Genomic DNA, 144,179 nt, shown 5'->3' on the forward strand with positions numbered 1-144,179 from the left:
CAACAGTTCTTATACAGTATTACAAAGTTCTATTGCAGCTCAAAGAACATGTTCCAACAGTTCCAACTCTCATCTCATGTCTTAAACATGGTACTTGTTATATTCAGTCTATATCTATCCACACAATTGAGCAAATAAAAATTCAATCCACTATCCACATGCATTCCAGTGTTCTGGAAAACCTGGATTTGTTCATCACTCATACTTTTTCTTTGCAAAAGTCTTCATGATTTCTCTAGAATGATGTTGCTAGTAAAGCATGTTTCTTCAGATAAGTAATGAATGACACATTTACCATTCTTACCAAACTGAGCCTCAAAAGTCTCCTCCTTGCTCACGACACTTTGGTTGCCTAGGAATGATGTTAGGTTTTACATGGCGATGACATCACCCCACCCCCGATCCTCGGGGTTGCCATGGCTTTAGAAAAGCAGGTTTAAGTGGACGGAACCAGGGTCAGTTTTAATGTCTGAGAACCTGGAGATTTTTTCAATGAAAATGCTCAAAATTTTGTTCAGAATCCGATTTCAACACCGGCCCCTTGTAGGTGGAAAAGCCTCAGGGGTGAAATGGGATCAGGCCCCATAGAACCCCACTGTGCATGTGTGTGATTGCATGTGGTGTATGCATGTAAACCTACATGTGTATGTATATGTGTATGAGCATGATTTAGTGTGTGTGTGTTTGGATTAAAGTCTATGTGCGTGCGTGTGTGTGTGTGTGCTCCCGCCAGCCTCTAATGGGGATCATGTGTGGAGTCAGCGGCGCAGACACACAAAAACATGCTAACCCCCACCCCATATGCACGGTCCGCATTAACACAAATGTGCAAGCACACACACACACATACAGACACACACACACACACACACACAGAGCGTGCCTCAGTCAGCGAGTTAAGAACAACTCCTAGGGGAGGTAAAGCACCAGTTTCTGAGTGTGTGTTCGTGTGTGTGTGTGTGTGTGTGTGTGTGTGTGTGTGTGTGTGTGTGTGTGTGTGTGTGTGTGTGTGTGTATGTGTATGTATGTGGCGAAGCACACACTCTGTTTCAGAAGGATAGGGGGGTTGGTGGTGAGGTGGGGCGAAGGGGGAGGGGAGGGAACGAGAGGAAAAGGGGGTGAAGAGAAAGGAGAAAGACATGGGCAGTGAGCACAGTAAGCACAGGCAAAAGGATGGAAAGGGTGTGTGTGTGTGTGTGCATGGTGTGTAGACGAGCAGAAAAAGAGAAGGAAAGCAAGGAGAGAGAGAGAGAGAGAGAGAGAATGCAGAAGATCAACAGTGAGGATGAAGTGAATGTCTGAGAATAAGAGAAAAAGAGAAAGGGCTGAGGGGTCCTGTGCAGGGGGGAAGAGGAGGCCCTATAGTTTTGGCCGAGGGGTGAGACAGTCAACAACACACATATCCAAACCTTCAGACAAACCTCTTCACGCAGGACAATAGAAGAGAGGTACAGCAATGCGGCTAATAAACATGTTTTAACCAGCAGTACAGTGTCAGCATGGTGAGCTGCCTGCTTGGAGAAGTGTATTGTATTCAGTGTTAGTATTAACACCGGTTTAACATTACACTTCTGTAACACTAATTTAAAAAAATGCTGCATCACAAGAGCTTGTTTGTTATTCCACGCATTTGTCTTGCTTGTCATAACTTGGTGCCTACATAACCCACAATGCAACTCTGCGAGAGAGAAATTTGGCTGTATTGTTATAGTAGCGGCTAATGTTGCCTGTTGACACTAGAATCAAGATGAGATGAGCAGTAGACGGAGTTCAAGCAAAATTGTTAGCATTAGCACACATTACTCATTTGGAGTTAAGTCCAATAAAGTCCAATTATTCCTCACTTAGTGTCTTTACTGACTTACAGCGACACTAAGGTTGTCTTTGTTTGAACACTTCCAACACCTTGATGGGCATAAATCTCTCCTGGTTGAAGAGGACAACAAATAAGCAACTGCTTCAGAAATAACTGGTTTCAAACAGAAAGGTAGAAGCCGCTCTAAATAAAAAGTCAATTTACATGTGCCCATAGAATTATCCAATCGCCAATCTTAAATTTTGATTGTGTTTACCTCCAGTCTAATGGATCATACATCACAGAAAGCTAATAAATTCAGTTTAACTTGGTTCACTTTCAGATTCTGGCTCCATTTTGAATACATTTGTCAACTAGGTGTGATGTTTTCTCTCAGTTCCCCACAGTGATGCATTTTTGTTTTGCTGCAGCTCTGTTTTGTGCCTTTGACTGGCTTTCTTCTCAACTGCAACAGCAGCTGAGGCACATGGGTATCATAGTATTCAAAGCTGAGATCATTAGAACTGATGGTAATAACATAAACCTACTGCATTGTGTTGTTAAATTATTTAGGAGCCTTCTGCTTGTTTTCAACACAAGATATGAAAAGAAAAGTTTTAACATGGAAAGTTACAATGAGGAAAGACACTTTGATGCGCAGCAGCTCTACCTATTTGTAACTTTGTTTCTGCTTATTCAATCAATAAATATTGTTAAGCTTTGACAACACAAGGCATCACCTTACTTTTACAGTGGCAGTTCTTAATATATTAAGAGCTGTTACAGAAAAAGTGAGCAGAATACAACATTTTCAATCTCACAAGGTGACAGAAAAACATCTGAAATTACTCTACTAGATGAAAGAAAATAACATCTGTAGACTGTGTGTGCAGCCAGTTATACCACCGCACACTCATGTTTTTGTCTCTGATGAGAAAATAAAAAAAAGGTCCTTTAACTGTTCAAACGTTTTCGAGAGGACGCACAATCTGGATCCAATTTGACATCCAAGTCAGCATATGTTTCTGTCGCGAGCTTTCAGGTCAAATGTAAATAAAAGACTGTGAGCACTTTATGTTGTGAATTCTTCACACAAAGCTAAAGATTACTGAATCCATACCAAATGTATGTCTGGTGTGTTAAATGAAATTTTGGCCCCACGTGAAGTTGAAAACATATATTTTTGTACTTGGTGTTTTATTGGTTGACTTATACTCAATTAAGGCACAGTCAGAGGAAAGCCAAACTTTAATCTGAATGCTCATGAGTGATGCAAAGATAGTAGCAATGTTTGCAAGGCTTTTTAACTTTCTTCTTAACACAGATGCTTGAGAAATTCCAGTCCTTTGTTGACATATGTTAATATTCTCTGCATTATCTGATTACAGACTTTTTATTTTGACAAGTCCATGTTCCAATCCTTTCAGTTTTCAGTAGTTTTTGCTCTTGCATCACTTGGACATTGAAATGAAGCTGACAGCACAGAAACTAGTTGTTTTAAAATTCTGACAGCAACAAAATGATTTGGGCAGAGGTTATGGCAAAATCAGAATGGTTGAAAGTACCAGAGGAAAACCCACTGGTCAGGAAAGGAAAAGACACGAACAAGAAACACCGAACATGGGAAAAACAATCTTTGCCACTGAATTTTTGCTAAGCTCTATAACTGTTGTTTATTCAGAGCAGCAGGGTAAGCTGCATGTTAACTACTTACTCCCTTTTATGAGTTATGGGTATGTGATCAAGGTTACGTCCTGGTGGTGTCAAGGCGCAGTCACTGCTGCTGGAGATTAAAGGCTATGATTCTGCACTGGGAGCCACATAATTATTTTTATTATGTATGAAAAAAATTGAATTTATGGACTTGAAAGCATTCAGGCTAGATAAATAGACAGCAATATTGAAATTGTGTTGTCTTATTCAACAATCATTTTGTTGTGCCTTAACTATGTACATATCAGTGCATACACTCTAGAAAATGCTCCAGTGTTACTGATTGAATGATCAAGGCCAGAATGAGAGTCTCAACATTATATTGAAACATATTAATACATAATATGAGCCCATCTTGCATGTTAAGGTTTTTATTGGTTTTTGCTGTTATTTGTTAATATTTTCTGCTATCTGACCAGTTAAAACAAAAATGAAAATTAATCTTAATAAGAAGCAATTATTAGCTTTCATTGACAAGTCGTCTTCTTTAGTTCCTTTTTTGTTAACAAGAAGAGCAGTTCAGAATCTGTATTTGAAGTCTAACATGTACATGACTAATTTAAAATATTAGGAAGCACGTTGAAATTGCTTTTGTTTGGAGAGTCAGATGAAAAGATCAATATCACTCTCATATCTGTGTATTAAATACAAATCTGGGAGACAGTTATCCTATCTTAGCAAAAAGGAAGAGCGAGTAAACCACCTGGAGCTCTAAACCTCATTGATTAGCATGTTGTACATCGTTTGTTTAATCCATGCAGAAACAAAACGATAAAAGCAGCTATTTGTTGATTTAAGTGGATTTATTTGATTAAACTGTTCAACATCAACGACGATCACTGACTTCCCTGCATTTTGAGGCTGAAAAAATATTTACAGCACGTAGCTAACCCCTACAATCTTCAGTTGTCTGTTAAAAGAAATGAGATGTGTATGAACTGTAGAGGTTTACAGGTGCTAATTGATTCCTCCTGCTTGTAGTGTTTCGCTCCAGAAGATTGAATGCAAGAATGCAAATATGTGTATTTGATGAAACTGAAGTTGAGCCATTTAGTTAAACACAAAATATATGATATGTTTTGGGGGTGTTTATGACATTATTTAGTGTGCATTGCTCAATTCTTGAAAAAATAAACAAACAGAGGTAAATGGGCTGTAACTTTTAAAGCATTTCCTTTAGTCCCAAAAAGGCCCCTAGAGCTGAATAAGGTTTAGGGCTGTTAACTCATATGTTAATATCTAAGCTGCTTACAACTGTATGTGTTTGGGTGTGAATCTTTTCCTGTGTGTTTATATGTGTCAGTCTCTAAAGGCATGTTGCTGTCAACTCTGGAACTTGTGTGACTGGCTGCAAGTCCACAGTCCTGGCCTGTCAGAAATAGGCCGGGTTAGGTTAGAAAATGTTTCATAAGCTTAGACTGACCTCTTTCCTCTCTGTTTCTCCCTCTCTGCCACCCCCTCCCCCCTTTTCGCTCTCTCTTTCTCTTGGTGTCGCTGTCTCCCTCTTAACCAAACGTTAAAACAGTCAATACACAAATAGTATCATATACTTTTACAACTACGGTGATACTGACACCTGAAAAGGCTCCTTTTCATAATGTCCTCCCTTCACTGCACCATATTCTAACTTCTTCCACAACTCCCTCTGTCTTCATTTTTAATCTCTGACAAAAGTCTCTGTTCTCATTAATATTTCCTGCATTCTGTTTTGTGATAGCTTTGTGCTCCAAGAGTAATATCCTCCTCATTAAACTGACTGAGGGAGGTGACTGAAATGCTTGAATGTATGTGACACTGGATATCTCTTTGTAAAGTGAATATGCACATCTGTGTATGCAGGTGTGTGTGTATTTAAACAAAAGTGTGCGTGTGTGTGTGTGTTAGGGTCTCTGTCCGTGTGTGCAGTTGCTGGTGTGCATTTGCATTTGCATGTGTGCGCGTGTGTGTCAGCACATAATTGCATGCATGTGTCTGTGTTTGTCTCCGTCTTCCATTTGACTGCCATCTGAATCTGTGGCACGTACAGCAGAGCTACGAAACAGCAGATAGACAGACAGGAGGGAGGCAGGAGGGGGGGAAAAAAAAAGCAAAAGTGTATGTGTGTGTGGTGCTGGTGCTGGTGGTGGGAGGGAACAGGAGGGTGAGAAGGAGTGAAGAAGTAGAGAAGAGAACAAGTGAGGACGAGGAGGGGGAGAGATGAGGATAGAGAGTGGAGGAAGAGAGGCAGAGACAGTGAGCATGAGAGAGTTAGACAAATAGAGATACTGAAAGTGAGAGAGAGTAAGAGAGAGACAGGCTGGGAGAAGGAGGAAAGGGGGTGGGGTGGGGCATTTTGGGGGGGGGGGGGGCATCAGCATACAGAGGCAGTCTGTGGTCTTCCAACCAGCAGCAGCAGCAGCAGTAAAAATAGGGGAAAGAAAAAACAATGATGGCTTGAAAGATTAAATTCCTGTTGGAATAGGAAGTGCAGAGAGAAGGAAGGGCAGGGATGGAGGGAAGCAATGGGAGAACTGGGTGCTGTCTGGGTTATAGTGTTCATTGTTTAAAGGTGAAATCCACCATTAAATGTTCAAACACTGTTAACAAGGACAGCTGGTGATAGAGGGTGGTTGCCTGGTTGCCTGTTGACAACTGGGCAGAAATGTCACATAAAATGCACACGTAGATAGTAAACACGTAGCTTCACCCACGATGCCATTTGTCCATGCAGATGAGTCAAAGGTTTCAGATAGTTATTCCATCAATCCAATAGCTGAACAGAATTTTAAAACCAGTTTCTGTAGTTTCTCAGTTTTCATATAGGGACTATTTTATTGACAGAAAGTATCTCAGCTGAGGTCTGACAGTTTTTGCTGTAAATGTTTTCAAATTTGACTTTGTAATAATATGAGCACTACACATTGAATTGTATTTATTTCCTTTGTAATGGGGTGTTACAGAGGTACTTATGTGTGTTCAGATATAACAGTAAATTTTTACCTTTTAATATTTATGATGTTAGATGCTAGTTGCAGCGAGATAGTAACCTACCTGTGACTGCTTAGATTGACCAAGAACTGATACTTTTTCCTTAATTTTTTCTTTAGTCCAGGGTTAGTTTTCATCTATTTGTATTTACTCATGTCTTCAATTTAAGAAATGTATTTGCAGTAGGAAATAACACCCGGTCAGCAAATTAAATCCAAACAGTCTGCAACAGATCAGAAAAGCCTAGAGAGAATGGCAGAATTTTTTTTTTTTAATATTGTGTAATATCAAAATAGCTACTTTTATCATATGATTCATGTTTTGCACCAATATACAATATGTATACTGGTAGAGGTATAGAGTAGAAGATACAGGGATACTGTTATTCTAGTAGTGATACTACCATAGTATAACATCATTACAGGCACAACAGATGTTGTGTTTTTACTGTAGCCCTGCTACACGGGGAATATACATTTAATTTCAGCTGGTTTGATGGATAATGATTCCTCCAAATGTCAAAACTGTTATTTCAGCTTCTCATTTTCTGTAACAATGGTTTGATATTTGGATTCACATAGCAATGACTATATGACTGTGTAAATCTTTTTTGCTGTATTAACCAAAACTCTCAAAGGGAAACCCTGTTTTTACCAGAATAAAGAACATGGAGGGGCAGAAGGAAGGAAGTGATTGCTAAGTGCTGGAACTGGTCCCACATCTATCTAAGAAGCCAATGAGCTCTGATAGGGAAATTCCAACAAACCAACTGATTGCCACTGTAAAGGATGCCATTCAATTAGAAATGAACATGTGAATGGAATGCCTCTGAGAGGGATCTGGAGTGATGAAAAATACAGGTTTGGCATGATTGAGCTCAAACCTGTTTGGAGATTGCACGTGTATCTGTGTGTGTGTGTGTGTGTGTGTGTGTGTGTGTGTGTGTGTGTGTGTGTGTGTGTGTGTGTATTCGCCCTGATAGGATAGGGGCTTCGTTAGGGTAATTACAGCTTTGCTATGTAAATAAGCTCGTCATAGAGGAGAGAGACACACCCACCTCTTTTTCAGTCCCAATTAACCTAACTCCCCTGGAATTTACATACCTAACAATCTCCAGCACACACACGCACAGACATATGTACACACATTTATAATCCTTTGCAATACTGTTTAATGCACATTTGAATGTACTTTATTTAAATGTAAATAAAATTACTGATAGATTTTTACATGCACCAAACTTCTTTCCACACAGTACTAGTTGCACATGCCAGGCAGTGCAATGTTTGTGTGTGTGAGTAAACTAGAGAGCATTTGTGTGTATTCAGTCCTGGTTAAGGTAGTAGCCAGGTGATATCTGTATGCATAAGGCATCACCCCAGGCGAACTAGCTGCTGGAGCTGTGGTGAGCAGCATCTATCATCTCAGGCCACTGATGAATGTCTGCCCTGAGTGGCTCTGTGGCGTGGTGAGGGGAGCACAGAGAACACAAAATGACTCATGGTGGAAGAGAAAGTAGAAGAAGAGGGGACGTGGAGTAGGAGGTGTGTTGTGTAGAGGGGGGGTACACAAGCAGAGAGGAAAAGGGGAGAAAGGAGAAGTTAGAGGATGAGAAAAAAATAGTAAGAATGATATAAAAAGATATTTGAAGATGGAGAGAGTGTGAACATGACAGTAATCAATGAGACTGCATAAGAATGAAAGAGATGCACTGGAGAGAAAAGCATGTATGAGAAAAGCAAAGGTGCTGAAGAAATGGAGGAGAAAGGCGTGGGGTCAGAAGAAGAAGAAGGAACAGAGGGAGCAGTATAAATGTGGAGAAGCGTGACCATAAGCAGGAGACTAGAAGAGGAAGAACTGAATGTTGGGGGAAGAGGAATGTGATGGATAAAAAGACAGAGACAGATACAGATGTAGGATGTGGATGCATGAGGAACTACAGATGAAGACAGTGGCAAGAAAGTCGGAAAATGGGTCACAGAGAGGATGGTGATATGGAAGAGAAGGAAGAAGAGAGTGATAAAGTAAGATGCAGAGAGATACCAGAGGGAGACCCAGGAGATAGATGGAGAGGTGAATATAAGGGGTGAATCCCACTTGCCTTATTTTATCATTCTTCAATCCTCAGTTTTCCCAATTCGCCATGATGAAGGAGGTCCCAAAGCTCTTACTTCTGCTCTGAGGACAGAGGACCAAGGAGCCTTGGAGGCTGCTGGAGAAGAAAACAGTCAACTGAACACTATGCCATATATCTACTAAACAGATGGTGAAGAAACAGCTGCAGTGTAAGTCTTCATTGTTACTTTGTTCAGACAAACCTACATTAAAAATGTCAAAGAGCAATAATATGCATGCAAGACCTTGCTCCTGAGCATGGCCACACTTAGGGTTAGGTCCACAAACCGTTTAGTCATAGCCTGCTACCAATCTCTGTTCAGTTTTATGTTTAATGAACCATGTAGTCTAAACAGGTGAATATCGTAACAAAATCTGCTGAAGGCTCCAGCTGTGCTGACATCATCCGACGCAGACTTCGCCTGAGATGACGGATTGGCTCCTCTGCCTTTGCATCTTTTCCATGGATACATGGGCAGGACTAGGAGGCAATTGAGGGATGCATGGACGCAATTAGTGGAATTGGCATTCATCTAGGGAGATAATAGAAGTTTGAAAAAACAAATAAGACTCATGTATTTGAGCAAAACTAATTTCCAGAGGCTTCAGAAAGTATTAAGACCTCTCTGTATTTCAATGCTTCATCCATCCCTCAATATGGCTAGTCTCCCGTCCCTGCTGCTGAGAAGCAGCTCCTTATCAGAATGCTGCCACCACCATGCTTTAGCATAAAGATGGTAATAACCCAATGTTCCTCAGAACCCAATGTTCCTCAGATATGGTGCCTGGAGTTCTCCCTAAACAGTTCAATTTTTGTCTGATTAGAACAGAGAATCTTTTCTCTCGTGCTCTCAGAGTCTTTGAAATGCCGTTTGGCAAACTCCAAGTTACCTGTCATATGACTTCTGAAGGCCTGTTACTGTGAACGTGGGGTTCTTGATAACTTCCCTGGACAAAGCTCTTCTTGTCTGGTTTATCAGTTTAGTCAGATAGGCAATTCTGGGAAGAGTCCTGGTGGTTCCAAATGTCATCCATTTCACAATTCCTGAAGCCACTGTACAAGCAAATGTGTTTGCATTGGTAACATTAGCAGCCTAGCATCCGACTGTACTTTTGTATTGAATTAATTTACATTAATTTGTGAGAACGTTCTACAGGAATGGCAAATATAGTTGTTATTCAGTTAATGCTAGCTTTGGAATGAAGGCTACTTTTTGTACAGTTTGTCGCAACCAGGCACCCGTAGTTCGTGCCTTAGTGAGGAGACAAGACCGAATGGGAGGGGCAAAGAGTTTCAAGTAGTGCTTATGGCATGAGTTTGAGCCTTACTAGACCCTCTAGTGGCTGAAAAGAAATTAGATAATAAATTTAAAAAAACAAACATGTTTTACTTTGTCATTACAAATTATTGGATGTATATTGATGTGTGTATCTGTTCATTTGCATTTTATAAAACAGAGGGCACAAAGAAAAAAGGACATAGTGAGTCTGCTTGTGTTTATTCTGTGCAAAAGAGGAAGAGCCAGTCTTCCGGTGGATCACTGGGTTCTTGGATCAATACTGGTGCTAAGATGAGACAGTGATAGAGTTTGTGGTCTACAGCTCAAAATGTATCTGCACCATCATTTTCTCTCTTTCTCCTCTTTTTTTGCTGAGAAAATGAGTCAACTAAATTTGAAAGTGCATCTTTATCTCACTGTTTTTGTTCTTTGTTTACACTATTCTGGGTTTTTCACGTTTATACTGTGTTTTATCCATTTTATGCTTGTCCCATTGTCAACAGACAGAAAACAGAAAAATGAGAATAAACAAGTAGTGAGTTTTCTAAAACAGAATATAGGTGACAATAGAAAACAGGAGGAGACAGCAGAGGTTTAACCTGGTGAGACTGCCCAGTAACAATAGTAATATAACCACACCCATTGCTGGTGATTATGCTCTGTATGTGTGTGTATTTCTGCAAGTAATTTCACATGTAATAAATAGTTTTAACTGAAACAATAAAATTTTCAAAAAGTAAATGAAATACCAAATTGTTTTTTACTCTATTTCTACATGCATGTGAGTTTGGGTATGATAAATAATATAATAATAATAATTATTATGTAAAATGAAAATATAATATACAGTAAATCATCTGTAAATTCACATACCAAGTCTATAGCTATTGCATCTTTTAGTACCTATGTCTTGTGACATTACCTACATTAGCCCACTAAGGTAAATTTGTGCTGTTTTTATAATGCCTCTCACTCATGTTCTTTCTCTATTTTCTTGCTCTATCATTCCTCTGTTATTTTATTCAATGTCGGCTCATCATGAGGTGTTTGTATACTCATGTAAAAAAAAAAAAAAGCCTTACCAGATACATACAGAAATGCATTTTCTCTATCTCCCCCTCTCTTTCTCTCACACACAAAAATACAGTACGTGCGCTCGTCTCCCCGCAGACATACACCGGCGTGCGCTCAAACACACACAGACAGTCAGCTGTGCCCTTCCCACAGCTAGTAGCACAAAAACAGTACACACTGCCTGTCCCAGCCTTACACACATATACACACACATGTGCACACATAAACTCTGCAACTTCCCTCTACACACTCTTAAAGGGACATGACACCTATACATCGCTACCAAGTGCGATCATACCTGAACATTAAATAAGTACATGTGCAAATACCTGTCTTGGTTAGTAGGTTGTGTGAATATGAACATAGGACTGGCAGACTAACTGAAGAATAACCTAAAGCAATGGGTAATTTGTAATTTGTATAAATTCTTTGGCTAATGTACAAAATAAATCATATTTTTGTTTTTGAACGCCCATAGATTTTATTATAAGAATTCATAAACTAATGGCAACAGTTTGGCATGATGTTTTATAACTTTAACATATTTTATTAAGCCCTTGTTCTTCTGTTTTATCAGATGATTGGTTTGTATGTTTACATTTTGGATGAAATGAGTACTAGTGTACAAAATGACATGTTGTATACACAAGATCATAAAGACACTGCTTTTGAAAAGTGCTTTACCCGAATTACATGTTTACATTTAAATTAGTTAAACTGTAGTAAAAAAAAGCCTATAGTTCAGACAATGAATTCTGATTTATATCTACAAATTGAAATATATGGAGGCACAGAAAACACTGCAAAAAGCATATGATTGCAACTCAGTAAGGATGAACAAACTAAATGAAATCTCTGCTTAAACAGCTGTCATTACAAATTAAACAGTAGAACAAAGTGAAACCATAAAAAAACTAAATAAAACTTTTCCTCAATTGCCTGGGGATTGCCTCCACCTCTTGTAGGGCCGTTGGTTTGAGAAACATCAGTAACCAACAGTATTGCTTTAAAAAACACAATAACACTACTTATGGTGTCCTATTTACAGTTATATAATCAGGTAACTTTATAACCTCAATGAGCCCTGTGTGCTGATGGTCTGAAGGTCAGGGATGAAAATTACTGAGGCACTGTTTTGTTCATGGAGCAAGGGTTTGGATTCATGGCGGTCTCAGGTCGCACTACAGGGTTGAATGTAATGGCACTTGGGGGTACATAAACCAGCCCAGGTGGGTATTTGGGCCAATTAGCAGCTCCTCTGGTGTGATACTAGGACAAAAAAACATATTGAAACATACTGCCACAATACAGTGACACAGGTTATTGTTTAATAAATGTTTCAAAACAACAATAGCAATTAGTATTAACAGTTTAGTAGAGTACATGAACGCAAATGTGATGTAGGACCTGAACTTAAAAGGCCTCTAGAAAACAACTTGAACTTGAGTGAAGTCTACAAAAACTGAGACACTGTCGCTTTAAGAAGCCCCCACCGTCTCACAACAGGGGGGGCGTGAGCTGAATCCAGGAACAGCGATTGAAAAAAAAAAAAAAAAAAAAAAAGCTCCACCAGTGGACTGTTTCAAGTTCCCCCGGCTGAAACCTTGCCTGATTTGTGGGCAATGTTGGGGATGTAGAAAAAAAAGGAAACCGGAGCAAAGAGAGCGCAAGAGAGAGATAGGGAGACAACACTAACTGGGTAGCTATGGAGATAGTAGGTTTTCCTGCTAGCTTTCTTTGACAGGTGTCGAGTGGGATAAAATAAAGTATCAGAACAGCCTCCAAGATGTACGGCAAAGGTAAAGGAGCTGTGGTCCCATCCGATAGCCAAGCAAGAGAAAAGTAAGTAAATTATTGCACTGTCACAACAGACATTCAGCCAAGAAGAGTGTGCTAGGTAGCTAAACTTGCTAACTGATGTGAGGCAGCTCCAGCGAGCGGCAGGCGTGTTCAACAAGCTCTTTTTCTTAACATACAAGCCACAAAAGTGATGCTGTGATAGTTTATTCGCTGTGTTTGCCACTTTGCGTGCATTGCTGCCTCTGGCATCCTCCAACTATACAGGCATGGCTGCTAAGTTAGCCCAAGCAGCTAGCTTCACCACCAGTTTCACTCTTTCTGGTTTCTTTCCAACACGGAGCAGACAGTTTTAGTTTTAGCTACTGAAGTTGCACCACTTCTGCAAGCGAGTGAGTCTTTGCACGTGTTTCCAGTAATAACGCATGAATGTGCATCGGGGGAGCTAAATTGTGCGTGTGTGCGGAGCATTGATGGGGATCCCACTTAAGATCCATGTCTCCCCTCGCCCCAGCGTGAGGAACAATGCATTTGGAGTGACGCTGTGCATTGTAGCTAGCTGGCTTTTTTTGTGTGTGTGTGTTGCCCCGCAGAAGCAGCAGGTAAAAATAGTATACAGCTGTTTGAGGCTTTGTTAAAAAAATATCACAGGAGCGTGGTCTACAGTTGTTCTACATTCATACTCGGTCTACGGGCGCGCTGGCGGTGTTGTATCCGTGTGTGTGTGCTCGGTCGGCGGACAGCCACGGCTGCGATCTTCGTGCAAGAGGAGCTGCTCCTCATAACTTTTGTGGCCCGTACAGATTTTCTTCAAGCGTACCCCGAGTTGTGCGAAGGATGGGGAAAACTGCTTGTTAACCACAGCTTGTTGTATCAGACCCTCGCACTGGGTTTTTTTGTGCGAAATGTCAGAAAACTTAGGTGGCGTTAGCTTGTGGAGCTGTAGCCTTCCAGTCCCTTTGTCTGCATGCCTCTGTCTCGATGCCTGTTGTTCGCTCAGCAGAGACATGCCGCACGGTTACAACCACTTTAACAAGCCACAGAGCTTTCAAATTAAATATTAATTTCACAAACCTCCATGCATTACACCTGAAATAAAAGCCAGTATCTGCAGAGAACTTCCTTTGCTGATAGCCACACTTAACAGAGCCAACTAAGTCCATGTTTTCATCAAACTTTGTTAGATTTAATTGATACAGTGCATTGTGTTGTGTTGATGGTTTGTAATAGTTACTGTTACACTGCAGCTGAAAAGCCCAGAGGTAAATAAGAGATAAGAGCATCCACACAAGTGAAAGCTCGTGGCTGTATTCCTCACAGCAGAGAGGCTGAACACCAGTAAAATGCCCAGTCTCCGACTCACTGGGCCAGTCAGCAGGTTGGGGAACTGATGTGGGACAGAATTGTCAGAATGCTGTATGTTTGCATGAAGATCAGCAGACATCTCATTACACCTCACCCACACCTACCTTTACTCTGTTGTGAGCCTATAATCTCTATTCTTATTCTTCATGCGTCTCTCTTCTAATGTCTGTCTTCATATGCCTCGTAACTCACTTCCCATCCTTTGCTGCTCCTCAAAGTCCTCGTCCCTCACTTCAGTCTTGAATTATTGAGACAGACTGAAGCAGCTGCTCTCAGCTTTGCGTCAGAGTCAAGAGAGACAGAAGAGAAATAAAAAGACAGAAGAGAGGGAGATATGGTGGGCATACTCATCCATGTTTAAATAGGGGGTTTTGTCGGGAGCCTCGGGCAGGATGTCAGGTGTGCCGGTGGTGTACATCAGGGAGATTTCTCACTCTATGGGAGTAAGTGTATGCACGCACCGATGTCCCGTCTCAGGACATAAAGAGGGGGTGGCAGAGAGGGAGGTCAGGGCATTTTACATGGTGTGATGCAGGGAGAAAATTTTATTTCAGCATGAAGAATGGAGAAAATGTAGAAATTGTGACTCGAGCTATATGATGTAAAACATTGCTGTCACCAGGCCAGATAACCTTAAAAAAAACAGGGACCGAAGGTTGTAGAAGCTAGCTTTCATATTATTTAGCTTACTTCATTAATATACTTTCACCTTCTGGCTGTCTGAGGCAACCACAGCTACGGTGTTTTCCTGTCATAGTGTCTTATGACCTAACTGCTCCTCTGGTCCTCTGTACCACCTAGAGTTGCTTCCTCTATAAAAGCGGGGCATGCTCTCTTATATGTCCCAGTCAAAATGATCTTTTCCTCATTTCTCTGTACTCCACTCTTCAATAGCTTCTCCCTTCTCTCCTCTTCTTCAAACTTCTCTTCCTTTTCAATGAGCTAGCTTCTGAGCTTTAATAATGCAGTAAGCCACTTGCACGCACACGCAGACCCTTTTGCAACCCACACAAAAACACACACACACACACAACACACATAAAATTTTCATTGAAGGCCTCTTGAGGGGATCTGCAGTGTGATCCTCCTATTCCCAGACAAAGTTCTTGACTATTCCCCACTAGTTAAGCTGCCATAGAAGGCTGTACATTTATTAAGCAAGCCAGTAAACCTGCAGTGTACAGGGAGTTACAGACGGTATCAATATTTGAAGCACTTACTGTATTGTAAAGCTTCCTCTGAGCCTTTGCCAAGTATTTTAAACTGTTTAAATCACTACAGACAGAAGAATCCTAGTGTAGTTGGGACTTCCAAGTGTGATTATTAGCCCACAAAGTGCAAAGGTAAAATGCTTCATCATGTATGCATATGCCCTGTGCAGGCGTGTGGCCTAATACTAGACTGACCTGAAAGTGGCAGTGACTTACAGTCTACACCAGCGGTCACAGGGAGCTTTGTGACCTACAAATTGCCAGGAGCCTCAGAAAATGGTCAGATTCCCCTGGCTAAAGTGTACAAGTGTTTGTGTTGTAGCAGAACTGCAGTTTTTACCCTCTTAAAAGCATCAGCCATATATAACACAACCAGTCTGCCCTGCTGTCTGTGTTTAATTAAGCAGGTTAATGCAGCCAGGATGTATTCTTGCTGCTGGATGTTATTGTTGTACAGGATGATAGGTTTATTTACAGTTGAATGTCAATAAACAGTGTTAATCACATCTGGATGTCAGAATGTCTGCCTGCCTCATGTATGTTTTTCTATCTGGGTGACTATCTGGAAGAGTACCCACCCTCAGCTATTTATTGCTTTCAGAACAGGATGGTCTGCTGCACATTGAAACTACTGTCGCATTTGATTGACACATTTATAGTATAAGACCTCTGTTGCACATTAATCTGTGGATGTCATTATCCACAGAGACTTGACTGTAACCACTGCTATGGTTACAGATAAACTATAGAATTGCAAAGAAAAGTTTGTTTCAGCTCTCTGTTGATGCTCAGTCACCTCTTTAACTTTAACAAGTGGAGGAGTTACATAGGTGACAGTTAAATGTTGAAATGTCTTTAAAAGTTTGCCTGTAATGTGTAATCATAAAATTCTTAAGCTGCAAACATAAATGTGCATTTTAAACATGTGCATAATAATGCCATATATCGTGGAGTTTTGTACCTGTAGCTAATTTGCAACATTTGACTCAAAATGGGCATTCATAAAAATGCATACAGCACAATTAAAATTCACAATTATACAAAAGACAACAATTAAATATTACAACATACAATAGAAGAACCATAAAAGTAGAGAAACCCCTCAACAAACATATCTATTCATGCCTAATTACCCTTCAGAAACTTGGATTTGAAATTCTGTTCTGATTAGGGCTGCAACTAATATTATCTGCCATTTCTTTTCTCAGTTGATCATTTGATCAATAAATCAACAGAATATAGAGAAAAAAACTAATAATCTATTAGAGTACATGGTGACATTATCAGAGAACTTGTTTTATCCAAACCAAGGAAAGCAGCAAAGTCATACGTGAGAACTTACAAATTACCTTTAATCTATAATTCCAAATCCAAATGATTGCAGACTAATTTTTCAAATGATTAATCAACCAATTATTGAGATCTAGTTTGATTTCTGTCTCATAAGCAGTTGCCAATACATGTTGTCAAGCAAGCAGCCTTTATGAAAGGGAGGTGCGTAATTCTGCGCCCTGAGGTTTGACCCTGTAGAAATATGATGATGCAGAAATGCATAAATTAATTCTTCACTGGTAAATTGAGTGCAGTTAATATTTACTCTGTTTAATTTCATTAAAACATGGTGTTAGAGCTTATCATCTTCCCATCCACAACTATATTTTATATTAAGAGGCTTTAATGCCCTTAATGTGTTTAAACAGACATTACCTTCCCCCTGCCATTTAACAGTACAAGAGAAAACAAGATTAGAAAGGCAAAAAGCCTGTCAGTGTTTAAAAACAAACCACACAACATCCTGATTATCTCAAAACCGTGTTTCATTGATCAGTTCATTGACTAATGATGGCGACTATGACACCCAGCTACTGTCCTCCTCATTAGGACCTTATTGGCCTGTCAGAGGACTGTCTGCTCTGGGCACACAGAGCGCTGTCATATCCATGCCGCCGGTCAATTGATGGTCCATTAACAGCCTATTAAACAACATTAAGTGAAGGAGTTAGGAGTACAGTGTTGGGCCATTGGGGGTTTCCCACTCCACAATATGATTCTGTTCAAAGACCCTGGTAGATTACTGTTTTCAAGTATGACTGGTCTGTTTTATTACAAAATTAAATGTCTCAGAGCTTTTAAAATATTGTTGGAATTAGTGTGAATGCTTGTTGATTGTACCTATGTCTGTGAGTATGTAGGTTATTCAATCAGAATGCACCTTTTTTTTATACAGGTTGATGGATGTTTTTTAGGTTCTGTTTTAATTGGAGGACTTTGGGTGCTTAAGCTTATTAAGATGCGCAAAGGCAGTTGTGGAACAGCTGCACAGACTACAGAGATGCCGCTGAGATGATACTGCCCTCGATCTCAGGCAACCTAGGAACTTTTTAGAGCTACTCAGAAGCTTTACCTTCATCTCAGCCGAAAGAACCCAGAGCCAATTTTAGTTCCTGTGTCGTGGCTTCTGTCCCCCAGAAAGTCTCTTGAGGCCTGAGGTAGTAACAGTTAACCAGGGACTATCACTGTACAAGTAACAGAACCGAATGTATCTAACTGGTCAAACACAAGCCTTGAGACTGCACTGACTTGTGTACAGCGATTATTCAGTCTGCAAGCAAGTTGCTGCAAGTATCAACAAGGGTACTGAGAGGAATTTCTTTAGCATCACTGGTTTTAAAGAACATTTATAGAGCTAGTATTTTTATCAATTGGGGATAAACAGAATAAAGAAAGTCAGCATACAAGAAAACAAGATGTGTCCTTTTTATTTGTTTGTTTCAGTAATTTATGGTGTGATGAACCAAAATAAGCACTCACTTCATTCTTATTTGTCCTGTTCTGCTCTTTTCAGTCATAATTTGTAGGTCTGTGTTTGAGTGTCACTTACGGCATGATTGCAGGATGTTGGACCCCCTCAACAATAAAATGTTAAATTTATAGAATCTAAAAGAATGATGTACTTGAGAAATAACGAAACTGAATTTTAACATTTCTATCTTCTCCTTTGTAGGTTAGCATTATACGTGTATGAGTACCTGCTACATGTGGGAGCACAGAAGTCTGCACAGACCTTCCTGTCTGAGGTAAGATGGCATTTGTAGTTCTAACTTACCTAGCCTATCATTCTTCATGCTTTTTTGTGAAAATTCTTATTTAAAACTATGAATAAGAGATGGTTTAAAAATGTCTAGTAATGATGTCAAACATGTCACCTGAAACATGGGCCCTAACACTAACTTACAAATGTGAAATTGCTTTTTTCATTCATAAAAGCTGCATTTACTCTAACCCTGCCTTAGAACTTTACAGCAACTTTTAGCCCACTACAGACATACATTGTCGGTGCAAACATGCTAAACATGATTACTGAGTGCAAGGTGTTCCATCAATTTTTCATTGGTAAATCCTCTAAAGTTACACGGGATCATGCTCAGTATCCACCATGGTGAGGCGTGGTGTAAAAGCTGCAGATATAGTTGTTTGTGTACATTGGAAACTTATGGAAGAACATTGTTGTTTGTATACATTTCCAAGCCTCCCAACAAGCTAACAATGAATGGTGGCGTTATTCCCTGGTTTCATGAGTGTGCTGTTCATGTAAAAAGGGAAACAGGACAGAGACATGATAGGGAAGAGAGCCAGGGAGATGGAAATCGACAGTCAGAAAGATGCCTATCTTCACGTCCAAGGCTATTGACAGTTTGAGACAGACTGATTATATGTTCTTAACCTCTGGACCTGCAGACATAATCCTCTCTCTAGTGGCCACAAGTGACTTCTCTTCTCTCCTCCCCTGCTCTCCTTTGCTTTCCTCCAGATTCGATGGGAGAAGAATATTACGTTAGGGGAGCCTCCTGGATTTCTCCATTCATGGTGGTGGTAGGTCCTGCTGCTTTGCCCATTTTTTACTCCTGGTTTGTTCAGATAAGCCTGTTTGTTTTATTTACTTGTTTACTTACATGTCTCAGTTTGCTGTGAGTTCTCCCTCCCTTTGAGATACTTTCATTGATAGGGCTCTTGTGTCTATCCTAACCCTACATAAAACGCACAAACAGTATCCATTTGAATTTTCATAGGAGTCGTAATTGAAATTTGAATAAAACATAAAACATCTGAAGTATTCAGATCCTGAAAAATACCAAATTTTAATATAAGTCATGGTGATTGTTCTCATTCATGACTCAAAAAATGACTTCTATAGGTGGGAGGTCTGAAGAGTCTCAGCCTTGGTGTTGACCAGACTCACCGAGGGCATGACCCCTCCCTCCCTGTCTTACCCTGTCCCCTCCTCCAGTTCACCATCGTTCACCCCCGGTCCTGAAACAATAGATCCAGATGGTTACGGAATGGGCTCCTCCTCCCCAATACTCCCCTCCTCCTCCTCACCCTCTCGTCACCCTTTGTGTGCCCCCCACCTCCCACTTTTCTCCTTTGTCCATGTGGGAGAGGGACTCTTAGCAGATTAACCCATTGCATTCCAGCTTCCTTTGTGTCACTTCTCCCTCCACTGCCCCCCTATCATTTCTGCCTCTGGCTAAGATTTGACCTTTAGGGTCAATACCTTAAGCACAAATCAGCAGTTTCACTTGTTTTTGGACGTCGCTGTCACACATGGTCTCCATTCATGCTGTTTACATGTACACAACATGGCTGGTTATTGGGAGAAATCAGAAAAACGGGCATTTACATGTAAATGTTTTTCTGTAAAACCAACTTTTAAATGGAAATAGTCTCCACTACCAACTACCATATTTATAAAGCCAAACTAACTTATTTTGAGCGTATTGATGATACATGATAACATGTTCTTGAGGACCCAGCGAATATACTCACCATTGAGGAATTACTTGTGGTTCCTATGTAACAATACAAAACCCTCTACCTTTAGTTATAAGGTTCAATTGGATAGAGTCCAGTTCATCAGTATAACTGTAGTTTTGATACTGGAAATTTCAAGCTTTGTAAGTTGAAGAGGAAGTAAATGTTAAAGCGATGTTAGAAGTTAATCATAGCTTAAATGTAAAGGTTACTAAAATGTCCTACTCTTTCACAATATATTGGCTGCTATGCAATATTTATCTAATTTTGCGTCAGCTATTTAATAATTTTCTAGTTGGTGATATTTTCTACTTTTCCTTTTGCCAGGAAATCATTTGAAACACCCAAAACGAACTGTCTCTCTTAATGCTTTCTAAGTTCCCTACCCTACCCATGGCACTATAAGCCCATTTGTTCAATAATTACTTGTTAGCAAAATTAATATATTGTTAATACAGATTTGATTACAGTAAGAAAGTCTGCAATATCACTAGCATTATCCTTTAAATAAAAATAAATTCAGCTGAATGCTGATGCACCTTATATTTTAAGTAAATATTCAACATTTTACATGGACACGAATAAATTGCATTTATCTACAGTATGTCTGTGTTGCTGTAGGATATTGCACTGAATTTTTCCCTGTACTTATTACAAAGGAACAAATATTTGAAAGCCTGTGGATTTAAAATTACAGATTATATTTACAGATGTGTAAATATATTCTTAAATGGTCTTAAAAAAAAGTTTTCACCTCAGGGGGTGGCTCTGCTGAGTCAGAAAATAAATGTCAGGCCTATAGAGCACCATCAGCAATATGAGACCAAGGACATGTTTTAATACAGAGAAAATGAAAGAACAGAATTATAATTTGGAAGCATACAAACTTGGGTAAAGAATAAGTCTGATTGCTTATTCAATTAGGAATTTAAACATAGATGTACTTCACTTACACAAATAAGAGATATATTGTAATTATTACCAATATAAAATGGTTTGTCTTGTGTGTGTGTGTGTGTGTGTGTGTGTGTGTGTGTGTAACTTTATACTTATGCTTGATCTTTTAACTATGGGCAAACTAATCAGGATTTTAGAAAAAAATACAGCTTCTCCATTTCTTCCTATTTCTTTTCTTCTTGTTTGGGCTTGTAATAAAATTGATTTCTCCTAGGTTAAGGTGTAAGTCAACTAACAGACTGACAATCCTTATCATGTCTGCTCCTCTGAGGCTAAACCATGCACTCTGACCTTCTCATGGAGCAGGGTTAAATGATAGTATAAGTTAACTTTCAAGATCAAAATATCCCATAAATTCCACTTAATGTGCTAAACAGCTGAAGACTAGAGCTCACTGTCCTAAGCCTCCCATAGATGACTGTCTTATGAAGCACAGAAAAGTATGAAAAATTTCAGATGTTCAGGATTCAGCATGAGTGTGAAGTGGCTACCTGATTAGTCATCTTTTTAGTTGTACTGCTGTTTCACTTGGTTTATAGCACTTCCACTAAATCACTACATTGACTGATTTAATAAAACTTGTTATATAGGTAGCACACAGCGTTGTTGTTAGGTGTTTGTGATTTAACGTTGTCCAAACAGACTCAAGCAGAAGCTTGCATGAAACAGTTTAGGAATAGTTGTGCTCTTGATGTCTGTACTTGTATTAGATTAAATGATGAGTAAACTTTCGCAGTACAAGATGGTATTTTACAGGTTGAGTTGAGGCTTATATTTGTCCTTTTGTTTAAGTCAGTGTCACAGTTAAAGTTTGGGGTGGAGAAATGGATGCAGTCAATGAAACGCCCATGCAAGTATGTTAATGAAAGTGTGTCTCTGTGTATTTTGAGTGAGTGAGAGGTTGATTTGAGAGGGCGACACTGGCATTGTGTCCCTCTCAGAATGATCCTCAAGTGTGTAAGAGGCAGTTTAAGAGCACTAGGGAGATAGTGAGAGTGTGTGAATGAGATATGAATAGCTATTACACATTTGCTTGTATTGCTCTGTTTGGTAACCTTTGACCTGTTCTCTTCCCACTCCTCCTCTGTTTTCAGTGTATTCTGGGATTTGTACTGTGCAGCTCCAGACCGAAGGGAGACATGTGAGCACTCCAGTGAGGCCAAGGCCTTCCATGACTATGTAAGTGACAGATGGGTTCTTCATGCCACCATGTCTTCCTTTTTACAGAAACGCAATCAATGTCTTTACATACTCAAGAATTTTTGTATGTCTACTTGTGCACGTGTTTTTATGAAGTCAAGTGTGTAGGAGAATCTTTAAATATTTCAGTAATAACTATTAACAGCAGCTGAATTTTAAAATCTTTTTTTTTTTTTATGACCTGATCATTTTTTGGTCTGTAAATTGTAAGAAAGCAGTGAGAAAATATTTCCTAAAGCTGAAGGTGACATGACTCAAAACTCCAAAAGCTGGAGATAATCGGTTTAACATAACAACACAAGGAAAAGTAGCAGATTTTACCACTTTAGTAACTGGAATTGAGGAGTATTTGGCACATTTGCTTGAAAATGGCTTTAAACTGATGGTTTTATCTATAGCAGGGCAGCATGTTGCATCAAAACTTTCACAAGAAAAAGTTGCATTATGTCACCAACTTTACAGAGGTAAAACGGCTGAAAACAGATCTAACAGCAAGAGAGATGGAAGTAAGGTGAAACTAACAACGTTTATACATCCAGCTAAAACATCACAAATGCAGTGTTAATGCCATGAAAACTTACAGACTTACTAAAAACTAATAAGTGGGGCCTTATGCAGTGCATCATTCATTATATGTGATAGGCTGACTTGTAATGATCATATAGGTTTCTGTTCCAGTTGGCTGCTATCCTTGCTGAATTAATCCGAAGTGGAGCCAGCTATACAGTTTTCTCAATACTGTAACCTTTATCTTTTTTTTTTTGTTTGTTTTAACAAAAATTTACTGTACCTGAAAGTTTTATGTACACAAACCTGTACTTTTGACTTATCAAGTAGCGAAGTACTTTCTAACACAGTTGTTCATCTTTAGCGTTCATGATTCAACTAGGGGGAAATTCCATCTAAGTCTAGAACGTTTAAATTATTTTGTGGAGAAAATGAATGGGACTTTTACGTCCAGAACAACGGGCACCCAAAATGACTCCAGCCACGTTGTAATTCCTAATGTCTAGGAAGTCATGAAAGAAAATCATTATATCAGTTTTAAGCAGGAGGCTCTAAGGCTAAAGGGTGATGTATGCTGTATTGAATTTAAGGCACATTCAATGCAATTTGTAATTTTGGAATATATAAAAATAATTGATTCGAGAGAAGGTTTTTCTGCTTTTTTTTAAGTTGTGCATCTCTTTTTAAATTTTTTATTTTTCTTTCTTCTGTTTTTAAATCATTTTTATGCATGTGTGCATCCTTGAGTTCCTTGGTTGTTGAAAGAGAAATTTTGAATTTTCTTGTCTTACTGTGCATGAAGGGAGGTGAGGGCCAGCTATGGAGCAGTGTTTCTAGACTCCATAATTGTTCAGGGTCTCACGTAAGGACAATTCAAAATCATTACTGTCTTGTCGTCACAGGTCCATGTCTTTTGCAGATGGAAATGAACAACTCCACTATGCTGCTCAATAATAATGTAAAGAGATGTTTTTCTAGACTGAGAGGAGAATCTGTAACTATATCCTGTTGTGTGTTAAATGTCATATTGTGATTGACACTGTGTGTCTGTCTTCAGCCTGTACTCTCTGCCCAAGACGGTGCATCTGTGTGCGTGTGTGCAAGTGTGTGTGTGCACGCTGTATAGTGTGGGGAGATAATGGAATAGAGTTCTAATCCGGTAATCCCAGCACTGGGCCGAGGCTAAGCCAGGGATTTGTGTGGGTGTGTGTGTGTGTGCATGAATGTGTGTTTGTATTTTTTGATGTCGGGCATCTTTGGCAACCAGCCCAAAGAAGGAGGGTCACACCATCAGTGCCAGCGTGCCAGTTAACCCTGGTGTGCGTGTAAATGTAGATGGGCGTGCTACATGGTTGCTTGCTGTCTGCTCCTCTAAAAGTGATAAAGCGAAGGAGACAAGACCAGTTTAATTTTGGCTCCAGCCCCCTGAGGCTAGTCTCTGAGCACAGGTTCTTTCTACTGGTTTCAAAAGAATAAGTCGGTTATAGGCATCAGAAGAAAAAAAAATTCACCTTACCTCAAAAGAGTTTGTTAGTCTTTTGTGGATTGCTAGATTGCAAGTCAGTATTTAAGAAGAATTATCACAGTGCTCTCTGGGTGTAAAGACACAACAAAGGTTTATGGTTACAGTTGAGGCTTTTTTCCATCTGACACTGACATTAGTCAAAAAAGGTAATGCAGAGGTTGTTAGACAGTTACCTTAAGAGTAATTTGGTCCTGAAGTTTTGAGTTTATCATTGCTTGTATCTACAGTAGCTGCTTTAAAAATCTGATTCACTGAAGAGTCAGGTTTATAGTTCAGACAGGGGCAAATTCTTTCATATACAGATCCAATCAATAGTAATATGTGTTTTTAATTGATCTGTTAGTACAGTCTTTTATTCAAGGTTTAAATGGCTTTATGTATCTTAAATGATACATACATTATGACTTATATTTGAGGTTGTAAGTGCCTCACTTTATTGTAATGCATCTATGAAACTGACATTGACATATGTCTTTTTGTTAGACATTTAGATGAAGTGAAGTTGTAAAGCAAGAGACAAAAGATGAGGTGTAATTTATGAATTGTACACTTTCATTAACAGACATAATTGGGACCCAGAGTTAATTTTGTACTCTCATTTCACGTTATATAGCCTACATGTCTTTTAGTTCGTTCCATTAATTTCAACTGGCATGCATGTTATCTCCTGCATTAACGGACGATGAAACACATTTTACATTATTCAGACATCATGTCGTACAACAATTAGCTGGTTGATTAGCAGCATTAATTTTTAATCTGTGTTAAATCCAGGTAGGCCCATAAAGGTTTAAGAAATTTGGATTTCTAAATTAGTTGGTCCTATTTTCAGTATGCATTTCATGTAAGTTCAGTTCAGAAGTTTTAATACAGTACTTCTCAACCAGGAAAGCAGACCTCTAAGGAAGAACAAGTCACATCTAGTTCACAAAATGTTTACCTGAACAGGAAAAAAGAAGAAAAAAAAAACATTGGCGCTACACAGTTAAAGCATTTTAAAAATTTCCTTAAAGCTTTGCTTTTTTCTTGTGAATTACTTGAGTTTTCTGGGTTTCCCCGAGGAAATCAGGTAGTGGAGTAGGTCAGTGCTGCCAACTAGAACCTGAAGCAGTTTAGTTATATAATTATGGCCTAAACAGTGAACTTGGTCCTTAAATGAATGGCCCTGTCTGTATAAATTGGCACCTCTACACCACTGTTAGTGAAGTCAGTTGAGGTGGCATGTCTCCACTAATACAGTTTTACCATTGAAAGAATAGAAATTTGAAAAATATATTGAAGTAAAACAGTTCTAGTTGACTGGTTCACTCACACAATAAAATAACTGTGAAAATGTAATAAATATTTTTTTTAATGTTTATTTGATGTATTACTTTAAGCATTCATTTTTTTCTCTTCAATGACCAGGGGTATTTAGGATACTAGCTTTTGTTTTGTATTTTTCAGCAGTCCATAAATGTGAGAGACAAACATGAAGTAATCATCGCCTCAGTGCAAATTCTAATTCAACCACATGCATACAGTGCACATGGTGAATCATAAACTGTAGCACCTGATCAGTGCAATCGTTTTCTCCACTGCACCAAATATCTAATCTGAAGGTTGATTTAGCCTCTTGATTTGTTGCAATGTCATTACAAAGAGGGATCTTACATTTGGTAATGTTCCGTCTTCATCACCTGTTGTTACCAGTTCTTGGAGCAAACTGGTTTATGAATTAAATTCATCTACAGTCGACTTGACAAGAAGAGAAAGAAAAAAAAAAGCTGAAAAACTACAAAATGCAGGCAACACCCTGGAATTTATGAAAACATAAGATCGTTTAAGAAAGTATTGTGAGTGTAGGTGTAATGTTAACATTACTATCAGTGAGATATCTTTTTGCTATCAAAGGGAATATGTAAGGTCCAGGATTAAGGCTGGCAGGCAGCCATTTGTAGCTTCCTGTAGATGTTCACTAAAGAGATGTAACTGTAATATTGTAATCCAACAGTGTAGCTACTCCACAGCTTCTGAAACGCTCGCTCATCTTTAGAGCAGTTACATTGATGGTATGTAAACAAATAAACAGCCTTTTCCACTAACCTTGCCATAGAGAACAACATCTGTAACCATGGTAACTGTACACAACAAAAAACAGCAGCAGCTGTAAAAACGCAGGAAAAAAGAGTAAAATGTTACTGACAAAAACTAGACCAAAATGATTGAAATTTGACTAGAATCAGGTGCCAAAGTTACCACTGATGTGTAGTGGTAAATCTGCAGTTATGTTAAGGCTTTGCTTCTCAATTCCTTCATCACACTCTTTCACTATTTTTTACACTGTTGCTCTTCACTGTTTCTTTACACATCTGCCTACGTTTGTCACTTCTCTCACACTCCTTTCCCACTCTTCTTTCCCTCTCTCCATTTCATTTCGTGCAACTCCTGCCTGTTCGCATCATGTTTTCTTGCAGCTTATGGTTTCTCTGCGACACCCCCACATCTACATCATTCCTCCCTCCTGCTCGTTGCCACCGTTCTTTCTCCCCCACCCTGCACCCCCTTTACATTCTCTTACTTTCACTTCACCCAACACACAAGTCCGCCCCCTCTCATTTCTCTCGTCTCTGCCTTATCACTTTCTCCCTCTCTTCAGCTTTCCTCCTCCTTTTCCTCCCTCTTTCTTTCTGTCTCTTCTCTGACCCTGTCCTCCCTTCCTCAGCCCCACTACTACCTCTGTTCCCAAGAGAAGATTGATTGGCTAATCTAACTGTTTACCCACAATGCCTAGTAGCACTGAGGAGGAGAGGGCAGTGTAGACAACTTGAAGACACAACCAAGAGACAGATGAGGTATTTGAAAATGAAGCTGAGTGGGCAAATGTCAAAACAGAGAGGGAGAGGGAACAAAGGGAGAAAAATGTTATGTTGTTTTTTTAATTTTAAATTAACTGTAAGAGCTCTATGAGTGTTTCACCTAAAGACAATTTTATGCAAAACTGGCCATCTGTGGAAAATAAAACAACTATTGTTTTAGTAAAATAATGGTTCTTACATCTATTAAAATGCAATAGTTCTAAAATTATACCTGTTTGTTACTTTTATTAGATTGAGACAAATGTTATCAATATAAACACCAGAAACATAATTTCTTAGTGTACATTTTGGGATTTTCAGTACATTGTCATACCTCTTAGGTGTTTTAGTTTTTTTTTTTTGTTTTGTTTTTTTTCCCCTTTTGCCTCAAATGTTCACAAACCATATGAACTCATCTGTGTTATGTACCTCAGTTATAGGCTGCCTGTGGCTGCAGGTTTCTATACTCGCCATATGTCCGTTTTTTTTTTTGTTTTTTTTTTTTATTCATCTTCAAAAATCTCTAAAAGCAGCTCACAGATATATTGCCATTTTCACTAGCATCATCCAGCATGTTGAACAACTTGTAACGTGTACTTTAAGACCAAACAATTCTTAATTACATCTGAATACAAAACAGCTCTATTTTGCCAAACGTAGCTGCATGCAGTGTGCCCTAATCCCTGTTATGCCCTTTCTCTGCCACCAGAAGTATCAAAGAAAGAAGTGAAAGAGGTCCATTAAACTTGACGATGAGCTTGTGTGATAAAGTCTTAAAAACAGTTTTTTACTGCCTGATGTCTAACATACTATGCAAATTTTCTGCTACTTCATAATTTTAATCCATTCCACAAGTTGAGTAAAATACTGTATTTTTAATCTATATTATTCCAAAACTAGTGCTCTAAGGCTGAAATTTCACAGTGGTCTGGTGATTGGAGACCGTGTTCCTGAATTCAATGAACCAGGTCCAAGCCCCTGTAACAGGGTGTTATTCTGAAACTGGCCCTGAGTCAAGACACCAGATTGATGTATGTCATGAAAAATGAGGTAGTTTCTTATGTGTGGCAATAAATTATATTTTCTTTTGTACTACAGAGAATAAACAAAGCACATTCTTCTTGAGTCAAAGCTATATTCATACTTGTCTTTTGGCCTCTCTGCCTTCTCTCTGGAGTGTTGGCTAAGTGGATGTTGTGTCTGCAGCATGTATTAGTGCTGTCAACCAGTGTGTGCATGCATGTGCACGAGTCTGCCTGTCTGGTTCAGTACTGCTACCTTGGCAGCAGCTTTTGGTGAAGCATGTCTGTGCTTGGTGCACATGTCGTGCCAGTTTGGAGGACCAGCTGGGCTTTCAGAGAGTGTGCATGTGTGTGTTTGTGTTTGTGCATTTGTTTGTCAGACGTGACAGTGAGAGTAGCAGCCGTATCCTGTTGCTCCAGAGCGAAACATACTGTTTTGACTGGGCTGATAAATTAGCTAGATCACCACAGTCAGCTATTTTCCCTCCCGTCTCTACACTCTCACTCTCTTCCATCCTCATGCCTTTACCTCTCCACTCCTTCCCCTTTCCCCCCCTCCCTCTCGCTCTGCACTAAGGACAGCAGGTCAAGGAGACAGTGATGAGGTGCATATCAGTGTGAACCAGAATGTAGATTAGTACCCTCTCCAGGCAGACACACACATAAATACAGACACACACACAGATACATTTGCTGTCTCTCCGTGCCTCTCCCCTCTTTCATCCAGTGTTTATGTCTCTGTCTTTATCCCTGTGAAAGGTATCAGGCGGAGGTCAATAATGTGTTGAGCACTATTGATCTGTGTGGTAGGTCCTATGGGTGAGAGAAGGAGAGGGAAGTGGAGAGGGAGGAATCAATGCTATTCCTGTATAGCCCATCTACATACTGTACTGTACCAGCCAATCAGATCATTAGTCTTTTGTTCTTTAATAGATTATTCATCAACATTGTAGGTTTGTACTACAGAAAGAGTAAAGACATGGTGTCCTCACAAGGAGCCACAAATGGGGATTAAGATACTGTTGAGTTTAAAATATTTTGCCACAAAAATGCCAGTGGTGGAAAGAGTTTATTACATGGTACTTTGAATTGTTTCAATTGATGCTGTATGAATGCTTACTGTAGAAATCAAAGATTGTAGCGTTTGGTTGCATGTCTGCAGTGTTTCAGACTGAAGCAAGATCTAAACCGGCTTCTCACAGACTAAACCTGATAACTCCTGTCAGAGTTAAGTAGTGAAATTACTTTAACATAAGAGCTTGCAGCCAACTGACACCTGTATTTGTACAAAAACCTGTCTGTAAATTGTATGTTATTTTTGGTGACTGCTAATTATTTTTGTTTTTTACATGCAAATATATTTTCTTTGTTTTCCATTTATATTGGTATCTGTAAAATCATAGAAAACATATCAGAAGTTCCCAAACAGTTGACATCAGTTGGCACTTGTTTGATACAACCAACAATCCTAAACCCAAATCCAGTTTTGTTTACTACAGGTACCATATAAGATAAAGAAAATCTGTGAAGTTTCACATTAGAAACTGGAATCAGTATTTTTTCCGTAAAAAGACAATGCAAGCGATTAATGTTCAGCAGTTTTGAAAAGTTTGAGCTGTAGGAAGTTTTTTTTCATTTACAGATTAGTTATTTTAGTGCTGGTTCAGTTTTGTAAGTGCACAGTAGAGAGAAACAGCAAAGCTTGAGGAGATTAAGTGAAATGACATGCAGTAAAGCAGGGGTGGGCAACCCATATTGCTGAAAGATATCATGTCAGATGAGGTATGTTCAGCTTCTGATTGGCTAAACACAGCTGATCCAGGTAACCAGCAGTGGGTGGGGCAGGGATAGCTGGAAAACAAGCAGGACAAACTACGAAAGACACCAGTTAAATACTTAACTTTTAATGCTGGTGATGGATTTTTCTTTACTTAATTATTAATCTAATGGGAATTAAAATCATAATTCAATTTATTGTGAGCTGTTGCACATAGTTGGTGTATTTTTACTTGATATAGTGAGCCACTGTCTACATCCTTAAATATCTGATACTGACATGTTCTATTACACTTTTAAAAATGCCATAGTTAGCATTTTTCCATTTAGAATTACTGCAGCCACAGTGATGAATCACATTTTAAGCCTGTTGATCCTGATACTGTATTATTGATAACCAGGTAACATTAAAACTTACTGAATATTATTTTTGTGCAGATATATCCCCTGTATGCTTTGACACCGTGTTTGTTCAATGCTGCAGAGGAAGGCCATTAAAATATGGTTTACAGTTTAAACCGTGTAAAATATTCTCAGACATTTGAAAATGTGTCTCGTGGGTTTTGTTGAACTTTCAGCCAGCTTCAATGAAAGAAACTTATTATTCTCCATCCTCCTGCATGTCAGGCATTAAACGTGTTTCGAGTTGTGCTGCCATCCAGCATTTCTTTGCACACCCCTTCATTTATAGACTTTTCCCTACATTTTTCTGGAAAATGAATAATTCAATTCAACTGCAAACATTCTTGTTCATTTTATCAACTAATTAGTGCTGCACTAATGTCTGCTTTGGATTGTACTTCTTCTTTAACTTGTTTTTCTGCATAAAGGTACACTTGCTTCCTCCCCATACTTGTGTGTTCTGTCTGCATTAGCAGTCATTATTTACCTGCAACAAAGTCAACAAGACAAATTCCTGTTGATTTATTTTCTTTGGGAATTGAGTTATTCTGATTCACAGAGACATTCTTGTCACAAGGTTTTCCAACCATCTCGCGCTTCTGAGTGCGGAGATTAAATGGAAAGGTAGATATAGGCAGTACTGTGGGTGCCACTACAAAAACTAAAAAAGCACAGTTGAATCCTTTTGTATTTCCCCAGGCCAGTTGGTTTTAATAAAGACCGAATGCATACTAAATCTGTCTTACACTTTGCTTTTGGTACCTTTACTCTTTGCAAATTGAGGAATTCATGAGTAGATTTTTTGTCATTAATAGTCTAAAAACAATAATATGACCAAGTGATTGATTATGGATGGAAATGTCTCTGCTTGTAACATTTTGTTCTTTATTTTTCCTTTGCTATCGTCTTTTTTCTTTTTTCCTCTTCTGCCTCACTCTTCTAACTCGCTCACTCCTCTCTCTCTCACTCTTGTGCCCTGTCTCCTGCATCTTCTTAGTCTCTCCCTCTCTCGCTCTGTGCTCCTGGAGCGGGGGATGCCAGGGGGACAGAGTGCAGATAGGACCTGTCTCCATAGCAACAGCTTCTGCAAGCTGCTGACACCCTAGTGGGGGGCTGAGGGGAGGAGAGGTTTTGATGGGGAGGAATAGTACAGGGGTTTGGGGCACAAGGAAGGTGTGTATTTATGTATGTGTTAATGTATATATACATTTCAGGAAAATAAGTGAAGAGTGTCTTGGACATGGGGAAAAGATGGAAAGAAAGTGTGGGGAAGAAGAGAGGGAAAGAGATGGATAAGAGGGAGGGAAAGAGGATAGAAAAGGAGAGAAAAAGGCAGCCGACCCTGCTTCTTCCCCAGGGACTCAGTGGCCTGCTCATGTTCACTAGCAGAATTAGCATAAAGATGGGGGGAGGTGTGTGTCTGTGTGTGTGTGTCATTGTGAATATGTGTGATGTTTCAGTTTTTATGTGTGCTAGTTTCAGATAATCATGAGAAGAAGGGCGGCGAGTGAATTTGTGTACATGCGTGTAATTGGTAGTATGCATTGTTGTCCATGCATACAGTATGTGTCACGTGGATGTAGTGTTCGTTAGGTGTGCGTGCTGGTGTAACAGTGGTTGTGTGTGTGAGTGTATGTACGTGTTTGAGAGAGTGACTCCCTCCCCTGGGTCTTAAACCCCCTCCCTGTTCTGGTCCTGTAGCCTGCAGTTCTCCCCTGCCTGCTTCTCTGTACTGAAGGCCTACACTTTATGAACCTGTGATGCAACTCTTTGTGTGTCCATGCGTGTGTATGTATGTTTGTGTGTCCATGTGCTTGTGTGCATGTGTGTGTTTGTTCCAACATGCTTATGTAAGCACTAAACATGTGTCTCTATGTGTGTTGACAAGAATACAGTTATATTTAACTCTCGGGCTAGATCCGTCTCCCCCCTCTTCTATCCTAGATTCTAGTTTTATTCTTCCATATTCTTTGACTGGCATTCAGGAGGCTGGAAAAAGTAGTGCCGTTTTTATTGTTGCATGTGGAAACGTGGTTAGCAGTAGTTAAGCAGTTATTCTCATCAGGTTTAAGTGTTAAACTTCTCGTGGCTTTTAAACATCATTTTCGCTCAAGACTTGAAGCAGCATCAAACAATCCTTAATTTTACACTTTGGATATGCTCTTTCTAAAAGTATTAATCTGTGATCTAACATGGTACAATAATTGGCTATGGTCCGACAAAATTGAAGAAATAAGCATTGCCTCTAAACATACACCCTTCTTACAACTAGTAGATTTAAGAGATAGTAATCAGTTGATTAGAAGATATCATTCACTCTTTGGCTTTTCTAAAACAGCATCTAACTGGTATAAAAAAGTACAAACTCAACTTATTTGTTGACTTGTTTCTATAGTGTAAATAAATATGTGTAAATACTCAGACTTAATAAATGAGTAACTAGGCACATTTAACCATCATTCAATTATGTTATATGAATTTTGTTTATATCCGACACTTACCTTGTGTTTTTGTTTATTTATGCTTTGCCGCACTATGTAGCCATTCAAGCTGAAAAAATAAAAATTCATGAAGTCATGATTATTTACACGTCCGTTGTACTGGGATGTATCCAGCTATGCCTAATATGCTGGCAACTCCAGTGTATATGGCATCTTTGAAATGAATTTATAAAGATTCACTTGAACATTACTATAATGCCACAGTAAATGCTAATTGTCAGTGTTACATTGATTTGCATATGGGAAGCACATTGGGAATATGGGTGTCCAGGAGGTTAAACTTTTCTTGTCGTATAACATTAAAGTATCAAACAGAGCCCCACATCATGGTCTTTATGAAGTAAACAAAAAGGTGAGTATTCTGATCTAATTAACGAACTGTGACCTAAAAGGAAAAGCTAGTTTTAGGGCAGTAAAACACTGTTCCTCAAGATAGAGTTGTCTATGTGACAGTACATAACAAGACGGATGCAGTCTCTATGTTTATGGCTGTGGGAAAAAGAAAAGGAGGAATAACGTTTTTCATGGTGATTGTTCTTGAACCCTTCCTCTTTGCTTCTGTCCTTGTCCACAGAGACAGAATAGGTGATTATTCCTTTTCTAGTCTCATCTTTCTATCAGAGATTAGAAAATTGTTTCAAAACATTTTTGTGAATTTAGATTGTTGTAACTAGTAATGGCAGATGGAAACGCTACCTCTTGTAGGAATTTGGTGTCCAGCACATAATGTACACAAATGTTACTGTATAATAGTGACAGACACAGAAAAAACACCACATTGAGTTGCTGTGTTTGTGTGTTTCAGAGTGCAGCAGCAGCACCCAGCCCTGTGATGGGCAACATGCCCCCAAACGACGCCATGCCAGGTGGTCCCATGCCCCCAGGCTTTTTCCAGGTATGACCTGCTAGCTGTGTCGTTGTCCTCATCTTCCAGCTCTCCATCACAGCCAGATTCAATCCTCTTTTGTGTCTTATATATACACACCTCTGTCACTTATCCATCTGTGGCTCCCAAAAACTGATGATCTACATTTTAGGAAACATTTGCATAGTTTTTGAGTCTCCATCATCAAGAGATGGTGTTTGTTATCTCAGAATACACAAGAGTATAAAAAACAGGTGTGATGTACTTGGCAAAAACACCTTTCTTTGTGGTATTTTCTAGGGTCAGCAATGACCTTCCACAGTAATACTTTTATATAGAACAGTGAGACTGAAAACTGGTGCAAAACCCCCACCTTTAATGATCAGTGTAAAAGAAGCTAATGGCTAACACATATAACATATATTCACATCTTATAAAGCTTAACTTACCTGTCAATCATGTTGCATCCTTTGGATTTTGTATGACAAACTCAGGCAAAGCATTTCACACTAACTACAAGAGCAAACCTGATAGCAGTAAGCCAATATTATTAAGATATATCAGTATTGGTATTCATTTTAGCACGCTTACGAAATGCTGCTGCAATGAATGCTTCATTTTTACATGTATTTGACTTAAGATTTTTTCAATTCATATATAAGAGTTCTATGTCTTTTCCTTCATGTTTAATGTTATCACTGTTATTAAAAAAAACTAATATCTGTTTATGATATGGTTCTGTGAAAATCATGTATCTCCAGAACTTTTCATGACAAATGACCTCATTTACAACTTTGTGATAATGCACGTTTCAACTAATCTTAAGGGTTTTATTGATTTTTATTAAACTTAACAAGGCTGAAAATTGTTCTAAACCTGCGGTATATCTGAAAATAGTCAAATCTCTAAGCTTGAAGATGCATGGTTGCCACAGCATAATGTCATACTTATAAACTAATTATAAACCTAATAAACATTTACACGTTTTTATCAGAAAATTTGTCATAAAAAAATATTGGCTGATATATTGTTACAAGACTTAATATTCTCAAGTGTAAAAGTTGTCCTCAAGAGTACAGTATGAGTCGCACTCTGAATATAATCCTCCGGTCTAAAATCAATTATGAAGTTTGATCAAATGACACCACAATTACAGCTAGCATTGTTTTCACTTGTCCCCACATTTTTCAAAAAGTTTATTCTACTCTTGATATTTACACCCACTCACACCGTTCATTCATTTGTGGCTTTGCTCTCGCTGGGCTGCTGTTTAACCGATTTGTGATTCAACCATCCCGTATTCATCCTCTCTCCACTCCTCCATCTTCATCTCCGTCTCTGTCTCTGACCTGTCCTGGCTCTGTGAAGGAAAAGGTTTTAGTGTGGGGGATGTCTGTCTGAAGAGTGAAGAGAATGAAACACACACAGATACATATACAAACACATACAGGCATAAGTGCAGGCATTCACAAACAAAAAGACAAACACATTCTCCACCAGGCGGTGGTGTGATGGACAGCACTGGCATTTGGCAGAAGGCTCGATAAGGTGGTGAGAAGAGTAGGAGAAAAAAGTGAGTGACATGATAGAGAGAAGTAAGGCTGGAGAGAGATGGAGAAGGTGAGAAGAAAATGTGAAATATCAGTGTCACTAGGATTGTGGCCCAGTGTTTATATCTGTGGTTATCTACCACTTCATTGTTCGCTGAGAGCGAGGCAATGTGCCGGGAGGATGGTAATGGTGATGGTGAGGTGGTGGTGAGGGGCGGGCACTAGTGAGAGTACGACTGTGAATAAGCAAGGGGGGGGGGGGGGGAGAAATGGTGAGGAGAGATGCATGGAAGATCTATTTATAACATTGGTGGAGGAGTGAGATTGGGCGAGGGTTTGTGTGTATGTGCATGTGTATTTATGTGTGTTATGTTCAAGGGACCTTTTTGTAATGGAACGTTTTGGTCGTTTGCTGCAGATATCGTTCATGCTCATAGATAAGGCTGGCTATCCTTTGAAATCTTTTGCTGTTATGATACCGGGTTTCAGTCCTGACACCTGTACTGTGCCTTTTCTGGTACCAGTACTCAGATTTAACAAAAGAAGCCCACATGCTGCTCTAGGAGAACTTTGTCTGAAATTGCTTAGATTAAGATAAATTAGGTCTGCAACTGCAAGGTTTATTTTTTATTATAATTTATTATTATTTTATTTCATCATTGATTGTTTCATCTATAATATGTCCCCACAGACTAGAAAATCCACATGATGTTTTCCCAGAGACCAAAGTGATGTTTTTAAATGTGCTGTCTGAACAACTCATTTACTATCATATCAAATCCTCACAACTGAGCACAGAAAATGTTTGGCATTTCTTTAAAAAAATCTCTCCATAGTAATTTCAGAAACTGGTGAACAAGTCATAGGTGCTATAAGTAACGAATTAGACAACAATAGTGAATTGTGACATTAACCAGCAAATTGATCAGCAAGGATGATAAAAGATAGTTACAGTCCAACAGAAATATGAACCCTTTTCTGACTAGATACTCAGTTGCTGGTTTTAGTACAGGAATGTTTTCATGCTTAGTGTTACAGAAAGACATGATTTCTAAAAAATATATTGAGATTTGATACCCAGCTCTGCTCTACATGTTAAGTGTTACTGTTTATGACAGAAGCCATTTCAGAATATAAAATATATATATGTAAGAAGCGAATGTGTGAACCTTGAGACATTTTTTTTTCTGCTGGTTAGCATTTCATTTGTAATCAAACAAAGCAGTCGTTATTTGAAGCATGTTAACATAAATGGGCAAATTCTAATATAGTTTAAACCTACAGATTCAGAAACATGCTTGTGTTGTGTTTGTGTGTGTCCAGGTTACTACTACAGATGTGTCACATTTGTGAATTAGCCAGCTTTTGTTTTGTTCTGAGAATTGGAAGAAAAAAAAGGCAGCGCAATGAAGGCACTGACAGTGATAGAGCGGAAGAGAGTGTGTTGCATAATGAGTTATTTATTAGGGGTCATTAACCTCTTGTCTTGTGGTGAAATGTCAGCAATAACACAGCAGTGTGCAGAGACGCTGCAGGGTTGCTCTCATTGCGGATAGGAGTTTACTCTGATACTGAAACAGTCTTGAAATAAGCAGTAAAAACGTCAAACTTTTCCCTGTATTTTTCAGTATCATCTTCTGATTTGAAGTTACCTCTCGTGGATGTCCTACTGTTAATGCCGGTCCTATTGCTGTGTACCTTTGGCAACACTGCCCCCATGTGGTTTAGAGGAAAGCTACATGTAATTCTCTAATCCAGGGGTCCCAAGGATTATCATCTCTTACAGTGTAGCCACATGTAAAGGCCATCCTGAAAAATAATTCTGCCTAACGCAGAATTCAGTTAACTTATTTGGACTCATAGTCAAATTAAAACTGTGTTCCTGCTGGGCTATGTATTTTTAATCTTTTTTTGTGAATGAATGCATTATTTAACTGCACATTTTACAGAATTTTCCCAAAATGTCCAGTTTTGTCCCCTTCCTGCTCTCTTCTTCCTCCTTAACCTAAAGACTTTACACTGACTCCCCCATAGTCCTTTCTTTATAATTTTGATCCGGTAATTCCTCCAGGTGTAATCCCCTTTTTTGGCCCCTCCCCTCTCTGATATCGCTCTTCTTTCTTAAAGGGACCACCTGGCTCTCAGCAGTCCCCCCACGCACAGCCCCCCCCACACAACCCCAGCAACCCCATGATGGGACCCCATGGCCAGGTAAGACGCAAACACTTTCTCTCAAACACCCCTATCGCTTTCATTCCCTCTAAATCCCCCCCTTCCACGCACACACAAACTCGTATTCTTTCCCTTCACTACTCGCACACTGTCGTCTTCTTCTCCCACCCTCAAGCCCCGTTAGCTCTAGTTTAGTTCTGGCTAACTCCCCGTAGATGTCAGCCCCTCCAGTTGCCAGCTCCGTTATGAAAGGGCCTGCTTCTCTTCAAGGCCCAGAAATCGTCTGTCCCTGTGTGGGATGAATAATTCACTCCTTGCCCCTCCCCTGGAGCAGCTTGTGGGGGGTTGCACACTTCTCTGCTCCTCCACTTTTAATACACACACAAGCACAAATATGCACTTTCCTTTGCTTTCTTGTTCTAGCACTTTATAAATAAAACATGGGGGAGGCACTATGGATGCATCACATATGTACAAAAGCACATATACATACACATATATAAACCAACTTTACACAAATATAGGATATTCAAAGATCTGGATATCTCTAGTTGCCAAGTAGATAAAAGCCTATCCAATGTATCTAACCTTAAATAAACTTTCATTCTCAGTCAGCGCTTGTTTTAACACTTATCCAGAACAGTAGCTACAGATGCCACTGTGGAGGTAAAGCTAGCCGTTGCCCATTAACTGCGGCAGCCCGGCTCTTCATTCTTGTGGTTTCTGGTTTCTGTCTTGTGTGCGAGAGTGTGTGGACATGCTTCCTCTAAGGTTTTGAACGGTGTTGTTGGCCTGAGGTGTCTCTAACTACGCCAGGCAGACCACAGGCCGAATCAGCTTACACCACAGTGAGAGCAGGCAGGTTGTGCAGGGAGCTGTGTGAGCGCTGTCTTTACACATTGACCTGCACACAAATTCATGCTTTTGTGTATAAGCAGGCAATGTTAAAAATCATAAAACATAGATTCCCATGTATATTTTTGTGCTTTCAGGCTGATGTGATGAATTTGCAATCTTCCACTGTCATCCTTCATTCTCCAACAACACTCTGTTCATCTGTGTGTCCTGAGTCCTACCCCTGTTTGAGTGCTCTTGGATTTATCAATAATGAAAATGTAATTTTCTCTCTGTCCTTCCTTTCACCACATTCCCTCATCTCCCCCTTTTGTCCTTCTTTCCTACATTTCTTTTTCCAGCCTTTCATGTCACCGCGGTATCCAGGTGGGCCACGCCCATCACTCCGAATGCCAAATCAGGTACTAAACTAAATTTTGGTACTTTTTACTCCCTTTTATGTTGATTTTGACAGCATCCTGGCACCCTATGTTGCCAAGAGTGTGCCATTATTTCAGTTAGTTTCCATGTCTGGTCTTCTCTCAGCCTCCTGGGGGAATCCCTGGATCTCAGCCTCTCCTGCCAAACAGTCTGGATCCAACCAGACCGCAAGGTATGGTTTATAGTTACAGCCCTGAGTTATAGTGCCTTATTGTAAAATATGTTTATTTTCTTTATCAGATTATGTGCCTGCAATATTTTATGACTATATTAGGGTTGTAACTAGAAATTATTTTCATTATTGATGAATCTGTCAAGTAACAATTTACCTTCACAGTTACTTTTTAGTCTCTATCAAGAAAAGCAGGTTCTCTTTTGGAGGTCTTGAAAAGACATAAAAATAGTGAGGAAAAAGTAGATTATCAATATAAATATCTATGGTTTCTGCTTCATTCTTTGGCCAAATCACCTTGTAATAGTTCATTTGCATTCTGTATGGTATTATCATAATATTATCACTTAACTCAGTGAACCCTGCAGAAACCCTCAATTAAAAACCCACTGCAAGCTTGCAGAGCTAATGATGAGATGAAGAAAAGCTGCATATTCTGATTTCAGAAAGGCAGTGTCCTACAAATAATTGTTCAAAACATATAGTTAATCAGTTATTAATTTGATGATAAATCAGTCAATAAAAAATTATTTCAGGACTAAACTCTACTCATCTTTTTTGTTGTTCTTTTCTAAGTATATGTAGTATTTTGTATTGTATGTATTATGTTTTTTTTTTTTTTGTCATTGGCTATTTGCTGTTCTTTGTGTAAACATGTGAGTATGTCTGGCTCGGGAAGGAGTCCTAGCTTCAGAGTCCAGAGAGTTACAGCTAATGGGATTCGGATGGAGTATTGTCTGTGGCATGTCTAAATTCCTGATTTTAAGAGACAAGCCATATGTGAGTTTATTTGAGCATGTGTGTTGTGTGTCTCAGTCTGTGTGTTATTCTGGGTGTGCTCTTGCAGGACATCCTAACATGGGTGGACCGATGAGGATGAACCCTCCTCGAGGAATGGCCATGGGCCCACAGGTACAACACACTCAAAACCTACTGTACACCCAAATCTATGATTGAACAGAAATTAGATCCTAGTAAAAACTTCAGCAGCAGTAGATTCTGTGGTTTATCTAATAGATACATTATATTAATTGCAGAATCACAAAAAAAAAATAATGTTGAGAACTTATAACATCTTGCTGAATTTTCTCAGTGTTTTGAAGTGAGTTTAATGTCTTGTCTTGTAGAATTATGGAGGCATGAGGCCTCCTCCCAACTCCATGGGTGGTCCCATGCCTGGAATGAACATGTAAGTTAAAATATCTTGTACATCCAGTGAAATATAATCTCCAAGCTTGTGTGGTTTATTCTCTGCATCTACTGCATCCTTTGATTAAAAATGTTCCTTTGGTTTTTTTAAAATTATATTTGTATTTTCTAATCTCTGTCATCTTTATTCCTGTTTTCTCTTTCCCTCTTCATTAATCTGTGTTGCTCTCAGGGGCCCTGGAGGAAGAGGGCCTTGGCCAGGGCCTAATGCTAACTCTGTGAGTCAGAAACCTTTGACCCTTACACATCATTACATATAGGTGTTTGGCAGAGAAAGAGCAATCAGCCTACAGTGTCATGCAATCCTATAATAGTCTTGGCTGAAATAAAATAATAGAGGTTTTGATTTGTATTTATTTCATCCATTTTGTTGCTGTTCACATATTGGAAAAAGAGTTCATACATCAGTTCTGATAATGGCTCTAGTGACATTGTCTTTTCCAGTCTAGTTTCCTTGAAATACTTTTGAAGGAATTTTTACTAAAGTAAATGTTGAGTATGTCGTGAAAGACTTGCAATTGAGTTGAAATCAAATTTTCCTGGCAGTCCATTTAAACTGTAAACTGTTGTACTGGACTTTTACAATCTAATAGATTGTAAAATGCTCCTCTTACTTTTTCATAGATTCACATTTTGTATCCTCTGACCATCAAATCTGATTACTGATGTCCTCTTTTCCCCTGCAGATAGCCTACTCATCCTCATCTCCAGGAAACTATGTGGTGAGTTCAAATCTATCAAGGCCGGTAGTTAAATTTTATTGTACTGGTGATGACTTATTTATTTTCTAATGTGTGTAATTTTAACCTCTATTATTGATTGCTCCACAGGGTCCTCCAGGAGGTGGAGGTCCACCTGGAACTCCCATCATGCCCAGCCCAGGTGGTGCGTCACCTAACTTTGACCCCAGCACTAACACTTGTCTTACAAAATGACATCTTTCTCATTTTTCCCTTACTAAACAAGCATGAATGTGTCCATTCATCAATCAAGCACTATCAGTCTGAGTGTTTCATTTTTCATGTCTATTTGTCATTGTCTCTCTAAAATCGTATAACTAAAGTTTCTGTTCACTTTTCTTAGATTCAACTAACTCCAGTGAAAACATCTATACAATGATGAATCCTATTGGACCAGGAGGCAACAGACCCAATGTAAGTCCCACATGCCTGGAGTCCATTTCATTATTTAAAAAAGCTCTTACACAAAATGTTATTTTAAAAATTTAACTTTCTGGGCTTGTAATAGTCTGACATGGCAGATTGATTAGGCTAAAATAATGGATGTTAGTGCGATAATTAAAATTACACAACTTTGCCCACAAAAATGAATCCAGTTCAGGTATGGCTTAAAACCACACCAATAGGCACTAGTACAGTCAAACCTGTAAAATGAATTTCTAAACATTTATATTTTGTTATACATCTTGATAGTTCCCTATGGGTCCTGGGCCTGATGGGCCAATGGGAGCTATGGGAGCCATGGAGCCACACCACATGAATGGATCACTAGGTGAGTTTAAACATAGTGTAGCTCAACAGGATTCTGACGAGAATTACTACGCTGCTGTGTTTTGGATCACATTTATCCTGAACAACAATTTAATGGTTTCTCTCCTTTTGTCACTCTCAGGGTCTGGGGATATGGATGGGTTGCCAAAGGTGAATACAGCGTTTTTTGTTTTTCTGAAATTATCTTGGTTTCTGAAGTGCTCTTGCAAATGAAACAGAATCTTTACTTTCTAATTCAATGATGCTATAAGAAATAGTCTCATCAGTATTCAATCAGTTTTTTTTAATTTTTTAATTTTTTTATTTTTTTTTACTTCCTTTCACTCCAGAGCTCTCCTAATAACATGGGGGGCATGAACAACCCTCCTGGAACGCCGAGAGATGATGGTGAAATGGGAGGGAACTTCTTGAACCCATTCCAAAGCGAAAGTGTAAGTAGAGTGAGTGAATATCATCTCACGACCCTTAACAATTATCCTTGACATCCTGACACATAAACCAGTGGAAGAATGCAAGCAGAGGGTGCACCTTATTTTTAAATTTGACAATTTAAATAAAGTGTGTCCTGTTTTTTTGTTGTTGTTTTTTTTGGATTTGGTTACTTTCACATATCATAGTGTTCAAGCTATTACTTTTTAATAGCCCAGTACTTGTGGTAGGTCTTCTGGCCTCTGTATACGCTGACAGTCTGATCATTTACTTTAGTAAAGAGATGCTTACAACAAGTGCAAGTTGACAAGTTGCTTGAAAATGTGCAGGTTTTTACAAGCTTGAAATTTGGCCCCCAATTTGTTGCTGAGTCTTACAAAACAACAAGGTAAATGCAGGGGAAAAACGCAGTCCCAGTCCAAAGACCCATGGCAACACAACACCAGCCTACTGGACCCAATTAGACAGAATATCATCTCAACCAGACCCAGCTCACTCTTCAGATCAGGTCTCTGCTTTAAGAAACCAGTCAGACTTGCGAGGACTGCTGGTTTTAAGTTTAGCTCTCTTTCTTGAACATGGTCTTTAAGCCATATTACTTGGGACACAGCACTATAAATTTGAAATACAACATTTTGCTACACACAGAAAAGCATGTTCATTGTATAAAATGTTAATAAAAACAGGGATGGAAAGAATATTTGATGTTCTGCTTGCATTGTGACCGCTTACTAATCACTTAGCAATTCATTCTTTACCCTCTGTATCAGTGATGTGATTATAGCTGATGGACATAAACGCTTAGTGTGCTAAACACTAATGTCAGGATATCAGTTTAGGGGGGTACTGTACCTTGTATTGTGTAATTATGTGACACTGCCTGACCTTTGGCCTGGAGAGCCACAGTGTACACAGGCTAGAATTATAGCCAAGCCCCAGTACCCTGGTTCAGCCAGTCAGAGCTGGGGCTGGGTAAGTTTTCAAAGTTTAAATGGTGATTGCAATTTCCTGAGTTTTTGTAGAAATATTAGTTTCAATATTTTCTTTGAGAAATGTTATCTGTTCTTAAATGGTAAATGTTAATAAAACTAGTAACCATATAATGTGAAACAGTCCAAGTTAGTAATTATCTGATTCAAAACTGAAGTAACTCCGGAACTGTTTTTAACAGATGAATTTCAGGAATTCACAAGGGAGGAATTTCAAAAGAAATAATCTTCCATACTTAGCCTTTACTATCTGAAATGTGGCTGAATTTTGGAGTGTAGATGCAGTACTGATTACTTTATTCAGGTGTATTAGGTCCTGTCTGGAACCTGTGCCTCATCTGGCTTTGCAGGTCTGGGTTTATGTGCCCTCTGGTGTTTAAATGTTGTCAGTGACATATCCACTCATCTGTGCCCTCCTCCCCCTTCCCTCTCTCTCTCTTTTCAGTATTCACCCAACATGACGATGAGTGTGTGATTTTATTTTTCCTTTTTTGTATTTTTGTTTATTTTTCCCCTTATTTTTGTACCCTTGCACCCGTTTTATTTTTTCTTCAATTCAATCCGTACTTCATCTTGGATTGGACCACCTCCCCTCACATCCACCCTCTGCCCCCCACCCAAATGGGATCTGCTATCTACCCCATTTTCTCCTTCTCACTCGGGAACTCTACGGCCACACAGCCCTCCGGGACAGCCCTTGAGCATGCTGGGACTCAAATTAAGACGGGCCCTCCTGGAGCATGCAAGATGGCCACCGGTCTAAATAGGAAGCAGTCACAGAGCAACAGGAAGAGTCTCCTCCCTGACTCCGGCTCCGGCCTCCCTGGCTTCCTGTCAGGGCCCAGACAATGAGCGAGGAAAGGAGGACAAACAAAGAGAGAGAGAGAGAGAGAGAGAGAGAGAGAGAGGGGACTGGAAAGCACAGCCCTTCCTCAAAGACACACTGCTGGGTCTCTTAGCAGCTGCCTGGAAGCTTCTCAACCACAACTTTGGACTTTTGTTTGTTTGTTTTTGCTTTTGTTTTTTTCCATGTGGCTGTTCCCGACAGATTAAGTATTGGGTCGGATAAAAGGATCCCTTTGCCCCCCCCACATTGTTCTCTCTGTGTGTACATTTTTAACAGGTGTTGTGATGATCAGTGAACTTTTTTTTTTCCTTTTTTTTTTTGTGTATGTATTGTATCATTTCTATTTTTATTATTGTATTGTTGTTATTAATGATATTGGTATGATCATTTCAAAATTAGGTTCTAATTTCTGTTGTTTCTAAGGGCACATGATTATAAGACAGCATACTGTATGTGCACACAAATCAGAAACTATGGCTGTGTGAGATGTAGCTCTATGTGAGTCCACTGCCCCCTGCAGGTAAGATTTGATCCATCTCGGTACTGATTTGCCCCCTCGTTTCTTTAAAAAAAAAAAAAAAAAAAAAAAAAAAAATCTTTCTCACAGATTAGCAACTTCCTTGCAAAAACATATATGTATTGTTTTTACATTTTTTGCTCAATAACCCACCCCAGAAGAAGCTGCTTCTGTTTTAGCAGCTTCCATGCAGGAAAATGCACAGCTCTATTTATTTATGTACTTCTAATTTGTCTTATGAAAACAATTTTTAAAAGTTTTATCCCTTTTTATTAACTGCAGATCTAGTAGCAGCTGTGTAATATGCAGATCCCCTTGATAACATCTTTTTTTTCCCCTCACTGTGTGACGTCATTATCCATCTATCCAAGCCCTAACGGTGCTGAAGTTATCACAAGTGTCGACCATACTGACCCCACTCATGCTGCTTCCACTAATGCCGCCCACTTCGGTCACTGCTCATTTCGACATGTACGTAGGCTGTGTTTATCGTCTCTCTGCTGACCTGTAGTGAACACTTGGATTGTTTTTTTTGTTTTGTTTTTTTTTGTTTTTTTTTTTTTTTTTATGCTGACAAGTCCTCAACACACTGTGATGTATGTTTGTATGTTTGCTTTCACGCTCCAGTCAATTTAGCTTGCAGAAATTTTGTCCTTGTACATGCAGTGCTCTGTCTTTTCAGTCGGTTCTGGTAAAAGAACTTCTGGCTCTCTGCTGATCTGATCCTTGGTGGTGTTTTGTTGATAAGAAGCAGGTTAGGAAACAGCATGGCGTTGCTCTGTTGACTTTAACCAGTGGCCCTCTCTCCCTTCACTCATCTTGAAGAAAAAGACGTCTGTCCTTTTCTCTTTTCCAACAGGCCAGCATCAGTACATTCGGTCACATGCCATCCCTCTGATTCTTTTTGTACAACTCTCCATCTTTTGATTTTAGTTTTTTTGTAAATACTGTAAAATGCATTTTGATATCATTGACATGTTTTGATATTTCAAATCATAACTTAACAGTTGATCAGAAATGTGCTGATTTGGGCAACTGTGTGTAGTTGTTCAGAGATGGTGTGTCTGAACTCAGAAATAATATGAATGATGAGAAACTGGAGCTGCTATATACTATTATGCTATTTCACCTCATCACAGACAAAACGTGGGGCTTTACTGTGCACCAGAGCTGTAGCGTCAAGGGGTCTGAGATAATGAGGGAGGACGATTTGGTAGTTGTGTGTGAATGCCTTTAGCTATCTCACTGTCACACACATTTCTTTAAAAACCCATCAAATTAAACATGGTTATTATACAAAAGCCTCCCTCCTCTGACTCTGTTCTTGGAAACTTTTAGTTTGTGGTGGGGAAAAGTCACAAACAGGCATATTTTTGCCATTTTTGACAGGAGATTTGCAAGAACAGAGCAAAAGAGGCCTGTTTTTCATAATATTTTCATTAAAAAAAACTTGTCTCTTCTGTGTCTGCCTTCAGCACACTGCATTTCAGCTTCTACCCTCTTGGCACAACTGAAACCGAAAGCAATGCAGGCGGGACACTGGCTCTCAATCCAACATGCCAGGAACCAGACTGCAGACTTTACTATGAAGGATTTTTTTAATCTATTTAAAATGGTGTGGGAGAAATGTTCATTAAAAGGAAAAGACAACAATGGTCAGATTTGTTGCTAAAAAGCAGAGCAGGAACATTTCCTCCCCTGTAGTTTGAAAAACTTGTACAAAATGCAGTCGAACTTCTATCTTTATGTCCTGTAAGTAAAGCCGTCACAACATTGATCATTTCTGTATTTCTATTGTGCTGATGTATAATACTGTAACATTCAGGGGTAGGGAGGGCCAAGAGAGGAATTTTTTTTGGGGTGGGAGAAAAGATTTTTCTGTTCAGTCCCTGTTTTTCCTCTTTGACAAAGCAGTATTGAATATGAGGCAGTCAGTCCTTGGGGAGTTGCTTTGTATCTCATGTTAGGGTAGTTTCAGATCCTAAATGTCTTGTGTAGTAAAATAAGAGGTTCCTCCTTCGTACGTTTCTTTATATTGTAAAGTTTCTTTAGACAAAAATGTTGCTTATTGGAAAAAAGGTGGGAAATTGCATTGATAATAAATGTATTTTTTTTATTTTGTTTTAATTTTCATCAAGTTGTCAGTCGTTTTTGCCTGTGTCCCCCTTGTTGTAGATACATATTAAAAACAAATAAAATAACTTCACACCTTTTGCCATGAACATGCACTTTTTTCTATGGATTCACAAGATTTGCTTTCACATGTTTGATTTTCCTCTTCTTTTTTTTGTGGCTTTGCTAATGGTCTATGAAATGAATGAAATTAGGAGCTTACTAACTGCTTTCCCTGAATTTCATTTTGTTTCCCAATAATGTCGACTTCCTCTGTCACATTAGACTGCTTAAAAGTATCGCTCTAAGATTTAGATACACAGTATTTAAAACAGCAGAAGAGCCATAAGTCTTTTTGATTGTAATCATTATTTATGGTTGAAACTAACATCTCTATTTTTTTATTAGTTGATCTGCAGGCTATTGTTAAATGCAGGAAACAGCATAAATTGTTTACAAATTGTTTGCATTGCATGTTTTGCAATAGTCCAGTACATTTACCAGCCCCATTAACCAGATCAGTGTGTGTTGATTCCCAATGCTGTTCAATCCAGGTTCGGTACAGGCCAACAAGTATCACAGCTCTAAATGGTTCATCTGCTCTCCTCCTCTGAACCATTTATCTTCCACGGAGTGACGCCGTGCTGACCTCCTGCTCCTCTCACCGCAACAGGTGTCAGGAGGACCAACCAGGGAGGTGACAGAGGAGGCAGGGGGAAGAGACGGGAGTAGTGCTGGTCTTGCTGATGTTCTGGAGGAAGAAGAGGATGGTGGAGAGGAGTTGGGTGGATGAGGCAGAAACACCATGCTCCTGCTTTTGGAGGGTGAAACCTGGGTTGGCACCTGTAGGTGAGAGCCTGATCGGTTGACTAAGGGAGGCAGGTGAAGCAGAGGTGGGATTACCATGACAGAGGGCATGGTGTTCCTGCGGAGCTGGGTGTGAGGAGATGGGGAGACAGGAAGTTTATCAATGATGCTCTTTTGGATTGTTTTGTCTGATGTCTCACAGCTCTTGGGGACCAATCTGCTTGAGGCTGCCTGAGATGAACACACCTCAGTGAGGGACAGGACTGACTGAGAAATCCTCGGAAAGAAATTATCATGGCAGTCGTGGTAGGACCACTGTTCGTGTCTGTTTTCCCTCTTTTGAACTAGTTCCTCTCTTCTCTCGTCCATCTTCGACTGATGAGCATGTGAGTCCTCGTTCTCATCTTCTCCTTCCTCATTTTCCTTCCTTCCTCCCTCTCTCCTTAATTCCTCTCTGTTCCCTTCCTCCTGTAGGCTCCTCTGCCTCATGCCCCTCTCATAAGCTGTGTTCAGACAGGTCAGGTTGTGAATGGCCAGCCATGGTTCAGATAACTGCCTCTGTCTGGGTAGTGGAGTGCCACACTGGCTCAGTGGGCTCAGCTCAGAGGAGTCATGTCTGCTGCTGCTACTGCTTCCTCTGTGGCCTAATGAAAATGAATAAAATGGAAAATCACAGATGTGGAAGTGGTTGGGGGAAAAAAAAAAACAGTATATCCTCTACTGTGTATTGCTGAGCTGTCTATCCTTCCTGCTGAACTGCCGCAGGTTTCTTCCACTTTGATTCCTGTTAAAGGGGCTTTAGAAAAAAAAAGTTTTCCCTCTTTGTCAAGTACAGTATCTTTACGTGCCTCTGAATGACACACCAATTATACCATTTCATAATAGCATATATCTGTATGTTCATTTCTTTTAACTGCAAAAAGTCTTATATAAAGACTATCATACAGTACAGGTACATACTGTTAGTAAATTCTAAAGAGTTAGGACACAGCTTATGGCCCTGCTCATAGCTTTTACGTATAACTTTTTTTAAATTAATAAATGAACCACATTTTTATTCAATTGTTAAAAAAATGAAATTGTGGACCCAAATGCATCCGACCATCCCTGGTGCTCCTGCAGCCACGTCTCTAATATGACTAAAAATAATGGCTGTAAAGTGATGGATATTCTGAAACTACTGAACTCATACAGTTTAACGTAAGACTGTCCATTACTTCACATCCTCACATACATCCACCAACACTCAATCTAACTTAATTTAGCATACAGCGTTTTCATTTCCACATATGAATCAAGTGCCACTTCCTGTGTAAGAAATGTGGCTTCTTTCTTTGTAATGCACCACTAGGAACGAGCACCTAGCTAATGTTTTCAACCAGCCGCCATTTGTTCTCAGCATTTCTAATGGACAGGAGAAGCACAGTGTTTGCATACTGTGACTTACAGAGAAAACTCTTTGGTACTGGAAGGTATAAATAAAACACAGATCTAAGGTTCGGAAACATATACATTTAAAAGTTTTTCAAGTTTTTAACATAAAAATGAGGGTTACTCGCAAATACTGCTTTATGTCAGTGATAAAGTATTGTACCTTTAAGAACTGAAGTTCATAAATTGCCTCAGAAATAGGAGTTCCCAAAACAATTTCACAATTGCTGTTCAGGAGCTTTTGTCTGTAATCACACAGCTTTTCTCAACAGATAGAGTTCCCTTCTGGTCATGGAACTTTGCTGTTCAAACCCTAACTTTTCTAAGCAACTGATCTACTTCTTGCCCACATCAGCTTAAAGGTTGAGACTGAACTTTCATTCTTGATTTCAGAAAATTGATTTAGAAAAAGTGTTTAAAAGGCAACTTAACACCAGGTTGAAGACTAGTGCTTCATTGCCCTATCTGGTTAAAAATTCTTTTTTCTACAGCAGTAAACATTTGTAACATCTGCTTTTACATTTGAAAAAGATTACCTAGGATTATGTGACAAACTGATCAGTTATGTATCTCAAGTATTTTTCATATTTCTGCAGGTTGATGAAACCTTTACTGTATCTGAAAAAAAAAAAAAATAACGATAAAACTGCATTTTCCTGTCTGCCATTCAAACTAATCATTACTACTCACTAGTTCCTCTGAAGTTAAAGATGTTTTCCCCCTCAGGTGAGTTTGGTGAGCCTGTCTTGAGGACGATGTCAGACGGAGACATGCAGGACACTGGGGAAGTGTCAGGTGATGGAGGAACATTTAGGTAACGTCTGGTCACCGGGCCTCCATTCACACCCATCTCTGTGGCAATTATGATGATGTCATGGCCCCTGGCATGAAGAGCATCCATCAAAACCTGAAGTGGACAGTGCTGGTGAGTTGTTGATTAGATCTGAGCGATTTTGGGGTTAACAGCACTAACAGAGTGCTTGACTTAGATTTTTTTTTTAGAAGGATATTCAGTATCCATACATTTTGACTGTTTTCATGTTCATTTTAAAAGAGTCATTTGGAGGGAGGAAACACATCTGAAATATCTTGGGTCACTCAAATTGTATACTGGAAATGCATACAATTTGACAATTGAAGGTACTTTTGCTTTAGTTCATTTTTTCTATTCCATACAACATTTCAGGGAGAAAATAGTTAGTTTCTTTTTAAATGAAGACAAACCTGTCTTTATGCATCATTGTAATCAATACAATAATTATAGCTATACTTCACCCTTGACTTCATCCTTTCAGAGAAGTCATTCTTTGATTCAATCCTTCTGCCTATTCTTTTATGAAGAGTTTGATTTTAACTTTCCTTTTCTATCTTTGTTTCCCACAGCTGACTGACCTTGATTGTTGGCTGGTGCTGTGCGTTGATGGCATACACCAATGCTGAGGCTCCAGAGAAGTCCTCCATGCTCGGGTCAGCTCCTGCAGACAGCAGGGTGGACGCCACCTGAGGTCCTGCCCGCTCCAGGCAGGCATACATCAGAGCAGTACGGCCAGCCCGGTCCTGTGCATTCGGATCTGCCTGATTGACAAGTCGAAACAAAAAATCTTAAGAAATTCTGTCAGAAAATAGCAACTCAGGAAGTTTGTATCCACGCTGGGTCAGGAAAAAAAAGTTTTAGTTTTGTATTCAGAGACAGTAAGTTTGCTTGCAAATCAAAACTGAACTTCCTCAGAATTACAATTATTATTACAGGTAAATAGGCTTATAATCACAGTTTCATCATATCTTAAAAGGATCTGATCTGGCATTGTTGCATTTGTGTTATGGCTCTTGGGTGAGAACCCACTTTGTGAGGCAGTTAGTTTCAGTGCACAGTCCTCCAGGTAATCAATAATAATTGCCTTAGAGTACACTGTGTTCTGCAGTGCCAAAATGTTCAGAATCAGAGGACAGATGCACAGCTGGATGCATCAGGAACCTGTTTACTATGCATTAAAAGTGCCCCTCTCTCTCTGCAGGTACACATTATGCATTACAAATCAATCAATTGTATACATAGCATACAGACTTGTATGCAAAATTTAGCATTTTTGTACATAGATTCTGAGTTGAGAAAAGGTGTTCACTGCAGTCTGACCTTGTTCTGGAGCAGGTATGTGAGGAGTTTCACAGTATCAGGCCCAGAAGGCTCCCCTCTCAGGGCCTTACAGGCAGCCAGGAGAGCCGTCTCTCCTCTGGAATTGCGACCATTGACCTGAGCTCCACCTTCGACCAACAGGCGAACCAGACGGAGCTTACCCGATGTTGCTGCATTGATTAGGGGGCTGCAGTCTGACAGAGGGTCCCCCATGGCCTGGAGGGTGAAAGGAAGGTCAGGCTATATTTTCCCTTACAAACATTGACATCTTTTATCTGTGTCAAAATCTGTCAATGTTCTTTCCCCTGTATTTAATAAGCTATGTATCTTTTGGTTTGGTCGTCCAAAATTCCACATACAAACTTTGATAAGCTTAAAAAATAAGAAACTAAGATACAAAATTAGAGCAGGATATGTTGTCTTCTTAGTCAGTGCAAATTCAGTTTAAATTAAATGAAAGATTAACATTTAAAGCCTTTTAATATTTTCACAAATGCTTAAAATATAAACATGTACATTACATATGGTATACACATAAACAAAACATACTAAACATTAAACTCACCTTTATGCTTCCTGGTGGTTGGTTTTCCTAGTCCTCCTCTACAAAGAAGAGTGATGTTGAGTATTAATTTTTATTCCATTATTTTTGCTATGTTTAAAAATATTATCTTGTTTTTTTGGATGAAGTATCTTTATGTTACTGGCCTGTGAGGATACTGACTTTCATCTGCTGTCCTTCTCTCTGTCTCTCTTGGTCCTGGTCTGTCCTCCCTTCACCTGCTGGGTTGTGGGGAGGTTCAGCCAACAGCAAGCATTCAAAGTTATAAACAGTTCTGAGCCCCAAATGTCACCTGTTGCAGACACTGCACTACAAAGACCCAGACGCCCTTTGATATGAGTCAGCTTTGAACAGTGCTCATCTGCCTTGTGACCACCGTTTTGCCTTCAAACACTGGCAGAGAGACAGATGAGACACACACACACATACTGAAATTCAGTTTCAGAGACACACATAAATTTGCCACAGCTGATTTGTATCTGAACATTTGAAATGCATTTGTATGCCTTTTGTATGTGTGTCTTTGTCTTTTGTTCTCTGCAGGAGCACTGAGCGACTGTTCTGTTAAATAAATAAATTTGACTTGAATTATTTCAAAATGGCTGAAGGGGAGGAAGAAAAAGAGAAACTGGCTTTGAGCCAGTGTCTGTATGAGATCGGAAAAACACTTCAGCAACCTTCACATTTCAGGCGTGCAATTAAGTCAAACAGCAATTAGTCTGAGCTAACAAAATTAGCAGCGAGCATATGCAGCAAGCAAGCAATCTAATTTTTCATACATCCTTAACATGCAAACATGTTGTAAATGGTCATGAAATGATGAAAATGGCTTCTGAAGCTATGCAAGTCCTTAGTAATTTAACTCTGAGCAGAGTATGTGTTTACTGATTTAGCTAACTTCATAAACATCAGATTAGATTATCACAGGTATTGGCTCTGAGTATGATGTTCCAGTCAAACTGAACTTTAAACAGTATTTAACACAGACAGTACTTCCCAAAGCCCATTTGAAATATAACACATTTTTGTACTTTCAAAGTAAAATACATTCATGACTTACTTGTTTGTGTCTGTGTTATTAAACACACTTACCATCTTGATCAAAATGTCACCATTTATTTTGACACTGGGCAAGAGCTGGGGCCTACCCAGGACAGATCACCAGTCTGTCACAGGGCTGAGTTACCCATGAAGCCCAGACTGCAGGTCTTTGGGCTGAGGAAGCCATAGAACCCAAAGACAACCAATGTTTTGAACCTTCTCACTGTGAGATGACTGTACTAACCACCGCTCCACTGTGCCACCCTCACTTCTTCCCCTGCATAAGTACATTTACCATAAATAATTGTATTTACAACTGACTTGATATAGAGTGCAGTTAATATATAACACCTAAATCAAATCAGTATTTGCCATGACCCTACCTTACCTTTAGAACAGCACAAAGGAGTAGTAGATAGTTTGGTTCAAGCATCAAGGAGAACTAATCAAAGCTTTTTCTGTGGCCGATTGATTGAAAGAGGCCATATCATCTGCTGCAGGTAGTTCTTTATGGCTCTGTATGACTCAGGCTGTATGTTTGGGTCCTTGGGCTGCACAGCATTAATTTGGAATCAGTGAGACACTTGTCTGATTGTACAGAGTAATTTAAACACAACACACGCATATCTGTGAATGACCTGTTCACCTCACGCCCACACCACAGAAAACTCCCTGCATATGAAAGAAAGAGAATCAGAATAGTGAAAGGGGAGACAGAAAAGTGGAAGCGGTTACGTAAGCCCTACGTAATGGTTTATTTATGTCTCCGGGCCAATAAAATCTGCTCTGGGTTCAGCCGTCATGACGTAATGCGATCTACTCCAGAATAGCGCGCGTCGGAGCAGTAGCAGCCACACGGACCCGTTGAGCTCTGTGGCTAATGTTTGTTTGTTGGTTTGTTTATGTCGGCGTTGTTTGGACCGGAGTAAGCCTGGCTGGGTGGGATTCGCTAGGAAATGTCGACGCTACGAGAGAACCAGTGTTACGGACTGTCCAGCGGTAAACTGAACCGCGGCAACGTCTCAGTGTTTCATGTCAAACTCACTGACAGCGCGGCAAGAGCCATTGGTGCATTTCAAAAGGTACGTAAGGTCATTTCTAGCTCGCCAGTGTGCGAGTATTTAGCTAAGGTTTACTCCAGCGATCACATTTGTTGTACCACTTCGTCAAGGGGACCCCGACTTTAAAAGGAAGCGACGGGGAAACGCTATGAGGCGGGTTTATGTGTTTCATTTGAGCCGAAGTTCACCAGTATATCCCCCGGTTGTTGTCTGACACAAGCCTCCTTTTAGCGATGAAATGTACATGTTGCATAATACAATGCGGAATTAATTCCCTGTCTGAGGATGCTTGTAAGAAGCTGGCCAGGTAAAATGTTATGAAAGCAACCCGGCGCCGGAGTCGAGGACAGAAGGAAGGAAAGGAGGATTGGCTGTGGGGGGCGAAGGGCTCACCTAGTTAAATAGATGCAGACGGTTTTTATCTGAGGGATAGCTGGAGGGGGACAGATGGAAAGTCCAGGCAGAGGGGCGCACTCAAAATCAAACATTTGACCCAGTTCATCAAAATGAATCAGACACTGCAGGAAGTCACAGTCATGTATACTTCCTCAATTCAGTAATTCCAAGTAAGACAGATGGGAAACTCCTCTGAGATGAAATGTAGAGACACCTCCTTTCTGGTAAAAGGTAAAAACCTCACTCCTCCTGTTATGTTTCTGGTTTTGATGAGATAGATGGGAAGGAGTGGAAAACACCTTACACTAAGCTGAGTCTAACACACACAATGACCACAATATATACACACACACACACACACACACACACACACACAATGCTGTGAACATATCTAAATTCTTTATGTAGTTAAAGTGTGGCTATTCTTAACCCACTTGGCCTGATCATACTTTAAAAAAAAAAAAAAACACCTCCGCATGTATCTGGGCTAAACTCTGAGCTGGCAGACACCTCAGGCTCTGAACTCATCAACAGGTGGACTCACAAATCCTCCCCATGAAAAGGTCAATTCGATTCTAGTCATCACATACTTTCCATCCATGCTGCAAATGTGTCACTTTGGCCTGTCACTTCTGCAGTTTCCTACAGCTTAATTCAAGCCAGCGATAATGACAGGCTGTTATTTCTCTGGTTTTCAATTTATTCTCATGTGACAAGCTGCAGTATTTGAACAGCAGATTGCAGTAACCATAGCTAATGTCCTCTTTGAAATCAATTTGAATTCAAAGGGTAAATTATGTCCAAGTATCTAGATACACCCGAGGTGAATCTATCCCAGGGGCCACTTATGGAGTCATTAGTAGTACAAGGAAAATGTCTAGAGTAGTCTCACACAGTTTTTTTTTTTTTTTTTTTTTTAAAGCTTGATGCCTACAATACCCACAATACAACTTGATCATCAGCAATTCAGGTTTTGGTTTTCAGACTTTCAGTCTTCATACTCAACCATTATCATTTGAGTCATCCCACACCATCTCAAACCATGAAATGCTTTAAACAACTTTTTTCCCCCACATGCAGTGGTGTTTTCCAAGACCTTGGTGTGTAAAATCAGTAGTGTACTTTAGGTAGTGATTCTGCTATACTGATGTTACACTGGCCCTTCGTCATAGTGAGTTTGCCAGTTTAGGCAAAACTTAAAAAAAGAAAAAAGAAAAAAAGCTGGCATGATGCTGCCTCTGTGTTCTTTTTACACAGATACTGGCATCCCAGTATTAAAGGTTAGTGTTCTTTAAAGTTCACACTTTTATTTGCTTTCATTCAGTCATCTCACAGAATAGAGCCACAGCAATCCCTGGCCTTACATAAAAATGATTTCAGCTACTTCTATGTTGAGAGGGCACTTTCAGCTGCTAGCTGCACAAGTGCTCTGTTTCAGCTGTTAACCTGAGATTTAGCATCAAAGTAGGTGTGAAGAGAGAAAAAGTTGAATTAGTGCATCACAATAACCAGCCACAATAAGCTGGCTGCACAAGATATGCCACCTACTAACATGAATCACCACATGCTGCATTGGAGTGTTCATGAAAACTAATCAGCAAGTAAGTAGAGGTGTTGAAAGAGACTACAGCCTTTGCCACGCCAAGTGTTAGTAGCACAAAAACAAAGCTGGCTACACCTGTTGAAAAAAAAGACCAAGCCTAAACCACATGAATTTCAGCATAACTATGTCTTATATCAATTGCACACAAAACCACATAATATGTTGGTATATGTTTCACATTCACCTGTTCTGATCTGTGTGTGTGTTTGGGCTTTTTAGTGACTGCAAGGTACTCTTAGATGCAGCGTTTATCTCTTTTTCTTTTTTTCCCTTAGTGTTGGTCATTGAATCCCACCATCTCATTTAATGGAAATCAAGGGGTAAGAACAATTGGTCTTCGTCTTGACATAGAGGAATTAATTTACTTTATTCTGTACATTTTAAAGATGTTAAATTTAATTCTCGGTATCTTTTTTTTTTTGCTCCTCCTTACTCCTTACAGAGAATCACCATCCCTTACTCAAAGAACAGAGATGAAGTGAGGATATTCACGTTTGGTGTGACGAACGTTGCTTGTGACAATCCACATGGAAGCTTTGACTGCGTCCAACAGCTTAGCACTGGGTAAAAGGCTATAAATATACAAATAGCCTACACTTTCTGAATATAAACAGTGTGCATCAGATTAAAGCTGTGACAGAGTTTAAGAATAAATATAAGATATACACTTACATAGAAGGGGTTGCAGATGGAAAGTTATAACATTTAAATTGGAAAACATCCATTTTGGGAAAATCACACATGGATATTGTGTTCAACAATTTTCAATTTCAAAACCAACCCTTGAGGACTGAAAGCATGGTTTGTGGACTCGATTTCATGATTACATGCTTACTTTGTATTCTATGTATAGAATTAACTGGGCGTCTGGATGTGTTTCAGTATTTTAAAATGTCTCCACACCCCTACTGCTGTGTGAAAGTCACCCTGTTGATAACCTAAGTCTCTTTTAAATGCCAGAGAAATCGCAGGGTGCCTAACTGTACATGTCGAGCAAACTGGGAATGTAGAGAAGTGAATTTGATAAATGTCAGCAGTTGTGAAAAGTTTAGAAATTATTCATCAAATCTGCTAATGAGTCCTGACAAAAATACAATAGCAGTCTTTGTAGCACTTTCCAAAGTGACGTGAAAAATAATATTAAACTCCAAATTGGTGTGGTGCATTTAATTCAACTTGTATGAGCTTACTAAGCACTACCTGAATGCTGTGATAATATAAATCATCAGTCAAGTAAATCAAATAACTACATAGAGAAAAACATTCTTTTATTTGAAATGGAAAAGCATCAGATGTGTCCTAAAAGCTCCATCAGATCACTGTCTGTACTTGCTGTCCTCCCTTCTCCTCCCAGTTCTTCTGAGGAACTGTCATGTCTCGGGGTGATTCAGAAGAAGATGACGGTCAACGCTACAGATGACTCGTATGATAAAGCTCGTCAGAGCATGGCCCAGGCTGAGGAGGAGACACGCAGCCGAGGGGCCATTGTCATCAAACATGGGGGGTGCTACCAGGGTAGGAAACACTGACAGAAAGCACCGGCATGTACACACAGTCTGCTTGGTTATACAATAGATAATTCCAGCTAAAGAATAAGACTTGCCTGAAGACAGATTTGTACTGTGCTGGTTACATCCAAAAAGAACACTAGCAGCCATATTGCATTGGTTGTCATAGCAATATGTGTGGTAACAATATAGTAACAGCAGTCGTCTTTTCTTCCGAATGGTTTTTGTCTGTTTTTGTTTCTGTGCAGCACACACACATGCACGTTCACATACATTACTGTATATACTGTTATTGTGTCTATATTACACTAATGCTAAAGGTTACCGAGTCTCCACATACTTGCAGGACATGCCAACCCAGTATTTTGTTCAGCATGGCCACCACATAAACATACACATGATGAAATCATTGATTGAGCTTTTTTTTTTTTTTTTTGTGGCACCACTCTCTTTCTACTTCTAAGCACCACACCACTTCCTTCTAAACAGATATGTGAACTTCCGTTGTCTTGTTTCAGTGAACACACACATATGCACTTATGACAATCCTATGCATGCAAGCGTAGTCATACAGACTAGTTTTGATGATTTTGCAGTTCAGAGGAAGCTTGTAACGAAAAATTCCTTACTCATTACATGCTTGTGCAAGCAGGGGTTTTTTCCTAGATTAGCCAGAAACTCACTGAGACGTGTATGCGTCTCTGTACCTCAAATGTGGGTTTCCAAAGAGGTAGAATAAGGTCATTTCACTTTTAACCACCGTTCTGCCACAGGACAAATAAAATAATCCCTTAAGTTCTCTCTTGTGTTTAATCTTGCCAGAGCCTGAAAAGGCACCAGGTACAAACATTTAAAACTGGGAGGTTCCCTATTTAACGTTTTAGGTTCTTTATAATGAGCCGTGTAGTGTTAAAAAAAAACAAACAAACAAAAAAAAAAAAAAACTAACTTATTTAGCTGTAAAATAAGGACTTTAGCACAAGGTCAGCTTTGATGGGCTAAACCTCAGTTAGCTCCCTGTGAACAAGATTTCTTTTGAAGATATTTTTGCTTTATTTGGCAATGGCTTCTTTTGATGTGTGATTTTCTTCTCCTTTGCAGGCAAGAAAGTAACAGTACGAGCACCAACCCCAGCACTGGCCAGCCTGACCAAGCCCAAACACTCATCCCAGTCCCTTGTCAGCAACATTAAGAAGGGGATGGGCATACCCAGTATAAAGAAGGGTGCCTGTACATCAAATAGGAGGAGTGTTAGTGATGTGCGGGAGAGGCCACTCCGGGAGAGAGTAACACACCTACTGGCTCTGAGGCCCTACAAGAGACCTGAGTTGATCTTGAGGCTGCAGAAAGATGGACTGTCGGCAGATAACAAAGACACCCTGGACTCTGTGTTGATGGAGGTAATTATTCTCCTCTTTTACCCAGATACATTCCTGTCCAATTAAATGCCTAATGGCCCCCACTGAAAATGAAGAAATTCTGATTTCTGAACATTGGAAAATAGTCTTTTCTGTTCAGTTTTTATTTTGTATGCATCTATTTGTATGCAGGTTGGCCAGCTCAACAGTAGAGATAACACATTCGTTCTGAAGGACGCTCTGTATAAAGAGCTGCAGAAGGACTGGCCAGGCTACACCCCGGGAGATCAGCAGCTTCTTAAACGCATCCTTGTCAGGTAATATAGATGAGGATTGACCTGCCACCATGTTCATACATTAAAATGCCTTATAAAGAGTGAAAGAGAAGAGTCTCAAAATGGTAGTCAAACACAGTATTTATTAGGAAAATGTTCATGTGCCATCCACCTTTATTAGAATGAGCTTTTCTGACCAGATCGTCTTGGGAATGTTGAGCCCACAGGGATTAAATTCAGGAACTAACCTGTGTACTAATGTTCTCTGGTATTATTTGTCTCCTTTTCTACTGCATCTCCTGAATATGAGGATTCTGTGAATTAATATGCAAATGACTGGTATTTATTTCAGTCTTGCGTTTGGTATTTTAATGGGAATTAGCTTGTAATTCACTATCTAACGTATTCAATGATACGATGCAGTCAGTTTTTACATGCATGTTAATAACTGGGTTACAGTGACATGATTTTTTTTTTTTTTTTTTTTGGTCTCATTGTGGTAGAACATTGACTTTGTGGGCTCTTTTCAGGTTAAACATTTAACAAATGTACTAGATGTTAACTGCAACTGTGTCACTAGCACAGGTCACTAATGTACCCACAGTGAGAGGTCTTTGTGTCTGCGGTTGTACTATACATTGCATACAAAAAAGATATAGATTCTGGAAAGTGCTGTTTGAGTTGAGGTTAATGTATAATCATCATCATCTTGTTGCAGGAGACTGTTTCAGCCACATCAGACTCTCCTCACTGTCCCTGAGGCCCAGGTCAGCCCACTGCGAGACACGCCCAACTCCTCCCCAGCACACCGTTCAAAACATTCCCTGGTGGAGGAATACCCCGACCCTCTGACCAGTAAGAAGCCCAGGATATCCCACTTGTCAAGCAAAACAGCCAGTGACAAGTCGAGATTGAGGCCATCCGAACAACTGGCTCTTAAAGATGTCACAGAGGGGACGGTGGATGACAGGCCAAAGAACTCGCTTGACCCCCGAAGGTTGTTTGACTCCTTGTCAGTGGTCTGTCAGCAGGAAGAAGAGATGGCCAAGAGGCTACATCTGACACCTGCTGCTCAGGAGGAGCGTGAAAATCCAGAAAACAACCCTCAGCCTGACTCTGATCACCGTCTGTCCTCTCTGGTAGTGCCTGATCTGAATAGACACACAATCAAAAGGAAGAAAAGCAAACACAAAGACCAGGTAATGACAACTAGCATGAAGGTATATGATAGGCCCAGAGTTGTTTAAAATACATTTGTCATGTTTCACTGGCCAATTATTCTTTTTGTCCAGAAGAAGGATAGGTGGAGAGACAAGAAGGGCAGGAAAAAAAATCAAAGTTTAGTGGAGCCAAATAAAGTTCTGCTGGATGGCTCAGGTAAATGCTGTTAGATGTTAATTTGTGACATCAAGTGTCAGTTTATCAGTATTTTAAAATGATTTGATGTTTCCTGCTTTCTTTCAGAGCCAAGTGAAATTTTATTTGACTCTAATGTGACTCAACCAGACAGTAATACAGCAGATTATTTATCGTAAGTATACCTTATTGGCAGTGTCTGCACTAAAAGTGTGGCATTAACTACTTATAAGTGGATACTGCCTTGATTCTTGTATTGATCAGCAAAGGTTATTGTGCATCTAGCTAGTTTTCTTTTCTTCCACCACTTCATTTTTCAAGAGAAAACAGGTGATCGGGTGTGTGATCTGTCTCTATGCTTTCTCCGCACAGAAAGTACACAGCGATTTACAGTCATGATCAGAGACTGCATTACAAACAAGACTTTAATAATGAATACAAGGAGTACAGAGATTTACACGCTCGTATCGACAGCGTCACACGGCAGTTCATGGAGCTGGATACGCAGCTTAAACAGCTTCACCATGAATCACATAAATACAAGGTAATAAGTTACATTATTTTGTTCAAGTGTGGCAACATACTCTGATACCTGTGTCATACTACTGCCCTACCCTCCTGAAAGTGGTGACAGACTTAGCCTCATTTTTAGAGCATAATGATTTAGTGGTGTTATTGTGCATAAGAGTCACATACTGTAATTTAGTTTGAATTATGAAAAAAAAAAATTTGAGTGTTTTTGCTTGTCTTGATTTGCTCTGCTTCTGTCTTGCAGACGGTTCATAATCAAATACTTCAAGAATATCGCAAAATTAAAAAGGTACAAACTTTCTTAAAACTTAGAAATTTATTTCCCAGGATTACTGCATGTGACATTTGCTCTATTTTTTTCTATTACATATATATATATTTTTTTTTTTCCTTAGTCCAACCCCAACTACAACCAGGACAAAATTCGCTGTGAATATCTCCACAACAAACTGGCCCACATCAAGAAGCTAATATCACAATATGACCAGCAACAACTCACTATGGCCCGTTCCTCTCCCAAGTGAACAGCTTGACTCTGACACTTAAAGTGAATTTAAGAGTACAAGAAACACCCTCGGGCAGGGGAGGTTCACAGTGCTGAGCTGAATGCCATTGACCTGACTTGGATAGTCATGGCTAAATGTAGTGTCGTTGTTGTTGGGAGACATTTATGAGGAGCGGCAGTGATACACTGGGGGGAAAAAAGACAACCTACTATGTGAGATCTTTCCTTACAGGATGAGAATTTCACTTTGAAAGAGGAGCTGCTACTATAGTGATGTGATACTGCCAAGGACGTATGGAGTAACAGTAGTTTTACAAAAGCTCTTAAAGCTGAAACTGAGCTCTCTAAAATAAAACTAGTCACATGTTGAGAGAAGGTGCTAAGCCTAAAAACACCTATAGATTACCTTCACCATTACACATTTTGGTTCTTTTGTTAATTAAATAGAAACATCCATTTTGGAATGTGCTTATATTATGTTAGCTATGTCGGTGTTGAGGTTTTCAGTTGGAGCTATGACATAAGCTGCATGCTGTACATACCCTGACAGCTCATACAGTATGAATAGCAGGTGAGCTTTTCTTCTGTGTCGAAGAAAAGATGGCAGCTGAGAAGCAGATGTGCCATCCTGAGAAGACATTTGTCCTTCAGTGTTCTTTGGGTTGGTGAAGTGAGATTGTGTTGTTGCTGGTTCTTCTCAGTTTGCTCCAGATCTACTTGGTATTGACTCTTCAAAGTAATTTGCCGGTGCCTGAAATGGTTTCTAATTCTGGACGGGATTCATAGTATTTCATTGGTGTTGTCCTTCATGTGATTTTCCAGCAGCACAGACTGTTATATCACTGTATTCGGGGAATTTACAGTGCAAGTGGGTGCACAAGTATGATAACTAAAACCACTTTTAATTTAGAGTATTGAAGTTTATGGCATTATTCTTGCTGTATGCTGCAACTGTTTTAAAAAAAAAAGAAAAGATTTTGTTTGCATGCTGTGTACTTTACACAATGCATGAAAAAAAAAAAGTTTTTTTCTTAGTTGGAAATAAATTCATTTGTTATTCATTTTGTATGTCCTCCATCCTAATTCACAGTGCCTTTTACAAAACCTGCTTAAAAACCTCACACAGTGTAATTATAAATACCGTGAAGTTAGAACACTTAAATGAGGAGTTATAAATGAACAGAAACAGACCTTAGATGCCTTTCTGGTCTGGTTTGTCAGGAGCTGAGTGTATTTACAGTACCAAGAACAGATGTACAGTAAGATACAGAAAGACAAATCCAACCAGCAAAGAACACAAAACTATTACATGTTAAGTATCTGATCACCAGTTTAGATTTACCTTTTGCTGCAGATGAGTATTATGTACATGTATTTTCCATTACTGGAACATGTCAGAATTCTTAAGCTGTGTCTTTTTCTAATTTTATTATAGTAAATATGAGTAAGATGTGTATGAATTAGTGTTGTATTTATGCTGTATATATGTGATGTTTGGTAGAGTAATAATATTTCAAATAATGCCAAAAAGAGCCAAAAGCTGTTGTCATTTGACTTGTAACCTGAACCTCTAGTTCTGCTATACCTATTCAAAAGAAACTACTGATAAAGTAAAAACTAAGTAATGAATGTTTTTCTGTCTAAATCTTGATCTTTAGCAGCAGCTCACTAAAGAACAGAGAAAACCGCCATTTATTTTTAATGGGCAATTTCATTTAATTTGGGAAAACTAACCCCTGCTTTTCTTATTTTAATTCATATTTTTGTTGTTATTTCTGTTGTGTGTTCATCTTATCCTGTACTGTCCTGCTAAATAAAGCTTTTCCAATTTTAATTTATATATATGGCAAAGGACATGAGTATGAAGGGCCATAGGAGAGAAACAACCACGGGCACAAAGTCCTTTCAATAAATATTTAAACGAAATATGTCTAGTATTTGCAAAATAAGATCTACAATGGCGAAATTATGATACCCACTCCGGATACAGTAGGGGGCAGCGTACATCTTCACGGTGGTTTGTAGGCTGCCATTAAAGTAGAAGAAGAACCTCAGCAGCTTTTAGCATTTGCTAGCTCTAGATGCAAACACTGACTCGGGCATTTTTATGTAACTTAACTGTCCCTAAACTTTGTGACACGTTTTACTCTCACAGACAAGTCCAAGACAGACGCATGGACAAGAAGATGCAGGCCGCTAAGTGAATCTTGTGGTGAGTAAATAAAAATATTGTCGGCTGTTCATGTCTAACAGCTAATCGAGCCAGAAGCTAACAGGATGTTTCTCTAGTTAATTAACGTTAGTCATTTTAATAATTAGCGCCTGAAAACAAAACTGCAGCTCTACATGTCAAACGAAAAGCAGTGTTGGTTTGCTAGTAGCCGGTTTGTTGAGCCAATGCCTCTTAAGCAGAGAAGCAACTTTCAAACTATCTTGTATTTTTTATTTGTAATAGAAAGATTCAAATTTTGCTGCTTCCACGATGAAGAAACGTTTTTACCTTTTTGTAGTTTTCTAAATGTTTCATTATTAAATTAATAGTTTCTTAAAATAATAATCGCAAGAGAAAAGTACTTGGACATTACTTACAGCTGTGATTGCTAAATAACGAATATATATAAAATATGAGAGTGATTTAAACTGAGAAGTCTAGCAGTTTCGATCTTGTGTAACAATATTATATAATTATATAACAATATATATCTATGTTTGCCCACCGCAGCATCATTTTTCGTAATGGCAGGGATATTCCCAAAAACACTAAAACTGGAGACAGCTCTGAGACATGTGAGACTTCATAGCATCATCTCATTTACAAGAAGACTTTCACCTGTGGCCCTTGGTAGTTCATTTCTACCAAACAGTTCATTGCAGTTTGGAGCCGGAGCTCGAAAACTCCATGCTGAGGGGAATGGACCCAAGTCGTCCCCTGCTGCAGCTCCAGACAGGCTACCTTTCTCCAGAGTAACTCAGGAAGATTTGGCCTTCTTTAAGAAGATCCTACCAGGTAGAACCATCACTGATCCAGACCTGCTGGAGTCAAGTAATGTGGACTGGCTCAAGTCAGTGAAAGGTGATGTTCAGAACTAACCTCAGCTTAGTCCACCTTGCATTTTGTTATTGCAATTGAATTTACATTTACACATTTTCTGCTGCAGGTTCCAGTGAGGTAATGTTGAGACCTCAAACAACAGAAGATGTTTCTCAAATTCTCAGGTAAAGATGAAGGGATAAAGGCTGGATACACACACAAGACTCATATAAGGTACTGAAGTTGTTCTGTTTCCTCTTCTGTAGTTACTGTAACAGCCGTAACCTAGCAGTGAACCCACAAGGAGGCAACACTGGACTGACTGGGGGTAGTGTCCCTGTCTATGATGAGATAATCCTCTCTACTGCCCTGATGAATAAGATCCTTGCCTTTGATAGTATCTCTGGTAATTTTTTGAATACAGATATTTTTACCAAATTAAATGTTTTATTTTATAAATAGAGTTATGCATTTACAGCATTCGGTTTCCTGTTTCTGTCTGTCAGGTATTCTGACTTGCCAGGCAGGTTGTGTTTTGGAAAACCTGTCCCTCTACTTGGAGAAGAGAGACCATATTATGCCATTGGATCTTGGAGCAAAAGGCAGCTGCCAAATTGGGGGTAACGTGGCAACAAATGCAGGTGGGCTCCGGCTGCTGCGATACGGCTCCTTACATGGGACTGTGCTGGGACTGGAAGTGGTAAATTGCAAGAATAAATGATAGATTTTTGATTATTTTGTAGTCATTCAAAAAAGATCAGTTTACCAAACCTTTATGCATTTGTTTCCATGTGCTGAATCAGTCCGACAGACTTGTGATGCCAGAATATAGGTTATAATTTGGAAGCGGTTCAGTTAAAGAGTGATTTATTTCTTTTCACTCTTAAGTTGAAGGTTTTTAATTTACAGTCCAGAAGAAATATATAGATATTAAAATGTCTAAATTAAAAATATAAATAATATTATTTTGTTGTTATTACTTTGCTCATCCTGTGACCTGTTATTTTGGGGGTTTAGAGTCAGACAGCAAGAAGTATAAACTCCAGAGTTTCTGGTGTGGTTCTGATGTTTAGGGATGGAATCACTGATTTAAGGCTTATGTTTATACACTGTACAGGTTTTGGCAGATGGGCGAGTGCTGGATTGCTTAACCACGCTGCGGAAAGATAACACTGGATACGACCTCAAACAGCTGTTTATAGGGTCAGAGGGAACACTGGGGGTCATTACAGCAGTGTCCATTCTTTGTCCACGGAGACCCACATCTGTTAATGTGGTTTTCCTAGGTATTATTTCCTATTTCAGATCTGTATGAGTTTGGTCTTACATTTTAGCAGTTACGTTCTACTAGTTGACCGTTTATTTGTTTCTGTTTTTCATTTTAGGCTGTGAGACTTTTGAGCAGCTGCTGAAGACATTTCAGCTCTGCAGAGGCATGCTGGGAGAAATTCTGTCAGCCTTTGAGTTTTTGGATAGTGAGTGTATGAGACTGCTGAATACACACCTCAGACTGCCCAATCCCATCTCTGGTAGGCACGCTGACATAATCAGTTTATCACACTTTATTAACCTGCGGTATTTAGCAATTAAAAGCCTTATAACACCATTTAATGTAGTTGTAATCACTGGTGTAACGGGTTGTGTTGGGAGGAATAAGATGTATTTGTTAATACTTCAGAACCTATGGTATGTACTTAATTAATCAATGTAATATATAAATATAATACAGTTAAACCTGTCTTATTACTCTTTAAAAAAAAAAAAAAGTAACACCTAGACATTTCCCTCTGTTCTGCAGATTGTCCTTTCTACGTTGTCATAGAAACATCCGGTTCAGACCCGTCACATGACGGGGAGAAACTCCACAACTTCCTAGAGGAGGCGATGGCATGTTCATTGGTTAACGATGGGACTGTGGCAACTGAAGAGACAAAAATAAAGGTACTGTCTAATCTTAATCTGATATTTAGATTTTCCTTGTTATTTAACAAATCTCTGACAAAGACCAAAAGCAAATTGGCTGTTGGTTATAGTGACTCAGACACTGATATGACACAGTGAGTTGCTTTATCAAACATGGAACACAGAAGCAGGCAATAAAAGACATGTAAAGCTATAACATGAAATGTTAACGAGTGTTAATGGAATATTAATGTTAATATCAGTATAGAGCAATAAAGACGGCATTGTGCTGCAATTTTATATATTGGCATAATTACAAACAGTAATGTAGGAGCCAGTGATGCCTTTTCATGTTACCTGTCTGCTTGTATGAAGGCTCTGTGGTCAATGCGTGAACGTGTCACTGAGGCGCTGACTCATGATGGCTTCACCTACAAGTATGACATCTCACTTCCAGTGGAGAGGATCTACCAGCTGGTGACAGACATGAGGGAGCGCCTGGGGGACCGGGCCAAGAGTGTGGTGGGCTACGGACACATAGGTAGGACCAGAAGGCGGACAGACATGAAGTCCGTATATCAGTAGGGAAATACTGTGATGTGATTTCTTGGTATCTCCTTGATTATTATACCAACAATATCTGTATTCTGAAATAATAAGTATTGCTTTATATAAAATACTAAGATTACATTTCATTTTAATCAAACTTTCATCTTTCACACCCCATATTTTTCCATCTCACCCCTAAGGTGATGGTAATCTTCATTTAAACATCACCTCTCCTGCCAAAGACCCTGCTCTCCTTGCTGCCATCGAGCCGTTTGTCTATGAGTGGACAGCCAGCTGTCAGGGCAGCATCAGTGCTGAGCATGGGCTGGGCCTGAAGAAAAGGAACTACATTTACTACAGTAAAAACCCCCAGACTGTGGCACTGATGGGTAACATCAAGGCTATGCTGGACCCCAAAGGCATTCTCAACCCATACAAGACATTACCAGATAACCTAAAATGACCCAGTGTCTCACTGCTGTGATTTAGGTGGGAATGTTTATAGACGATATGCACGAGCTGTTTTATCTACTTGATTCAAACATGTTTGGTTTTTTTTTTTTTGTTTTTTTTGGTTGTGCCTGCACTTTCCTGTGATATATTTCTCATACATTTATTGTAGAGCCAAAGATTTTGCACTAGAAATGTCCTTCACTAGGCAACCTGGAAATACCAAGTGACATCTGCAACTTATACATGCCACAACTTCAAGAGGCAGTTTCAGTTTTCATATGTGTGAAACATTACTTTCAGAATGACAAGCACTTCAACACACTGTTATCGTTGTACTGTTTCAGTGTCTCCATCTATATTCAAAAATTACAAGTGAAGGATGATTACACACCAGGCAAGAGTGCAGTAAATGTTTTATTAGATATATTTTAAAAAAAAAAAAAAAAAAGGAAAAGCAACTTTTGTTCTTTTTTTTTTGTTTGTTTTTTTCCAAAACAAACCCAGCATTTGTGAACAAATTAATTTGTAACCACACACTTAGGCAATTGTATGTTTTAAAATGAATCTTTGTTTGCAAATAAAGATGAGTGTGTTTTCCTTTATTCAGGACACCCGTACAATGTGGCAAGATTTCACGTCCGTAATCTGTAGCCAAAGATGAACATCGCACTCAAATCAAAACAAAATTTGGAAAAGAGATGGATCTGTGGTGCTTATGACCAATACCTACATCCAGAGCTCAAAGAAAATGAGAGGTTAGTCTCCTTGAATTAACAAAATGTATTTTTCTGAGTATCTGGCACTTAACAGCACAGGGGAGGAAAAAAAAGCACATTCTTGTATTAAATGTAGCTTTTTGGAGGGATAAAAACCATTTAGTGTGTGGGGCAGCATTTACGTAAAAGCAGAGCAGCTCTGTTCAACAAATATAGACCTGTTAGGAAGTCCTATTATACCTTTAGCAGTGATTCAGTTGATACTTTCTGTAGTCTTATAATATATTACATAGATATGGAATTTTAAAAGAGCATATACAAAAAAAGTAAAATGTAACAGTACTAAAAAAAGAATGTCCTTTTTTCTTCTGTGACTTTATATGCCAAATCTACACAAAACAAGATTTTTGTTAATTTTGGTGTATGGACCTCTTGTTTTCCTTGACCTCTCGGATAGATGTGTTTTTTTTTTTTTTTTTTTTTTTAAACATTGTAGTGTCCATGTGAATGAAAGGCCTCTGTCAGCTTCTACTCTAAAGCTTTTCAACTGGTACGCAATGTAAGAAATGGACAAAATACATAGCCCTCATTTTGTGCAAAAATTCAAACCAAGGAGGGAAATTTGTCTGTAATAGACTAATTTTGAAAGCCACCACCTCTGATTAGGTTAGTAGGACAGCTGAAGCTTCATTTGAAACTCAGATAAGCTTTGGAGTGAATTTTTGCATAAAACTGAGGCCTGTGTATTTTTTTTTTTTTTTCTTCTTCTTTGGGTGAAACCCTGCAGGGTTGCTGTGGAGAGTGGGAAAAGTCATGACTAACACCTATCCTGACATTGATAAAGGCATGTCAATATTGTTTTTAGACCAACTTGAAAAATCCCAAAGTATTCTTTTAAAACCTTGGCTTTACTTCAAACAAGTCCTCCTTGATTCCTCTCTGCTTGAACAGAACTTTTTCTCAGAATTAGCCACAGTGAGTATGCCAGGCAGGGAGGATGACTTCATTGCACACTCTTATTATAAGATACACACTAATTCCTATTATCAGGTACTTACTTGTATTTACTCCAGAAACCATGTGTAGCATCTGTAGTTTTTTTTTTTTTCTGTACAAAACTCTCTGAGCAGAAAGTTTTTCCTACAATGTCCATTATTTCTCCACAAATAATTTCCTACTAGCTCTGATAATGACAGTATGGGTATAGAAAGTTCAGTAGAGTAAATACCTATATATGTATGCAGTGTCACGCACCATCATCCATCAGTCTTACATATCCTCAGTAGTGCGGTAGCAGTGGAGATGGAAAACATAAATGTCATACTTTTTTTTTTTTTAAAAAAAGTTTAAAACAATTGATTGTTGGCTCTTTTCTTTTTGTAAGTGAACATATGTGTTTTGTAGTGTTTGTTTTTGTGGCGATAGTTGGCATGTTCTAATAAAGCTAAATAAGTAAATTATTTTTGATTGTCTCAGAGAAATGCCACAGCTGCATGCCCAAACACTGGCTGAGCATCAAAAATGCAGTTGTAAAGACTTTTAATGTGTAATGTTTACTGTAGGGCTGGATATCGTTTGAATTTTGATTCCAGTTCTGCTTATTGATTCCCCCTTTCCATTCCAAAATGATATGTAGAAGAGCATTAACTAAATATTTACGAATAGAAGCAACAAATAGAACCAAACAGTCATTTTATAGGTAATTAACAGAAGAAAATGTTCTGATTGTCCCTGGAAGCTAATGTTACATCATTAATCTGGATTTAAGTCATTTAATGAATATTATTCTCTCAACTGTTCAGTAGCAGCTGAACTATTTGTCTAATTATGTTTTGAGCTGTGTTTGTTTTGTAGCACTCACTTATGATGCACTCTGGCTCAGAGACTGAAAACATCAGTGTTACTTCCTTCAGACTGACAATGTGCTGCCATGTTTGGTCAGATTTCATGTGCAAGCAAACATATTTTACTGCGGCCCTTATTTCACTCTGTTGTAAGTTACAGAAGTGGCAAATGTTAAAACGTGTGGCCAGTTCTAACTTTAGCTATGCATGCTAGCTCTTATCTAAACAAGTGGACAGCGCTACATGTAGTCACGTAAACAGGGCTGGCACATAGATCTGTATGTCAATGCACATATTTAGCCTTTGTTTGCAATAATAAAGGGTTTGTTAAGGAACCAATAAGCAGAACCGATTTTCTTTTACCCAGTTTGAACAGGTTCTACTTTGAAACTAGATTTCCATACCCAATTCCTTATTTAGTGTGCGTAAGAAGAACAGTCTTAAATGGGCCTTAAAATATTGGGATGGGGTACTACAATATGCCATCCATGTTCTTCACAGTCCACAGTTCAGGTCGATGTGAACACATTGGCAACTGGTTTATGTTCCATAGCAAAGGCTGGCTTATTCAGACAGGTCAAGTCCAAGTGTCTGCATGGACTCCAAGTCAAAGAGAAGGATGATGGTGAAAGGTAACCACAAAGAAAGTAAGAGCAGGAGAAGGGTGAGGCTGGATGACACTTGAACAACTTTCCTCTGGTTCTATGTGCATCCCCCGTATTGCCTTTTCTCACTTCAACATGGGATTCTTCTCTAAGCTGATCCCTGATGTAAGGCAGCTGCCTCTGAAGCTCTTCGCCCTCTCACGACTCCTTGCCTTTCTCCAAAGAGCTGTGAATCTTGTCCAAGGTCTTCTTGATACGCAGTGCCGTTAGTCTGGCAGACGGGTTTTGGTACCAACACTCCTTCATCAGTTTTACCAAAGCAGAAAGTGTCTGGGGGAAAAAAAGGAAATGGATGAAGCAGATGGGAATTAAAAGGAGAGCCATTCAGAGATGCACCTAAAGAGAGAGAGGAATCTGTGATTGATGTGACAAGAGCTTTTAAATACATATTGACATTCTTGGTATTAGCAGGGTATGGCTATCTCACTAGCCTTTTTTAGAATTTTACAGTTACAGAGGCAAACATCAGGACAAACATCATGAGAAGTTCACAGCAGTACAAATAATCCCTGACTTCCAAAAGCTTAAAATGAATAAGACCTTTCTTATATTTGACTGTTTCCCGTAACAAGGCAGATAAATACTGCATAGAACCATTGTTTTATAATATTAAGTTAGACATATCTCTTAAAACAGAGGCTTCCTTTTAAAGCAAAGCAATGTCTGAGTTACACTAAGGTCTAGGTCTATATCTGAAGCACTTTGGCTAACAAAGTAATTTTCCTCTCAGATCTTTTAAAGCCTGAAAGTAAATACATATTACAATTCAGTTATCTTATGACCTGTCAGGTTTGTCCTTCAGACACATCTTAGTTACAAATTACTGCACTGACTAATAATTTCTGGGACATTAAAGTGTAATAAGATTATTACTCACAGGATCAGAGAACCAACGATTGGGAATGAAAGGCCTCTGCTGCTCCACACACACAACCTTTCTCATGTCCTCAAAGCTGGGGTCGTTTGGCACCTGATCATAGAACGGAGGCTTGTACTCCTCAACAATGCCTGGAAAGAGAAATGACAACTGAAAGCAAATCTAAATCTAACATTTAAAAATCTGGTCCCAAAAATACAACAGTTGAGCTGGCTGTTTTGCAAACTAATGTACCATTGCTATAGGTGCGTCTTGCTATCTCCCACAGCACCAGTCCAAAGGCCCAGATGTCAACTCTCTTGTAGGCATCAAAGCAGTCTGCCTGAATGGTCTCATCCAGCACTTCAGGTGCCATGTAGCGCTTTGTGCCAACCTTTGGATTGTTGCCTACATCCAGCAGGTTGTCTGCCTGGGAGTGGGTCACAGCCAGCCCTGTAACATGCATATAGATAGTTTTTATATTGGGTCTTCTGCCCTGACAGATATGGAGAGAAAGTTCTGGCCAATATGAATGCATAGCAGGTAACAGGTTTGACTAAGGCACAGGTAATGCACCACTAAAACAACACTACAATCCCATAGAAACAATTCAGAGTTTAAAGCATTAATATATATCTTCATTGTGTTTGTAAGATCTTAAAGATATGCAGTGTTTTTGGTGAGGAACAAACAAGAATCTAGTTGTTTACAATGAAAATTCTAAGACATCTTTTAAAAAGGACACTTTAATGCATTTGTGCAATTTGGGGGGAAAAAAAAACAAAAAAAAAAAACAATAGCGTATATTACCATAGATAAATACTGATTTATATAATAAAAAAACACACATGAAACAATATTGTCCTCAATGTTGCTTTAAGGATTGTTAGTAAGGTTTGACCAAGTAACCCCTTTACAACAAAGTTTGTCTGAACCTTTCATACAAAATTGGAGCTAAGGACCTAAAAGTCTGAAATTCCATGAAAAACAAAATGAAACAAATAGTCACATATAATACAGTGCTGGAAAAATGACTGACCCAGGTCTGCAATGCAGCAGCGTAGCTCCTTTGTGACCAGGATGTTTTTGCTTTTCAGGTCCCGGTGGGCGATGGCAGGTTTCCCCTCTGTGCCAAAGATCTCTGTGTGCAGATGCACAAGACCGCATGCTATCGATGCTGCCATTGCCAGGCCCTCTGATGTCTCCACGGCAACTCGCTGTAAGTAGTCATAAAGAGACCCATTCTCATGGTAATGGGTGATGAGCCACAGCTGGGTGCTGGAGTTTCGAGAAGTCATGTCGGATGCCATGAAGCCTGAGAGAAAAGACCCAGGATTTTACAGAAAAGAGAATAAAATAACACATTTTTAATGGTGCAGTTTTTCAATACTGGATCATTTTCTGGATTTATTATAAGACACTACACACTTAAATTTTATTGTGTTCAATTTGTATATAAAACTGCTCCCAAATATAAAAGGTGTTAAACACAAGGCCATCAAGTGTGACATCATGTTCAGGCTAAGTGGGAAAACATCCCTGCCATACATTCTAATACATACTTCTCTATAGCAAGGCAAACCAAACTGACATCAAGATGTAAAAAGTATAAAGACATGCTTATATCACAACTGTGTCCTTGGTAAAAGCATTGGAGACAATACTCACCCAATATGTTTTCATGTCTTAGCAGGACTGTGTTGTAGATCTCTGTCTCTCTGAACCAGGATTTTTCATCTCTCGACGAGAAGATTTTAACTGCCACGTTCTCGCCCTGCCACTGGCCCCTCCACACCTCTCCATACCTTCCTTTGCCTGGAAAAGAGGGAAAGAAAGACATGACATTACAAGAGTCAGACAGGTGAGTTTTAAAAAGTACATCATGCTTTTATTTTTTTGTTTTAAATTAAAAAACTGTTTTTAAGGTATATTCAGATTATTTTACAGACACTTGCAGTGCAGCTCAACAATCTCAGAATCAGATTTGCTCGACAGGCCTGATGCTTCACCTGGCAGTAACACAGCAAAGCTGCAGGAAACCACATTTTTCTAATTCCAAAGAGGTACAGAATGTACTGTATGATACAGAACACGATCTTACATGTGACCTACACATTTCTATTTGAATGCTTGAGTTAAAATTTGTTAAGTCGCCATGACAACGAGTAAACCTCACGTCACCACACTGACACGTAATTTTACACATGGTCAACAAATACCAAGAATGGAAATTGACAGTTCTCAGATTTGTATCTTATTTCTTAATTGCTGTCTGCAAGTGTGAGTTATGCTAGACTGACTAATAAATTGCTCACTGCTGTTTATCAAGCAAAGGGCTGAATGTGCTTTTGTTTTTCCCCCCATTAGGAAACTATTACTGACAATAGGTGCTATATGTAACTCAGCTCTTCTGTGCTGAAGCTTACTTTTAGATGTGTATTTTGTTGTGCATGTTGTATAAACATTTTGATATTAGTTTTCCTCAGTGGAGGAAAAAAAAAGAAAGAATTGAATTCCAACCTGTTTTACCCACCTACACACTCCACCAGACTGATCTGTCTGGCCACAGTTCTCTGGACAAGGAAGGGAAGACCTGAACCACTACCTGATGTGCATGAGTGGTCCAATAGGTCCTGCAGACAGTGACAAATATCAGTTTAGATGTGTATCCCATAATCTGTAGAAGGAACTTGCGAGTTTTACAAGTCACATTTGGGTGAAACTTACTGGAATTCAGTATGAACTGTGATATTAACACAATACCTTTTAGAATACCAGCTTTACTCCATGCAAAAATGTTAAACTCAGTTCTGACTGTAAATAAGTCACTAAAATTTATGTCAGATTTTGTCACTGGAACATAAAAGAAAATGAAAAGATTGGAAATTTCTAATTGGAAAAAAATTTCACCAAGAAAATGTCATAATAATGAAACCTATAAACCCAATAAATGACTGCATGTTAGCATAGTTAATGCAATGAGTTTAGATAGCATAATGTAAAAAACCTTTTTCTTAAACTGCAGAGATCCTAACAAACCTTGACTAGCTGACAAAACTTAAAATGATTTCTGTGTGAAGAATACCTCAAATATACAAATGCACTGATGTTAAAACTGCAAACCAACATGTGAGTGTTCTTTCTGTCCTTTGCTCTTAATCCCTTTTCAACGTTTCAACAAGAGCTTCTCATTATTCTTACCGCTAAAGTGCTGTCTCCCACATTGGATGTAATGAGGCCATCTATGGCCCCCTGTTCAGTGTCAAACTCCTGCAGCCTCTGCAGACGGCCGTGGTGGAGCCTCCGGCAGGCCAACACTGACACTAAAGAGAGCAAAGCCAGAACCACCACTGGACCAAGTACAAACAGAGCTAATGTCTCTACGCGATACCGAACTGGTTCGCCTGCAGGCTCATCTTCTGAGGACAAGAGTAGAGAGGATGTAGAGTGGAGAAAAGGGAAAAAAAATTAGATAGCACCACACATTGCCTTTTGTCAGAGTATCTTATAGACAGCTACAGGACACAAGTATTATATTTAAAAGAGCACTTCCTTGCTGAAATAAAGCACGTTATGAACTGCTATCCACCTGATGGAAGCAGAGACATCATAGAGCGCACGTTGGTGTTGTTGTTGCACATGTCCTCAGAGCAGCAGAAAATGGCTTGTTGGAAGGACGGAGCTGTGGAACAATGTAAACGGATTTTCTCTGACCCCGTCAGGCAGCCACGCTCAAACACCACCCCGCCGCTGCTGACTTTGACAGACGAGAAGCACCGAGTGCCATGACACTGGGTGGCCTGGTGGCATTTAGAGCTATCACACAGACACACCAACTGTCCATCTGTGGAGGAGATGATATCAATTCACCATACATTGTGCTATTTCACAGTATATAAACACTGAGGATTTATTTAAGCCAGCAGAAATACTTCTGTCTCAACATGCTTTCCCAAACACACAAACTAGTAAACTGCTCATCTAGCAAAACATACAATCAGCAACGAGTGCTTGTCCTGTAGCAGCTGTCACTAGGTGAGACTCTCAGTATGCCCACAATTAAGCCATAAAAGGTAACAAGCATTATCAGACAGTCCTCCATTTTCTCCCAATTTTGTATTCATGCCTTCAAACCCTGCACATTATTTTTCCTTCAGCTTTCATGTGCAGTGTAAGAATGTTTTAGTAACTGATCATACAGTAAACCTCCACTAAAACAGAGACACCCCCCCCCCTTCATTGTCAAAGAGCTGATGTGAAATGGAGTTTGAAGTGGGATGTTTCAGCTGGACAGGGCAGTGTATTATTGCCTGATTTTAAAAATCCCAAAACAGCACATACGTCCCTTTAAAAGTCAGTGTAAAGCACTGCAAATCTAGACTAATGATATTTTTCATTTGGAAATTCCATTCTATGTTTTCACATATAAAACAGTTTATAGTGGTTTAAATTGGACAAACTATCCTATACCAACATTTAATCCATCAAATTATCCAGGTAACTCAGCTTTTGATTGGCTGAGGATGCAGCAGCTACTCTGCCATGTACATATGTGGTTCATGATTGTGTGAGTGCACATGAACAACACAGGACAGGACATCGCAGTTTAAAAACAGTAGAACCAGAGTTAAAGGAAAGCTGAGGTCAGTACCTGATCCCTCTGCTGATGTCTCCAGGGCCTGCAGCAGGAGCAGCAGAAGGACGTGGACACTGCAAAGACCCATGTCTCAGTGCACTGACAGGGAGGGAGAAAGATTACCACAAACTACTGGTGAATAACAGCTAATCACCAGCAATGGATTTAAAGATTAATTGTAGCTGCTCCACTGCAGTCTAAGCGAATATAGCATTGACAACATTAACAACACAAGTTAACACTATGAATTTCAATGTCACAGCCTCTGCTTTTGACAAAAGTCTGTGCACACGCGAAGTTATCAGCAACTCCTCCTCAGGAAGCCTCAGGCTGGGCCCCCGGTTGTTTGCTGTAGCTTGCAGGCCCTTCACAAGCGGCTGCATTGTCCAGACTGAGGCGCCTCGAAGGCGCCAGAGAGACAGACGCTACCCGCTGCTGCTGTTAGCCTGCAAGCTAACTCAAGCTATCTGCTCAACACAAAGCGCAGCCGGGCTATGGCTGCCAAATATTAGCGACAAAAACAACAACTCACTTACCTAGCACACACGACGTGCAGCCTCTAACTCATTGCGTGATGTTTGTTTATGCGTAGACTGCGTTTAAATAACGTTATTGGCGTGATTTGCGGTGTCAGAGGCTGAATCAGTACCACAGCCCAGCCCACCTACTGGCTGTTTTCCCCCGGCCACGCATGACGTCACCAAACTATTATCCCGAGATGGATTGTGGGGCAGAGGAGTCCTCCAGCAGGTTGTATGCAAAAATCACCACAACGCCAGTAATTTAAATATTAAGAGTGAACAGCATGAATAACATATCTGTGATAGCTCAATAGCAACAAGACAGTGTGTTCTTCACACGTTAGAAAGTCTTTGACCACGTGAACACACTTGTCCAGAGAAAAGCAACACAGCTGCAGTTTGAAAAACACATTTACATTATGCAAAGTCCTTTCATTCAACACGTACCAAGCTTATTTTCTTTTAACAGTACGCTACAAATAAAGTTTATATTCATTTAGGGGCAATCCAGTGGGTATGGCATACTGCATAGTCTCATTAGTATAACCTCATTTGTTTTAAGCACACTCACATGTTAAATTAAATAGCAAACATTTTGTTTTGTATAGTTCTACTGTCTGGTGAAGAGCTAATAAGGCCTGCAAACAAGATGTGTGGCTGCAACATATATATACCTGGGCAAGTCAATTATATGTTGGAAAATTCTGGTCTTGTACAGTATGTGATGTATTCATTGAACCTTTGCATTAAATTGCCTACAAATACAAGGCCAGTTAGATTTGATAGTAACAGGACCAATGCAATCCTTTTTTATTCCATCACAAACATTTTTAAACAATCTCATGCCCAGGTTTGAAGTTTGCAGCCAGTAATTGAAGCTGTTTTTTTAAAATTCTTTCCAGATTTGGATTTTCCCTCACCAAGTTTCTGTCTCATAATTTCTCAAGCACACTTTCAATTTATAATAGGTTTGATGACACTGCAGGGAAAACGACACAAGAAATTAAATTGACTTTTATCAGTTAATCACATAACTGGTAAACAAATAAATCTCTCCTTTATTTAGCAACAAATTTTTAGCCATCATCATTTAAGGACTTAAATATACCATTAAAATAGAAACTTGAATCATATGTATATGTATGTTCTGAAAACTCATTTTCCATGCCATTTGTTTGACTTTAAAAAGTGCTTCTGCGTCCTTGTCCCTTCACCCATCCATGCATGCTGACAATCAGAAACCCCACCCTTCCCCCCAAAAGAGCTCTCCTTCACTTTCTAAAAGCTGCATGTAAACTGATATGACCTTTCATCTCCCGAGCAACCATGCAGATCTGAAATTACATAACACAGATACTGAAGGGTGTAGACTATAAAAAGATAAATTCATTGCATTCTCACCTGTTAAGATTTCTTTAATTCTAGGTTGGCTCAGTAGCTGCTCAGAAAAATATCAGTGTGTGTGTGTGTGTGTGTGTGTGTGTGTGTGTGTGTGTGTGTGTGTGTGAGTGCGAGTGCGAGTGAGTGCAAGCTTTTGTGGGTGGGCAAAGAGAGCGGAAAAGGAGAATCGTATCATGTAGCTGATACGTTTTCCCTCCACTGGGTCCTGCAGCCACAAACAATAGCCAGTGCTGTTTGTTCTTGCTTACCTGTGGCTTTAGCCTCCAGTGAGTTGGAGCAAGCCCCAGCTGGTGTCTGTTCTCCACGAACACAGCTCTAGCACAGAGACACATTGTCCACAGCTTTTTTAATTAAAGACTCTGGGTCGACACTCTGTGCCAGGTGACCTGAACTGCTTCAAGCCTGCATGTGTCTACCACTATCCTGGGATAAGTCTCAGTGGATAATTGGAGAGGGGAAATGCTATACTGCTGTCATGAGATGGAGGAAGGATTACCTACTGAGGACTTTGACTTAAGCAGTGGGGATAGAGGAATAATGTAAGGTTTTCTTCTTTCTACTTCATTCATTCTCCCACCTTTTACCCCTCTCACCCTCTTTCTCTCTCTCTCTCTTCAGGAATGGGTTATAAAAGAGGGAGGGGGCACCCAAATAACCTTTTTTTCCAGTGAAAACTACCTGCTCTCCATCTCTGTTGTGTTAGATTGTCCTAAGGAGGTTTCCTACCAGAGCCGATATGGAGCGCCTAGAGAGAAAACGGCCTGTGGCTTTCCTCCTCCTTCTGCCTCTTCTGTCTGTCAGCTGCATCTCCAACCAAAAAACTACAGGTAGAGTGTGATAAATGTGCTTATACCATGTGTGCATGTGCCAGAGTAATGATAAAAATGCTTTAAAAGGCTGAGAATGCCTGTGTCTCCTGGAGTATGATTTGCCATTATTTAAAGTGTACAGTTATGTGCTCTCCTACTGGAATATTTGCATTTAATCTTCACTCAATCTCCTCCCCACTGTTTTGCTCAGTTACCTGGTGTGTATTGTCTGATGCTGAAGAGCAAAAGTGTCTGGATTTGGCCGGGAATGCCACAGTTCGAAATATCAGAGGAACACTCCAATGTGTCCGTGGCCTGAACACCAGAGACTGTATGGACAAAATCAAGGTATGTGACAAAACAGGGATGGGAAAGTGAACTATCCAGTCTGCATTATAATATCTGGTCATTTAGCTCTTCATCATCTAAGATGTGGAAAACTGTGGATGTAGCAGTCCTTTTTTATTGTTCTTCAAAATGTTTTTGTTTTACTCCTTTTCAGTGTGTCATGTGTCCACACCTTCACTGTTTATCCCCCAGAAATATCTGTATTTTTTCTATGGAATTCCTAATATTGTTTTTCTCTGATGCATCTGGAATTGCTTCAGCTCCACGGAAAAGGTCTTAAAGAGAAACAAAACAATCTTCCTTCCTGTGTATTTTTGTTGCCATTTCACATCACAGTTTTGTTAACACTGAGAATATGAACATGCTTTTCTCAGAATGGGACAGCAGATGCAGCCTCAATGTTTGCAGATGATATATATGCTGCTGGCCTCTGCCATGGCCTAGAGTTGGCTGCAGGAGAGTCCCACAATGGAGTAGGTAGGTCACAGATTATCATGACATGATTATACTCAAACACAGTATTTCAAAATCAGCCTTTGCAGATAGTTTCAACCCACTGTTATTCAGTAGATTCAGTTTGCATTTTATTTGTGTTTCCCACTTTTTCTTACTTCTGATCTGTAAAATGATTTCCACCTGTTTTCTGCCTGTGTGTTTCTTCTGGTGAACCCTCCCTTCAGATGGCATTAGCTACTATGTGGTGGTGATAGCACGCCGCTCCTCTTCAGACTTGTCACTGCTGGAGATGCACGAGCGCAGTTCCTGTCACCCTGGCATACGTACCACAGTAGGCTGGACTGTCCCTATAGGTTACCTGGTCAACACATCCCAGATCAGTGTAGGGGAGCAGTGTAACTTACCCAGAGGTGAGACAGAGTGGGCCAGAGAAAACGAACTGAAGCGTGAAATAGTGTGTGGATGTAAGAATGTATGTATGTGTACATGTGTGTGGAAGTATGAGAGTTTTAGAGCGAGGAGGTGGAGAGCAGTGATTTGGAACAAAGAGGTGAAGGGATGGGGGAGACTGGTGGTAAGAAGACATGAGTCCATTAGAGAACAGAGCACATTTCTCTGTAAATGTGAGGTTTGTGAGTGTTGGGTGTGTAATGATGAACAGAAGGACACACTGGAAACTCGTTATTTGTCCATGAAAGAAAGAACAAAACTGGATGGCGGAGATTAATATTTTCAAAAGATAAGACTGCTTCTTTTCTTTTCACACTTAAATCTACAGATCCCACAAATATACCAAAACTAACAATTAACAGATCCTACTAACAAAAATTGTCTGAGATTTGATTGTACATCCATGTCACACATGTATGGACAAATTATTGAGGATAACACAAAGAGCTGAAAAAAGGTAAATTTTATGGAGTCTTTATATGGAGACAGGCTTTAGTTAACGCAATATCGATACAACAATATAAACTAAATTTATGGATCCAATAACAAAATGAACATAAGAAATCATAAAGTATATTTTTACTGACAGATAGACCCTAATCTTTTGACTTAACCATGGCTGCAACTAACGATTATTATTTATAAGACAAAGAAAATCTTTAAATTTACACAAGTAAGAAGTTGCGAACTGGGAAATGCTTAGTGTTTTTTTTTCTTCAACAAATTGAATGATTTACTTTGTTGTCATAATAGTTCCTGATTATTGTTTTAGCTGTAGCAATATCTGTATTGGATTTTATCTTATTGAAACTACAATCCTTGCATGGACCTGAAATCAATTTTAGGGGTGTGCAGGCAATGTTAAAATACTTTTATCCCACTAGAGTCTTTTTTTTTTTAATCCACTCTTTAAGTCATTCTTGTGTTTTTCTCCAGCGGTCGGGAACTTCTTCGGTTACAGCTGTGTGCCAGGTGTCAAAGACCCACAGCATGACCCCAGAGGCAACAACCCCAAGAACCTGTGCGAGGCCTGCATAGGAGATGAGAATGACAGACACATCTGTGCCAACAACCACAGAGAGAGGCACTATGGAGAGGCAGGGGCACTGAGGTACAACACAGACACTAACAACACGGGAAATAATGCGCTAACAGCACCCGGAGGTGCTAGTTTTTACAACCAGGGCCGGATGTCTCCATAAAGAAAAAATACAACGTAATTAGAACTGCCTGTTCTGAACTAATACAGTAATGATACTAATAACAATACAGTGATAATTAAGTAATAACTCTAGTGAGTCTATTCTTTAGAGTCTGTAGACGGTATAAAATATTACATTGCATGGTAGTAACAGTCAGAAACTCCATTTATTAGAACATATTGCGAACAGATCAAAATAACAGAACAAGCTAATTGAACGGCCAGTTTCTATGCACTGTAATTGCTTTTTAATGACAGTTTTACTCATTGCCTGCACGTCATAATTAAAGACAATGCCATGATGTTGTGAAAAACTGTTCAATAGAATGGCCCTCAGCATGGTAATAAGTGTGCTTGAGATGGGAATATAATTGCTACAGGAGTTGTTTTTAATTCTCGAAGTTTACTCATGGTCTCCAGAGCTATGCTGTTGCAACAACCAACCCAAAGTGAGCTGATTATCCCTTTATTCACATTTCAATCTATTTATAGATGGCACGTTTGATTATTCCTGTGTTTAATGTTTTTCTTTCAGATGTGTAGCTGAAAATCTCGGAGACGTGGCCTTTGTTAAACACACAACAGTCTTTGACAATTTGGATGGTCAGTGTTTAAATTATTATGTATTATAGAGACTCACCTATTGTGTATATCATGATATCAATGGAAAATTTAAATGATTGATGATAAGGGTTCCTTGGGCCCGCAGAGAGTGCTAGTCCCTGTCAAGACACAGGATGTCAGCGTTTCACAATTTTTCTCATGAGAGTATTACAATGAAATCCAGACTACAACGAACACAGTATTCTGAAGTGATACATGCATTATTCATGGTTGTGTTCATGAGACATAAAATCACAGAGAATAATAATAATAAGTCATTAGAATAAAAAAGAAAATGAGAGTGAAAAGGAGACAGGAAGGACAGACAGATTTTTTTTTTTTGACAGTGAATTAACCTAATTCTGTAGTTTGCTGCATCTGCTCTTCTGCTTTTGGCTACATTCAGAATTAATGGAGATCATTATTGCGGTCACGCTACACAGACTTTGCTGGTACAGGCAAGAAGGAGCAGTATGACGCCGACTTGGTAGAAACTGCAGCTGTTTAACGAAGCATGCTTTCTCATATGGTTCAAAAATGTCTGGAGTCAGACCAATTAGCGGAGGTCAAGAAAACTCAGAAGGTCTGGGCTGTTGTCTAGGGATGCACACTTCAAGGTGGTCTATTTTTTTTCATTTAATTATTTGCTTGGCTGAATTGGGTGTTATTTTTCTGACCACAAAAAACTCTCTAAATTAAAATGTGGAATTTTCAATGTATGAAGCCAAAGTAGACCATAAATTCATTCCTAAATCTGCTGTTTGAAAAATGTAATATAATAATCAAATGACTGAGTCATTAACAAGCACATTTACACTTGGTATTTACTTGCCTCAATCTATATCTGGAAGTGGTCTGGGAGGACCTCTTTCCAACAAGTTGAAAAGGTCACCTGATAAATTTGCATGTAAAGATCCAATTATAATGGAGAAGTCACAGAATCCCACACACCCTCACTTATCTCCTGCCCAGGTAAAAACCAGGAGTCATGGGCTTTAGATCTGGAGCTGGAGGACCTGAAGCTGCTGTGTCCAGATGGAACTGAAGCAGGTCTGGAGGAATATGAACGTTGCCACCTGGCTGCTGTCCCCACTAACGCTGTGGTGGTGCGTATGGAGGACAAATGTCGTGTCTGGAAGTACCTGGAACGGTTACAGGTTGGTGTTGACAGGAATTGTGTGTGTGTGTGTGTGTGTGTTTCCATACTGTGTTTATGTCTGTCTCATATCTCTGTGGAGCCTGTATTATCGATCTCCATGTCTCAGAATGCAGATATCTGCTAAACTGTCATCCTTCTTTGCTGAGTGTGTGGGAGACGCCAGGATGACTGATACATCCTGTACTGGCTGCACAAACACAAACAAACAACATGCACACAAGCTCAATCAAACACACACATATGCACAGCACGCCAACGCACATCCGTGCATGCCCTCATGCATTAAGTGCTGTCACACATTTTCTCTCTCTCACAGAATGTGTTTGGCAACACCACCGTGGGCTTCAGCCTGTTCAGCTCAGCAGGCTATAGCGAATCCGATCTGCTCTTCAGTGATGCCACCCACCACCTGCAGAGGGTTCTGGGTAGCTACACCTCTTGGCTGGGCCCCACTTACACCACCATGCTGCAAGCCTTTGAGTGTGAGGGTAAGTGTGCCTCTGTTTGCCTGTGGAAAAGTGTGTTAATGTGGATCTACTGATGGAGAGTGGATGGCTAAGTGGCTAGAAGGCTTAGAAGGCTGTATTATCCTTTTTGTGTGTGTGTGTGTGTGTGTGTGTGTGTGTGTGTGTGTGTGTGTGTGTGTGTGTGTGTGTGTGTGTGTGTATCCACTGCAGCTGTTCTCATAATTGCACTTTCCCTTCAACAGGCTTCTGCTGATGGAACAGGAGGAAGATATCCAGCGCATCAACTTCCACCCCATCCTTCTGTCTCCATCCTCCCATCCTGCCTTCCCTCCCTGCCATCTGTGTCCCTCTGTCTCACCATGTATCTGACTTGGCTTTTTGTGTTTGTTTTGTCCTTGTATTTCACCACCCATTCTCTGTTTTTATATCCTTGTCCTCCTCTAACTTAATACCTCTGCTAATAAGCTGGCTGACAGGGTAGGACATTGCTATGAGAGGCTAATCGGCTAAGACAAACTTCCAGAAAATGTAGTTTTTTTTTTGTTTTTTTTTAAAGGACACTGGAAAGAAAGGACAGGATTTTGAATAGAATATGACAGAAACAATAGAAATTAGAATAGAAAATGTAGTTGTTATTTGTCTCTTTTTATACAAATTTAAAAAGAAAATTTTGATTTTAATATAATTACACCATGAACAGGAAAATTATCCTCCAAAACTGAGTTAAATAAAAAAAAACTTGTTAATTGTGCCTACCCTGTCTGATGGGAAATTGTGTTGTTCTTGGTTTATTGCATTAGTCTGAGCTTCAGTACCCCCCCCCCCCCCCACAGGGTCTGTCTCTGGCACTGAACAACTGGGTGCTATTAACTTTGAGCTTAGAAGTCTCAGTTACTGTACGTGCGTGAGTGTGTGTATGTGAGCATACACTTTTTCCCACAGCCATTATTGCCCTAATTGGCAGTCTGGCATATTATACTGTTTGTGTGTGAGTGAGAGTAAGTGTGTGTGTGTGTGTGTGTGTGTCTGTACGTTTATGTGTCTACGTGTTGGTGTGTGTGTTGATACGACTGCTGCTTTCCCATGGCTTGTATAGCTTCCAACCTTGGATCACTGCTTTCTCACGTCTAGTATGGTGTAGCAGACTGTGCCAGCTCACAGAGTATTGTTACAGTATAGAGCTGGAAGAAAAGGGATTAAGGCTTGTGTTGCCTCCAGTGACCCCCTGAGTGAGCCTTTTTTAAACGCTTTGTTAATTTTCTCATTTGTGACAACATTTGCATCCCCAAAAAAATGTGCTTTCCAAAACCTTCTTTGTCTTTCCTGCTTGTGTTTTCTATTCACATATCAACACACGAAGGGATATGTGCTTTTCTAATACGTCATTTATGCTTTAACATTGCTACCAATAGGGAGACAATGGAACTGAGAGGCGCTAAGAGTTGCTAACTGGAGGATGTTCGAGGCTGGTGTTATAAGCAGAAATTAGTTAGTGCAGTGTGTAGTGTTATCAAGAATTGTCATAAGGAAGAGTATTACTGAATTAATGTGCTATGAAGAAATGGTGATTGTCAAAAAAAATGCATAGAATCATTTATTTTTGTGACATGTTTAAGTCACTGTAATTAAGGAAGATCAGCAGCCTGTTTAAAAGCCTTACTTGACACACAGAATCATGTACTGTAAAATGTATTACAGACTGTAATTCCTTCACCTTTATCATCTCTCTGACATTCTGCACCACTGAGCTCGGTAATAAACTGATAAACCGGATAAAGTTCTCCTTATCAAACTGTGGGTTTTGACCTCATCATACTGGAAGAAATCTACCCAGAATTAGTGTAACAGATACAAACAGAAATATATTTACAGTAATTTGCTGAGACTGGGGCAGTTTTGCAGGACTTTGAAGGAAAACCTAGAATCTTCTTTCCAAATTAAAATAGTGATCTATTTTATCTCCTGTGGCTGACTGCATGTGTTATGTTTTGGCTCTTAATGGTAAAAACTAAACATGAATGATGCAACATTTCTTGAGGGAAGCAATATTTTACACTGCATTAGTGATCAGTAAAGATATATCTGTTCTGCTAATTCCACTCTGGTTTCTACCATTGGTGCTATTTGTTTTCACATTTGTTGGACATTCTTAAAAGCTTGGTGCAAATACTCCACGGTGCCTGAATATGTAGAGCTGCAAACCTTTTTTTTTTTCAGACCAATTAAATGAACAATGATAAAGAAAATAGTCCTCTCCTCCTTTCTAGCCGACTTCTAATTATTCTGAAACAGCTACATGATATCTGGAAACAAATTATGCTTGATATCATCTCACTTGCTCCATCTCATGCTCTTACCCTCTCTTCGTCTTTCTGCCTCTCTAACACACACACACACACACACACATGCACTCAGATGTAGGCTGCTGCTCAAAAGGAAGAAAAGACCAAAGGGAGGAATTAGGAAGTGGAAGAGAAGAAGAGAGAATGAAGGTCAAACAAACAAAGCCCTGCATACAGAGAGTCAGGTGCTCACTCAGGCGAAGAGAAGCACCGCCCCCCAGGCAGACAGGTGAATCAGGGGCACACCATCATCATCGGTGGTGCCCAGGTAGAGACTGGCCTCTTCTCAGCATGGACCAAATACCCCTGCTGGTACCACTTCACCAGAGTTACGGCACTAATCCTTCAGAGAAAGCCTGTGCTCATGATGAAGGAGCTCCATTTAGCAGGGAGCAGATACTGTAGACTGAACTGCATTGCAGCAGAGTGTTGCAATTGCTCTCGATCCCTACAGGCCATTTTGCTGTAATGCACAAATAAAAACAACTAGCACATCCTGCAGCCCTCTCTCCACCTTGAGGTGTGGGTGTGAAAGAGAAGAAAGTATGTCAATGCCACCTGTGGGAAGTGATTTTTATCTTTGCACTTATGTTTAAAAACAAATGCCAGAAATAGAAGATGAAGGAGAAAGAAAACAGACTTATACAGTGGCGCTCCTCCAAACGGAACAATGGGAAAAACACAGATGTAAATAACAAAATCAGTGATGCTGAGTTCCATCTAGCTGCTTCACGTCCAGGGTCCTGGTGTCTAAGTAAGAAGAGTGACTGATGCAGGAGAATGGCCAGCAGCACTTCTGTTTACAGATTCACTACTTTTCTTTATCAGATGTATGTAACTACAGAATTAGGTCATTACATCTGGCTCCACATTGACCAAATATAAACATTTAGCTTAAGGATCTGAACACGTCCACTCCGTGTTTGTGCTGTGGACGCGTGTGCGTGGATGTCCCTGCAGGCGTGACATCTTGCGTGTTTGTGAGTGTCTGTATCACCGCTGGCACGGGTGACGGCACGGACGGGAGACGATTTAACCGGAGGTTGCGAGGCGAGGACGACAGAGAAGAGAGGGATGACAGTGATGGAGGGAGAGAAGACAGAAGAGTGACAGGTAATCCATCAGGGGCGTTGCTGTCATTATTCAATTACCACCCATCCTTAGCACTCCTGATAACCCCAACACACACACACACACACACGGTACACATCCACCCATGCGTGCCCGAAGTGTGAAGTTAAGTGGTGTCTTCTTTTACACAGGGTGTGGGTTTGTGCGCTGTGGGTGGTGAGGTGAGTCGGGACACGGGGCTTGGCACCGGTTCCTTATATGCTTTCAGTGCAGCAGACCCTTAAATCTCCACTTCTTTTTCTCTCGTGTCCTCTACTCTCCTCTCACCTCTCTCCTTCACGTCTTCTACTCATCTCACTTCACCTATCGCTTTCTCATGCTCTCCCCAACTCCCCTCTACCGCTCCTTCCCAGTGTCCCCTCTTCATCTGCTCCTCCTCCTCCTCCTCCTCTCCCTCTCCACAGTTCATTCCGTCTCCTGAGCCCGGGGCCGATAAGGAACATGGAGTATGATTAGACGCCAGTGACACCAGGCTTATCGCCCTGCTCCCTCAACGCTCCCCAGATCTCTTTCACAATAAAAGTAAGGCAGCACAAGTACACAGACACACACAGACACACACCGAGCCTCACGAGACTAGCTATCATTTCAAAATATGTTTTTGCACTCAGTTTGTGTGACGGCGCATGTCGCCTCCATAATGACGCACAAGAGGGGTGAAAAATGTCCGCGAGCAGCAGATTGTTTGCGTGTGAAGCAGCGGGAGGAGGTTTATGTGTAGTGGCACGTGTAGGTGAGAGTGAGTTTGACACGAGGCTGCAGGGCTCCGGTTTTTTACTGTATGGAAGGGTTTCTGATACCAAACACTAGATGGCACTGTCTCCTCAGCAGTGCGCAGCCCATGGCGCACATGGATCTGAGCAGCTTGTCGCGTTCATCCTGGCAGTTTCGTCATATTGGTTGGAAAACACCTGTGACCTGTGATCATCAGGTCTGTCCACAGGACAGTCCTGGACAGTCAGACCCTCCAGTGTTGACTTGGCTGCATGCTGGAGGTCACTGTTGGGCTGAAAGGTGAACTGTGGTGCACATTTTCTCCAAGACTGCGTCTGGCTGCATTAATGTGTCTGTCAATACTCAGTTTGGTCGGACAGCCGACTCTAGGACTTGTCCTGGCGGTTCCAAACTTCACTGTGAGGGCACCTGAGAACAATCAAAGCTTTACAAACGGTGTGACTAGACCACATTTTTACAGAGACGGTGTCTACAGAGAGTTCTGAGAATTTGATTTCATGGCTTTGTCCTATACATGTGGTGCAAAATGTGCTTCTCTAAACTGTGTCCAGTCAGTGCAGCCACAAGTGGATTCCAAAGTTTTGGACACATCTGAAGGAACTGAAGCAAACAGGTCCCACCAGCCTTTGGAAGCCTTTGTAAATGAGAGATTTCAGTTTTTGTTTTTTAATACATTTTCAAAAATTTCTATAAACAGAAGTTCACTTGATTATATTCACTTTCTGGCTGTAGATTGGGCAGTTTTATCCATTTAAAATTTAATCTACAACAGTAACATTTTCTGGAGCAACTGGATCTCTTCTTATTTCTGTTTATGTTTCTCTTCCCTTCTTCCTTTATTCTTCTTGTCTCATCTAATTTCTGATGTCCTTTTTTGTAATGTTTCCCATTTCTCCTCCTTCCATTTATCATTTTTGCCTCTTCTCCTCTAATGCTGTTTCTCTGCATTGTTTCTTTTCTCCTCTCCATGTCTCCTCCACTTCATCTATCACTTTTCTTGACTCCTTTTTTAACCTCTCTGACTCTTTCTCTACTTGTTCCCATCTTCCACCTTCCTGCCACCTTTTCTCTCCTCCTCTCGTCTCTTTTCTCTCTCCTCATGTCCATGTTTTTTTCTTGACTTTGTCTGCTCTCCTCCCTTATACTCTCCTCCTCTTTAATTTTGCCTGTTTTAATGTCCACCTTTCTCCTCTCCAGTTTTCTTATTTATTATTGGTCCTCCCATCTCCACCCCTTTTCTCATTTCCTCTCCCCATTTCTCCTCCTGCTCCATTTTAGTTTTCTTCTCCACTCTCTAATTTTCTTTCCTCTTTTCCTGCCTCATTTTCTCTCCTGTCCACTTTTCTCCTCTCCCTCCTATTATCTTATTTTTTGTCCTCCTCTCACACTTTCACGTCCCTTCTCTAACTCCTCTGTCACTATTCTCTTCTCCTTACCTCCTCTCGTCTCTTCTATCTTTAGTTATCAGTTTTCTTCTTCTCGTATGCCCATGTTTCTCCTCTCTTCCATGGGGCAGTAGCTCTGTAATGTTGTTAGGACATGCTCTCATTAATAACCTACACTGAGAGTCTTTGCTAGTGGAGCGTGAAGCTCTCGTTCATTTGGGGACAAATAGAGGGCGTTTCTCTGAGGTGTGTGTGTGTGTGTGTGTGTGTGTGTGTGTGTGTGTGTGTGTGTGTGTGTGTGTGTGTGTGTGTGTGCGCGTTAAAGAGAGAGAGCGTAGGCAGAATTAGACAAAACACGACGGGTGGTGGGTGATGCACAAAAAGAATGTTGTTTCCTCACGTTGGTGCTGGATCAGTTTGCAGTCTGCTGGTCCAGTATGTTTTATGTGTGTGAGCACTGGAGGTGGGTGCGTGGATCAGTGCCAGATGTCCTTGAGTTTGACCCTGTTAGGAAACCTTGCCTTTGGGCATCCCATTGCCCAGTGCTCATTACTATAGACACCCACACACACAGACACACAGATATACACTCACTCATTTACGCACATGCACATACACTAATTCAGACACAAACATGTGCCAACAACCACCTCCAGTTACAGGTGTAGGTGCAATCCTTACTGCGTGCATGTGTTCATGTGTGTGAGAGAGCTGTACGTCCACTATTTTAAATGGTCTTAGTAAGAGTCATTTGTAAGCAGCCCTTTCTCAACCTCATTAGGAATAAGGTTATTTTAAGTGTCACGGTTAAATGTGAAAGTTAAGATAATTGCTGCACTCAGGCAATTAGTATTGACAGTGAGAATAATAGAATTTACAGAGTGAGTGAAAGTCAACACAAGTGTAACAAAGCTGTGTGTTTGTGTGCACCGTGTGTGTTTGGTTTACGCTGCCGTGCCACCTCTCCCAGTTCCTCTGCTCCATAATGAGCTGACAGGTGCTTGAGACGGCAGGCTGGACACTGGCTGATGCAGTGCTAATACCCATACACTATTGCTTACACAGACACACAGACACACACACACACACACACACACACACACACACACAGTTATACACATGGGGTAATGTATTGTACAGTAAATGTTGTCTAACCTTAGCAGTACACACAGTTTCAGCAGGGAGACAGAAACAGAAAGGAGGAGGAGGAGCAGGAGGTGGGAGAGGGTGATTAAATAGTCTAGTTAGTCCACAGAGCGGTTGAGAACATTAAGAGTTGGGCCATTCATCAGTATAACACACATACCACACACATACACACTACGTATACATGCACCCACTCATATTGATTGCACAAGTTAAAAATGTCTCTGCTTGGTTAGCCAGTGAATTCTCATAGGATAACAACACTCGCACACATTTCCTAAAATTCCCATATGTACATCCACACATGCGCACACGCACACACACACACACACACTACCTCACTTTTTCTCAAACTGATTAATTTTCCATCACTTACCCATCCTGTCATAAGTGTGAGCACTGGCTCATTAAAACTCTTCAAACTCCCTCCCACATCTCCTCTCTCGGCTTTCTCTCTCTCTTTCTCATAAACCGATGGTGCTCCTTGCTGCTATGGAGGTGCAATATAGAGTTAGAGTAAAATAAAAAAAAATGCATACACAGACGAAGTGAAGGCAAGCAAAACAAGGTGATTGTCAGAGAGTGAGGGAGGATTTCTACAAATAGGACGTATGAGGACATGGGAAAAGACAAACAGTTAGGAAGGAAAGAATATAAGTAGTATGAAGGTTAAATAAGAAGGAAAGAAATAAAAGAAATAGAGAGGAGGCATTAGGCAGGGTTAAAGAGGAAAGCAAAAAATCAAGGGCAGAATAAGAAAAAAGAGAGGTGGTGCATACTAAGAGGAGATAAAAAAATTAAAAAAGAATATGAAGGATAAGAAGGAATAGTCTAAAAATAAAGCAGAATAAGACGAAGAAGAGGGAAAATGGATAAGATGGTGAATAATAGCTAATGTGGAAGAAGAAGACAAAGAAATGATGTATAGGGAACAAAATGAGGCATTTAGTTGGTGATTAGTAAATGGGATGAACTGGGTGGTAAAGAAGAGGACTCAAAACAGTAAAGAGGGAGGGGAAAAGCAACAATTTCTACTCCTAGTCGCAGTAATTCCCAAACATGAAGTCCCTTGTTATCACTGTTTAGCTTTAATCTTCAGCCTAACAGTCTTTTTCATTATCAGGATAACGCTGGTTATTACCTCTTCATTGCCAGGAATGTTATGATGGATGTGTTCCAATCAGCCTCGCCATTAATACGATCAGCGTGGACATTAGCACAATCAGTCAGCATGCTGCTGATAATAACTCATGATTGTTGTGATTTAGTCCCAACGCCACGACAGCTGGAGCTGTGTTTAAGGACCATTAGTTACAGAGAAATGGTGTAAGGGAGGGAAATATGAGCGAAGGAAAGAAAGAAGGTAGGTGGGATGGAAATGGCAAAGCAGGAAGCAGCAGGACATGGGAAGTATCGAAGGAAGTGGAATGGAGTGAAAATGAGAGAGTGAATGTGAAAATGAGAGGCGAGCGGAGATGCTGACACGTACACAGAAGGGTAAAGAAATTACAGGAAACAACAAAATTTCTTCAGCTACTGTGAATGCTGCATGGCATAAATTCACCAAGTCTCTTGAACTCTACTGGAAGGATGAACACCACTGTCTCACTTCTGATAGTCAGCACCTACTTACACTTGGAAAAACAAACATGCAGTGTCACCTATTTCTTTATATGCTTCACTGATATGAGCAACAGAAAAGGTAAATTATAGCAGAAGGTCTTTCATTCTTTGCTTAAGTTACAATAACCTGTATTTGTCTTGACTCACCTGCATCTCAGTCTCCAGCCTTGCAGCATGGCAGATCAGCAAAACTGCTCAATAAAGCTGAACTATTTGTGGCTCGGTTTACTAGCCCTGGTTCACTTGTAATTGAGCAGTGTGAACATAAAGGGACCAATTACAAAAATGCAACATAGTGAACTTTTAAGCTATGGTTTAAAACAATGAAAACAAGCCTTTAGTGTTCCTGAGCCCACAGATAATCAAGGCCAAATTGGTTAGAAAAAGCGATAGTGGACTTTGTTTTCCTGCCAAGCTAATCTATCACGGCCCTACATCTACACAGTGGAAGGTTGTGTGTGCAAGAAAAGAAATGTAGCTCAGCAGGAACAATGGGCAAAAGAAGTACACCCAAAAGGTTTTCTCTCCCCTATAGCACCGTAGCACCCTGCTGTGCAAGATGACACTAAACCAGCTCCCATCGAGCGTCTCTACTGTACTGTGAGAGCGAGCTTCATGTGAGAAGTGGGGTAGAACAAACAACAGGGTAGAAACTATCTCACACTACTAGCATTAATATTATATTAGACCACATCACCAATGGACCAGATCAGTGTTGCTCACACTCACACTTGCCGATGTCTATTCACAGTAAGTGGAGCAGTCTTTATGAATATTACACACCTCTCTGTGTTAAAAGCTTTCTATCTGCGTGACATTGCTAGCAAGCTGCTCCACAGCTGTCAAACTGGTGCTGGAGAGGGTGAGGAGACACCGGGTATAACCGCAAATGTGTGTGTGTGTGTGTAACATAGTGGAAGGGAAGGGTGTGGTCTCAGTATGTATTTTGTCATCATCAAACAGTTGAGAGGGACAACAGGCCTTAAGAGGAAGAGTACACTGCTGCTGCTGCTGTGTGTGTGCGCGTGTGTACACATCTTTCTATGGTTATGTGGACATGTTCTACTCTGATACCATTCTTGTGAGGACATTTTGAAATGATTTTTTAAAAATTTGGTTTTAGGGTTAGTGTTGTTCGGGTTAGCTGTGATGGTTATTGTTAGGGTCTGGGGAATGTGTTAAGAAATGAGTGTTTTCACAACTATAGTGAGACAAGACTGTGTGTGTCCGTGTGTCTGCATGAATGTCTTGTGTGCTTTTCATTCAGAAATAAGGAGTTATAAATATTTGATATGTTCCATATAGATATTGTTTTCAGGAGTATGCATGATAGATGGTAGATAGATGGTTGGCATACAAAGCACAGGACCTAATGGAATAATATGACATTTTAGGAAATATACTACAAACTCATTTAGTCCAGTAAAAATGAAGGTGTTTCTTTAGAGGTCCTGGTACGTGCTGAAAGAGTACAAATATTAGGAAAAGCTAATGAATAAATGCTGTCAGATTAACATTTTTCAATTTAGCAGATACATTAATTAACATTTCCTTATTATTATATGTCAATAGGAAACATGCATTTATGCAGCATTATTCTTCTTTTTCATTGTAGTAGTATCATATAAATGTAATTCATTCGAGACAGTAGTTGGCATATACATTTAAACACAAATCACTGGCTATAAACCCAACCACTTACCTTTTACCCTTAAAATCAGCTTTTCACTAATGAGGTTTTGAGCATAGTCTCCTCAGAGGTGACTATGCAGCCAAGTTCTCTCGCAGGGTCCTGATAACCCCAACGCACACGCACGCACGCACACATGCACTTTCTTTGCTCCTCACCTCTCCTTGGCACCTCTCCTCTGAGGCCTCTGAAGGCAGCTGGCCGCGAGAGCAGGTCTCTGCTCTATTAAAACCAGACCTCATCTCATCTGCCATCTATTCCACTGTAAATACACTGAGTGTGTTCACACTGTGCTCTGCTCTCCTTGAGTGCTCCAACCCACTGTCCTTTCTGCACCGGCAGCAAGGCTTATATTAGGTTATTCAAGGGTGAATATCCTTGAACCATTATAAAGTGCCATTTTAGTGCTTTCTGTGCATACTGTATATCCAGCAGCTCAAGTTACTGAATGTGAAATGTGGACATAAAGGACATTTGGCTTTTCATTAACCCAAGCATACTCTTTAAAGACACAAAAGTCAAATTTACTGTTAAATTGACTCTGATGACAAAATCATGGGTCATTTGAATTGTAAAATGAAAACATTACCATCAGCATTATTCCATTGCCTTTAAAGTTTAGACTAACAAATATTAGCCTTCAGGGTAAACATGGTCAAGCACTTGTGTTCCTTCCCATGTTCAAACAGCAGCTTATTTGCTTTTCCATTAGACTTAATAGCATTAAAGCCATATTTTATTACATAATTACTGTATGTTTCTTTCAGTTTTGCAATACCACAATAATGTTTACACCAGCTTAAGATCTTTTTTGTTACCCCACAAAAATCTCTTTGGCACAGTGTATAACACAACAAAAGGGTGGCTCATATTTGTGGGATTGTGTTGTATGTATTGTTGTATGTCATTTTGATAGTATTTTGGCCAGATTCTACATAAAATACACAAGGATTGAATGATGAGTCCTATTTGAGGCAACAAAAAGTCTGCTTTGGAAACACATGTAACATACTGCATGCTTTTCATCACAGCATCTGTTTACAATGTGCTGCTGAAGGCACACGTTCATGCAACAGGTGTTGCTGTTGCAAGTTTCAGAAATTAGTATAACCTGGTCCAAAACTGTTCTTTGATTTTAACCCTCTGAAAGTCAAGGTCCTACCCGTGGAACACTTTGCCTTGGTAACATTACTTTAGGTGTGTTCTAGTCTGCACTGGAAGTTGGCAGGTTGCAGAGATGGCAGCGTCGATCTATTGAGTCTAAAATAAGTCAGCAACAATTGGATGAAGTTGACCTTCAGTTTTGTACAAAAATTCCTTGTTCGCAGAGAGTTTGTCCTTATGACTTTGGTGATGTCATTTTTGTCTGCAGTGTCACAATCAAATTAGCATTTGGGTCCAAACATAACCCAAAAACAGCCTCATAGAGCTGCTATCTTGGCTGTAGACTTTCAATTGTAGAACATACCTTAGCAGCAAAAACCCCTCAAAAACAGAGGAAATTACTTCTCTTCTGTGCTTCCAGTGGTCACCCTCTTGGAGAGTGTAAAAAGTCCATTTTATCTACAAATAATGTGAAGATATAGTATGCAAATATATACAGTGTATATATATATATATATATATATGTGTGTGTGTGTATAGTGAAAGAAGTGAAATATATATATAGGGAAATATATATATATATATATTTCACTTCTTTCACTATCGAAAAAAGTATTACAGAGACCCATCACATTTAGGCTGTTAGTAGTCATACAACAACAAAGATCCACAAGCAGCTTTTCCAAACATCTGTTAAGTGCTACTTGTTAATAAGAGGTTCCCTGCGGTTGGAAAGACTTATTTTACAAACAGGTGTTCACAGGAGGGGGAGAGGCTGGATATTTATTTAAGAACATTATGCTAGCTTTGCCAAAAGAAAAGAAAAGGAAAGCACTGGGTGATTAACATTTGCAAAGCATTTAATAGAAATGTTGTACTCCAAGAGCAGTATGCTTGCCCTTGAACAATAGTAAAACAGCTAGAATATTTATCTGGCTTTTAATAAAGTAATTCACAGATATTCATATTAAAATGAAAAACACGTTTTTCCCATGGCAGGATAATCAATATAAATTTTCATCTAAACGCTGGTATCAGACATTAGTTTCTCTTTAATCTTCTCCATCAGCTGGACAAATTACAACATCGTATTGAATTGGAGGGAAGAGTACTTCAGAGAGGTTGAGACTAATCTTATTTTACTAGGGGACATAAATCCCTGAGGTCTCTGGCTGTTCCTGGGCTCATTCCCTGCAGTTTTAAAGGTTAAGAGCTTCCTATAAATAAGCAAGACACCACATTAAGTTTCTGATCAAGATGAGGATACATTAGACCCTTGAGCGCTGTAGGAATGTGTCATGTTGCATAAATTCCCTAACTTAATTGACAGTGATTACTCTCTAATTAGTCTGCGGAGACAAAAGAGGCGTGATGAGGGTGAACCATTTCTGTCAGCTTTAAAACAGTGGCGCCGTAGTGATGCTCCAAGGTGCAACCTATTTGTGTCAGGGAGTGAACCATTTGTTTTGGTATAAATGGCAAACAATGCAAAACTGGTAATGATTACACATTTTTGCTTGATTAAAATTTTTTATGGGATCTTTCCAGTGATTCTAAAGGCATGGGGTTTTCTTTGTAGAAAAATTAAACCAGCTGTGTGGGAATTGGCACTACAGTATGTGATGCTTTCAGCTCATTTATCTTGGTGTCCTCAGGTTAAATCTGTGGGTGTTGGAGTTGAGGGGGGCGAGGATGTTGGTGCACAGCAATCTACAGGGGGAAAAAGGAAAATTCTGCTTCAAACATGGGTGGGGCTGTTGCAGTTTTAGCCAGTTGCTGTTGTTTCTGATGACATTTTACAGACAAAACTCATTACAGAGATCTGGAGAGGAAGTCTCAGTAGGAAAAGAACAAAAGTGCTTGATTAGGTTGTAAACAAATGCTCATTTTTATCTGGCAGAGAAACTGACAAATTTAGAAATAATTGCTTGAATCCACAAACTTAGGCCATATTCACACAGGCAATTTACCCAAGGCAAGGGGCTGCATTGGTGGGGGCGTATTGTTCATGCACCGGTGAGACAATGTAATATAATGTGGGAAGTCCAGTTGGAAGAGTGGATTTGAGTATATTAAACATATTAGTCCAAACACAGTGCAGTGGTTTGTAAAATGCACAGACATTGAATTCGACAATTTAGAAACTCATCATCTTGTTTGGTTGTGACAGCTTTGAGGGAAAATAGCTGAAATACTGATTTGTGAAAACATGATTGGCCAGCACATCATCTTGCCTGGTTGACATCACATTGAATTGCAGAAATATTAAAGCAGATACAACTTCCATCATCACAATGGTCCACACACAATGGTCCTTTTAAATGAATCAGAAAAGCTTTGTTGTTTTCACAATGTCTCAACACAGCTGTAAAGAGCAAAAAAGGTAATTTATTATTGCCTTCCAAAAACACAAAACCCTTATAGTAGCGACAATTACCTTTTTGTTTATTGGCCTCCTAACATTGTGCCAAGCAATATTGCATTGCACAGTAGTACTACATTTTTCATTACTGTCCCAAATATTACTTTGATCAGTGTCTTTGTTTAGATTTCCTTTTCGACGTCACCGATGAATTGTGTTCTAATTTGCATCTTCACTCTGTTGTTAAAATCATCTGTATGCACTCAGATGTAATTATAGATGGGTAAAACACCTAGACACACACACAAACTCTGTATCACAAACACACACATTTCTGGTGGTGCTATCAGAAAGGTGAATCTGTATCTGTTCCCTGCAGCACTACACGAGCTCCAGCTCCTTCCCCGCAATAACTGGCCTGTAACACGTAACACACACCGGAGCCTTTATACTCACTCTTTTAGACAGTTAGCCTCAGACAGACGGAAAATCTATATGAAAAAATGACGGTGAGAACAAACAATAGAACACCGTAGGGTAGGCCATTTGCTTTGTTCATACCGTCTCCTGCAAGGAATCAACACACACACATAGAAACACTCAGAGGGTTGATGATTATTATTACCCCGCTGCTCGCAGAGGCTTGGGATGACCTTCCTTGTCTGTACCCAAGTGTGCTGCTGCTGCTGGGATACTGGGTTGCACTAGCCAGAGGGCACCCTGGGGCCCACTGAGGCCCCTATGATGGATGGACCATCCTTATTTATGGATGAAAAACTCCACTGTGTGGTGTGTTTGGGTTGTTGTGTCCAGCAGGGGTGTGTGAAACTTTGTGTGTGAGGTGAAGGGGAGGGTGTCGGGCACTGATTGTGAAGCGTGCTCTAACCTTGACCTCACTTCTGGGCAGTATAAGGCCAAAGTGTGTGAGTGAGGGAGCATAGCTGACAGGGTTGTAAAGGCCAGAGGATAGTCTAACCTTGGCAGAGAATGGGTTGGACACAAGCCAACTTCATCTTCACCTCAATCCCCAAGCCTCATATATCCTTCACCAGACCCTGTAGAGACGATGGCATATTTCACTTTATAACCTGATCATATTTCTGATAAATCTTCACCATTACACCCCAAAAGAGCTCACTCACTATCTCTCCAATTAATGTTCAGAGCTGCTTAGTGAGCAGCACTGCCCCTCTGCACCTGTTGATGGCACTATTGAGCTTCTATACCCTGCTCCTCTATCTCTAGTCATCAACAGTCGGATAAAAGCAGTGACAACCACCAAACCACTGTGCAGCCCCCTCATACCAGGTTCCTGCATCTCCTCCCGCCTCCATCCTCCCTTCTCTGGGGCTCTGATGGATGTGCTTGCCTGCAAAACTACTTATGAAACACTTAACAACAACAATGTTGTTATTTCTCATTCACTCTTCCACAGTGCTTCCATTTGGTCTCTCCAGTTGAAGCAGAAGGTGAATGACAAACTCACACTTGTCACAAAATGTCATATAACTAATATAAATGGAGAAAACAATCACTGCATATATATTCTAATGGCAGCTGAGAGTGCCACTGGTGCAATGTAAACACCAATACTGTTGAATGATTAGCTGTGCAGAGTAAAACCATAAAATGGATGAAAAGAAGCATTAACACAGAAAGGAGCAGGCTATAGCTGAAGGGCAAAATGCAAAAATGATGTATAGGTTGTTGTTTTGTCCCTTTGATCCATCCAAATGAGTCCAGTCTACACCTGGAATTTGTGTGTTTATTTCTTTTATTTATTTCTTTAATCAGGATGCATTAATACTTTTGTAGGTTAACATGAAGAAAATTAATCATCAGTAATCAGTATGTATATTCCCATATCCCTTCTGTTATTATTCATAATTATGCTGTGTTACTGAGTATCAGAAGAATGTTTTGTCTGGTTCAATTATATAGATCCGCCCTGGCAGTGGATACATATGCATTATTAATATCTCCATATTACAGTGTTCTGTGGGGGTAACCAGCAAAGTTTGGATGCAGACAAGAAATCAAATCTGACAAATATCTTGTTTGTCAGTAAGACAAGCTCTCAAAACTAACTAATAAAGGGAAGAGGCAGAGTCAGAGAGGCAGGCTTTCCTTCCAAACAGGTAATTTTCCTCTTGCCTTAACCCTTACCCTGACCCTACTTCTAGATTCCACCCTGTCCAATATCACAGACAAAGAGCACATATTTCATGTGTTCAATCATTGTCACTGACGTTATAGCCATTGGCTGTGCTGTCAGGCATGACTACAGTATATACTGGCTAACCCTCGGGTCCCTGCAAAAGCAGCGACAGCAGCTCCTCAGCCTCCCACAGTGATGGCTTCCTGGGAAATCGAAGTACAGCCCTGTGATCATTCCTGGAGCTATCCTGCCTAACTGCTCTGGGCTTTATGGCTCTGCTGCTTCTGATGATTCACACGCTGTCGTATAATGCAAGCACAGCTACACAGACAGACAGATTTATGGGCGCATTCACACACTTATTACACATTCACATATCAGCCCTGGTCATACAAAGGAACACTGGCACACAAGACACATTCCCGCATACAGGGTGAAACATGAGGGACACATGCACAGAAACCTGTGGAAAATGCACCAGTACATAACACATTTCTGCACAGTCACATTGGCCTACACAGTTTTCCTATGCATGTATGCTTACGTTTGAGTCAACCTCCAGAGGAACTTATTATTCTGGTTAAACTGCTGCTTTGTTGAAATGATGTCTGATGGCTTGACTGCTTGTGTTTATTGCCTTGTCGCATTTTGTTTCTGCTTCTTTTGGTGAGTGTGATGTTATGAGAATCAATGGGACTATGTTGTAAACTAGAATTATCCCTTAATAAATCTCAGCATAACCATAAACTAAAGTGAATTTTAGACATTGCATGAAAAGTCAAAGAAGAGATGTGATTAGACCAAACTTTTCCCAGAGTGATGCAAACATGTGTCTATAAAAACTAAGAATGTTTTAACTTGAGCAAAGAAATTGTGGTTATCCTGGGCTTTATAAAACTGCTTCATAAATGTATAGAGAGCCAAGAGGGGAAGGAGAGAAACTGGAGGGAAATAATAGAAAGAGGAAATAACAATCAGCAGTAACAGAAATCTTCTGTGAGAAATACAAAGTAACATTTTGATTTTTGTCTAAAGTCTTAAAAATATAACTCTCAAGCAGCTGCAAATATATTTGAAAACCATCCAGAATGTCCATATTTTCCAGAAAATCTCCTCACTCTGGTGCTGGAAGCTTGATGAATACTGGTGACGGCACAGATAATATGACACTTAGCTCCATTTTTGACTTTCTTTTCCCTCAAAGTGCAGCATTATTTGCAGTCTGATTGCCGCACACCTTAGTTAACTTTGTGCATTGGTCAAAAAATTAGTTCAGCTCTGCAAACAGAGAAATAAACTCAAAGCTCTATGTGCACCTATAAATCTGTATGTGTAGCTGTGCTTGCATTATACGCTCAAAACTCTGCTGTTGTGAACGGTAATGTAACTGAGCACTCAGGGTCTAAAAATGGTCCTCATTAAGATAGAAACACCGGGACACACACATACACACACACACACGTCTGTACACCTTACACACATGCAGTCATTTACACTGATGCACAGCACACACCTGTCATTACACACTACTCCCACACACTAACACCTGTGCAGCGTACACACTACACACAGTCAGATTTAATGACAGACACAAACAAGACACACCTGCATGTATCTGCAAACACACACCGGTGTGCAAATGCACAAACAAACACGCACACACACGCACAGTCAGTCTCACACAGTCAGTGCTGGATAATTCCTTCATCTTCTTCAGCACAGATAACAATGTCCCACCACCAGTCCAACACCGTGTTTTAGTTGCCTAGGTAACCTCACGGCGACTTTAAGACCCCATTAAAATCAGTCAGGATGGAATAAAAAAAACAGATCTAACAAAATCCTTCTTAACCTTTACCAATCCTACCCCTCTCCCTCTCTCCCCCTTCCTCTCATCCTCTCTCTCCCCAGACTGTTATTCAAATCCACCTCTACCTCTTCACCTTTATCAACCTGCACATTTTTCTCTCTATTTCCTCTGTTCTGACATACCATTATAACTTCTCCCCTCATTTCTTTGCCTCCCTAATCCCCCGGCTTTCCCCCCTTTTCTCTCTCTCCAGTCCTGTTACTTCCTTCACTTACACATTCTCTAATGCAGTCCCATTCTACCTTGCGGCTATCTCTCTGCTCCCTTTTCATCCCTCCCTTCCCCTTCATCTCTATCCCCTCATATGCTCAGATATGGAGTGGCTGGACCTTCCCCGTCTATCAACCCCAGCTATGACATTTTATCCCTCTCATTCCCTTCTCCAGTCCTCTGTACCACCATCCTTCTCTCTGTGTGCAGCTCCCCCACCCCCTCTTCCCCCTTGGCTATTTCCCTTTGAATGCAGATGTGAGCCACTGTATAAATAGCTTGCTGTATATTTTTACTGAAACTCCACTGATTGAAGTCCAGCTACAACCACTGCATCACTTATCCCCTACATCCCTTATCTCATCCTCGTGGCTGTAAATGAACAGTATCCTTCATTTCTGTGTCTCACTGTGGATGTGAATGAATGATGCGTTGTGATGTGCAGCATCAAAGTTGTGTTTTAGTCATACATCTGCATTATCTGGCTGCCCTTAGCATCTGTCAGTAGAAGGTGCAGTTTAGTGTCTGGGAGTGGGCCGACACTGTCCTGCCCTGGCCACTGTCACACTGATGTATGGCTGGAAATTACAGCGATAAAAGCCTGACACTGCTACAGTTACCAGCCACTCGAATGCACTTAATGCAGAGTGGGAGTGAAGAAGGAAGAGTGTGCGTGTGTGTATGTGATGCATTGCACACTCGCTTGTGTTTGTTATTTTGAGTTACAAACTGTTCAGCTGGTGCCGTCCCTTTGGGAGGCCACTACAAGGTAAATTGAATATATCTACAACTGTCAAAGTGTAGCTACAGTTTGTGTGTGTTTCTGGTGGGATAATAGGACGGTTGCTTGAGTGAACTTTCTCTATCACTGCGCATGTTACTACCGACAATGTCAGTGAACAGCATTTTGTCAGATGTTACCGCTTTGAGCGATGCATAATTCTCAATGCAATGACAGCGCAGAGTGAAATGGCTTTAAAGAAATGAAGACGAGGGGAGGGAAGATGAAAGGGGAAGACAGAGTTATGAAGTTAGGAGGAGGAAAGGGGAGAGTAAGGAAGGAGGGTGAAGGAGTGGTAGATTCACATAGGCAGAAACGGACAGTAACTGGAAAGGAGGAGGACTATAAATGACATAATTCAGTAAAGGTAGAGGTTTAAGGACATGGTGAGAAAGAAAGAAAGGAAACTTAATGTGTTTCTAAATGACTTCAAACTCAGTTTGGCTTCTCTTTGGCTGCAGTTCAACAGTAGTTTAGCAGCTGACATACAGTTCATCAATACCAATGTATCTGCAGTACGCAATCTGTAAAAGCAATTTGTTTTTTGAAAAATGACCTAACACTGTATCTTTGCTTATTTAATATTTATGTTTTTAGCAGCATTTTTTTTTAGACACTCACAAACCTATAAGAGTCCATGAGTGAGTGGAGGGGTTGCAGTTAGCAGTTAACACCAGAGACGACTGAGTGCTGCAAACATTTTTAGATACAATTAGAGTTTACAATTAGAAAATAAGAAGCAAAGTTATGATGATGTAATGTGCTTCTGCACCTGTTTATTTGTTTGTGGGAAAGGTAGTTTTTTTATGTGCTCACAAAGTAGTCACAAAGTCATGGGGGCTTCTTACAGTATATTAAGTGCTGTATTGGAAGCCAATTTGCCTTAATAGAACAAATAAATGCTGAATGAGAGACTGCGTTGCAGAGCGATAGTGGAGCAGAGGCTAGACCGGATGTAACATCATGACTTCAGCTCTTTAAATCAGCCAATATTTCAGCCTGGCTGATTTATTGGTCTACATTTAGTCTGTAGAGCCAAAGCCATATCCATCCATCTTATTCTAAGGGAGAAAAGCAAAATATCCTGAAGTTAGTTAGTTTTTTGTTTGTTTGTTAGCAGTCTTCCTGTAATTGTCCTGTAAGGATACGTGAGGATGCAGAGTGTTTAAAGGTTCGTCTGTGGTACTTTTTAAACCCAGGCCGTTTTATGTTTACAAATTGAAAATGAATTTGTGGATGTTTGCTTGAATGCCTGTGGATGTACTCGCATGCTTGTATTATGCACTCTGCCTTTCAGCAGCCTTGACCATTCTATTGATTTTTCTTGGCAGTCTGTTGGGATCTCATTTGAGTTTTCAAATTGTTTAATTTTGCTGAAATTACAGCCAGATCCAGAAGACAACAGCCTGAGAAAAAAATAATCCTCAGACTGAACAAGGACCTTTGTACATAAACACGAGTTGAAAACAAACACACAGGCCCATTTTCCCTGTGAACAACTAACAGTTATGTCCACATTTACTGCACCAACCACTTAATGACTTCCTCCCTGGCTAACTTAATATTGAACCTAATGGTGTAATAGCTAATTGACTTACTGTATGAAGTGGTGTTTCATCAGAGGAATGTTAAAGACAATGTATATGAGAGTGTATGCGCACATGTTTGTGTGTGCGTGTAGTTGGGGGGCTTTGCTCTACAGCAGAGGAGTCATTGGTTGTTAATAGTCCTTTTTTTTTTTTTTTTTGGACTGGTTGGATCTACGATGGGTCTGTGTGGCAGACAGGTGCAGAATACCAATGAGGAGAGCAGTTTCCATAGGAATGGAGTTATCATTCTACCACACTCACAAATCAACCTCTATCTCTATGCAATTTCAGTTTAATGAGCTCAATTGGAATGAAAGTTCAGGAACAATATTGCCAAAGCAATTAGGTGGAAATGGTTAGCATATCATTTAGATAATAATGAGACACGGTAACAGAGTAGGTTTGTGTTTGGATTTTGTGCGTGGGGGGTTCAGGAGCACTTTCTAGGGGCATTTTCCAGGAGAAGATTTTGTAAATCCAAACATGTTGTTGCACATTTTACATTTTCAATTCAAGCTTAGGTTTGGTACTGGATTAAATAAACCATTGCCTTTTATAGTGCTTATTTCCACATCCTCTCTTTCACTCTAACATACTCTAACATATATGGTTCTTATACCTAAACCTCCAGTAAATGAGTTGGAAACACCACACTGACATATTAACACCCTTTAGGTTGATTCGATGAACCTGTTAGCGAACGGTTGCTTATTTACACATCCAGCAATTACAAAGCAACATTTTCATTCATTTGGCACCTTGTTTCTGGCCAGCTGACGAATGTCCAATATTCACTCTCCTTCTGTTTTGCCAACTCCTGAGGGAAATATGTGGCTCTTTAGCTGCTAAATGCTCCGCTGTGTTCCCCAGCTAGTTGCTTACTGTGTCTGTCTGCCTTTGGTGTTGGGCAGGTAGCGTAAAACAATGAGCTGAAAGAGGCTGAAACGCTCCATAGACCTGATGTGAACTGCAGGATCGCTTCATAATTCCCAGTCACTTTGTCATTATTTTTCAAGTAGTCATGAGATTCGTTGTTAATAAAAAAACTAATATATAGGTGCTCTAATACTATTTGTTCTGTTCACCCATCATGTTCTTCTCTCTAGTCTTACAGCAGCTGCTGCCTGTCAGTCGATCCTAGAGTTTTTCTTTATATGCATGAAAGGATTAAGGATGGCATGTTTTACAGGTTTTTAAACTCCTTTGACATAAACATAGAATTTTAGGCTTCATAAATGACTTTGCTTTAACTTGACAACGATCTGACAAACTCTTAAATAACAAATGCTTATGCTGCAGACACACTCGACAAACCACAGTACTGATACAGACAAACAAACACACACACTTTAAAGCTCTATGCCATACACATGGGACGTACGCTCCTCTCAAAGCACATTAGAGTTTTGTTGGGCAGGTGCGAGACAGCTCAAGTAGAGAGATGTGGTGCCATCTGGGAGCACATGAAACCCCCAACATGGAGACTTTATTAAAGACTCGACAGGTGACGGAGGTCTGGGAGAGACGGGCCCCATTGACTGAGACACACAATTCTCCATCTCTGTCTGTCTCTCTCCCCTTCCCCTCACACTCATTGATTGCTTTCATCCTGTAATAACCTCTCAGTCCCATCGCTTCCATCGTCTCACTGCCATTGTCTCTCTTTTCATTCTCCTATTCTCGGCTGAATTTCCTTTTCTCTTTTCTATCATTCCCATCTCCCCCAGCCACCTCTGTCTATTCCTCATTCCTTCAATGCGTTTTGCTCTTCCTCTACTGTACCTCCCCTCCTTCCTCTTCCTCCTTCTTATCATTCTTATCCCCTCAGTTCTGCCTTTAAACCCTCTAACCTCCCATTTCTCTCTTTTCCCTGGCCTTTTCTACTATTCTCCTTGGGCTTCCATCTCTCTTTCTGACTCTCCCTCTGTTCTTGGTATTGCTGTAAAGGTCAGGTTAGCTCCATGAATAAGCTGTAGATTTATGATGCTGCCATCTCCCAGGAATCACTGTGACCAGGGCCAAACAAAAACAACACCACAAATGACCGCAATAGATTGCCAGAGCCCCATTCCACAAACGCAGGGGTTATTAATGAGGTTACGGGCCAGTGCACTAGAAGCTGAAGGAGTGGTTAAAGCCGGTAGGCACACAAACCTATGCACACAATGAACACATGCAGTATACATCACACAACTAGTGGTACCCCAGGGGGTAGTAAAGTAATAGATAAACGGTTGAAATTGTTGGCTAAACATAACGTATAAAGAATTGAAATTGATAGATAGCTGAAAGCCACAGCTACAAGAAACTAATAAAGAGTGAAATTTATAAATTGGAAGTCATTCATTAAAAATAGGTTAATGGATAAATGGCTAAAACTAATAAAATGTTGAACTAGTAATAATAAATACATTTTAAAATTAATAAAGAATAATAAACAACAAAGAATAAAGAACAAAGAATACTAAACAAATGAATTTGTTAGTGGACAATAAACTAATATATTGAATAAACATTTGATAGCTAAAAGCAAAAGTAGTAAAAAACATCTGACCTGAACTCAACTAAAGATGTGAAATTAACGTTTGAAACAGTAAGAAATAATGAATATATAGTAATGCCCGTCTTATGCTACTTTCAACTAGTTGGGCCAGTTTTATCAAACCAAACCTCATTTACAGTTCAGCTGTAGGAAAGAAATGTCTGTACCACAATGCATTTATGGACTTATCTAGCACCCAGATTAAATCTATTCAAGTAGATATTTTAAATATAATGATGCTGTTGAAAGAGCATTTGAGCTCGGGACTTTGAGCCGACAGACAATAAAAATCAGGAAGCCCTGGTGTACAATATGCTTAATGCCAGCACAGCCTGCTTTTATGCCTGCAAACACTAAACTGCTATAATGAATATCAAGGGAAAAGGGCCAAAGGTTCAAGCATCAGCAACAACTTATTGAATAAAAACATTAAAGGTAAAACAAACTACAGTAAAAACAGAACATAAACACATACACACATATAAGTACAGAACATAAGTTAGCTTAACAACCTGTGCAGTTCAATCAGCCTCTGCAAATATGAACATCTTTTTTTCCCAGAGCCAGACTCTGTGACAGGCTGATTTCCTAAGGGTATGGTCAAATGTTCTTCTCACTATATGTACAAAGGGATAAAGCTTTCTTGTGTGCATAAAAGCTTTTTTGTACATAACAGATTAAAGTTTTAGTGCTGTTTTCAAGCTTTGGGAAAGAATGATTTGTTTTCACGTTGTACTATTTCATTATGAAAGAAAAACATGTGGTTTTCTTTGACATTTTCTTTTGCAATTTCTCACACCTAGTCTCCTCTGACTATACACTCCTACATATTTTTGGAGTTATATGTTGTTAAAGTGTATTTTTCAAGGAAGTGTTGAGTAGCTGTAGCACATTCTCTTTTCAAACAGTAAAAAAAAAACTATACAAATATAGGGGCTTTTTTTTTTTTCTTAGAAGCTCTCACTGATTTTCCCAGCCTTTTATGTAGTTAGGGGACACTCAGGCACTCAGACAGATAAAATTATCTGTCTACACCTTCAATCACCCTCATTACTCCATTCATCTTCACAATTTCCTCAAAGGGCTCCTGCATCCACCACTACCCTGCACCTCCCTCAGTGGGGATTTTCACTTTTGCAAGTGTTGGGTCGCAATGGGGTCAACCTCCAGTCAACAATCTGAATTAAAATTTCACGAGAGCCCTGATGCATATTTCATTGTTCTATGCCCTCTATCCGTCACACCGTATGCTTCTGTCTGCCTGTCTCTCCTCACTTCTCCTCTCGTGCCGTGATCCTTTCTCCATATTTCTACAGCTCCAGAATCCAGGCATCACTGCAGTTAGTTGTGATCATAAAACAGCAGTGAATAGTTAGGACACCCTTACTATTAGTGTGATAAATAAAAAGGAATCTGCCTTTTTTCATATATTACAATAATATCACTTATAGCAAAGGGATTCAATAAAATGCCAGTCATCTTACGTTTGTAGGTAGCAGAATTGAAAAGGTTACCTGAACACAAAATAGAAAGCAAACAGCTTTTTATTTATTTATTTATTTATTTATTTTTAAGTCATGCAGCTTTATTGCAGGTGCACAGAAAGTAAGATTGAAATCAATACAAAATGTTTCTCTCCCTCTCTTTTTCATCTGCCTTTATGGATGCATGTTTGTGGGTCACTTAGCTCTACCAGGTTGAGGTGCAATCAATGATCCATCCTTTCAATTAAGTAGAAAGAGCAAATACTACATCATAGACTGCACATGTTTTTGTGAAAGCACAAAAGCAAATAGGTAGCAGATTTTTTTTTTTAGTAGATGTGAAGTGATTCCTGTTAATAAGAAACTGTAAAGTAGTCCAAAGTGAAATGGTTGAATGATGTGTGTAATGGATGAGGTGCTGTACACCAGTAAAATAGTTTTCCTTATTACTCACTACAATTACTCACACTCTCATGCAGTTACTTTGAGTGTTTAGCAAAGAAGGTCTGTTATTTAATCAAACAAGTCACTAGAGGAGCCAACAGTGTGCAGCTAGTTTGTGTGGCATGATATGATAGTCAGAGTAAAGCTCTATTACTTCAGTGTTTTAGATATCAGATTGTTTTCTGTCAAGTTAAATGGACAGATGGAATGAATTGTGTGCTTGTGTCTCCGGTAGGGAAAGATGTTCTGGTGCAGGACCGAAGGTGGACAACTAGCTTCTACCAAAACAAGTCTGGCAACTCACCTATAGACATAAAACAACCTAAAAATACAAACATTAGGAAGATTTAAAATACTCTAAGGTCTATAATGTCACTGTTCCTGTCTCAGTCATTGGTGTTTTGACCCTTCTCTTGTCATTTCCCCTCCAGCCTCCAGAGGCCCCTGACTTTCCCTCTGTTCCTGATCACCTGACTCTGTCCTGTGAACCTGTTCCTCATTCCCTCATGGTTTTCCCATGCCAGTTGTTTTCCCTTTGTCCTCTGCCAAATTGTCATAGTTCATCTGTTCCTTGCTAACTGTCATCGAGCCTTCTGTTACCAGTTTACAAATTTGCCTATTTTTGTCCCCATGCTAATATTTGTGGACTTTCCCTTTTGTTTGTTCCCCTGGATGTCTGTTATTGTTTGGATTACTTGCCTGCTGGATTCTGACCTCCACATGTTCCCTGATTTCACCTCCTGTTCATCCCTGCCTGGTTCATGTTTGCCTGGACTTGGTAAGCCTATCGGTTATTTTCTGAAACTTACCCTTTTACTGCATTTGTCTGTTTATCTGCCAGCTTGTCTGCATTTGAGTCCCCTCTGTCTGTTTTCTGTTTCAAATTACATTTAGTCCAAATCACGTGTGTTTATCAGACTATATACAAGATAAACTGGCCTTTTTTTTTGTAATGTCTGGAATAAAACCAATATCACAAATGTATCTGAAGGGGCTTTACAGTCTAACCTGCAGCATGTGACACCCTGTGTCCTCTGCCATGACTGATGGAAGACAGATATTTTGGTGTAATAGTTATTTTTGGTTTTAAACAGATCATGGATTATGGGCCCATGAGATTTGTCTAACAGTCTGTAAAGGGACATAATGCCATTGATTTTTTGATTTACTATGACAGTGATTGTATATAAGATAAGAAATAAAAGAGAAAGGACACAACTCTATAATGAAAATGTCCTCTGGTAACTAGAAAAGTATTTCTGTGTGCTGTGTGCTGTCCTGTTAGCTGCATTGGTAATGTGAGCAAAGAGTAAACATGTAGTCATGTTTGGAACGTGTATGAATCCTGCAGCTACACTGTGATGACAGGATTTCTGGATGGAAAGCTCCCTGCTGATGGGTTGCAAAATGTAGGCTGAAATTAAGAATTGACCTTTTATTGTGATATATCCTGAGGACTGAAACCATTTATTGCGAGGCGCTGTGGCCTTCACATGTTCTGATGTCATATCGCGTGTGAGATCTGGGAAGTGGATATCTTTTATAAATTACACTGGGAATGTGGTGAGTTTTGTAAAGGCTGCTTCGAAGGAGCTGGACAAAGTACCAGAAAGTAAAATAATATAATTTACCCAACTACAATCGGAATTACAAATTAATAATTCCTCTCATCTAATAATTAGTTAAATTCAAGGCAATGCAATGCAGTACAAGTATGTGTGCTTAGGATTTGCCTGTTTCTAATTGTGAGGGCGAGGGGAGCTGTTAAGAAGTGTAAGGTTGAATATCTATTTCATCAAAAAGGCACAGTAGTAGCTGGTGTCTGACTTCACTTCTTCCCATAACTGTCAGTTCCTGTGGCGAAGAGAGAACAATGTCACGCTGGTAAAGAACAGGATTTTACTTTGTTTTCCTATTCCTGAAGGGAGGTCTTATCTTTAGCTTTCATTTCCAATGGATTTGATTTCCCATGGATTTAATTGCGATCCCCTAAACCCCAGTATTCCTGTCATCTAACTCTCGGTCTCTGTGGGGGAATTCCACCTCAGCGGTCTTGCTGTCTAAACCACAGTGATCATCCTGTCTACCTGAGCTGTGCTGCTGTCTGCTGCTTCCTAGCCTCTGCACTGCTGAACTCTGACTGACCTGACAGTAGACTGGTTTAACCCAGTGCTAACCCCCCATTCACCCTGACGAACTCAGGAGGAACCCACTCACACATGCACACATGCACACATGCACACACCCAAACCCTCACATACACCCACACAGGCTCATTCATTTGAGCCCAGACTTGCCAGGCACTAAATAAAATTCTCATCCATTTTTAATTGGGTAGCCTATGGAAGAAGTGAAAAAAAATGGGGAGGCAGGATATATGCAAGCTCTGATGTACTGTACACTCACAAACAACAAACATGAAAGATATTATAGGCAAGCAATGGTCTCAAAGCAGTGTGAAGCTGTTGCAGATGGCTTCAGTCAACAACACACAGTCTGCTGCAGGGGACTGAAGGCAAATGGAGCATATGGCTCTTTAGAAATTGTTCTGCTTATGAATGAAAATCAGTCTGCAGATGTTTGTTTTGGTCCAAATCTTCCCATGGAGTGTATTTCCTGGACATGTAATAGGGTTTCTTTCCTGATGAGCGCTTATTATGCTGTTATCAGGGCAAATGAAACTTTCGTATTCACAGATTGAATTCTTGCCTCTTTGACAAACATGTCCAAGTACATGTCAAAACATCCAAATGCTTTGGACAGCTTTGTGAGGTCGTCCATGGACCACCCGTTGCACGCTGATGTTTTGTGTCAAAAGCACAAGTTGAAATATGAAAATATAATAATTCAATCCATCACACCTTATCTGTAAAGCATGTTCTATTCAACATTCCCCCTTTTCCTTTGTAAACTTATCTTTTCAAGATGTACCTCATGTCATCTTTTCTGCACTGAATCATTCCTCCTGTCCTCCATCTTCTTTTTCTACTCACTCTAACATGTAATCAAAAACAGGAAAAAAACACTGTGTCAAAAAAGATGTTGTCAAGGCTCTATATCTCAATAGAGCTATAGAGATATCCCAAAAAAAAAGGTGATTTGGCAACGAAAGCTTTTTGCAGCTACATCTGCACAACAGACAATCCAAATGATAGCATAATGGCAGAAGAATCATACTTTAAATAAACATGACTGTAAGATGGCTTCTAGATAAACACATTAATGTTACATGTGGCAGAAAATCTGAATGAGTCACCCATTAGCTGAGCGCCTAACTTGCTACTTCATCGCTGAATAAAAAGCTCGACAGAACACAGCGAGGACAAACTATTTTTTTTGCTTTAACAGGATAAAAAAAAAAAAATACACAAAAGCATTGATGTTTGTTTGGGTGTGTCTGAGCTGGCAACCTCTACACATTTGTGCATGTGATGTCAATTGTAAAAATGTAAAATATGTAAATGCAGCATTATCCAGATGTTGGTATACAGTAGGTTTGCATTTGTGCACATATGTTGTGCATGACTATGTATGTATTTGTTATTTGAACTGGCACTACAAGCGTTGCCGAGCCCTCTGCTGACACGTAGCACGGCTTCTGGAAAAATTAGGTGTTTTGTCTTATGCCGACACACACACTAACACCTTTCCTGGGTCATTGTGAGGTTGCTGTTGTGTGTTTTTGCATGTGAGTGTACTGCAGGCAGACACGTGTTTTATTAAGTGTGAGAATGACAGACAGCTTGCCCTTTTATTGCAATTTAAACCCCTTGTACAGCATGGTCAATCAGGATCCATTAATAAAGTCACAACCCCTGTAGCACAATGCTTTTATCAAACTCAGCGAAATAAAACGAACTCATTTCCACAGCAGTCTAAGGATTCCTGCTGTGATCAGTAGATTAGTGAAAACATGAAATGTTTGTTTCATAAGCACACTGCGTAAACTTCAAGGGCAAAACTGAAGTGACACCTGCTCTGCCAGAGCACAGCTGTGCATAAAATTAGAACAAACAAATTGAGTTTTCAAATAATAAAAAGTAATGGCTTTGGTTGACAACCAATCATTATACTTACATTAAATGACAACAAAAACAACTACTTTTTATAGCTTTTCTATTCCAACCCTTCAAGGACTACAGGAAGGGACAACAATTTCAGACATGTAGTCATAATAAATAAAACAAATGCATATGCCATCATGTTTGCAAAACCAGATGCACTAATTTACGGCAACAATAGTTACTAATATAAACAAAATAGTAGCAGTAATTTGATAAAACAATCCAAACTCAACTTGCTGTTTATTTCTAGAGCTTTCAACCATATCGCTGGATATTTTATTAAAGTGGAGGTTGTTTAGTTTTCACATTGACACACAAGCTCTGTAGCTCTTATTTCATCTATTGCACCTTCAGAACTTTTTGTCTGTGTTGATTTTAACATTACAGCAGTTATCAATATTTTTATTACAACAAGTGATCAAATGACTTTTTGTTATGTGGACCCACAGTGTTACAGAGTGGCTGAGCATCTTCAAGGTCATTGTTTGGGTTTTCAGAGCCACAGTTTTGTTTCGCTCTCACTGTTCTCATCAGTATCATTTCCAGCCACTGCAAGCAGCTGTTTACAGTGAAAGAGATCTAAAACCCACTGTATGCTACCCACTCAGCACTAAACATCAGACAGACAAGGTTAGCAACTGCTGAGGAACATAGAGGAGCAGTTAGCAGTTAAAGAGTCAGGTATTTCCCAGTATGTAGAGCTAAAGAGAGTGAATATTGAATTTACGTTTACATTTACCATTTAACCAGAGACATGGCTCCAAATGAATGATAATGTTGCTTCATGTCTGCTGGATGTGTAGCGGTGCAACAGTTTGCTATTACATTTGCCATACAAAGTATAATAATATGTTTTATGTTGTGTTTACACTGTGTTGTGTTGCTCCTGAATGGCCTAAAACTAAATAAATTGAATAAACGCATCAGAGTTTAGTCTGTTTGTGATGAACATATGTGACTATGTTGAAAGCTCTGGATAAAACTAGCAGATGGCCCTTGAGTTTTTTTTTGTATGCCGCCGTTGCTGGTTTACCCTCCCTTTCACTATTTTCAGCTCCATAGCCTCAAGTAGTTTTTCAATATGTTTTACTAAATACTTGAAGGCTGTCAATAATTAATACCTCCAACTTGTTCTTGATGAAAAAAATTATCACTGCACCCCTGGTGGAAGAACAGATGTTTTGTTTTTTTTTTACTGCTTTATATGCAACTTGGAAGCAACTCAGGGTTGAATTTCAGAAACATGAGTTTGTAAACTTTTATGTCTCCTGTGTCCACTTGCCCAATGGAGGCCACAAAATGAATCTGGCAGGATTGAAAAAGAACCAGACACAGTAAGTTAGTCTCAGAGCCCCTCTGACTGATATTTTATTAATCCTGTGCTTTGTTTGTCCTCTGTTTGTATACAACCTAAAAAAATTAAATTAAAAAAAAAAAAAACTCAAGATAATTTGCATGAGCATCTGTGTTTTGAGGTTATGTTTGTGATATGCATATATTCATATGCAGGTTTCAGAGGCATATCAGTCATAAACCTTTCCATCTTTGTGTTTATCCCATTGTTAATTGATCTGAGATGAAACAGATACTCGTCAGCCAAAAAAAGTCTCTGTGCTGTGTCAAATTCATGATTAAGTATATTCCCCGCCCTAAAAAGCGTCAACCGGGGCCTGATAAAATAGAATACTCAAGCAACGCCACTGTCACTCGATGCAGACGGCCCCCTGTGGAAAAACACCAATTACAGATGGTAACAAACGCAGACATCAACCCTGGGAGAGTCCTCTATGCTTTGAGAGATGGCACAGAATTCAGTGCAGGTCCTGAGAATGGGCCTTATTAAAATGCTCAAGACAGATTAGAATGAATATAAAATGCTTGCCCTTTGGATGCTGATTAAAATGAATATGGAATTACTCTGAATGCCGAGCATACAGCGTGCAGCGTACAGTGAAACTCCTCTGACTGTAGTTGTTAATATTTAAAAGGAGCTGTGTGAAATTCAGAGCCAAGAGCAACTGAGGAAAAAGGGCGAGGGTGAAGTGGGGAAGTAGGATGGGGTTGAGGGGGAAAGCCGAGACGGAGGCAAATGGAAGAAAATGTTCGATCATGTCTGCAACAAGAACGAGAGAGAGCCAGAGAGAAGAAGAGAAATACGTCCAGCTCGTGTTATTCGTTTTCATTTGAACCCCTGAACCCTGAATGACTTCCCATGGGTAGAAACAGCTTGTCAGCGCTGCGTGCACAGTAGTGTTTGTACGTGTGTGTGAGAGAGGAAGAAAAAGAGTGTGTGTCCAGGCTTACATCAGCAGTTCAAACCCCTCATTTCACCGCCTCAGCACCCCTCGGTATTGCACCCTGTTCTCTTTACGCCCCATCTGTTTCCCTCTATTTCGCCTCCACCCGAACACCGCCCCACTGTGTCACCAGGACAGCTATTTACTCTTCCTGGGTGACGCTTATAGCACTCATTTCTCTATGTCTGCCTGCAGTTCTCTTACTGCCCTTTAGTCAGTCAGTCAGTCAGTCAGTCAGTCTTCTTTGACTTATCAAACTGGTTTCATGACTGACTGTCAATCAGTCAGTCATTCACTCAATGAGTCTGTATCCCTGACTGGCCTTCCTGTCAACCCATTTGTTAGTCTGTCTCTTAGATTCCATTAAGCTTCTCTGCTTTCCAGTGGTTTGGAAACTATTAGTTCAATAATCTAATTTCACTGTTGTACAGGAGCATGTTAAAGTCTTTAAAGTGCTGCAACAATTTTGGCTTGTTGTTTCAGTGGTTTGTAGCACAGTAACATTGTTCATGATATTTATTCAACATTTCAGAGTTAGACAGTCATTGCACTATGTGTTCAGTGCTGTACTGCATGCTAATCTGGCTGCATAGCTGGCTGCATGCTTCAGTATACTTCAAATAAAGTTGTTGCTGGGTTGTACCTGCTGAAACTAACAATTCACCAACCACTTCATGTGGTGATTGACCAATAGTCTGAAAACACAAAATGAATGCAAGATTTTCTTCTTTTTGATATTTTATATACAAGCACAACTCCATCACTGGCTCCCATATTTCCAAAAGTGGATGCCATTGTTCCCGCTTGAATGCTTTCTACAGTATGTCACGCTCTTGCCCTTAGATATGTTCAGGCATTTTGAACAAACTAGTTTGATTCACACATACACTAGCCTAAAGGCACATGTTAGTCAGAGTACATTAATCCCAAAGTTGTTACAGCAGCCACTATAAAAACAAGCAAAGCAAACAAGGTATAACAGTATTTATACCAGTAAGGCTAAGTTATCTGACATACAAAATAAGTTGAAGAAAAAATACAAAACAGATTTAGAATAGAGTAGAAAAAAAGGGTTAAAATAAAATTGAAAGACTTATGTACTATATGTTATGATAAATTCACTGTAACTGCAGGACACTTCTGCAGCTGTAGGTTTTACCCACTTACATTATCGTAATAATCACATTTTAAGGTCAGATGCTGTGTTTTCCCCATTCATTTTGATGAGAATTCCCCCTAATCTTAAACACTATCCCATCTCAGAACAGCATAAAGGGCTCTTAGTGGTAATCAGTTAACTAATCCCACTTAAACTGCACAGTCTGAGATCCATTAATTACAACACACAGCATGAGTTATGGAACACATAGCTCCCATACATCTTTATCCATCTCCTAATGGCACTGTGTGCGTGTGTCTGCATTGGGTTGGTGATGTGCAGCTAGTGTCTGTGTGTGCGCCTGCATGCTTGGATAATTGAATTACTAATGCAAAGGTTTGCAAGGTGCAAGCTTGTGCTTTAGGAGTGTGTGCGTCTACCTTTGTACCTAATACATCTTTATTTTAATCTCATAATTAACAATCCAGCTTCATAGATGCTCATCCTCTGTGACAAATGAGGTCTGTGTTGGCCATGACCTAACCAAGGTCCGTTGTCTGTTTTAATGCTCCAGGGAGAGAACCTGAGAAATGGGTCGGTAAGAAGAACAGGATGGAGGAGTGTGTGTGCTTGTGCTGACCTGTGCAGGTTATTAAGGCCAGGATTCATGTTATTGTAAACGCCACAGAGGAAAAAAACTTGGCTTTGATTCAGAGGACATTCAGTAGAAATAAGGAGGCTCAGATGCTTGTGGCAACATTGGCTCACTGTTTCATCTTTTCTTGTTATGTAGGTGTAGATGCTGTGATAAAAACAAATCCAGCTTTCAAAATGGATGCTCTCAGCTACTGTCAGTTTTAATTCAATCATATCTTTTCATCTTTCTGTCTTCTGACATGAACACCAGTTTAGAGAAGTTGTGGTTTGCAAAGAGATCCAAAGTTGAGTTTTTGCCAAAATGTTTCTTTACAGTTACTTCCATTCTTACATGGCAAAAAGTCTAATTTTACTGCTTTTTCTCCCTTTCAATTGCTTTCTAATGCAATGTGATGATAGCCAATAGATGAATCTGTCTGTGTTTGGAAGCACAATGCACCACCTCACACCTTAGACAGGTCTCAGTGTTTTACTTGGCAATGCTTGACTGAGTACTGTGAGTCGATGCCCCGGCACTAATGAAAATCAAAAGATGGAATTGATGATGAAAAGGAAATGTAAGACTGACAACTGCTGAGACTCAGGGATGTTGAGATAGCAGGAAGCGTTTCTTTCCCCCGTTGAGAAACATGTCGGGCCTGTAATGAGTCTTCCTGTCTCATATGAAATGAAAGCGCGCTATTATCATGACTCCATCATTCTCACATTACAGGTGAAATTACAGGGTGCACCGAAAGAGGAGAGAGGTGCTAGGCTGAGGACATGAAATCATCATAAGAATACCTTCCAATTTCCAGAAATATTGTCTCCTCTTTGTATGTGTATTCTGCAGGATCTCCAAGTGGAAAAGTGATATAATAGAGAACAGCAACATAAAAAAATCCATTGTTCAAAGCAAGACTTTGCGTTGGAAAGGACAAGAAAGTAGATGAAACATCTCCACATGTAATTACCAGAAAATTCTAACTGTGCTTCACTAAAAATAGACATGATAAAAGTAATGGATATGGATAATTTTTTTGACAGCATCAAATATAAGGGAGGGAACTATAGATACAATTTGTTGGGTTGGACATTGTTTAGTTCTTACCCTTAGCTGACTGTCCATGGTCACTGCATCATGGACATCAATATGAATTATATTACAGTAGCATCAGGCTCACTGGCTTTGATCTCACCCCCACTTCATTTAGCCTATAATGATGAACCTACAAGAAACTCATCAGCACATCCAGAATGAGCAGCTATAATTGTCTTTACGGGGTCGCCAAGTGATCTTTTTTTAATTTGACGCCATTGTTCATTCCTTCCAGCTAATATCATTGGATGAACTAATATCACTGGAAAAGGCAGAGGATGGGTTCGCCCTCAGGGGGGGCCCATTCCTTTCATGGTCTTAAGTCCAAAAAAAGATAGGACAGTATTGGAAAGAAGAAAGAGAAGTGAGAATGGTGACACATTTGTAAAAAAATAAAACCTGGAATTAAGATTAGTCTAAAACACTATGCCAGAAGAATATACACGTGAATACATCTGTATTTGTGATAATAAACACCTTTCCCTAAAGGTTTGATATGAATTTTTTAAAAAGTGAAACTGAAGTTGTTTGGACAGGAAAAGGTTAAAGATCTTTGCCTCAGAAACCTGCTGACCTATGATGACATTCAACCCTGGGTCCTCCGCCTTTGTCTCCCTTCATGTATTTCTGCTGCCTCAGTGAAAAGAACATGACGTGCAGACCTCCCTGCTGACCCTAAAAAATGGGAAAAGGAAAGGGATTAGTCCAGGGTGTTTTGGGACACTGGGGATGGAGCCAGCAACTGCTACTGAGCTCACACTCAAGCAATTAGTCCAACTACTGTGCAGTATGTGGGAAGCTATCAATCACTGCACTTAGTCACAGTTCTGTCTGTGTAGACGTGCAGGTTCCTCTCCACTCTGTTGACCAGTTATGAATCAAAGATCTCTGTGATGTAACCAGGAGACAAGTTTAAACTCTGAATCACTTATCAAGCTGACATTTACTGTACTTTGATACACATCAAATGCTCAAGGTGGTGATGCATAACTTCGGGCTACTGTGGTTTGCTGTGCCTACCTGTATTTTTGGCATACTTTTACGTCTATTTGTGTCACTGAATACACAGACGCTCACTGCATGAATGTGCAAAGGTAAAAATATGCTTGCTCTAAAAATCACTTATATGGGGGTTTGTGCCTACATGAATCTGCAGGCATCAGAGCTGGTTTAGCTTTATAGCATCTCACAGCAGACTGGAATGGAAGATGAAAAGGGGTGAGGCTGAGGGCTCCGGGAGGAGAGATGGTGGTGTTTAATCAGGTACTTCGTTCTTTTTCCCCGACTGTGATGAGCACTGGGCTTTAATTCTGCTGCTCCCGTCTGCTCTGGCATTCCTCCGTTGCCATGGCAAAGCCTCACTTATTCTCATTCCAGTGGCATTCTGCTGATTCTGTACCCAGCAAACACCCAAAGATGCGCACACATGCTCAGCAAAGGCACACATGTATTCTTGAATGCTGAGTTACAACTACTGAGCACATAGTGGAACAGACACATATATACAAGCAAATGCACATTACCACATACACACATAGCATGTATACACATCTGCTGCTTATCATGTGCAAGCATGAAGAGCTTTAAGCCTTAAGCCTTCACTGACTTGAATGCAGATTCATGCTTCAGCCATCTGTCAGCTAACAGCTCTCCATGTTGGCTGTATGTGTAATTTGGACCCTTGCAAGCCAATATGGCATCATATTTCTCAAATGTGTATGCCAAACTGTATATCTCCATCTAAGTATCCACACCCTGGACATCTGCCCTTGGCTTTTGCAGCATTGTCTGACAACAGCAAGGTTGGGAGGAGGTTAAGGAGGAAAGTCTGGCAGAAAAAGAGAGAAAAGACTGGGGAAGAAATGTGGCAGCTAAAACTTGAAAAGTGAAGCATTAGCATCAGTATTACAGCTATGTGATGCACATCCTCTACAACACAGAAAATGGTTGTGTACAGGGAAAAAGAGTTCAGGGGTCGCATCCTTTGAATACTGCATTTGAAGGCCAGTTGCATCACAGCAATGTAATTATGTAAGTAATGAACTTGAACTCATTCGAATAGATTAACGATACAAGGGACCATAGAAATGGCAAGCTGGTGGTGAAGCATCTCATTTTCTTCCAACGAACAAACAACAGTCTAAATCTATCTGCCTTCATCATTAGTTATAAATTTTCCCAGTACTGTTGTCCAATTCTGGGCAAACTGTAGCTGTCCAAGTTGGTAGGCGACAGGAACAGCACTTTATGAATCAACAGTAGGAGCAGAAGGCGTTAGTGATGCAATAAGGAAATCCTTCACAGATTAGACCCATAGTTTTGGCCTACACAGTCGACAACTAATAGGGAGGATGTTTCTATGCAGACTTTGTCCTTAGAAAGATGCGGCCCATGAATTGAGACACAAGCAATAACCAACAGAGCATTTCGATTGAAATATTCTTCGGGAATGTGTGGATATATTTCAGCTGTTCTCTTCTGCCCAGTGAGCAGATTGGAAGCCAACTGCTGGTGTTTGCATTGAAATTATTTACCAACCAGTCATTAAAACTAAAGCATTCCAGTATGGTATTATTTTTGGCCACTCCATTTTATGTTCCATCAACAAACATGCACATTTGGCCCTAAAAAATAAACAGTATTGTGTGCTGTTGTGCTGCCTGCATGAACATAAAGGATGATTTCTGTGTGCACTGAATAGGATATTTGATTTGTGACTCATTCTGACAGAAATTGGGTTCAGTGACAAGGAAAGCAACGATTTCCACTTTTATTTCACTGCAGCTGTTTTGCATGTGACTGACAGGTGATACATTATTGTTAATTTGATTTTGTTTATCTGCCTATCGAGAAAATTGATCATGCAAATTAGCACTGATGGATGACATACAGTACCATTGTTAACAAGCAGTATGGTGGCAATGAAGTGATTATCACTTATCTATATATTTCTTTTTATTCTAGGCAACAAGAACCAGAGGAAGATGCAGTGGCTCAAAACTCACATTATTTACTTCTGACTGCATATAGATGGACAGGTCTGGCAAGTAAGTGGGCGAGTCTGCAATGAAACGGAAGTGAAAGATGGAGTCACTGAAAGGATAAAGGACACAAAAGTTGTCGAAAGAAATGAAGAATGAGTCATAGGACAGAAGCAGAAACACAGACTGAGACAGAAAAATGGAAGGTAAGACAAAGGATAGAAACCACGCAGAAATGAACAGGTCATTTAATTCTGAAAACAGACATGAATTAATTAACAAAAGCTCTTTTCGAGGTCCACCTGATTGACCCAAACCGCTCTTTTACTCTGTGTTCGTACTGTGTGTTCTCTATAGAAAATAGTTGAAAAATATATGTTATTTATATCAGTTATTTATGTTACTGTAGTGCTTTATCAAATTCTTGATGAAGAATAAGAGGAAAATCACTCCAGGCATTTGGGAAAGCACTCAGTGAAAACCTGACAAACTTTTCCTCTGGCTATTACAAACACACACTTCATAGAAACATATGTTTTGATTCTGTGTCTAATACAAATCCATAGCATGATGTACAGCTTTCCATAAGCACGAGACATTTGTATCCAGCGGGCACTGCTACAGTATGCTCATGTGGGGTTATAAATAGCTAATGTACACATGCTCTGTTTGCCTGCTGAAATGGATATTCTTTAAACAAACAAATCGGCCTGACCCCACCACTGATGCATAGATGGACGCCACAGGGTGTAGTTAGCAGGGAAAAGGTTGCCCTGTTCCACAGCAGCTTAACAACTCTTAACAAGTATAAGCTCACCAAACAGCTACATATATTGGATTAATTATTCTCGTTGACCTCCAGACACCCACAGTCTTTGTGAGGGAGTGTTTTTGAAGCAGAGACATGGGTGCTCGTTCCTATTATACTGTAGACTGGTCAATACATTGATTAGCTGAAAAATCACACACAATTTGTACTTGTAACTGCCATCAACACACCCGGTGAGCTGATATTTGTCTCTGACACGTCTGTGTGCTCATGAATACAATGATCGTTTGTATCACTAGAGGCCTGAACTATTGAATGTAGACAATTTACCTCACTGCGTTCACAGGCAGGGCACTCAGTGTGCTTGTGCAGATGCTTGTGTAAGTGTGTCCTCCTGTGTTCACGTGTGTGTGTGATCATGCAAGTGTGGGCAATAGGGACTCTCTCATCTCTGCCAAGGTCACACAAGGCAGCTGTATTCATTAGCCAGAGCTACTGAATGTGCATTCAGGGGGAATTTAGATTGTGCCACTACTATGAAGACATTACAATGGACAAAATGTTACAGATGTAATGATATTTCCCAGGATCATCAGGATCAAGGTGTGTTTTTACTGTATAGCATAATTGTCCTATCTGGAGTCAAACACAAAAGAAACCAAACAGTGATTGTTGCTGTTTTCTTCTCGATTTCACGGGAAACCAAACCAAAGCTGTGACCTGACTCTTAAGTTCTGTGACAATATGGCATTCAGAGACTTTACAGGGCACATGTTCAGCTCTCTTGTCAGAAAGAAAATTGGCCAATCTAGATAATAGTGATGTGAAAAGTGCTTTTGCAGAAAAGACTGTGCCCCAACTCTACGGAGTGAGAAAGAAAGCACTATTACAGTCTATGAGGCCCATTGTGGGCAGATGAAGAGGAAGAAAGAGAGAGATACTATCGGTTTATCATTCTGTCACTGCACACACACACATGAACAAACACTCAGAGTAATAACACACAAAAATATCATAAAGCTGAACTGTGCTGAATGGAGGGATTGCTGCATCCAGTAGATTGGAGGTGAGATGACAATCAGGCCAAAGCAATAAAGAATAGGTTGTTCTTTTCATCAGTATTGTTCAGAGCCAAGTGCTACAAGGATGAAGAGATGGAAGGAGGAAAGAACAGAAGGAGGCAGGGGGGAAATGAGGGAGGGAATTTAAGAGAGGAGGCCAGGGGCAGACAGATGGAGGGAGGGAAAGAAAGATGGCTAGATGAAAAAAGATGGTGTGAGGGTGTGGACTGTGGACTTCACTGTCAGATGAGGAGGTTAGATGAGGTCAAGCCATCTCAATGACAAACTAATAAAAAAATCTCAGCAAATTAAACAATATCTTCCAATTCAAAATCAGTCACATCAAGAGTCAGTTTTTAATTAAATCTCCTTTCTTTCGCAGTGGCCCAGACATTTTTCCCATCCCATATCATTTTTCCCATGGCATAACTCTTTCCCACACTTATACAGGAATGAAAAACTTCTCTTTTAAACAGACTCAGTGGCTTGTTTCACTCTTATCGGCCTCTTGCGTCTCTGTGGTTTCTCTGCTGTGAAAGCTCGCCACTGTTCTGCTCTGACGAGAGTGCAGAGAGGGCGGGGGGAGTTCCCAGATCCTCTGTGCCTGGCTCCCCACACTGCCCTGGGGGTAAACAACAGTCACTCGACTAGCAGCGGACCTCTGAGCTTTTTACCACCCAGGCCTCCAAACAACGCCGGCAAACAACCGAGCTAAGAATGGGCCCTTTTTACGAGGCTGCCTTGGCCCGCCATCAAAGAAAAACTATATCAATAAATCTATTTTCAAGTGGGAGAATGAACAGTGTTTTTTTTTTTTTAAGAGTGTGTGATGGACTGATCTTCAGAGAACTGAAATGAGGGTAGAATGCCCTCTAATGATAAGGGTGGGGGAAGGGGACTGTGTGATGGTGGGGATGTTGAAGTTGATTAGTTGATTTAGTGATGAGGGCTTCTTCACAGCCAGTTTAATTTGCTTGACTGGAAAGGAAAAGTAATTAATCTCAACTCTGTGGCTTTTAAGAACACACCAAGAGTGGGAAACAACAGAAACAGCACGATTTATTGTAGAAATTAGTTTATTAGTTAACTTGTTTAATTGTTTTGAGAAGCTTAAATCTGCGATTGTTCGAGCGAAACTGTCTTGAGGCTTTTCTTTATTTCTGTCTTCAGAAGCTCATCTTCACTTCTGCGGCTGTTTTCAAAGAAGGGGGCTGTGTAATTTTACAAGAACGTGTTTGACATTTCCACAGAGGTTGATAACTTGTCAGCAAAAATAAGTCTTTTGAGTTGCTGAATGGGGAAAAAAGGGCAGTGCAAAATTGCACAAGATGAAGTCAAAGAGATAAAGAAAAGCAGGTATCTTTTCCTGCTTTTCATCATCTGTGTTTCCCTGCTGGTTACAAAACAGCCAGTCTCTGAAAATGATTACCATGAAGGCGAAAGAGAAAGATGAACAGAGAAGGGCATTGAAGAGGATGCAGGGGAAAATGGGGTGATGAATGGGAGGATAAGATGAAGAAGGAGAAAATGGGGATAAAAAAAATAAGAGATGATGGCTGGAGAAGGTTAGGAGAAGGAGGATGGGAGAAACGTGATGTATGAGAAAGCGATAAAACGAGGAGACAAGGATGAAGAAACGGTACAAGAGCAAGGGATGCAGTGATACAACAAGATGAGGACAAAAAGGATGAGAAACGAAAAGAGAGGAAGGATGTTCCCTGTTGTTTCTGAACAGTAAAGGTTTCATTACACACAGTATGATAACAGCAGCTGGAGATCTGTGAAATCTAGACCACTGCGTTATCCCTCTGCTTCCCGTATAACAATGCTATTTACCTCTGTATCACTTTACTCTAACAGTAAACTACCTCTTCAAATTACACCCAGAGTGCATGGGCACAACTGCAGATACACTCTGGAAATTATAACTGCTAAGAAACTGGACACACCGACAACTGCACCCATAGAAACAGGCTTCCAGGTTTCTGGAACTTTTCTAACAAGGTAATACTGTAGTTCACTCCCCCAGTACTCCCCCCAGTACAGGCTCACAAAAGGTTACTCAATAGTGCAGTATATTGAGATTTTACACTAAATGTAAATGTCATTACTGTGAGCCACACTCACAGTTTGATTTAAAATTACTGTGTCAATGCAGGTTAAACACACAGCAGATCCCCCCTTTGAGGACATCATTTTTGTTTTTTCAAAAACTGCTACCTGCTCAATGGCAATGCTTTAAATCAGGTCCTACCAATCTCAAATAACTAGGAGAAATTACTGGTACTCTTTTTCATGGTTTTAACCTGGGACCACTTTAACCTGAGCTTTGATTTCCTAAAATCAAAGCTCAGCTTTTAAAGCAGTTCATTAAAGAAAAGTTGAGAACCCCGGTATTTCCGTGTTGACTGTTTTCTCCAGCTGTAGGTTTGAGATACAGATCATGGGCTCGGGAGCTTTGGCTTTCACGGTCTAACCACCATCACCCTGAGTCTTATTCACAGCAATGATGATCTCTGCTTCAATAGACATTTATCTCCTCTTCATTCACCACACACACACACACACACACACACACACGCATTCTCTCTCACATACACACACACACATACGTGCATACACCTGACACCTAGAAAAATTGTTTGTGTGGGTGAGATTACCTTTATGTACACCATCTGGGAAGCATGCCTATGAGTACACTGGTGCTTGCACATGAGTATGTATGTGTGTGTTTCTGTGTGTGTGTTGTGTCTGCATGCACGCGGCAGGATGAAATGGCTTTGACTGCATTTTCCACACAGCAGATAAGGATCAGAGGTGCACCGATAGTAGGAATTAGGAGCAGGGATCCCATTGATCTCTAATGGACCGCTACAAGCAGCCTGAGAGCCCATCAGTGTATCCAAGGAAACACGACCCCACACACACACACACACAAGCACACACATACTCACACAAAACAAATAAGACAGACACACTCACTTGTGTTTAAATGCAAGAAATGTTACTGTTGGTATTAGGTTTCACAGCCAAAACGTCCCTAGAATCAATGATGAAGGCTTAATTACGGAGGGTGAGAGATGAGACAGTGTGCGCATGCATGAGTGTGTGGATGTGTGTGTCAGTGTATGTGTATAGCTCATGCACCAGTAGTTTTTTGCTGCAGAAAAAGAGAAACTGAGAGAGAGCTAGTGTTTCAAGGCTGAATGTTTAAGTGAAACTGGAAGGTCAGTGGACTAGATTGCCTGGTTGTCCCGATCCATTGCTATAAGACAGGGAACGAAAAATCAAATTACCCTTTTCTTACACACACATACACTGTCATACACCAACCCAGAGTAAAGAGACGGTGAAAGATGGCCTCCCAAATGTCTTGATATTGTATCTCTTGTCTTTCATCGTAGATAAAATGAATGTATCCCTCATGCCTCTCTCCTCTTCACCAAGCCTTGCTTTCGCTTGTTTTCTGGCCTACTGGGCACATCTATTACCCTTTGATGAATGACACTGAGAATCATATCTGTGCTTACTACTCTCACTGTACAGAGTCAGCAATTCATCCCCTGTCTGAAGCCTTGGGGTCGTATGATTTGCTTCAATAGTCTGTTAATCTCTGCAGGACCAATTAAAAAAGCATTACTGGAGAGATATTGCATTCAGTGTCCATGAGTTCTGGTTAGTTTCAATGGTCAGAGCATATACAGTTTCAATTGTTGCCACCGTGTAATGATGTTAGTGTTATGAAATGTCTGGGAAGAGAAAATCTGCTTTGGTTGCAAGGATGATAAAAAAAGGAACTTTTCAGTTTTACTTTTAATTTTGCCTTTATCTCATTATCCCATTGAAATCAAGATCTTCAGAAAACATCTGTCAACAAAAAAGACTGATTCATTTAAAAGAACAGTACTTCTCAAAAAATAACCTTGTTCAATTTGTTTCTGAAAAGACACACATCATTTATATCTGTCTGGGAAATATTTTGCTAGAACCAGTATCTGGTAAGCTTAGAAAGACTGGAAGCAGGAGGAATGGTCTGTAAGATAAACTCTCTCTGAAGTCTTTATGCAATGCTATATAAACCAATTGCTGAATATAGCTACATGTTCTCGTTCAATTCATTGCAAAGGAAATGGTCAGCGTGTTTATTTGGAAACAGCTTCTCATAGTTCACGTTGTAAACAGCTGCTGTTTTTGCTTTGTCTTTTCGACTTGTACAAAGTTAGCGTTCGCAGATTAGGTGTTCTGTTCACAGATAAACTTACAATGCCTGTATTTTTAGTAATAGTGCAATTTTGTGGCTCGCTGATTTGTTGTAATAGTTTTTGGGCAACAGTGAAGCTTTGTGGCACAGACCAGTTAGCAGAATCAGGTTTTAGACATACAGACAGAACTTAGTAGGATTTAGGATTTAGGATTTGTAGTCAATAAGAAAAATAAAGAAAATGTAGCTAATCTGACTAACCTTAACCTTTAACCAAAGGAACTTACGGGCTGACAATTCAACTCCCATTTGAAATTTTAACATATTACGCCAGCCTTCTACAATGGCTGCTGGAACCACTGGTGGGGACTAAACGCTTCTGAATGAGCCAAGTGGTTTCCCAGCTGAGCCTCTAAGTGCTACTTTTTAATTCTAACTCCACTTTTTCCACTTCCCTCTAAAATTACATTGACATGACATAGTGATAACCCAATACTACAACAGAAAGGCTAATTATGAGCGTTTAAGCTACTTTTGTAATTAGCTAACTTGGAGTTTCTTACATTTCATCCTCAGAAGTTTCTTTCTAACTCCCCTGACACAAGTGACAGCAGCTGAACCGAGATGAACCTAAGATCTTCACAGGCTGCTTTCAGACTTGACTCTCTCTTTCAAATTTAACTACTTAAACTGAGTGTTAATGTGTTTCTGCTGGAGGTGTTAAGGATAATTACAGTTTACTATAACCTGGGTCATATTTTTGTAGATACTCCTATCAGTATCAAGACTATACTTGACAACTAAACTGGGCATGCACTAACAAATTAGCAAAAAAAAAAAAAATCATGAAAAGAGACAAAAGAAAAGGAAACTGCTGAAATTTCAATCACTGCTTAGAGACTGTTTTGCTGGTTAAAATCTGACCCATTGTCCTGTTTGTGCAGTTTCCCAGCTTAGTATGTGAATGCATTCTGTTAATAGTGGACGATGCACAGATAATAGATCATTTTCACCCGACTTTACAGTTTCCTATTGCATGGCACTGTTCAGCTTATCCTTTTCTGCAAGTTTACTGGTGTGACACAGTGGTGAAGGTGTCAGGTACCTGACAAATACAGTGGCGTGTCTGGCAGCTGAAGCACTAAATATTTCACTCAGGACTTGGTGGAGACCAGAAGAAATGCTCCAAATAAAATTTCATATTTCTTCATATCAGTGTGTCTGTAAACAACTACTGTTGCCGTATGTTTCCTGAAGCAACATAGAAAATGTTAATATGTCAGGGTTGTGTTTATAGATTCTTTCTACTGTCCCCAAGAGCCCCAAAAAATCAGCTACTGGAGGTTTAAGAAAGCAATTTAAGCCCAAGTCTGCAATGTTTCCTTATGCTCATAATAATTTGGAAAGGTTGATCATTTAGGATTTTGGAATAATCATCCTGTATCATCACTTTTGTTTGGTGGTACAGTTGGTTATTTTTATGCAGTGGGGGATTATTACTGATGTGACTAGTGTCACTACCTGTGTGTTGCCTCCTCCCATCTCAAATCCCAGCTCAAACTTTAGTGAGTGCACTATTTTCAAAACTTATAGCAGTGATGGCCAAAGCTCTGAAGATAGCACCCAAGCTGCAATAAATCATAATTATCCCAAATTAACCTGGATTGATGCCTGCAGTTCTCTGTGATATTACGTGTTAATGTTACACTAGAATTCATGTAGTTGTTCACTCAGCTTTTCTAATTAATCTCAGTCATATCATTTGGTAATTATATGTCACTCAACGTCAAAATGACTTACAGCCACCCTAAACGCATCTCTTTGACTCTGCTGGACTTTCATGCCCTTTACTTCTTATCCATCTGCTCCTTCATCTGCACTTCACACCCTCACTATTTTCCTCTCTTTCTTTTATTTTCAGTCTTTTGCCAGCACTTTTTCTCTGTGAATACTGGCTTAATTGGACACGGCAGTTGTCTTCTTTTAATTTCAGAGCTTGCTAATGTCATTAATAATGTATGGATATTCTAATTAGAATCTGCCCCAGTCGTTTTACAGTGTAAACACTATTGATCATCTGTTAATTAAGTTTTAAATATCATTGACGGGATGTGGAATCTGAGGCAAATATGAACATTCTCATCAAGGTTTTCCCATGAAAATGTTCAATGCGCAAAATCTTACACTAATTAAAAAATACTGCTGATCCGTTCACTCGGTTCATTTCAGTCTCAGAATGGTGCTCCTGCTACATGTCTGCGAAACGCACACACATATAAACAAACATACAAAATACACACAACCCCTTACATATACATACATATAGTGCTGATTGTTTATTCAACTGTACATGCATAAATACAAAAATAAATAGACCCAAGCAAATTTACACACTTTGTCATGAGACATAAGAAGCTTTTAACACAGTACATAACAGCTGGAAAAAAATGTTCACCATACCAAGATCCAGCTTATAACACACACAAACACATAAATCTGCTAAATACACAACCAAACAAGGATGCAAAATATCGACCAACACACAAACAATTGAAGGATTTTCACACATATGTAGAACTACATAGACACACACAGACGTTAAGTGGAGGTAGTTAGAGCCACAAACGGATAAGAGGGAATAGATTGTGCTGGGATTGGGGGCAGAGCCCACTGCATTACCAAACAGGCAGGTACAGATGGCAACTGCAGGGTTAAACACACCCCAAAGGCGTGTGTGTGTGTGTGTGTGTGTGTGTGTGTGTGTGTGTGTGTGTGTGTGTGTGTTGCTAAAATGAAAAGGTGCAGCATGTGGTTGGGAAAAAAAAGGAAAAGGTCAAGTGCTTATCCAGCTACTAACATCCTCACCCTCTGCCTTGTCTTCCTGTTTTTATCTTCATTTTGTTCTCCATCCTTGCCTACAGCTCACACGTTCTCTCTGTGAAACACTTAAATGTGGCATCACAGTTTCTGAGCACCCAGAAAAAAAACTATTGTAAATGTGTAGAAATGTGTCCTTTAAACCAGTCCCACATGCAACAAGTCAAAATAAGTAGAAATGTGTTCAAGGATTTTCATTTTGTACGTTTAGCACACAAGCAGTTTGGATTCCAAACTTCTCACATTTCAGATGTGCCAACATGTAGGGCTGCAACTAGACTTAATTATTTTCACAGAAAAAAAGAAAAGCGTGGAAAGTGTCACAAGATATTCAGTTTATGTAAAAACAGTAAAACAGCAAGTTTTTACATTTCAGATTAACTTGTGGGGCAAGATGCATAATTTAAATTGCTAAATTATACCATATATGTTCTAAGTCCAGATCAGCCTGTGTTGAGGACTATTAGAGACATATTGCACAGGCTTACTGCCTGATAACTGAACTAGTGCTCTGATTTTTTCATGACTCAGTAGGCATGCTTCTGGTTATTTCAGTACTGTCTTGATAAATAATATTACTGGTTATATTGGTCAGTGCCTGTGAAAGAAACACAACAAACACATCTCCACCCTTTTCTGCTGGCCCAACCTTTGGCCCATCCATACAGGTGCAGCAAAGCTAACAGAAGAGGCTGAAAAAGGCCTATACAGTCCTGAAATAATGTCAAATCAGCAAACAATATTAAAATCAACTTTGTTGGCTTATTAAGGAAGCTCAAGCTCAGATTTTTTTTTTTCAGATTTTAGGTGAGTCCCTACAGCTCACCAATATTATCAGCTTTTAGTGTAGAAGCCTACTCACAGTTTCTTGTCATACTTCTTTTTTTTTTTTGCTGAACACATCTAATGTGATCGCAGTTCGACACTGGACAATAGTCACATTTCAAAAGGCTCAGAGACACATAAAGGACTTGTGCTTTGCTGGGGTTGGAAGTCCAGATGAATGCTGCACTGCACAGGCACTATCACTATTTCCTCATTTTGAAAAGAATAATTTTCTGCATTTTAGAAAATACCTTTTACTTTCTTCCAGCCACTTAGTGTAGGATAGAGACTGAAACAGCCTGTCTAGCTCTGTCCAAAGGTAACCAGACCCCCTAAAACTCACTATTTAGCACATACAATTTCTTGGCCAGGAGTAGTGACTTCCTGGAGTCTCTGCTGCCTGGCAAATTCACGGTGACGACAAGACTCACGGCTCCTGGCCAACAAATAGTCCAGTGCAGTCTGGTTCTTGTATGGATTAAATAAACAAGATAGAATGTGTTAATTAGTTAATGCGTTAAAGCCTCTAACAGCACCTTGAGGTGGTGGTACAATCTCCCTTCCTGTCCAAAGGACACTTTCACAGAGCCATTTCGTAATGGCTGTTTCATGTTCTCAAGGCTGCATCTGAGGGAAATAAGTTCAGAACCTGTTTTTAGTTGCCAGGGAGACGCCGCTTTGGTGAAGTGAAAGGAAACAGTGCTACTTATTGTACAATCCCAGTGTGATTAAGTTCATGGTGTGTTCTGCAGATACTGTGTCCCTTCCTGCACCTTGTTCCATTATTTCTGTGTAGTGGGGTCTTTGATTATCGCCTCTTGTCTACTGGAACTTTACGCAGCTCAAATGATCGTTCTCTTTCCTGCAGATACCTCTCATTTGAGATCACTGGAAGATGAGTGTGAGAATACATATGACTGTTTCTCTCTCTATGGACAGATATTGCAGCAGGGCTTCAGAAGAGTCTGCTTGCTCCAAGGTTACTGTCTATTTAAGTAAGAAAAATGGGCCAGGCTGCTTGTTTATAAAACACTGATGTTGCAGCAGAATGACAGGCATTGTTCACCACTCGTAAACCCCTGCTGATGTATTATGTTCATTTTGTGCAACAAGACAGTTAAATGTCACTGATTATTCCTTTAAGTGAGCTGCAGCCTTGGGCATTGAAGACATCAAACAAGTCAGAACAAACCAGCCGTCATCTGATCTCAGTCTTTTTGCCACAATAGCACAAACTTACTTCTGCATTATGTTGGTCCTGGTTGAAGTGAAAATGTTGTCACTACTTGTATTATTTTCTCTATATACATTTGGAGCTGAATTTGTGATTGTTTAGTGCACAGGTTTTAAGGGTGTAATACCACTATCAGTGGATAATGCATCACTTAGTTATAAGTTTGTGATAAACCATTTATAAGCAGTGCTGAGTTTCCAAGTTGTGGAAAAATATAAATGTTGCTTTATTTTAGGACACAGGAAGATGCTATGTTGTATTTGGAAACAGTTTTGAGTTTGTTAGTGTATTTGATTACAGCTGTAACGCCTCCTCTACACACTCGTAAGTGTAGGATGTTATATAATTAGATAGACAATATACTGTACAGTGGCAAAATACATCTGTAATAATATAAAACATGTCTTCATAGGAGAAGCTATAACTGGTGGCAAATACTGTTAATTCATAAACACATTGTGACCAAAAAGCTGTTTCTCTTTCTAAGAATCAATCAAACCTGCAGGTATGAATAAGTCATTAGTCAAGTATTGTTTTGTGTGTGTTGCATTGTATGAATTAAAGAATTGCTAAAAATGTAAAGCAAGTAGCTCTATAACTTTATAACTATAAGTTGTCTCAACCTGACAATTTAGTAACAACCGAGTTCCCACAGAAGACAGTTTGTGTCACAGGAGGACAAACGCACGTGGTAGACATTTTGGAGGAAAAATAAATAAAGCAAAATGAATAAATGATGACTAAATTGCTGGCATTGTGCATGCTGGACACTTGACATTGTTATTAACAGCAACAGTGCTTTTCCAACCATGACAAAATGTCCAGTGTGACATAGGTCTGTTAGATACAGACCTTTACAGACTATAATTAGAGGCAACGCAGACACATGTAATATGTAACACTAATTCCACTCTCTTGTAATTATGGCTGATAAAAGGCAGCTATCCACCAGATGTTTTAGTGGAGTCGTTCTGAATTTGTTCCTCCAAACTGCTCTCCCTGCATCAACTGCTGCATCTTCTTAACCTGACAGATTGAAATTTTGCTCATTCCTGACTCTGCCCTGTTAGATGACAAAATCAATAATGGTGAAGGCAGGAGACGAAACATTATATTGCCAGTTGTAGCATGAGTGAATAGATAACAACTTTAGCTCTCTCACAGTTTTCCATAATGGCTCGTTGGACTCAGGTGTGAGTGTCTTATTGATTGGTGATGTCATTTAACCACCACAGTTTCTCCCAATGGGCCTGTTTTATTTGTTATATATTTCTACAGATGCTGTAGTCACACTGACGTGGGTGATGTCTCTTCAGACTGTAGTGTGTGTGTGTGTGTGTGTGTGTGTGTGCGTGTGCGTGTGTGTGCGTGTGCGTGTGTGTGTGTATACACTATTAATTAGTGAAGTCATTCAAGCCCTGCTGTGGGTGTTTTTCTCTTTATTTAACCTGAGAATTGAGATGTGTGATGGTCCAGTACTCCAGCCAGTACTCTTTTTTTTTTTTTTTTAATTAAACCTACTTTAATATTACAATTAACCAAAAGCCATGAAAATGATCTTATCATTTATGCTTTAAAAGAGCCAGTAGATAGACTATATTTTTAGTGATTTGTTTTGTTGTTGTTATTAGCCATGCTAAAAAATCATTTAAAAAAAATTATTTTATTTTAATAACAATTCACTAATTTACATTTTCCCCTAATTATCTTTTTCAGATCCTTTTAAAAGCCTTGCATAATTTATACTTATTTAATTTATTTTTAAAAAACAAATGGTTTGATAAGAGTGTTACTTCTGGCTCATCAACAAAAGCAGTTAAATGATTTCTTTCTCTCTTGTGCCCCGCCCTGACACATATAGTTTATATTTAACTTGATTCAAAATCACTTTGTGTCCAGTTAAACCCAAATAACCCAATTACCCCCTGTTCTCTTGTTGCCCACCAGTAGGAGGGGCTCTTGTCGTGGTAATAATATAATGCACCTTGGATATGCCAGTGCCCTTTCTGCATGTTATAGAGTACAGTGAATGCTTATGAGGCTTTTCTCTGAAATTGATATACTCAAATTCCCCCAGTTGTCTGCCCAGTAAATGCTCATCTCTTTGCTGATCTCTGTGACTCCTGCTGGATCACAGACACTAGTAGGAATCACAACTTCTGGTTCCATCAGGTTGTGTTGCTGCATTAATGGTATGTTGTAAAATATGCTGGTGCTGCAGATTTAACTCTTTCTGCATGTGTGTGTTTGCATTGCATTGACCCTCTCAGTGAAGATTTTCCTTTATGTGAACATGGGTGTTAGTGGTGCTGGGACGATGCAGGTTGACATAGTGGTGAATTGCATAGAAAAAAGAGGTGTGCTGTGTTTATGGACTCATATAAGTGTTGGTCAAACCAGGTTAGACAGGAGACATCATAGACAGAAAAACAGTGAATTACCCCTCCCACTCCGCCTCACCGTTCATTAGCCAGCTGTCCATGAACTCATCTCTGTATTTCACCCTGTTCTTTCTTGAGCTCTCCACCTTTGCTCTCTTACTGAACACCACCTCCCCTTTTCTACTTTTTCAGACCAATTATCCAACTATCTGCTCCGCACTCACAAACCTTTCTTAATTCAATTCATTTTTATATTGGCACGTCTACTGTTTACCTAGTATTTATCTGCCACTTACTGGTTATGCAATACATTTATCCATATGAGCGTGAATATGTCAGAAGTGCTCTGCACATGTTGGAGCTGAATTTAACATTCTCTCTCTCAAAGGAATCACACTGATCCGCTTTGTAGAGGAAGCCATGTAAAATTTTTATCAGGTGCAAACAGAATCTGCTACTGTTGTCATTCTAGCATGCCACAGGCGTTTCATTTCGCTTGGATGAGGATTTTTTATTTGAGGGATAATACAGTACAAATATGTGATATCACCCACACCCAACTGTCCGTGATTACTAAGGAGAGGTCGCAGGGTGAATACAAATCACTGAAAGTGTCATTTATATGCACTTGTCTACCAGGATTGAAAGCATCCTTTAAATCTCAGCAAGAGAAAATAGTTCATTTTAAATGAGTTTTCCTCTAATGTTTATGTCCATTATTAGCACCATTCAAAGGTTCAGAAATGGCCCTTGGTAACACATGCAATATATATTTTTCAGAGATATTAAAAAAGTAGCTTTTTTAAAAAAGCCGAAAGATTAAGTTGACAAGTTTAAAATAAATTTTTCTTCCTAGAAACAGCAGTTGAGAACATCTCACCACACATTTATTAACAGTTCTGGTTCTTTCAGTCATATCACATGATCTGTAACAGCAGATGGAGTTTGCCAAGTTATCATATAATTATAGATGTTCAAATTCCTTTTTCCTTCAAGGACAACCATTTTGGCTTAAAAACAGAGGTTCACACTTTATTCCTGCATTAAAAACACGAAGAAATAGTTACACCAAAAAAAAATCTATTTAATATCTTTTCTGGAGCTTTTGATCATATTACATTATGTTTTTATTTTAGCAAACCTGATGATAAATGTATAAAGTGAAAAAATGACAAAAATTACATTTACAGCCCTGTGACAATTAGCTGTCACGGGATCATGGGATATGACTACACCTTTAGTTTTAAACTGCTGTTAAAAGTACTTCATAGTTGTCTCAAAGGCTCTTCAACTTAGAGCTCAGCAGAAATACGGCTGTACTTTCATGCACTGCAAGATATAAAGTTTGTGCCAAATACTGCTGACTCACACCACTTTTTTATTCCTAAAAATAAAATAAAGTCAATGGATGATGTGGAATCTTAAATCCCAGGAAGTATAACCATGCTGACATTGTTAGAATCTAAAATTCGATCACTTTAACCTTAAATTGAATTAACTTTCCTCTGAACCATAAATTAAAACCTGTTGAATTAAAATAATCTGTGACCATAATATTATAGGAGCTGTATTATTCAATTAAGACAATTTTTCTTTTTAAAAGGTATTTTAAAGCTTTAAAGCTGAGGTGACCTGGTCACTTCATAACTTTTTAAGGTGTCCTTCCTCCCGTCATGCCCTCTCCCCCTAACTGGCTAATGACCTTTCACTCTGACAGACAGACAGATGACTCCATTTTACCTCCTCTGAGCAGATGTCAAAGGGATGATAAAAGAGAAGAAAGAGGGATGCAATGAAGAGATGAGGAGAATGGCAGGATTTGACAGAACACTGTCAGAGAGGAGCAGAGCCAAGAGGATGGATGAATCTGTGAAAAACAGACAGGAAGGATAGCTGTGCTTGTTTGTCACTCTGAACTGGTCTCAATAACCTCTTTCATACACAGAAAAAAAACCTTCTTGTGTGGTCTTATCTGACAGCTCTAATGGACAGATAATTGAAAATATTGATCATTTAGTGTCTTTCTTCCAACATTCTCATATATAAAGACATTTTCCATAAAGACCAGCATTCCCTAGCTGGTCTTTATGGAATTATTGGCTCTGTTTTTAAATTCAGACATTATACTGCATTTCCACATTATGCAGTTTCCATAATATTTACAACAAAGGTTGCAGGTGTAAAAGGCATTATTGTATGGGCTCATTTAATGTAAACTGAAAGGTGCCCTCTGTTTTAGATTGTGGAATCAATATCAACATCTCATTTTCTGATTTTCCATTTCCCAAGATCCCCAGACCTCGATGGAGGCTGGAGCAACTTAATCAGCAGTTTAGGGAAAACACTTTGCTCCTCTGGCTGACAATGAAGGACAATGAAGACAGCGGCCGTACCTCTAGCTGTGTGACTGGAGCCCAGCATGAGCCCATATTTACATTTCAGTCAATAGAGTAGTCACTCATCTGTTTGAATGACCTTGTAAAGTCACTAATCCCTGCTTCACAATGAATAAATACATAAACAATGAAATTTCATCTACTTGCAGTCACTCATTTTGAGAGAAAATGAGACAAGAAAGACGAAGGAAAAAGGACAGTGGTGTGTGGCTCGGATTTCAGAGTAATTTACTGACTGATAAATCATTGCACTCTCATATAGAGTGCAGGCACTGCTGTTTGTTACTACAGTGAAGTGACTGTGGTAATGGCCCAATCCATATTATACTTGTGCAGCAAACAGGAAGACAATCAATGTGTCTGACCAATTACTGTGTAGCCCCTAATTGTATTTAGTCTGTCTATCTTACATGAGTTAACAGAAAAGTTCCAAATTTTAAAGAGCAAAACAGAAAATCTCTAAGCAATAAGCCTTCCAGTGAGCTCTGTCTGCCACCTGATGTTTTATTCAGAGATGAGTCCAGTTCATTTCACTCTGCTACAGTGATTTAAATAGAGCCTACTCGAACAAATGGGGCTTTTTTTCACCTCAATGCAAAGACAAAGACAGAAGGAGGAGAAAGCTATCTGCAATTTGGAGCATCAATAAAAAAACTAAACTCTTAACTCCTAACCTATTTTTCAGCTTTGACAATGGAGGTGTTGTCATTGCAGTGCCCAAAGACAGTGAGATGGATGGACCCACCCAAATCCACAGCCCAGAATGCTTTATCTTTAAACTGAATTGCTGAAACTCACAGAAGACAGGAGAATTTATTTCTTTTTCCAAGTGCTGCTTTTTGTACAGATGATACGCATTCATACTCTGCTATGGCAGTGACTCTTGCAGCACATGAGCAGATGTTGGACTGACCTCATGGTGGAGGTGTCAGCACTGACGTGAGGAACAGGCCAAGGACTGTCAATCAACCAGCACGAGCAAGATGCCCTTGAAGGCAAAATCTTGAGGGACAAGTGTGATGAAAAAGTCATCACCTGAATCTCACACATGAAATGTTTTACTGACAAAAATGTCTTCTTTCCAAACACAGTAGCAAATAAGGAATGTAATAAACATTATCTGCTCTAAGCAAACACACAAACAACACAAACATTAGCTAACCAGCATACTACACAACATAGTGACCTGAGCTAGCAGTATTTCTCAGACCATAGTTAACTAACTAACTATAGCTGGTGATCCCCCATCACGCCTTACACATCCCACATCCACTGTGTAATATTTTCCAGTTGTATGAGGAAATGACCCAAACTTTATAGGATTTGTCATACTTATCATTTCTCACCTCAAAAACCCTTTCTTTTGTAATAATAAGCCAAATATATCTGCCTTTTTCCTAATAATCCCAGAAATAAGTAACGCTACATCACAATACAAGAACATTGCTGTTTCTTTGTCTTCATGGGTTATCAGCTTTTGCACGGTTCTTGTATTAAAACATTGAAAAGTCAGCCGCAGGTTAGATATTTAAGTTAGTGTCAGCTACAGCTGATATTTGTCATTTCAGCGAGACACCTCAATGAAGACCACACTTGTTTTAGAAAAATATAGTGAATCTTCAGGTAATAAATTGGCTGTATTATTCTTGTAAACTGCTGTGTGTTGTGCAAAAATGGGCATAGTTTTTGACACAAGCAAAACCGACCGCTATCAGTCAGACAGTCCATCCATCAGTCGGTAAGCAAGCCTTTGCAAGCCTTTCCTATTTTCTGCAAGAACAACTCAAGTCCAGGACCAAGCATTCACATGCGCAGCCACCTGTGGCATGTTTGAAGAAAACAAACCCATTACTTCACAATACAGTTGCTGTATCAGCTTCTGATGGCAGTGGAGGCAAAGCAGCTAGTTGAGAACAGCAGGCCCTTGAGGCAGAAGCATTAAGAAGCATGTGAAGTCAATGAGTTTTTTTTTTTTTCCTGACTTGGTGTTTCCATGCTTGCTGATTCTCACTCTGAGTGGAGTAAGTGCACAGGTAAGCTTCCAGCTTATTGGTCCAGACTGAGATGGAAGAAAGTCTTGATCAGCTGTGACGTGCAGCCCAGTGATTTATTTATTTATTTATTTATTTATTGTGACTCTGCAGAGTAGCAGACCTGGTTGTTCTTGAACACAGACTCAAACACACACTCAGGTGTTTGTCACCTCTTACTGAGATCAAAAGGTAAATTCCATCCTTGGGGTGTAAAAGTTCCCCACTTATCCTGTTATTGTAAACCGCCTGCCTGCAAAGTTTTGAATATTTCTCTGAATATTATAGTGCTAAGCAGCTTAGAGACATTAACAACAACAAAGTCACGACTCCTACATAACCTCTGAAATATCATGGTGTTCTATATAGTGAAGCCTTCGTAAAAGACAGGCACACTGGAGCACTCCTGACCCCCAAGGGAGTTTAGGGATTAAACGTAATCACTCTCATTTCCAACACCTTCCTGTCTCTTTCTTATATTTTTCATAATTTCCTTCCTCTACTCATCACTTTCTACTTCCTGGTCTGTGTAAGTGCATTTGCTTATTTATGAGTATACAGGATTGCAGCAAAGATCTCCAAGATGCAAACCTCCATAGAGTACAAACCCTGCTGAAAACACTACCTTTCTGTTGTCACAACTGCATGTTTGTGTGAGAGAGTACTAGTGTGTGTCCTCACTGTTTGGCAGTGATGCAGTAGAGTTTAGGCAGAGTGAATGATCACTCTGTTTATAGGGATTTGATTGCAATCCAGAAACCAGGCCACATTCTCCGTCTGTCAGCTGCCAGCGAGCAGCCTGGCGTCAACATTTCATTCCCTGAAACTCTCTCTCTTTTTTCCTTTTCTTTCTCACTGCGTTTCCCTTCTATTTCCTAATTCTTTTTCCTGCTCCCCTCCCTTTCTCAACAAATTTATGCACTTGTGCCCCCCTCCCTCTTTTTCTTTCTGTATGTGCTCTGATTTCCCTGGTAACACAGCAGCAGGAGACGTCTGCCGTCTCAGACACACAGTCTCTCACAGACATGCGTACACAGACCCATAATCAGATATAGTGTACATGTACATGCAGATATAAACACATGATTATTCCACTTGGATTACCTGGGAATGACGCCGTCTGGATGTGATAATTTAAATATTATTTTACTCTGGGCTCCCAGTCTCACAGTATGTGGTAACAGAAGTTTATGAAACCAAATTAATTATCTGTGCCAGTTCCCACAGGACCCACACAACACACTGCTCATCACAAATTTGTACCGAAGATTGGAATGTTAGTCCCTGCTGACCCGAAGCAATGTTTTTCAGTGAATGTCTGCAAGAGTGCATTTGTGTGTCATTTTGTGTGTGCATGAGTGGCTGTTTTCTTGTTACGCATTTGTCTTGCATGGAGCCATTTTTATTTTTTTTTATTTTGTATGTGTGTGCAAAATACTGTGTCATTTTCAGTGCTCATAGAAAGCAGTGTTACTGCTTTATTTATTCATTAAAAACTACACATAATCCAACTCGAGGCTGCTCCATTGCCACCACACAAGTAACTGAGGAAACGGTTTAGTAGTATACATGTATCTGTAATGTAATTTGAGGGAGAAATTTTAATTGCATGTTGCTCCTAATCTCTCTCTCTCTCCTCTTCACTTGTCAGTTCTCTATTATTGACTCTAATTAATATACATAAAATTCCCAGTAAAAGACTTCTTTAAAAAAAAAAAACATAAAAATCGTCAGCAAAGAACCAATTCAATTTGCATCTAACTCATCGAATCAATTGAGGTTAATCTGAGTCTTAATCATTATCATTAAACATTTGATGCATTTAGCTCCAGCTTCCATTGAGGTGGCTGTGTCATGGTGACTTTTGAATGCCAAACAGCACCACATTGCTCATTTGGACCTCTGTTAAGGAAAGTGAGGCTCTTTATATAACATGTTTTAAATGAACTGGTTTGAAAGTGCCTTTCAGACATGTCTAAAGAAAAAAGCATTTAGAGCTGCTCTGAACAACCATTTCTGAAGATACTGTGAAAAGCCTGCAGTCATACATAGAGACCAGCCACACTGAATTGCGTCAATTGCATTCATTGTGTTGCACACAGTTGTAATCATGAAAAGTGACAGAAAAAGTTGTATGAAGACTGAAAAGATAGAGATTGAGAGAGAAGTTCAAATCTTTCCTCACCTCTGCACAACTGGATGTGATTTTTGGTTTTGGAAAGTTACAAAAATTGTTGCACATTCTGACCCCAATTCTGACACTGGAAAGGTGAGAAGTGAGGGAGTTTCAGATGCTATTTAACGATCCAACAGGCACTGATGCCTTTAAGTAACAGAAAATTTCAAACAAAATTCAAGTGCTGAAATTGAATCCATAGCATCCTTTGTCCTTTTTCGAACTCTAAAAGCAGGCGTAAACGTACATAAAAGGCTGCAGTCCATCTAATTTGTCTTATTTAAAAGCTAAATCATATCTAACTCAATCAGAATAAAATACTTACAAATACTCTGATGGGATTGATTAATACTACATAGGACAGAAAATTCATTTGTGTCAGTAATATGAGTATACAGACAGTACTTCCACAGCGTTCATAAAACATACACCTCCATCTGCATCTCACACACAAAAACACACACAGCGGCCATGATCCACGCTGGAGCCAGAAATAGACGTGTCTGTTCTCTGCTGTCTAAACACAACATTGATATACAAGTTAGCTGTGATGTACAAGGTTAAGTACAACGATGGTTAATGCTGATGGCGGCTCATGGTGGAGGTGGTGGTGGCGGGGAGGGGGCTGGCCGGGTGGGCAGCTAGGTGCAGAGGGAGAGGTTAGGAGAGTGGGTGTCCTGAATGATTCATACAAGCTTACTCCCAGAACGACTGCTGCTGTACTCAACACCAGCAGTGGGATATGATAGCGCACTTCTATTGATGTAAAGACTTCTCTCTGCTCCTATGTTGGAAAGTTCAAAGTTATCGATTTGGCCAGAGAGCTCACTCAGAGTAGGTGTTCCAGATACCTGGCCCACCAGATAATTTTATTTTTACGCAGCAGAGCAGGACCATCAGCTGCCCACACAGTGGGAAAACACAAAAGCTAAACCAACTCTTCTCCCTCAGATCTTCTGCTTCATTTTTACTCATCTGCATTGTTTCCCACCACTGCTGGCCTTTCTTGCTCTTGTTCTTCTCGCTCATTCCTTTCTTCCAAGGCCGTGTATAGTGTAAGATAAAGAATGGCAGCGTCGTGTACAGAGGGTAGGCTGGCAGGATCACTGTTTATGGACGTTTGAGCCCAGTGTCTGAGAAAGGTAATTTCACGCTTGGTGGCACTGACTCCAGTCCCAACATTGTCCCTGTGATTAATTAGGCTTTTTAAACGAACAAACCAGGAGCCAGGTGAAGATGTTAATTATCCTACTGTTATGCAGATAGAACATAGTCACAGCCTTGCAGTGACAGTTAGCATGTATACAGTATACCCAAACAAACACCACAAAGGTTGACATTTAAAACATAAACAATATATAATAAAAAGTGTGATGTTGAAACAAAGAGAAAAGCTGTGTTCAACATCTGTATCTTATATTATTACAGCTGTGCAGAATGAACTGTGTTCGCCATTTTTACTTAACATAAGCAATCTTATGTGATTAGGCAAAAGAAGCTGAAGTGCACTTATACAGCATCAAAACTGATTCCAACATGCACCACAAAGTGTAATCTCCAGGCCATCCAAAAACATCCATCCATTATCCACCACTTATCCTTCCAGGGCTGCAGCAATCCCAGCTGACACTGGGCACGAGGCAGGCCAACCCCATCCAAAAACAAGAGAGAGGAAACTTCTTGTGCTGACAATGTGATATGGTTGAGCATAAAAAGCTAATAAGTGAACTTATTAGCTTCTTACTTTGACATTCTTATTTTAAGCTACTGTTTAGAAGAACATGAATAAACTTTGACTCAGTAGTATTGATACTTTGGGAATCAATCTGCTCACTTTATTTTGGAGATACAGGCTCCAAAGTCAAAAATGTCTCATTATTCACACTTTAGTGTGCTTTTTATTTTAAATGTAGTATGAAAGATATTAAATGGTGCCCTGAAGAATTTCCAAAATGAAAAAAAGTTTTGCTTTTTGCTATTTATTTTCTGCTTACAATCCCACAATTCAATCAAATCTACATCTGCTAAGTGATGATAAGTGTCCAAAATCTCAAATCACTGCCCATCCATTATATATTATATAGGGAGTTGTGAGCGTGAGAGTGATTTACAGATCTTACAAGAGCTGAAGGTAACTAATATGTTTATAATAACTAATTTATTCACTTAAAAGATATTTCATGCCAGTACTAATTTTATCAGCATAGGTGTTTTTAAAGACAAAAGTCTCATTTTGAAATTTAGCTGCTGTAATGAAAGCTTTGTGTCTTTCGAGACACATGGGAGTAAAATTTACATCAATACAGCAAAACTTAAGCGTTCAACACAGCTTTAATGAGCAGGATCTCTGATCTACTCTGACTGTAGATCTCTCTGTACCAAAACATTTTCTCTGAACGATAAAAGAAATAAAATCCTTTATAGTGTGTATAATTAACAAACAACATGTTAATGCTGTTGAAGCAGGCATGTGGAGTGACCTTTCCAGGCAAGTCCAGCTGGCAGTGGTGTGTTGTTTGAAGTGTGGCTCCATCCCTCCGTCTCGCTGTGTGAACTAGCAGCAAGCGGACATCAGACAACCTATTAAAGACTCAATTAGACAGCCTGTGTATTGGATTCCTGTGGCTATCTGTCCTATTGAAATACCATTACAGAGAGATAGAAAGGAAGAAAACGAGAGATAAAGAGCAGAAGATATGTAGACAAACACACACAAAGGCAAAAAGAAAGATAGACACAGAGAGACACAGATAAAGACACAGAGGGGGGAGGCTGGATGAAGCGCCTCTGGCATCAAATAATGATTAGAGCTCAGCCAACATAATGTGATCTCTCACACACATAAGTTATGGCCCTGGTTTTTCTCATGTTGCAGTACAAAAGCTGACATTACAGAGAGCTTGCTGGTAATCCAGTAATGCACCATAATAATGATACAGACTTTCAATTCAATAAAAGCCTCACTCATCTATTTTGTTGACTGAGTAGTAGTATTTTAAGATAGAGCTGGTGCATGTGCAGCCCACCCTATATTAAACACAGCAAAAATATGTATTTTCAGAACTTTTACCAAGTTGAGGTTTCTCTCTTTGTCACTCTTTCTCATTGCTTTTCTCCCACTCACTTAGTTTCTATTTCTGCCCTGTAATTACTAGCTGTCTATCACTCTTTCCCAATGCTGGTGTTGAAGTGCAACTGACGCTCCCTGTGGACGTTTTCTTGTTTCAGTGTTTTATCAATACAGAATCATTCCAGACATACCTAAGCACTTTTGGAGCACTGTAAAAATGACTCTGAAACAAAACAAAAATATCTACTATTTATATGAATATCACATTGGACAAAAGTGTCTATCACATGAATAGATGTAAATCTTTTTGGGGTCATTGTCTTGCTGTCTAATCTTCCCGAGAGTCAGGGCTTAGGTTTTCCCATTATTTTGCTCCATTCATTTAGGGTTGCAGAGAAGCAGCCTGGCAGCATGATGCTCCCTCCACCACCACACATCATGGTGGGGATTATGTTGTTGATTTATGGGTTTTCAAAAAGTTTTTCAACTTAAACAACAAAATACATAATTTGTCCATGTTTTCTTTACTGACTGGCACAACAGGATGATATGTTAAGTCTGTGCCTTTGTGATCTGACAATGCTGTTGATAAAGTTTGATTAGATTTGGGCACAAAATAACATGGTCTTCTTTAGGGAGAGATCATGGTTTGGTTTGTAATGACCACTTTAAGTTTCAGAACTCTCCTCATCATGGATACAAACATGTGGTTTAAGTGAAGGAGCAACCACGGTCATACTTAAAAAAAAAAAACTCTTGATTGGAAATTTGAAACAAACAGCAGTCTCCCATATTCAAGATTTGTTGACCCATTCATTTATTTCTACATTTCATTTAGCAGAAATCTGTCTTAGCACCTGTAACTGATGAGCACAACTTTGTAGACATGGTTTTCGCATTTATAGCTTATTTTCTGCTTGTGTGTGTTATCATGCCCTCTAGTCAATAGTTTAAGTGTTATGTGGAAACTATGCAGTAATTTAAATAATATGTAAATGCTTGAAAGGCCAATAACCATTTGAATATGATCATACTCATGGACATGTATAGTGTGGCTATTATATCCCGGCACTTCTTGCTATTACCCTGCTGGTACACTGAACACAGTTTTATGTTTATCTATGTTTTGATTCAGGGGAAACAAACAGATGCCTCGTTTCTGCTCAGATTTTTTTTAACGCTTACTCAAAAAGCAAGGCCCTTTCTACCACAGCTAACTGTATATCATTTACCTTGAATAGTCAGTTC

General features: G+C 39.7%; 6 protein-coding genes across 12 annotated transcripts; 4 read left to right on the forward strand and 2 right to left on the reverse strand.

Annotated features, from left to right (window-relative positions):
- The first annotated feature begins 12,512 nt into the window (after nt 1–12,512).
- LOC113137367 (single-stranded DNA-binding protein 3) lies at nt 12,513–46,605 on the forward strand. 3 transcript variants are annotated; one of them, XM_026319013.1, is made up of 18 exons: nt 12,513–12,786; nt 18,322–18,394; nt 19,129–19,190; nt 22,181–22,265; nt 33,662–33,751; nt 37,399–37,482; nt 38,640–38,699; nt 38,800–38,890; nt 39,738–39,802; nt 40,018–40,079; nt 40,272–40,317; nt 40,786–40,821; nt 40,930–40,984; nt 41,183–41,253; nt 41,533–41,611; nt 41,732–41,760; nt 41,940–42,041; nt 43,474–46,605. In XM_026319013.1, exons 1-18 carry the CDS (start codon nt 12,731–12,733, stop codon nt 43,501–43,503), a joined length of 1,176 nt encoding a protein of 391 aa, XP_026174798.1. In that variant the 5' UTR covers nt 12,513–12,730; the 3' UTR covers nt 43,504–46,605. The 3 variants fall into 3 exon arrangements, with proteins under 3 accessions (XP_026174798.1, XP_026174882.1, XP_026174968.1); XM_026319097.1 differs by having other exon boundaries at nt 40,930–40,981; XM_026319183.1 differs by having other exon boundaries at nt 38,824–38,890.
- A 410-nt stretch (nt 46,606–47,015) lies between these two features.
- On the reverse strand, nt 47,016–51,446 carry LOC113140801 (ankyrin repeat domain-containing protein 34B-like). Its single transcript, XM_026324844.1, has 4 exons — nt 50,877–51,446; nt 50,135–50,317; nt 49,433–49,649; nt 47,016–47,955 (listed from the first exon to the last, which is right to left on the reverse strand). Exons 1-4 carry the CDS (start codon nt 51,087–51,089, stop codon nt 47,081–47,083), a joined length of 1,488 nt encoding a protein of 495 aa, XP_026180629.1. The 5' UTR covers nt 51,090–51,446; the 3' UTR covers nt 47,016–47,080.
- A 1,833-nt stretch (nt 51,447–53,279) lies between these two features.
- On the forward strand, nt 53,280–62,705 carry LOC113136253 (RNA polymerase II elongation factor ELL-like). 3 transcript variants are annotated; one of them, XM_026317025.2, is made up of 12 exons: nt 53,280–53,561; nt 55,815–55,859; nt 55,982–56,103; nt 56,894–57,054; nt 58,149–58,447; nt 58,598–58,722; nt 59,399–59,879; nt 59,976–60,057; nt 60,145–60,211; nt 60,409–60,580; nt 60,812–60,856; nt 60,963–62,705. In XM_026317025.2, exons 1-12 carry the CDS (start codon nt 53,436–53,438, stop codon nt 61,089–61,091), a joined length of 1,854 nt encoding a protein of 617 aa, XP_026172810.1. In that variant the 5' UTR covers nt 53,280–53,435; the 3' UTR covers nt 61,092–62,705. The 3 variants fall into 3 exon arrangements, with proteins under 3 accessions (XP_026172810.1, XP_026172724.1, XP_026172900.1); XM_026316939.2 differs by having other exon boundaries at nt 53,282–53,561; nt 59,973–60,057; XM_026317115.1 differs by lacking the exons at nt 53,280–53,561; nt 55,815–55,859 and having other exon boundaries at nt 56,931–57,054; nt 59,973–60,057.
- Nucleotides 62,706–63,121: 416 nt separating this feature from the next.
- d2hgdh (D-2-hydroxyglutarate dehydrogenase) lies at nt 63,122–69,902 on the forward strand. The gene is made up of 10 exons (XM_026317622.2): nt 63,122–63,284; nt 63,795–64,145; nt 64,231–64,288; nt 64,370–64,509; nt 64,610–64,803; nt 65,221–65,389; nt 65,489–65,632; nt 65,902–66,044; nt 66,381–66,546; nt 66,755–69,902. The coding sequence occupies exons 2-10, from the start codon at nt 63,809–63,811 to the stop codon at nt 67,015–67,017; spliced, it is 1,614 nt and encodes a 537-aa protein (XP_026173407.1). The 5' UTR covers nt 63,122–63,284; nt 63,795–63,808; the 3' UTR covers nt 67,018–69,902.
- Nucleotides 68,833–76,642, reverse strand: acvr1l (activin A receptor, type 1 like). Of its 2 annotated transcripts, none has more exons than XM_026318021.2 (10): nt 76,261–76,642; nt 75,740–75,823; nt 74,678–74,932; nt 74,290–74,504; nt 73,622–73,721; nt 72,757–72,903; nt 72,128–72,403; nt 71,344–71,541; nt 71,110–71,240; nt 68,833–70,502 (listed from the first exon to the last, which is right to left on the reverse strand). In XM_026318021.2, exons 2-10 carry the CDS (start codon nt 75,810–75,812, stop codon nt 70,371–70,373), a joined length of 1,527 nt encoding a protein of 508 aa, XP_026173806.1. In that variant the 5' UTR covers nt 75,813–75,823; nt 76,261–76,642; the 3' UTR covers nt 68,833–70,370. The 2 variants fall into 2 exon arrangements, with proteins under 2 accessions (XP_026173806.1, XP_026173724.1); XM_026317939.2 differs by having other exon boundaries at nt 74,290–74,507; nt 76,261–76,639.
- On the forward strand, nt 72,848–83,704 carry otomp (otolith matrix protein). 2 transcript variants are annotated; one of them, XM_033325004.1, is made up of 10 exons: nt 72,848–72,949; nt 78,350–78,473; nt 78,667–78,803; nt 79,178–79,280; nt 79,484–79,669; nt 80,646–80,820; nt 81,446–81,513; nt 82,486–82,670; nt 82,989–83,160; nt 83,382–83,704. In XM_033325004.1, the coding sequence occupies exons 2-10, from the start codon at nt 78,383–78,385 to the stop codon at nt 83,390–83,392; spliced, it is 1,128 nt and encodes a 375-aa protein (XP_033180895.1). In that variant the 5' UTR covers nt 72,848–72,949; nt 78,350–78,382; the 3' UTR covers nt 83,393–83,704. The 2 variants fall into 2 exon arrangements, with proteins under 2 accessions (XP_033180895.1, XP_026175164.1); XM_026319379.1 differs by lacking the exon at nt 72,848–72,949 and adding an exon at nt 77,813–78,185.
- The last annotated feature ends 60,475 nt before the right edge of the window (nt 83,705–144,179 follow it).

The sequence above is a fragment of the Mastacembelus armatus genome, chromosome 22 (assembly GCF_900324485.2).
Source record: "Mastacembelus armatus chromosome 22, fMasArm1.2, whole genome shotgun sequence".
Taxonomy (NCBI): domain Eukaryota; kingdom Metazoa; phylum Chordata; class Actinopteri; order Synbranchiformes; family Mastacembelidae; genus Mastacembelus; species Mastacembelus armatus.

What these genes read in the sequence shown, in the direction of transcription:
- LOC113137367 (XM_026319013.1), top strand. Translation starts at nt 12,731, where the DNA reads ATGTACGGCAAAGGTAAAGGAGCTGTGGTCCCATCCGATAGCCAAGCA. An exon ending in CACTCCGAATGCCAAATCAG is followed by an intron (nt 38,700 to 38,799) that starts GTACTAAACTAA and finishes TATTTCAGTTAG; the next exon opens with TTTCCATGTCTGGTCTTCTC. An exon ending in CAGGGCCTAATGCTAACTCT is followed by an intron (nt 40,318 to 40,785) that starts GTGAGTCAGAAA and finishes TTTCCCCTGCAG; the next exon opens with ATAGCCTACTCATCCTCATC.
- LOC113140801 (XM_026324844.1), bottom strand. Translation starts at nt 51,089, where the DNA reads ATGGGGGACCCTCTGTCAGACTGCAGCCCCCTAATCAATGCAGCAACA. An exon ending in AGCACCAGCCAACAATCAAG is followed by an intron (nt 49,650 to 50,134) that starts GTCAGTCAGCTG and finishes TGTCCACTTCAG; the next exon opens with GTTTTGATGGATGCTCTTCA. An exon ending in CTTTAACTTCAGAGGAACTA is followed by an intron (nt 47,956 to 49,432) that starts GTGAGTAGTAAT and finishes CATTTTCATTAG; the next exon opens with GCCACAGAGGAAGCAGTAGC.
- LOC113136253 (XM_026316939.2), top strand. Translation starts at nt 53,436, where the DNA reads ATGTCGACGCTACGAGAGAACCAGTGTTACGGACTGTCCAGCGGTAAA. An exon ending in GTCCAACAGCTTAGCACTGG is followed by an intron (nt 56,104 to 56,893) that starts GTAAAAGGCTAT and finishes TTCTCCTCCCAG; the next exon opens with TTCTTCTGAGGAACTGTCAT. An exon ending in ATGAATCACATAAATACAAG is followed by an intron (nt 60,581 to 60,811) that starts GTAATAAGTTAC and finishes TCTGTCTTGCAG; the next exon opens with ACGGTTCATAATCAAATACT.
- d2hgdh (XM_026317622.2), top strand. Translation starts at nt 63,809, where the DNA reads ATGGCAGGGATATTCCCAAAAACACTAAAACTGGAGACAGCTCTGAGA. An exon ending in GATGTTTCTCAAATTCTCAG is followed by an intron (nt 64,289 to 64,369) that starts GTAAAGATGAAG and finishes CCTCTTCTGTAG; the next exon opens with TTACTGTAACAGCCGTAACC. An exon ending in CTGAAGAGACAAAAATAAAG is followed by an intron (nt 66,045 to 66,380) that starts GTACTGTCTAAT and finishes GCTTGTATGAAG; the next exon opens with GCTCTGTGGTCAATGCGTGA.
- acvr1l (XM_026317939.2), bottom strand. Translation starts at nt 75,812, where the DNA reads ATGGGTCTTTGCAGTGTCCACGTCCTTCTGCTGCTCCTGCTGCAGGCC. An exon ending in AAGACATGAAAACATATTGG is followed by an intron (nt 72,404 to 72,756) that starts GTGAGTATTGTC and finishes CTTTTCTCTCAG; the next exon opens with GCTTCATGGCATCCGACATG. An exon ending in AAGACGCACCTATAGCAATG is followed by an intron (nt 71,241 to 71,343) that starts GTACATTAGTTT and finishes TTCTCTTTCCAG; the next exon opens with GCATTGTTGAGGAGTACAAG.
- otomp (XM_033325004.1), top strand. Translation starts at nt 78,383, where the DNA reads ATGGAGCGCCTAGAGAGAAAACGGCCTGTGGCTTTCCTCCTCCTTCTG. An exon ending in ACTGTATGGACAAAATCAAG is followed by an intron (nt 78,804 to 79,177) that starts GTATGTGACAAA and finishes TGCTTTTCTCAG; the next exon opens with AATGGGACAGCAGATGCAGC. An exon ending in AGAGTCCCACAATGGAGTAG is followed by an intron (nt 79,281 to 79,483) that starts GTAGGTCACAGA and finishes CCCTCCCTTCAG; the next exon opens with ATGGCATTAGCTACTATGTG.